General features: G+C 37.3%; 2 protein-coding genes across 6 annotated transcripts; both read right to left on the bottom strand.

Moving 5' to 3' along the window:
- Positions 1 to 6,504: 6,504 nt before the first annotated feature.
- Positions 6,505 to 80,721, bottom strand: LOC149782684 (uncharacterized). 4 transcript variants are annotated; one of them, XM_089934172.1, is made up of 3 exons: positions 80,372 to 80,721; positions 75,883 to 76,548; positions 6,505 to 6,750 (listed from the first exon to the last, which is right to left on the bottom strand). In XM_089934172.1, exons 2-3 carry the CDS (start codon positions 76,429 to 76,431, stop codon positions 6,715 to 6,717), a joined length of 585 nt encoding a protein of 194 aa, XP_089790298.1. In that variant the 5' UTR covers positions 76,432 to 76,548; positions 80,372 to 80,721; the 3' UTR covers positions 6,505 to 6,714. The 4 variants fall into 4 exon arrangements, with proteins under 4 accessions (XP_089790298.1, XP_089790300.1, XP_089790299.1 ...); XM_089934174.1 differs by having other exon boundaries at positions 80,508 to 80,721; XM_089934173.1 differs by lacking the exon at positions 80,372 to 80,721 and adding an exon at positions 79,190 to 79,281.
- Positions 80,722 to 97,791: 17,070 nt separating this feature from the next.
- On the bottom strand, positions 97,792 to 108,815 carry LOC149782683 (uncharacterized). 2 transcript variants are annotated; one of them, XM_089934170.1, is made up of 5 exons: positions 108,696 to 108,815; positions 106,970 to 107,635; positions 105,326 to 105,353; positions 102,200 to 102,313; positions 97,792 to 100,588 (listed from the first exon to the last, which is right to left on the bottom strand). In XM_089934170.1, exons 2-5 carry the CDS (start codon positions 107,603 to 107,605, stop codon positions 100,206 to 100,208), a joined length of 1,161 nt encoding a protein of 386 aa, XP_089790296.1. In that variant the 5' UTR covers positions 107,606 to 107,635; positions 108,696 to 108,815; the 3' UTR covers positions 97,792 to 100,205. The 2 variants fall into 2 exon arrangements, with proteins under 2 accessions (XP_089790296.1, XP_089790297.1); XM_089934171.1 differs by lacking the exon at positions 108,696 to 108,815 and adding an exon at positions 108,190 to 108,364.
- Positions 108,816 to 126,716: the final 17,901 nt, after the last annotated feature.

Raw genomic sequence — 126,716 nt, 5'->3', positions numbered from 1 at the left:
ATTCTGTAACGCGTGTTCGGATTGGTGAATGAACTCAATCCGTTTCAATCCTACCTCTGCCTATAAATAAGCGCAGTTCAGTGCATTGATTCACCTGTTCTCGTCGCTTCAAGATGTGGACCACAGTTGAGTCATCCACCCTTGTGTCTTCCATGATGTTTAGGACAGACATGCTCATGTATGTCCGATCCAAGTGGACCGTTGTCCACAGGACAAACACCAGCCTGTGGATACGTAGGATCTACGTCGAAAGACAAGGATGCCTGAAAAGAGTGCTAATTTACGGGCCAACAGTGAGACGCAGCCTAAGGACAAGAAGAAGACCAATGCGGTGCCCTTTATGTTAATGAATACATTAACATAAACCCAAAGGCCCTTTTCAGGGCCAGCCATATTTCTCGAAAAGAGATAGCCTTTCCATTGCCTACCCCTTTTTTATTTTGTTTTTTATTTTTTTAAAAAATAGAGACCCTCCCTGTTTCAATTTTACATAGACCCTATACAGTCCCAAGGGTTTTTTAGCCATGTTAAATTTACATAGACCCTATACAGTCCCATGGGTTTTTGGCCATGTTAATTCCCATAGACCCTATATTGTCCCACGATTTTTCTCCATGTTAAATTTACATAGACCCTATATTGTCCCAAGGGTATTTTTAATGATAAGTCCCATAGACCCTATAATATCCCCCTTCACTACTAGAGTGCACCAAAGTCATGTGAACTTGATCCAGTTCCAACATCACTGCTGCTTTAGTGCTTAGATCCAGTATTGCCTTCACTAACTGATGTTATTAACACATCTCTCTCATCTGGGAAATTCCCATCATTTTTCAAAACTGCCATTGTAAAGCCTCTGCTGAAGAAACCAACACTAGACCATAGCGATTTAAACAACTACCGACCAGTTTATAATCTCCCATTCATATAAAAAATCTTGGAAAATGTTGTTCTATCCCAGCTTGTATCTCATCTAAATTCAAACAGTCTTTTTAGTAATGTACAATCTGCATATCGCCCTTGCCACAGTACTGCAACTACTCTTCTAAAAGTAGTTAATGACATTCACTCTGCGTTGGATAGCGGAAAGATTACAGCCCTTAACCTCCTTGATTTGTCTGCAGCATTTGACACAATAGACCATGATATATTACTTCACCTCTCCAGCATGTATTTGGCATTCATGATACAGCCTTACTGCGGTTCAAATCTACTTGATCAACAGGACACAAATTGTATCTGCAAATGGAATACACTCCAGCCCAGTTGATTTATACTGTGGTGTTCCACAGGGGTCTGTTCTTGGACCTGTTCTCTTCATTATGTACACTCAGTCGCTCTCAAGTGTCATAGATCATCATCCAGTGTCTCACCAATTGTACGCTAATGACACCCAAATATACAAATCCCGCCACCCAACTGAAGTTGATGCTACCATCCAAGGTGTAGAGAGGTGCATTTCTGATGTGAAATCATGGATGACATGTTACAAGCTGCAGATGAATGATGATAAAACAAAAGCCATTCTGATCAAACAAAAGCCATTCTGATCACAACACAAAGACTTTCTCACTCATATCCTTAACCTCAAACAATAAATATCAGCAACACCAACATTAAGCTCACACAATCAGTTCGAAACCTAGGTGTTACTCTGGACAGTACTCTCACATTGCACCAACATGTCATGAACATATGCAAGGGTGCATATCTTGAGCTGAGACGTATCAGCTCCATTCGCAAATATCTTTCAGTTGATGCCACTCAAACACTTGTGTGTTCATTAGTGTTTCAAGACTGGACTAGTGTAACTCAGTTCTGTCTGGTTCCTCTCAATATCTGCTCCAGAAACTTCAAAAAGTTCAAAACACATCTGCTCGGATCATACTTAGAGTACCACGATCAGAGCACACCTCCCCGCTGCTCTGTACCTTACACTGGCTATCCATTCGATCCAGAATCAAACACAAAATTTGTTCTCTGTGCTACGTTTCACTGTCAGACTCTAGTCCAACATACCTATCCGACCTCACCCATGTGTACACACCAGCAAGATACTTACGCTCCTCTTCTGACAATCGTATACTCATTATTCCCAATATGAAAACAAAGTCATATGGACAGCGTTCTTTTGCATACCAGGGCCCAGCAACGTGGAATGAATTGTCCACTGAACTTAGACAAAAACACAGTGATCACATTCAAGTGGGCTCTCAAAACTCACTTATTTTGACTGCAAGAACAAACCTAAAGACCTAATAATGTTTCCTACCTTACATATTCTCAGCATGTTATTTTAATGTTTTTTAATTTCATGGTGTTTGTTTTTGTAATCATATCATTATATATTTTGTATCTTATAGGTGTTGTCTAATGTTGTAAAGCGCTTAGAGCTTCTAAAGATTAGGCGCTATACAAAATCCTCATTATTATTATAATTATTATTATTATTATTATTATTATTATATATTGAGGTACATATATTATCATTGCACTGAGATACATGTAGCATCATTACACTGAGGTACCAATATTATCATTGCACTGAGGTATATGTATTATCGTTGTACTGAAGTATATGTATTATCGTTGTACTGAGGTACATGTATTATAATTGCACTGATATATATATATATATATATATATATATATATATATATATATATATATATATATATATATATATATATATATATATGTATATAATCATTGCAATGAGGTATACGTATTACCATTACACTGAGGTACATGTATTATCATTCAGCTGAGGCACATGTATTATTGTTGTACTGAGGTATATGTATTATAATTGCACTGAGGTATAGATATGAGGCACATGTATTATCATTCAACTGAGGTTCATGTATTATAGTTGTAATGAGGTATATGTATTATCATTGCACTGATTTATATGTATTATCGTTGTACAGAGATACATGTATTATCGTTGTACTGAGATATATGTATTATCAATGCACTTAGGTACATGTATTATCGTTGTGCTGAGATATACGTATTATCATTGCACTGGGGTACATGTATTCTCGTTGTACTGAGGTATATGTATTCTCGTTGTACTGAGATATATGTATTATCGTTAAACTGAGATATATGTATTATCAATGCACTTAGGTACATGTATTATCGTTGTGCTGAGATATACGTATTATCATTGCACTGGGGTACATGTATTCTTGTTATACTGAGGTATATGTATTATCGTTGTACTGAGATATATGTACTATCGTTAAACTGAGATATATGTATTATCATTGCATTGGGGTACATGCATTCTCGTTGTACTGAGGTATATGTATGATCGTTGTACTGAGATATATGTACTATCGTTAAACTGAGATATATGTATTGTCATTGCACTGAGGTATATGTATTATCATTGCAGTGAGGTACATGCATTACCATTGCACTGAGACATATGTATTATTATTGTACATATATATGTATTTTCATTGCAGTGAGGTATATGTATAAACATTGTACTGTGGTATATGAAGTATCGTTTAAATGAGATATATGTATTATCACTGTGCTGAGATATATGTATTATCATTACCATTGCACTGAGACATATGTATTATTATTGTACATATATATGTATTTTCATTGCAGTGAGGTATATGTATAAACATTGTACTGTGGTATATGAAGTATCGTTTAAATGAGATATATGTATTATCACTGTGCTGAGATATATGTATTATCATTGTTCTGAGGTACATGTATTATCGTTGTACTGATGTATATCCATTATCATTATACTGAGGTAGATGTATTATTTTTGCACTGAGGTATATGTATTATCATTGCACTGAGGTGTACATATTATCATTGCACTGAGGTACATGTATTATCGTTGCACTGAGGTACATGTATTATCATTGTACTGAGATACATGTATTATCGTTGCACTGAGGTACATGTATTATCATTGTACTGAGGTATATATATATATATATATATATATATATATATATATATATATATATATATATATATATATATATATATATATAATGGTTGTACTGAGGTACATGTATTATCTTTGCACTGAGGTATATGTATTATAATTGTACTGAGGTATATGTATTATCGTTGCAATGAGGTACAAGTAGTATCGTTGTATTGAGGTATATGTATTATCGTTGTATTCGATATATGTAGTATCGTTGTACTAAAGTATATTTATTATCGCGGCACTGAGATATATGCATTATTTGTGCACTGAGGTACATGTATTATCCTTGCAATGAGATACATGTATTAGCATTGTACTGAGGTATATGTATTAGCATTGTACTGACGTATATGTATTAGCATTGTACTGAGGTACATGCATTATCGTTGTAGTGATGTATATGTATTATCGTTGTAGTGATGTATATGTTTTATCTTTGTACTGAGATATATGTATTATCGTTGTTCTGATGTATATGTATTATCGTTGTTCTGATGTATATGTATTATCGTTGTTCTGATGTATATGTATTATCGTTGCGCTGCGATACATGTATTATCTTTGCACTGAGGTATATGTTTATCTTTACAATAAGGTTATGTGCATGTTACTGTTTTTGACCTTTAGGTACTTTATTTCTCTTCCACCTTTTAATAAAACAACCCCAGACACTATCGACACTTTATTTGTTAAAGACACCATATGCAATGAACTCAGTCAAAAGTATGACAGATTCAGACCTGTTTATGCTTTGCCGGAATGACTGTATGTGGCTCTAGCGGACCCTTCACCCAGGTAAAAAGTACATACAAACGTACAGTCAATTGTCACTTGAAGTTTGACCATCGTTTTAGTTTTGCGCACATTATTGGGTCGTTTACACACTTTGAGTGCATATCAATATAGGATTTTACTTTCGTGCCCTGTCGAGGAAAGTCAGTGCCCTTTTTGAAATGTTGTTCCCGCAAACCCCTCTCCCCCCCACCCTTTTTACCTAATCCAACCCTGGTATACACACTGTTTACATTTATTCAAGAAGCAAAATTAAAATATGCAACAATAAATTGAATAATCACCAATCACCTAGATTTACGCAGATACTTCACAGTGATGGAGATGTGAACTTTGACATTTTTGGGGGGAGGGGGCACCAGACAAATCCCCCCCCCCATTTCCCACAAAAAAGTAAAAAGTGTTTTATGTGTGAGAGTGTCCCCCAGGGATGTTGTTTGCTTTATTTTTATAAAAAGAATTTTCAATCAAAAATGTATTTATTATAAATTTTTGATGGGGTATTTATATTTCTTGGTGTTATCTATAGAGGTGTTCATCTGAGCCAAGTTTATATCACCTAGCTCGAATTCGCTCCTCTAGTTCGTGTTTGTGACCTTTGCTACAGGTCTCCTTAGTCTCGTGTTTGCTATATGTGTATTGCTATGTGTGTGAATGCTATATTAGTTTCCGTGTTGAGACAGCATATCAGTGAAATTTCCCCAGTTTGCCTTAGCACTAATTTTTTTAATATAATTTTAATATACTTTATTAATCATTTGTTTTAAAGGGCAACTGAGCGGTGTACTATTTTCAACAGAAAAAAAGAAAGAAAAAAGCCTCGTTTTTAATGTGCGTGCTTATATGTGTCGCTCATCGCATAATTACGTCTTTGAAATGAGGCGAACTGTACTCGAGTGAGGGTCCATACTTTATTTATTTGTTGTATTTCACCCGACTCGAGTTTTGGCCCCCTCTGTTGTTTATTGTGGCCAAAATTCCAATTTATATTAGTCAACTATACAGTACATGAGCTGTATAGTTGAGAGAGAGAGAGAGGTGTTGTGTTTGTTTTTGTTTTGCATGTACTAGTGTTCCATATAGGGTGTTTTTCTTAGGCTCTTTTAAGGGCCTTTCCACTTCGCGTGACGCTTTGTGATATAGCCCTATGACATCATTACCTCTTACTTTCCCCATACAGATACCCTGTCCTTTTGTATATTTAAAGGTAAGGAGAATATTCCCTAAGGATTGTTTGATATTTATATATAAACACACGCAACTTAATAAGTGTTTAACGATATATTATCCACCTCCCAGGAGATCAGGTTTTACACTTTTTCTGACATTTGGATATTTTCTTGTAGGGTCGATTTTGTTATTCTTGCTTACAGTCACTGATATGCAGGAAAAATATTACCAACTTTCTGTGTCTTTGTGTCGTGAGTCCTTCTCAGCTTATCGTTCCTTAATGAATGTGTGGGTGGGGTACAGGCGAGACATCTGAGAGAAGTGGGTGGGGTACGGGCGAGACAACTGAGAGAAGTGGGTTGGGTAGGGGCGAGACAACTGAGAGAAGTGGGTGGGGTACGGGCGAGGCAACTGAGAGAAGTGGGTGGGGTAGGGGCGATACAACTGAGAGAAGTGGGTGGGGTAGGGGCGAGACAACTGAGAGAAGTGGGTGGGGTAGGGGCGAGACAACTGTGAGAATTCTCTTTATCGCATAAATGACAAAAATATTGGGCAATCGTGGGCAGAAACAACTTTATCACTTCACATTCGTGTAGATAATGCTAACTAGAGTTAGTAGGAGTACACTAGATCAGGGGAAATGATTTCTCCTGCTACTGTTTCTAATACAGTAAAGACTTGTGTCCCTTGAACGGTGTCCCAAACGACTGCTACTTCAAGTCTGGTGAGCTGTCTTGAGGAAAAGTATGTTCGCCCGACGAACGCACATAAGTTCATCAGATTGAGAGTCTGAGTGTACGAAAGTGGGATATCTGAAAATAAATATATTCATTCGATGATCACAAATGTACTTATAGAACTGAATAGGTGTGACATGAGTAGATAATTATTTGTATCCAATGATCACACAGTCTTTACTAGCAAAAGCGTGATATGTGAAGAGAAAATGTGTTCATTCAATGACCATACACAATTAATATTAGTAAGAGCACGGCATGTGAAGAGAAGATGGACTCATTCAATGATCACGCACAGATTAATAAGAGGCGATATGTGGTGAGAAAACGTCACCAATAATGACCCAAACGAAGTATAATAACTGCAATATATCGTCAAAGCGAACTCTTGGAGTTGTGAACAAATCTTCTCAGAGAAGGCTAGACGCACTGATGCATCAAAATGAAGACCGACATTTTCTATAATGATTGGTGACATTAAATACCATTTTCGGTAAGTAAATATGATCTCCGCAATCGTTTATATAAAAGTTCTCCTAATTATGTTAAACTTGGAAATCGTCAGTAGGTCACCAGGACCGACAAGAGGAGGAGCAACCAGTTATGTATCCTTGGTACCCGGGCCTGTAAGGGGGCCGGGACCGAACAACACTTTTCAATTTAAAAAATAAAAATGTTTTCTGAACATGAACTGGGAGAGGTCCTGGCGTTTCTTACCCCAGGGCCCGTGATCGCTCTCTGCGGCCCTGTAGGTCACACGTACATGTGTACACACGGTGTGCTGAATGGCAAAGTGGTTTGTATTTGTCTTCCTATCTGAAAATTGTACTTGCTAAAACTAATCTTTTGCGTAATATATGAATTTCGGTGAATTTACACGTTGTTCATTATAGTGTTTAATGAACTTGCATCAATTACCGTAAAGACTAGAACAACTGCTACTGTTACATGCGTTATCAATGTACAGAGGTACATGCATTATCGTTGTAGTGAGGTATATAAATTATCGTTGTACTGAGGTATATGTATTCTCGTTCTACTGAGGCATATGTATTATCCTTATACTGAGGTACATGTATAATCGTTGTACTGAGGCATATGTATTATCATTGTTCTGAGGTACACATATTATCGTTTTACTGAGGTACGTGTATTATTGTTGTACTGAGGTATATGTATTATCGTTGTACTGAGGTACACATATTATCATTGTACTCAGGTACATGTATTATCGTTGTATATTGTAACCCTTTTCCAAGAATATTATATCCTGGAAACTTTTATCTGTAAAAAAAAGTGCTATAATCTGGCATAAGATTTTCTGCTATGGTGGTTCATGAAACAGCTGTAAACAAAAAAGGCTGTTGAAATTTTGACAGTGGCTTCTGATAAAGATAAATCTCTAGAGAAGCCGTAGGGGAATCGTCCATTTTGAAATAAGAAGGTCAAAAGAACAAAATGAGAGGGGGGAGGATAGTAACTTTGTTACAGAATATGAAATGACGTTAAAGAATTACTACTCTGCCTAAAGATTTCTATTATAACTGGTTTCTTTATTCCTGTTAATATTTACGAAGTAGTAGTTTAAGAATGAGGATTTTTAAAAAAGAAGAATTCGTTCTTGGGAGTTAAAGGGGAAAATGTACTGGATTAAAACATGCAAACATCTATTCAAAGACTAGAGGCGTAAACATTGACACAATAAACAGAGCATAACATGCCTATGTACGGTATTCGGTCTCATGGACCCACCATTATTTCCTTCTTTCTAGGAAATCCGCAATTTAAATAGCTTGTAAAGAGAAAAAGAAAACAATACACTAAAATTATCAACATGACGGATGCCATATAAAATTGTTGATAACGTTTTAATTGTTCACTCCGTCAAAGCAAACAATATTATCTTGATTTAGCACAGTTACGAAACAACAAGCACACGAACTGAAAGTAGGGATCAGGGAAAGTCCAAGTTTGATAACAATGCTCCGTGTCGTAAATATTTCAGCGAAATCGCTAAGAACATGACTTCTTTTTTCTCAGCATTAAAGGCTGATTCTTAACGAAAAAAGTGCAGTACTGCCTTGGATTGTGGCGTTGGAAACACGCTTTTTGAATGCTCATAGCTAGTAACAGGACGCAAATTTGTTATAAGGACCTTGAAAAGATCGTTAGCGAAGTTATTGTTTTAACAACGTCATCAGATAAATTCTATGAACGCAATTGGTTTTGATGCTTAGAAAATCAATACATTGTATCTTGATTTGGCATTAAAGTTGTATGATCTTTGTGGTGGACGGAAAATATGCTGTGAATATTAAGAACAGAGGTTAAGTGAATATGTATAAACTGAAAATACGTTTTGCTCCGGGACATTACAATAATGATAAAAATAATGACGTTACTTATCACAGCAAGAGAAAAATATATGACAGCAATACATACAAAACTATATTACAATATTGATATAAATAATAACGTTACTTATCACAGCAAGAGAAAAATATATGACAGCAATACATACAAAACTATATTACAATATTGATACAAATAATGACGTTACTTATCACAGCAAGAGAAAAATATATGACAGCAAGACATACAAAACTATATTACAATAATGATAAAAATAATGACGTTACTTATCACTGCAAGAGAATAATATATGACAGCAAGACATACAAAACTATATTACAATAATGGCTACCAAAACTTCAAAGATTCTGCCTCGTACCTTCAGTCCCTTGTCGAATTGTTTGATTGGACATAAAATGTACCCGCATTATGGTCCTGACATAATTTTTTAATTATTTTATACATTATTATCATCAATTTTCAAGTATTATTATTATTATTATTATTATTTGGCATTATAGGTTAGTTACCACAATATCCACAAACCTGAAAGAATAAAATATGTCATGTAAGTAGTATATCAATAAAATAAAGCATTTTACTTACTGACAAGTTACCTTTCCTTCAAGTAAAAAAATAAATGTTGTTATAATGCATGATCTGCTGGTCCCGTAGAAAGTGATACAAATTATCACTTTTGTTGTGCTTAAAGAAATTTGAAAATATTAAAAAAGCTTAACCAGCTCTCGTCTCCTTTCTGAGTGCATGTACGTAATAAACTTGTTATTTTTCCTAGTCTGCTTGAGGAACGCTTTGTAAACAGCAATGATTCTTCTTTTACCTTGCTCGTCTGACTCTACTGACAAGACAAATCGCTCATCAATTTGGACTTGTTCGACAACTTAATTATAAAATCAATTCCCCAAAATTTCACAAATTTATTACCATCCAGTGATAAATTTTACTTGCGAATGGCTAATGTGTTCTATCTGAGTGGCTCAGCAAAAATTAGCTTATTTCTAGGACAGATAAGACCATAATATATGCCCCCCCCCCCCCCAACACACGGACCGACATACATACATACATACATACATCCACGCTTATATTCAAAATAACTTCTAGTAGACAGGCGCATTGATGTTTATTGCGCGTGTTTTATTTTGTTTCATTTTTACATGTTACATATACAAATATCTAACGTGGACGACATCTCAAACGCTGATAAGATGACGTGTCTCTAACATTTGCTGAAAACATGCCATCAAAGTCACCTGATAAGCCTAAGCAACCGTTTGCACATGTCCTCCGAAATAATATTTTCTTGGAAATTTATCGGGCTTAGATTGTTGGTATCTGCGCTGCATGATGTATAACCCTGAAAGCCTTTATTGCATCAATCGTGTTCAGACATAGGAATCGCACGTGCAGCTCGAGTACATGATTTTGCATATAAAGATACTCTATTTATAGTTCTTAATATAATTTATTGATAAAATAAATGATCGTTTTATAGTAATAATTATTTATTCCGTCACTAAAATAAACATAGAGACATAATGCTTCAACTTCGAAAATTCATTTATTCGTCTTCATTCGAATGAGATCTCCAACATACGTGGGGCCCGACGCACATCGCAGCTCTTATTCCTTCAGAAGGCCACTTTCGACAATAGATAGATTGCATACAATGTAATCTAAATTGAGTGTGACGTAGTTAGCAAATAGTTCGGTTTCCTCCAAGTGGCATCGTACCATCAGATTTCACAAGTTTAGCATTTTTCAATACTAAGTGTGGGTGATGGTTGTTAAATACTTAAAACTAATAAATATGATAGACCCAGATGCTTGCAGTGTGCATGTGTTATTCTAAATACTTATATCAATATTAGTAATACAAAATCCCCACTTAAGATGCGTTCTTCACATATGTTCCACCAACAAGAAGAACTTGTTTCTGCCTACTTTGCTTCCGGATATTGTTTTACTTTAAATATGAATGAAACACTTCAGCTCACTAGATGCAGCGACCTTACTCAGTTTGATAATGACTGAGGCAAATCCACAACTTACTAGGGAATATATTGCAGATATGCCAATAGAACGGAAGATAGGAATGCAAGATTGACTAACACCAACACGAATATATATCTTTCATAAAATCTGCTTTCCATTTCCTCAAAATGGGTTCTCGTTTCTATGAATCTATCCTCCATTATATTTTTTAGGAAGTTGATTTAGTTATTGAGTGATTAAATTAAACATATCGTTCGTTTTACAAAAACTTCCCTGCATCTTTCTCATATCTAGCAGCTATGAAATTTTAATAAAACGAAGTATATATGTCTTTATTATTTGGTATTAGGGGTACATCCTGATCTGGAACGTTGTTTCCAAAGGGCCCATAAGCATATGAGAACGTTGTTTATACAAATAATGAATAAATACTGGAATATAGTTTGGATATTTATAAATTAAATTCCAATTTTAATGTGCAGGTCCTACATATTTTCCAGTTACGTAATCATACTCTTTTACTTTGCAGTTGTAAGGGGCTTTCTCTTCGTTGGCTTCAATGCTGTTGTTTTTTCTTTCGTTTCTTTTTACAGATATGATATATGTTTCTCGAATCATAATGATTTATATCTTTATTACTAAATTTTATTTAGAAGCATTTCTTGGTCTGAATTCTTCATAAAGGTCTTATTTATTGATACAGTTTAATTTTGCTGTCAGTTCCTCTATAAAGTATAGAATCATACTTTTTGCGAATTCATTTACAGCAATAGTAAAATCCCGATGATGTAGGTTTTGCTGTTTTTATTGTGCATGATGTATTTGGGTTCTCATTTATGCTTCTGACTGGCCCAATATTACTTTGCAAATCATTGAACAAAAGAAACATTTATGTTCTTTTAGTCTTTTAATTTAACGACGGAACCATCTTCTGTTATTATGTATATTTTGTTAGCTGTTTATTGAATTAATCTTTTGTGTTCGTCTAAATTGGTTATTCTAGCTGGTTTTTAAAGTTTTTATTCTATCTCATAAACATTAGCAGTACACATAGTAAATTTATATTTATTCTCAAATGTTTTTCTACTTTGAATATTTGTTGTATATTTTATTGAAGTTTATTAAAATAGTGTTAATATTTATCAATGTTATATTTTTGTGATCTATATATGATGAACCATGTGTGTGTGTGTGTGTGTGTGTGTGTGATTTCGATTTTAACGTAGTTTTGACAATTTTTCAGTCATATCGCTACTGTGTCTTCGGTGTGACAGTTTATAGTGATATCCAACACTGGGGCATCATGCCGCAGACATGTAGCATGATGTCCAACCCAGTCACATTATCCTGACACCAGGCCGACCGGTCCTAACACTATCCTCTAAATTCTGAGCGCCTAGCGAAGCAGCGGTAGGTACAATTTATATGTATGGTATGACTGGGCCGGGGTTCTAACCCGCGACCTTCCGTACCCGAGGCGGCTGCTCTTACCACTAGATCACCGGAGTGGTCGGATAATCTGTAGGTGAGTATAATTTATATTACTGCATAAAGAAAACATTAACTTTCTTTGTGACATTAATGATATTCTTTATTGGTCACATTAATGATATTCTTTATTTGTCACATTAATGATATTCTTTATTTGTCACATTAATGATATTCTTTATTTGCCACTTTAATGATATTCTTTATTTGTCACATTAATTTTGTTATCCAATATGTTGCATCGATGTATCAATTTCCTCGTATTGGTCAGAATCTATCAACATTTAAAGTTAACTAACCTATCTTATTAACTTTCTCTCACATTTCTGTTCAATATAGTTTACCTTCTAATTTCTATGATGCCTATCTACATATATATAATAATGTACTCTAGTTGCATCTATTTAGATAGAATCGATAAATCCAGCTGTACTTTTACTGAACCTAAGTCTTTAAGTTTTCAACATATTATTTTTGATAAACATGATTCCACTTCTTAAAAAAGATAAATACAAATAGTGTTAGTTTATTTTCCAGCATGAAATCTAAATTCATTTAATTGTTTAGCATAGGAATCTTTTAGATTAATTAGATAATGTTATCTTTTTATTGACCAGTGACTCGTCTTATTTCTCTTTTCTTAGAAGGCGAGTTTAAGAAGGCTGCACTTTCCGCCAAAACGATTTTAGAATTTTTGTATCAAGCAAGTTCTGTTTCATTTACATAGTAGTGTTTTCTTTCACTCAAATTTTTGGGTGATAATTGTTTCCACTTTTCGAGAGTGATCTACGATTTTCCTTTAATAAAATTAGTTCGTGTATACCTTTCATGATAATACAACAAGCGCTTATATTCCCTTCATGATAATACAACATGCCCTTATATTCCTTTCATGAAAATACAACCAGCCCTTATATTCCTTTCATGATAATACAACCAGCCCTTATATTCCTTTCATGATGATACAATGAGAGTAGTGAAGGGGGACACTTTACGTACAATGGGAATTAGCATTACAGACCCCCTTGGGACACTTTACGTACAATGGAAATTTAACATGGCGAAAAATCGTGGGACACTTTACGTACAAGGGGAATTAACATGGGAATAAATCGTGGGACACTCTACGTACAAGGGGAATTAACATGGGAATAAATCGTGGGACACTCTACGTACAAGGGGAATTTAACATGGGAATAAATCGTGGGTCACTTTACGTACAAGGGAAATTTAACATGGGGAATAGATCGTGGGACTGTCTAGGGACAATGGGAAATTTAACATTACGGAAACCCCTGGGGGATATAGCCTCAAGGGAATTTAACATATGGAAATTGAACATGGTGGATCTGTATAGCGTCAAGGGGAATTGAACATGGTGGGACTATCTAGGGACAATGATGGTAGAGGGTCAAACACAACAGAGACAGAAACATACATACACTAGTACAAGCGTGGGATTTATATATAAAGCATTACCAAGACCTGAAATCTTGCTGGGGTGTTCAAAAATTTGCATAATTGTAATGATGCTATAAATAGCTATAATCAAGGAAATGCTCAACGACAAAATGGATGTGACTAAAAGTAACGTTAAAATGACGAAATTGTCCCAGAATTTAAAGGAAAATAAACATATCCCCGAAAATTAAGTTACAATGGTTTAGACTAAAATGGATAAAATTAGTAACTACTTACAATATCAACTTCTGTGACGATTGTGGATAAATACCTATGTATCTATAATCAGCTGAAATTCCTATGAAATCCCACTATCTATTTATAGCTCCAACTTGTGGGTTTTTCCTTTGGAAAATCCCACTATCTTTTTATAGCCTCAGCTTGAGTGACGTTCCTGTTTATGAATTCTAGTATATATGTATAGCTACAAAATGTGGAAATCCCCAAGTCGATATTTATAGTCTCAAAATTTCCACAAAATGTGGAAATCCCCAAGTCGATATTTATAGTCTCAAAATTTCCAGCGTCAGTGACGTCACTGTACTGAACACTAGGGGATAAATGGCAACAGTGTTGCAAGTGGCTGACCTGAATACGCGCTACTGTAGGTAGGTAGGTAGAGTGTATCTGATAGGGATAAAGTGAGTTTTATAGGGACAAACAGAGACCAATACACACACGCACACACACACACAACATACGCGCAGACACACTCACACACACACACACGCACACACACACACACACACACACACACACACACACACACACACACACACACACACACAGAGGGAAGAGGAAAAAACAAACCCCAAATATACTATCCACACTCGGGAGGAAGAAAAAAAAACAACCAAATATACGATCTACACAACGTACGCGAACACACACACACACTATAAAATGGATAAAATTAGTAACTACTTACAATATCAACTTCTGTGACGATCGTGGATAAATACCTATGTATCTATAATCAGCTGAAATTCCTATGAAATCCCACTATCTATTTATAGCTCCAACTTGTGGGTTTTTCCTTTGGAAAATCCCACTATCTTTTTATAGCCTCAGCTTGAGTGACGTTCCTGTTTATGAATTCTAGTATATATGTATAGCTACAAAATGTGGAAATCCCCAAGTCGATATTTATAGTCTCAAAATTTCCACAAAATGTGGAAATCCCCAAGTCGATATTTATAAGTCTCAAAATTTCCAACGTCAGTGACGTCACTGTACTGAACACTAGGGGATAAATGGCAACAGTGTTGCAAGTGGCTGACCTGAATACGCGCTACTGTAGGTAGGTAGGTAGAGTGTATCTGATAGGGATAAAGTGAGTTTTATAGGGACAAACAGAGACCAATACACACACGCACACACACACACAACATACGCGCAGACACACTCACACACACACACACGCACACACACACACACACACACACACACACACACACACACACACAACATACGCGCAGACACACTCACACACACACACACACAGAGGGAAGAGGAAAAAACAAACCCCAAATATACTATCCACACTCGGGAGGAAGAAAAAAAAACAACCAAATATACGATCTACACAACGTACGCTAACACACTCACACACACACACACACACACACGCACACACACACACACACACACACACACACAGAGGGAAGAGGAAAAAACAAACCCCAAATATACTATCCACACTCGGGAGGAAGAAAAAAAACAACCAAATATACGATCTACACAACGTACGCTAACACACACACACACACGCGCGCGCGCGCACACCACAGAGGGAAGAAGAAGAAAACCATTATACACTATCCACACGGAGTGAAGAAATAACCCTTTATATATACTATCAACAGAGAGTGAAGAAAATAACCCATTATATTCCATCAACACAGAGTGAAGAAGAAAAAGTTTTTTGAAAGCACCTAAGCCCTCACCTGCAATGACCAACTCTGCCAAACACCTACACCCCACCCCACCCCCACTCCCAACACTACAAAACCCATTTAACCCGTTATTTTATGGCATCAGTGTGTGCTTTAGGAAACATCAAGACACAAAAATGATGGATGAATAGACTGACTATTGTTTACGGACTTGCATGCCTAAAGAGCGTGCGTGAAGGAAAACATCCTTCCATTTCAATTCTAACTAAAACATGATCCAGACGGATAGAGAGAGGTGAAAGAGCACAATTTCATAAAGTGTGAGTAAAAACAAAACACGCCATCCTTATTATACAATGTCAAGACCAAGAGACACTTACGTTTTCTTTCTAGTCTATTCTCTTTTAGAAGGTAGTATGAAATTTCACATCAGGGCCAACGCATCGGCTCACATTGTCAATTTTTCCATTTCCATGTCTTTACTGGTACAAGTTCTTCATCATCTTCAATTTCTTCTTCTTCTTCTGAATCCCTCTTCTCTGTTTCGTCTTGTTTTTTGTTTATTCTCTTTTCTCGTAGGGCACTCTGAATTCCAGTGTCCTTTCTCCTGACAACGATATTAGGTATCTTGACTTTTGTCTCTCTTTCTTAGACGAAGCAGGTATTTTGGAGACAAATACCCATTTACCTTTGCAGATATAGCAAACTTCATTAGCACTTACACACTTTCGTATGACTCTCATCAAATCAACGACCAAAAGAGTAAGTTTTGTTGCCACTTTCGCATGTGAATTATGCTTTCGTATGACTTTTAGCAAATATTTGACCAGCAGGTCGATCTATGCTGACTCTTCCATCTTTGATCGTTTGAGAGCGGAATGAATACTCTGACGCTAAGACACTCTCCTTATATACAGAGACCTGCTGCGTATGAAACCTAGACAAATGTAATTTTGCAATAAGATGAAACGATTTCATTGAGGAAGTAAAAGGCAATGATGTACCGTATCGCCTCACACAAAACCTGAAGTGTTAGTTCAAATCCGTGTCAGCGATTTCGAAGACGACATAACTGGGCTTTAATCAATGCTCTCCATTTCTGCCACAAAACCACGAGTCCTGATTCATGCCAAAAGAAATTTCGTTCGGTCCATAAAAAATAGTATCACATCTGATAAACGCAAAAACGAACTTCCAGAAAACTGAGAACGACGGCTTACACCTACAACGTAAATGTATGAGTTCAAGTAGTGCGTAAAACTTAGTCAAATTAAATTTTTATAGTCAAGACGAAACGATCTCTTTTCGAAGAAGAAAGCAGACACCAAACGACAATGGCGATCCGTGTCACACAACACTTTTCAAAATGTGTATTATCAGAGGTTTGTTTAGCGATCTGCACGGTTAAATTAAATGTTGATGTATTTTGCAATAAGACGGACACAATTTCCATGGGATCGCCCATGGTACGATTGTCCGTGCATTAGTTTAATTTTTAAAAATATTTTTTTATATAAATCGCCTATAGGATAGACCCAGTAAAGCATGGCCATTCTCGTCACTGTCTGAATAGCTACTCAAGTCAATTCGAAGCGAACGCGGTAAGAAAATAAGTATAGCCAATGAAATGGCTTACAACGGGTGGTGCATTGTTTTGTTCTAGGACTGTGTGGCATAATAATCCCTATGTTCTTGCGTTGTTCCCATTACAGTGCAGACACTGAAATGTGAACTTACAAGCCCTCTTTGTGTGTGTGTGTGTTGTACCATTTCCTCTTACCACATCAAAATACTGAGCGTCACAGTATTGGTTCGCGTTTTCAAGCTGACCATTTTTTTATATCTCACTTAAACATTTCGACATAAACACTCACACTCACATCGGTAGAATCAGAACAAACGTGTTACAGTATTGAGGGGCATGTTATCTTTTTTTTTCAAACTAATAAATTTGGGGTTTGTATGAAGTAAAGAACCGAAAGTGCAGTGAAACTCAAGGATGATGACCCAATCTGTCTGTCTATTGATGCGTGTATTTACTTAAGAAGAAATATGACCTCTAAAACACAAAGAGATACGGCAAGCATGATTAGATTAAACACAACGATGTTTTTCCTTCACGCCTGTGTAATTTAGAGTTTCAATCGTCTTTGAAGACAAACTTGGTCTCCTTTTGTAGGGCTTGAAATAATAAAAAAAGCTGAAAAATCTTAAGCACTTTGCTATAGATAATTTCATCAACAGACTAAACAACATAAATACCGTTACAACAATAGAAAGCCTTAAATCTTCTATCAAAAAGAAATGCATGAAAAAAATTAAAGATTAACGATAACGAACCAATGAAACCGAATTTAACAAAGGCAATGACATGTGAAGAAATGCCTCTCACTTTGGAAAGGTAGGCGAATGTACTCTGTCATGCACCATCAACTTGAAAAAAATTATAAACAGAGAGAAACCTGAATTCAAAATTCAGTTGTTTTTTTTTTTCTTCAAAATTATTTCGTTTCTTTTTTCTTTTTGTTTTGGAACAAATCTAAGCACTAATATAGAGTGGAAAAGGGAAAATGCACATACAAGCTTTGATATTTCTGAAAAAATGAGGGGATATTCCTAACGTTCATAACCACCTATATATGCTTGGACTTGTCTGTGACTTATCCACAAAACAAGATGTACATATTTCTGGTCAAGCTGCAAGTGTGTGCGTGTTTTTGAAAATGGTAAAAACTTGGATATACAATTTTCTCGTGACACTTATAAAGTGAAGAGTCTGTGCAAGTTTCAAAAGCCAAAGTCATATAAGTTTTGTATTTTGTACGGCTTGTAAAGATTTCCACTTTAGGAAATGTGAAGTATCACAAGTTATTATCACAAACAGAAGTGGAACATAGGGGCTTGCAAGAAAGAAAATAACCCAGACAGTTGGTGTCATCAAGAGTGCTAGAGACGGTACCCGAACTTGCTTGCTTGCTTACTTGAATTAAAGTGATTTTCGCTCTAATGGAGCATGTATCACTGGTTTAATAACGCACCGCGTGATTTTTAATTACTCCTGGGGAAGGAAAGAGAGCCTCATCCCCCAGGCTTTTATGTACTCACAGACTATTTTTAAATTTAGCCACTCAGGTGTAGGACTAACTAGTCCTTAACAACCTGACTGAAAGGCTTTACACATGAGTGGGAATTGTCTCACCACACACTCATTTTTCTGTCCGAGCGTGGTAAAGGAGGAAAAAGGTGCTCAGCAAGACAGCCATGGATGTTAAGTACTCACCAAAATGCTAGCCCGTACTTATTTCAAATCAAGTCCCGTTTTTTGCTAATCGACAATAATAAGTACCAATAATGTGTTAACCACCTCTGCAATTAGTTCAAATCTAACGAGTCTGTTAAATTTCCTAACATATCTATCTAATATTAGTACTTAGTGTACATAAAAATAGCCATACTGATCTTATTTAAATTATTATGTCTAAGCGACATATACCAGTTTGGTCACTGTTAGGTTTAAAAAGTTAAGTTTGTTGCAGTGTTCCAATGGGTCAAGTTTGTTTCGAGAATAGTTTAGTCAAGGAGGGATACCAAGCCAAATATGGTTCCCTATTTAATAAAAAGCAATCTTTTGGAGCCCTGAAGAAAGTCTGTTTTTTCTGTTAGAAGGTAACACGTCTCTCTTTTGCTTTCACGTTCTTTCCCGCACTCCTAGGAAATGCGTAGCCATGATGGGCGATAATGTAAGCAGCGGCTTCTACCAGTTGACTGAGGGGGTATCCAGTGTAGGCTTGTCTGTAGAATTGGGGAAGAACTCTGACCCCTAATCCCCACTGAGAAGGTCTTGGTTTAAAGGTGTCTAGAGATCTGTAGGCAACGTATTGTATGGCTCTAATAAACTGCCCTGCTATGTTGACGTCATACAATGCTTGATCTGGCCCAATTTCGGTGTACTTTTCAACGAGGGTCAGCGTCCCCCTCCTCCTCCTCAACCGCCTCAATTTCTTTTTCTGGTTCTGATACTAATTCTTCAGTTGAGGTACATAGTTTCAAATCCGCCGCTATGGTGTCTGTCGCTGTTATTGTTGTTGTGGTTGTTATTTCAGCTGAGATTGCCTGTAGTATCGGAGTGAGAAAAGAACGTAGTGCCACCGATAATTACATCTGAGTTTGCCATACCGTTTGTCTAACATAATTGGACCTTTGTTTTGCCACCACTCTTTCCGGGACGGGTTGTTTGTTAGGTATAGTCGGCTGTTGACTAGATGTTATTTGTGTTCTCGGGGTGGGTGGAGTGCTAACTAGCAGAAACCATACAGTGGGCAAACGACGTCAAAGAAGTTAAAGTACGTTGGAAAGGATATCCGACCAGTTATCATTCTTGGATCGACGCTTTGCACGTCATCGACTATAAAAAGAAGTGACCATCATGCCCTTTCACACAGATTCAGCTACTGCGATCACTCCTTCACCCAATTCTTCTCTGCAAGATTTACAAAAACAACCCTTGTGGGTGAGGTATAGAGAACGTGTGCCTAAAACGCAAATCGTCTTTTTCTGCCAAATCTTCGTGGTGTATTGTGTCATCGGGGCAGCCATCGCAAATTTGAGTTTGCAACAAGGAGACAAACAATTGTGGACCATTGTATTGAGCAGTTACATCGGTTACCTGCTTCCCAATCCCTCCCTGAAATTCTCCTCGAACGGGAACCACGGGAACCTTGTGTCCAGTGTCAGTGCCAGCCACCACTCTAACAACAACTCCATTTTGGGCGGAGACACTCCTCTGACTTCAAGTATCGCCTCGGAGAGCCACAAAACTCTGGAATTATGAGCAATAACAGCCAATTTTACTTAACCTTACCCAGTGACAGTTCCATGGAGGTGTTTCCCAACAACACGTTGTGCTGTTACACGGTCAAATTACCTCAGACCATCCAGTTAGATCACGAAGCCCATTGGGAAGTGGCTTTAGTGGAAATCATTCACCCAACACAAATCAAAAACATCACCGAAAAGCAAAACACTTTCGAGGTGAAAATCCTGAATGCCCAGTTGGAGGAAGAAATCAACAAAATCGGGTTTTTAGGGGACACAAGAGCAGCCAGCAATCCAGCCTTCATTATCTACACCTTGAAAATTCCTTCAGGTTATTATTTTAGTGGTGAACATTTGGTGGACACTATTGCGGACAGGTTCAACTTAGCCTTTGGCAAAGCACTGAACAGAGCCAAAAAAAGTGTGAAGATTGAGTACCATAAAGTGGCTCATCGTCTCGTGATCAAATTTCCAGATACGGACACATTGTCCCTCAGGTTCAATGGTAGTTTGTTTGAAATTTTGGGTGGACATGCAGAAATGGTCGCAAACAATATGAGCCCCAAGATCAAAAGTAATATGGATTTTTACAGAGCTTTTGGAAACCCGGTAGAACTGAACCAAGGACTTAATTTGATCTTTGTGTATTCCGATGTGGTGGAGTACAACGTGGTGGGACACACCTCTGTTCCGTTACTGCGTGTCATTCCTTTCAAAGTGGATAGTACCACAAACAATGACCAGGAAGGTGCAAACACCTATCACGTACACCGTGAATTTGTACATCCTCACTATTTACCCGTCAGTAAGTCGTATTTAGACACTGTCAACATTACTATAAAAGGAGATCTGGGACAAAATATTCCCTTCTCCAAAGGGAAAGTTACAGTGAAACTCCATTTTCGAAAACGGTTCTCTAACGAATTGTAAGTCAAGACAGCGAAGAGGGACATTTTCACCCTATAAAATCCGGCCAGATGCGTGTGGAATTTCAGTTTGCAGAAAATCTACGCGCAGATAATACGGTGAACGTCCTCCTGTATGCTGAATTGGACAATACGATATAAACCAACAGTTTGAGAGAAGTCATTCTACACTATTAGAAGTCATGGAAGACTTTTATCAATGTTTGTATAGTAGGGATTCTTTGGACATGGAATGTGAAGATCCTGAGGAAGGAGAACCCCAAGACAAAGACGAAGAAGTCATCATGATGAAGTCTAGATGGCCAGAACAAGAATCACATATAGTTTCCTGTTATGCTATAGTCTTGACAGAAAAAAAGTTAAGGAATTGATCAAGAAAGATTGCTATGGATGTCATAACGATCATCCCAGTCAAATTCAACACGATAAATGCCTAATGCTGAGTCAAGAAGAAAAATTGGACGAATATCTGGACGAAGCTTGGAGTCTCATCTCGGAAGAAGACGTGTTACAACAGTGGTATAAAGGCTTGCGTGAACATTATTGTCCTCCATTAACAACTCAAGAGATCCATCGCATCGAAGCTCTGTTGGATCAGAGTTGGGAGACAAGGCGAAGAAAACGGTTACTTGTCAGACATTTTCAAGCAGAAAGTTAGGATCGAATTGATGACTTAAGAAAAAAAAACAAAAAATGGATACCTGAGAACTTTATTACCTTTTGAACCACAGTTCGTACACTGCTTCTTGGAATCCTGTCGTCTGTGCTAAAGATGAACTCCCTCATCGCAAACCTCAAAACCATCAAGCTTATGTCATTAACACGGACGACAGTCATCTCCCAGGAACCCACTGGGTAGCCGTTTACTTTCCTCAAGAAGGATGTGTGAAATATTTCGATTCGTACGGATTGCCCCTTTTGGAAGACGATATCATCGACTTTATGAGAAGAAATGCTCAGACCACCCGATTCAATAATGTGAAATTGCAAGGCACAGTTTCCTTGGTGTGTGGACAGTACTGTGTGTATTTTCTGCATCATCGCAGCCTGGGCTATTCCTTAGAACATTTAGTGACTCATTTTGATCCTCGTCATTCTTCTAGAAACGATGTGAAAGTAGATCGATGGTTTTGTGACCATTATGCTTATCTTTTGTCTCAAGCTAGGAAACGTAGTGTCCATCAATGGCCTGATGACTTCCAACAGTGGAAATCACAATTTCATTCACAACGTTGTCAGCCCTGTTTAAAGTAGAGTGTGAATTGAAAAAAAATGTTTGGTATTTGAAAAAAATGTTTGATGTTATAGTGTTAGATTATTGTTAAAAAAATGTTAGAGTTGTTTGTTAGTATGAATAAAAAAATGTTGTGTTTTGAAGAAAAAAATGCCTTTGTGGTTTGTTTGGATATAGGAATCTTGATTCATGCTCTTTGACTTCTTTCTATCCCTCCCATAACACTATTTGAACGTTCCGGCTCGAAAACCGTGTAGCAATGTTTTCCTTCACGTCCGCGCTTCGACAATAATAACGGGGAAGTCTCCAGTCTGCCCATCCATTGTTAACTTATCTTCCTACGAAGATGTGCTCAAGATTAGCCAAGTTGAACGAAGCCTATGTGAATTTGCATAGGGTCATGACAAGTCTGATAACGAGACCTGAAGAGATAGACAATATCATAATGTTGAAAGTCACTGAAGACCTGAAAGAAGAGCTCTTCAAGGAGGAATTCAAGAAGGAGAAAGAAGAATGTATGGAGAAGTACAGACTTCATAAACGGCAGAGAGAGCAGCAACAGCAGCAGCATGAACCTGACAGAGGCTTTGTCGATTGTCGTATCGACACCAAAGAGTTCTTCTTCTCTTTTCCGAAGAAGCAGATCTTATCCTGTGAGAAAGCCTGTCGACAGAGGAGGCCGCCATCTTATAACCTAAGCGATCGCCATAGCTTCAAGTTCCCAAAAACATTTCAGGGCTACCCCATACTCTCGAAAAGAAATAACATTGCATTGCCTATGATATGTTAGTCAGTTAGAAGAAAAAATACAGAAGTGAGTCTATCAGCACATGATTTCTTTATCTTGGTTAGAAAGTGTGACTCTAAGTTGTTCGTTTCCGTCGCTTATCAAAATTTTAAAAATAGTAATGTTCTGTAAAAAAGTGAGTGAGTGTTTCTTTTAGGTCTGTGCGTTTTTGTTTTGTAATTTTTTTTTTGTTGGTGATAATATGGATAATGTAAGTTCGGGTACAACGAAATTAAAAGAATTAGGCCCAGAACTCGATGTGGAGGGAAGAAATATACGCAACAGCAGCGGGAGCAAGAAATGCAAACCTAGCCAGTTAGCACTGAGGCATTCTGCGTTTGACAATGCCTTTGATCTCGTACACGTCGTCTTTTTTTGGTGACACGACTTGATTTGAAATAAGTACGGGCTAGCATTTTGGTGAGTACTTAACATCCATGGCTGTCTTGCTGAGCACCTTTTTCCTCCTTTACCACGCTCGGACAGAAAAATGAGTGTGTGGTGAGACAATTCCCACTCATGTGTAAAGCCTTTCAGTCAGGTTGTTAAGGACTAGTTAGTCCTACACCTGAGTGGCTAAATTTAAAAATAGTCTGTGAGTACATAAAAGCCTGGGGGATGAGGCTCTCTTTCCTTCCCCAGGAGTAATTAAAAATCACGCGGTGCGTTATTAAACCAGTGATACATGCTCCATTAGAGCGAAAATCACTTTAATTCAAGTAAGCAAGCAAGCAAGTTCGGGTACCGTCTCTAGCACTCTTGATGACACCAACTGTCTGGGTTATTTTCTTTCTTGCAAGCCCCTATGTTCCACTTCTGTTTGTGATAATAACTTGTGATACTTCACATTTCCTAAAGTGGAAATCTTTACAAGCCGTACAAAATACAAAACTTATATGACTTTGGCTTTTGAAACTTGCACAGACTCTTCACTTTATAAGTGTCACGAGAAAATTGTATATCCAAGTTTTTACCATTTTCAAAAACACGCACACACTTGCAGCTTGACCAGAAATATGTACATCTTGTTTTGTGGATAAGTCACAGACAAGTCCAAGCATATATAGGTGGTTATGAACGTTAGGAATATCCCCTCATTTTTTCAGAAATATCAAAGCTTGTATGTGCATTTTCCCTTTTCCACTCTATATTAGTGCTTAGATTTGTTCCAAAACAAAAAGAAAAAAGAAACGAAATAATTTTGAAGAAAAAAAAAAACAACTGAATTTTGAATTCAGGTTTCTCTCTGTTTATAATTTTTTTCAAGTTGATGGTGCATGACAGAGTACATTCGCCTACCTTTCCAAAGTGAGAGGCATTTCTTCACATGTCATTGCCTTTGTTAAATTCGGTTTCATTGGTTCGTTATCGTTAATCTTTAATTTTTTTCATGCATTTCTTTTTGATAGAAGATTTAAGGCTTTCTATTGTTGTAACGGTATTTATGTTGTTTAGTCTGTTGATGAAATTATCTATAGCAAAGTGCTTAAGATTTTTCAGCTTTTTTTATTATTTCAAGCCCTACAAAAGGAGACCAAGTTTGTCTTCAAAGACGATTGAAACTCTAAATTACACAGGCGTGAAGGAAAAACATCGTTGTGTTTAATCTAATCATGCTTGCCGTATCTCTTTGTGTTTTAGAGGTCATATTTCTTCTTAAGTAAATACACGCATCAATAGACAGACAGATTGGGTCATCATCCTTGAGTTTCACTGTACTTTCGGTTCTTTACTTCATACAAACCCCAAATTTATTAGTTTGAAAAAAAAAGATAACATGCCCCTCAATACTGTAACACGTTTGTTCTGATTCTACCGATGTGAGTGTGAGTGTTTATGTCGAAATGTTTAAGTGAGATATAAAAAAATGGTCAGCTTGAAAACGCGAACCAATACTGTGACGCTCAGTATTTTGATGTGGTAAGAGGAAATGGTACAACACACACACACACAAAGAGGGCTTGTAAGTTCACATTTCAGTGTCTGCACTGTAATGGGAACAACGCAAGAACATAGGGATTATTATGCCACACAGTCCTAGAACAAAACAATGCACCACCCGTTGTAAGCCATTTCATTGGCTATACTTATTTTCTTACCGCGTTCGCTTCGAATTGACTTGAGTAGCTATTCAGACAGTGACGAGAATGGCCATGCTTTACTGGGTCTATCCTATAGGCGATTTATATAAAAAAATATTTTTAAAAATTAAACTAATGCACGGACAATCGTACCATGGGCGATCCCATGGAAATTGTGTCCGTCTTATTGCAAAATACATCAACATTTAATTTAACCGTGCAGATCGCTAAACAAACCTCTGATAATACACATTTTGAAAAGTGTTGTGTGACACGGATCGCCATTGTCGTTTGGTGTCTGCTTTCTTCTTCGAAAAGAGATCGTTTCGTCTTGACTATAAAAATTTAATTTGACTAAGTTTTACGCACTACTTGAACTCATACATTTACGTTGTAGGTGTAAGCCGTCGTTCTCAGTTTTCTGGAAGTTCGTTTTTGCGTTTATCAGATGTGATACTATTTTTTATGGACCGAACGAAATTTCTTTTGGCATGAATCAGGACTCGTGGTTTTGTGGCAGAAATGGAGAGCATTGATTAAAGCCCAGTTATGTCGTCTTCGAAATCGCTGACACGGATTTGAACTAACACTTCAGGTTTTGTGTGAGGCGATACGGTACATCATTGCCTTTTACTTCCTCAATGAAATCGTTTCATCTTATTGCAAAATTACATTTGTCTAGGTTTCATACGCAGCAGGTCTCTGTATATAAGGAGAGTGTCTTAGCGTCAGAGTATTCATTCCGCTCTCAAACGATCAAAGATGGAAGAGTCAGCATAGATCGACCTGCTGGTCAAATATTTGCTAAAAGTCATACGAAAACATAATTCACATGCGAAAGTGGCAACAAAACTTACTCTTTTGGTCGTTGATTTGATGAGAGTCATACGAAAGTGTGTAAGTGCTAATGAAGTTTGCTATATCTGCAAAGGTAAATGGGTATTTGTCTCCAAAATACCTGCTTCGTCTAAGAAAGAGAGACAAAAGTCAAGATACCTAATATCGTTGTCAGGAGAAAGGACACTGGAATTCAGAGTGCCCTACGAGAAAAGAGAATAAACAAAAAACAAGACGAAACAGAGAAGAGGGATTCAGAAGAAGAAGAAGAAATTGAAGATGATGAAGAACTTGTACCAGTAAAGACATGGAAATGGAAAAATTGACAATGTGAGCCGATGCGTTGGCCCTGATGTGAAATTTCATACTACCTTCTAAAAGAGAATAGACTAGAAAGAAAACGTAAGTGTCTCTTGGTCTTGACATTGTATAATAAGGATGGCGTGTTTTGTTTTTACTCACACTTTATGAAATTGTGCTCTTTCACCTCTCTCTATCCGTCTGGATCATGTTTTAGTTAGAATTGAAATGGAAGGATGTTTTCCTTCACGCACGCTCTTTAGGTATGCAAGTCCGTAAACAATAGTCAGTCTATTCATCCATCATTTTTGTGTCTTGATGTTTCCTAAAGCACACACTGATGCCATAAAATAACGGGTTAAATGGGTTTTGTAGTGTTGGGAGTGGGGGTGGGGTGGGGTGTAGGTGTTTGGCAGAGTTGGTCATTGCAGGTGAGGGCTTAGGTGCTTTCAAAAAACTTTTTCTTCTTCACTCTGTGTTGATGGAATATAATGGGTTATTTTCTTCACTCTCTGTTGATAGTATATATAAAGGGTTATTTCTTCACTCCGTGTGGATAGTGTATAATGGTTTTCTTCTTCTTCCCTCTGTGGTGTGCGCGCGCGCGCGTGTGTGTGTGTGTGTTAGCGTACGTTGTGTAGATCGTATATTTGGTTGTTTTTTCTCTTCCTCCCGAGTGTGGATAGTATATTTGGGGTTTGTTTTTTCCTCTTCCCTCTGTGTGTGTGTGTGTGTGTGTGTGTGTGTGTGTGTGTGCGTGTGTGTGTGTGTGTGTGTGTGTGAGTGTGTTAGCGTACGTTGTGTAGATCGTATATTTGGTTGTTTTTTTTTCTTCCTCCCGAGTGTGGATAGTATATTTGGGGTTTGTTTTTTCCTCTTCCCTCTGTGTGTGTGTGTGTGTGTGAGTGTGTCTGCGCGTATGTTGTGTGTGTGTGTGTGTGTGTGTGTGTGTGTGTGCGTGCGTGTGTGTGTGTGTGAGTGTGTCTGCGCGTATGTTGTGTGTGTGTGTGCGTGTGTGTATTGGTCTCTGTTTGTCCCTATAAAACTCACTTTATCCCTATCAGATACACTCTACCTACCTACCTACAGTAGCGCGTATTCAGGTCAGCCACTTGCAACACTGTTGCCATTTATCCCCTAGTGTTCAGTACAGTGACGTCACTGACGCTGGAAATTTTGAGACTATAAATATCGACTTGGGGATTTCCACATTTTGTGGAAATTTTGAGACTATAAATATCGACTTGGGGATTTCCACATTTTGTAGCTATACATATATACTAGAATTCATAAACAGGAACGTCACTCAAGCTGAGGCTATAAAAAGATAGTGGGATTTTCCAAAGGAAAAACCCACAAGTTGGAGCTATAAATAGATAGTGGGATTTCATAGGAATTTCAGCTGATTATAGATACACAGGTATTTATCCACGATCGTCACAGAAGTTGATATTGTAAGTAGTTACTAATTTTATCCATTTTATAGTGTGTGTGTGTGTTCGCGTACGTTGTGTAGATCGTATATTTGGTTGTTTTTTTTTCTTCCTCCCGAGTGTGGATAGTATATTTGGGGTTTGTTTTTTCCTCTTCCCTCTGTGTGTGTGTGTGTGTGTGTGTGTGTGTGTGTGTGTGTGTGTGTGCGTGTGTGTGTGTGTGAGTGTGTCTGCGCGTATGTTGTGTGTGTGTGTGCGTGTGTGTATTGGTCTCTGTTTGTCCCTATAAAACTCACTTTATCCCTATCAGATACACTCTACCTACCTACCTACAGTAGCGCGTATTCAGGTCAGCCACTTGCAACACTGTTGCCATTTATCCCCTAGTGTTCAGTACAGTGACGTCACTGACGCTGGAAATTTTGAGACTATAAATATCGACTTGGGGATTTCCACATTTTGTGGAAATTTTGAGACTATAAATATCGACTTGGGGATTTCCACATTTTGTAGCTATACATATATACTAGAATTCATAAACAGGAACGTCACTCAAGCTGAGGCTATAAAAAGATAGTGGGATTTTCCAAAGGAAAAACCCACAAGTTGGAGCTATAAATAGATAGTGGGATTTCATAGGAATTTCAGCTGATTATAGATACATAGGTATTTATCCACGATCGTCACAGAAGTTGATATTGTAAGTAGTTACTAATTTTATCCATTTTATAGTGTGTGTGTGTGTTCGCGTACGTTGTGTAGATCGTATATTTGGTTGTTTTTTTTTCTTCCTCCCGAGTGTGGATAGTATATTTGGGGTTTGTTTTTTCCTCTTCCCTCTGTGTGTGTGTGTGTGTGTGTGTGTGCGTGTGTGTGTGTGTGAGTGTGTCTGCGCGTATGTTGTGTGTGTGTGTGCGTGTGTGTATTGGTCTCTGTTTGTCCCTATAAAACTCACTTTATCCCTATCAGATACACTCTACCTACCTACCTACAGTAGCGCGTATTCAGGTCAGCCACTTGCAACACTGTTGCCATTTATCCCCTAGTGTTCAGTACAGTGACGTCACTGACGCTGGAAATTTTGAGACTATAAATATCGACTTGGGGATTTCCACATTTTGTGGAAATTTTGAGACTATAAATATCGACTTGGGGATTTCCACATTTTGTAGCTATACATATATACTAGAATTCATAAACAGGAACGTCACTCAAGCTGAGGCTATAAAAAGATAGTGGGATTTTCCAAAGGAAAAACCCACAAGTTGGAGCTATAAATAGATAGTGGGATTTCATAGGAATTTCAGCTGATTATAGATACATAGGTATTTATCCACAATCGTCACAGAAGTTGATATTGTAAGTAGTTACTAATTTTATCCATTTTAGTCTAAACCATTGTAACTTAATTTTCGGGGATATGTTTATTTTCCTTTAAATTCTGGGACAATTTCGTCATTTTAACGTTACTTTTAGTCACATCCATTTTGTCGTTGAGCATTTCCTTGATTATAGCTATTTATAGCATCATTACAATTATGCAAATTTTTGAACACCCCAGCAAGATTTCAGGTCTTGGTAATGCTTTATATATAAATCCCACGCTTGTACTAGTGTATGTATGTTTCTGTCTCTGTTGTGTTTGACCCTCTACCATCATTGTCCCTAGATAGTCCCACCATGTTCAATTCCCCTTGACGCTATACAGATCCACCATGTTCAATTTCCATATGTTAAATTCCCTTGAGGCTATATCCCCCAGGGGTTTCCGTAATGTTAAATTTCCCATTGTCCCTAGACAGTCCCACGATCTATTCCCCATGTTAAATTTCCCTTGTACGTAAAGTGACCCACGATTTATTCCCATGTTAAATTCCCCTTGTACGTAGAGTGTCCCACGATTTATTCCCATGTTAATTCCCCTTGTACGTAGAGTGTCCCACGATTTATTCCCATGTTAATTCCCCTTGTACGTAAAGTGTCCCACGATTTTTCGCCATGTTAAATTTCCATTGTACGTAAAGTGTCCCAAGGGGGTCTGTAATGCCAATTCCCATTGTACGTAAAGTGTCCCCCTTCAGTACTAATGAGGCCTTATATACCTCTCATGATAATAAATGAGGCCTTATATTCCTTTCATGATAATACAACGAACCCTTATATTCCTTTCATGATAATACAATGAGGCCTTATATTCCTTTCATGATGATACAATGAGGCCTTATATACCTCTCATGATAATACAATGAGGCCTTATATTCCTTTCATGATAATACAATGAGGCCTTATATTCCTTTCATGATGATACAATGAGGCCTTATATTCCTTTCATGGTAATACAATGAGGCCTTATATTCCTTTCATGATGATACAATGAGGCCTTATATTCCTTTCATGATAATACAATGAGGCCTTATATACCTCTCATGATAATACAATGAGGCCTTATATTCCTTTCATGATAATAAATGAGACCTTATATTCCTTTCATGATAATACAACGAGCCCTTATATTCCTTTCATGATAATACAATGAGGCCTTATATTCCTTTCATGATGATACAATGAGGCCTTATATACCTCTCATGATAATACAACCAGCCCTTATATTCCTTTCATGATAATACAATGAGGCCTTATATTCCTTTCATGATGTTACAATGAGGCCTTATATACCTCTCATGATAATACAATGAGGCCTTATATTCCTTTCACGATAATACAACGAGCCCTTATACACCTTTCATGATAATACAACGAGCCCTTATATTCCTTTCATGATAATATAACCAGCCCTTATATTCCTTTCATGATAATACAATGAGGCCTTATATTCTTTTCATGATAATACAATGAGGCCTTATATACCTCTCATGATAATACAACGAGCCCTTATATTCCTTTCATGATAATACAATGAGGCCTTATATTCTTTTCATGATAATACAATGAGGCCTTATATTCCTTTCATGATGATACAATGAGGCCTTATATTCCTTTCATGATAATACAATGAGACCTTATATTCTTTTCATGATAATAAAATGAGGCCTTATATTCCTTTCATGATATTACAACCAGCCCTTATATTCTTTTCATGATAATACAATGAGGCCTTATATTCCTTTCATGATGTTACAATGAGGCCTTATATACCTCTCATGATAATACAATGAGGCCTTATATTCCTTTCACGATAATACAACGAGCCCTTATACACCTTTCATGATAATACAACGAGCCCTTATATTCCTTTCATGATAATATAACCAGCCCTTATATTCCTTTCATGATAATACAATGAGGCCTTATATTCTTTTCATGATAATACAATGAGGCCTTATATACCTCTCATGATAATACAACGAGCCCTTATATTCCTTTCATGATAATACAATGAGGCCTTATATTCTTTTCATGATAATACAATGAGGCCTTATATTCCTTTCATGATGATACAATGAGGCCTTATATTCCTTTCATGATAATACAATGAGGCCTTATATTCTTTTCATGATAATAAAATGAGGCCTTATATTCCTTTCATGATAATACAACCAGCCCTTATATTCTTTTCATGATAATACAATGAGCCCTTATGTTCCTTTCATGATAATAGAATGAGGCCTTATATTCCTTTCATGATGATACAATGAGACCTTATATACCTCTCATGATAATACAATGAGGCCTTATATTCCTTTCATGATAATAAATGAGGCCTTATATTCCTTTCATGATAATACAACGAACCCTTATATTCCTTTCATGATAATACAATGAGGCCTTATATTCCTTTCATGATGATACAATGAGGCCTTATATACCTGTCATGATAACACAACCAGCCCTTATATTCCTTTCATGATAATACAATGAGGCCTTATATTCCGTTCATGATAATACAATGAGGCCTTATATTCCTTTCATGATAATACAACGAGCCCTTATATTCCTTTCATGATGATACAATGAGGCCTTATACTCCTTTCATGACAATATAACCAGCCCTTATATTCCTTTCATGATAATACAATGAGGCCTTATATTATTTTCATGATAATACAATGAGGCCTTATATACCTCTCATGATAATACAACGAGCCCTTATACTCCTTTCATGATAATACACCGAGCCCTTATATTCCTTTCATGAAAATACAACGAGCCCTTATACTCCTTTCATGATAATATAACCAGCCCTTATATTCCTTTCATGATAATACAATGAGACCTTATATACCTCTCATGATAATACAACGAGCCCTTATATTCCTTTCATGATAATACGATGAGGCCTTATATTCCTTTCATGATAATATAACCAGCCCTTATATTCCTTTCATGATAATACAATGAGGCCTTATATTCTTTTCATGATAATACAATGAGGCCTTATATTCCTTTCATGATAATACAACGAGCCCTTATATTCCTTTCATGATAATACAACCAGCCCTCATACTCCTTTCATGATAATATAACCAGCCCTTATATTCCTTTCATGATAATACAATGAGGCCTTATTTTCTTTTCATGATAATACAATGAGGCCTTATATACCTCTCATGATAATACAATGAGGCCTTATATTCCTTTCATGATGATACAATGAGGCCTTATATACCTCTCATGATAATACAATGAGGCCTTATATTCCTTTCATGATAATAAATGAGGCCTTATATTCCTTTCATGATAATACAACGAGCCCTTATATTCCTTTCATGATAATACAATGAGGCCTTATATTCCTTTCATGATGATACAATGAGGCCTTATATACCTCTCATGATAACACATCCAGCCCTTATATTCCTTTCATGATAATACAATGAGGCCTTATATTCCTTTCATGATGATACAATGAGGCCTTATATACCTCTCATGATAATACAATGAGGCCTTATATTCCTTTCATGATTATACAACGAGCCCTTATAGACCTTTCATGATAATACAACGAGCCCTTATATTCCTTTCATGATAATACAATGAGGCCTTATATTCTTTTCATGATAATACAATGAGACCTTATATTCTTTTCATGATAATACAATGAGGCCTTATATACCTCTCATGATAATACAACGAGCCCTTATATTCCTTTCATGATAATACAATGAGGCCTTATATTCCTTTCATGATAATACAACGAGCCCTTATATTCCTTTCATGATAATACAATGAGGCCTTATATTCCTTTCATGATAATACAATGAGGCCTTATATTCTTTTCATGATAATACAATGAGCCCTTATACACCTCTCATGATAATACAACGAGCCCTTATATTCCTTTCATGATAATACAATGAGGCCTTATATTCTTTTCATGATAATACAATGAGGCCTTATATTCCTTTCATGATAATACAATGAGGCCTTATATTCTTTTCATGATAATACAATGAGGCCTTATATTCCTTTCATGATAATACAATGAGGCCTTATATTCTTTTCATGATAATACAATGAGCCCTTATACACCTTTCATGATAATACAACGAGCACTTATGTACATATCATGATAATACAACGAAGCTTTATATACCTTTCATGATAATACGAGTCCTTATATATCTTTCATGATAATACAACAAGCCCTTGTATTCCTTTCATGATAATACAACCAGCCCTTATATTCCTTTGATGATAATACAACGAACCATTATATACTTTTCATGATAATACAACGAGCCCTTATATACCTTTTTCACATTCATAGGTAATATTGTTTAGTAGTATTCTCTGATTTTATTATCTCCACCACAATTATACCATTGAAATTTCATTACAATTACACAGCCTTTTCATCGCATGTAGTGTGTATTTAAATAGTCCATTTCATCAACAGACTTAATTTTGATAATACATGTAACATAGAAACCTTCATTTACATAATGTATATTTGTTTACATAAGGATACTACAGTGAATTTAAGAACTATTAATTGGAAACTACCTTAAAGACCACATTTTCTTCCGGCTCCCATTTATTAAAATATTCATCACATTCCTTCCATTTTAGCGTGTTATCTTATCTGCCTTTTTTGTTTGTTTAGTTTTTTTAATTATTTCAATGTTAAAGACACCACTCTACTTATAATAAATAGATAACTCTTGAAATATTCTCTCAAGATGCTTTCCCTTTAGGTCTATTCTTTATATACTTAAGGGAATTATAAAATTACTTCTCTGCTTATAAAATTCCCTTCCGTGAAATTAGGATGATAGTCTTTGGCCAAAATAGGCTAATGTGTTGCGATCCTGAGATCCTCACATATTTTTATATTTAGGCGTTCCATAGGAATATGTTGTAAGATAAGATGATTTATGATTTAGAATATTACTGTGCTGAGTGATTTCATTTGGAGACATGCCTATAACTCTGTCGGATGATTTATTGTATCAGTAAATGCGTTTTTGTAATGTATCTACCCAGTTCTGGTTTCAACGTGAGTAAAAATACTTCCACCTTCTAGTTTTAAGAGCCTGCTTAAATATATCCACTAAGTGATTGGAAAAATATATTCGATATTTTCATCTCCAATGATCACTTGACCTTTACGTTGCAAAAGTTCTTTCCATCTTCGAATTTCATTATTCTTGTATTTCTTTCATTTATGTTTACCATGAGGTTGAAATGTAGGACACTGGTTCGGTCGATGGGTCTCTTGTCACCGAAGAGTAAATGACCAGCGATAAAGAACATTCAAACTAAATAAAAGCCAAGTAATTTAAAACAAATGACAGATGAATTTACCACTTCCACAAACTACTGAAGATTCAGCCAATGTGGGCATGTGAGAAAGCTTGCCAGTAGCTTCTCGTGGGTCGGTGGTTCTTTCCGGGGTTTTCCGGGTTCTTCCTCCACCATTAATACTGGCCGCCATGTATAGCCTATCGTGCTGAAAAATGGCGTTAAACCCCACAACAACAACAACAACAAACTACTGTCTGAAAATTCATATTATTTGATAAATTCTGTCAGAATGCTTTAGTTGGCTTTTACACCAGAACATCAGTACGAGTGAGATGGCAATATCGCTGGACGCATCAAGGTTGTGAGGGATTGAACCGATAATTGAGTCCAAAATATTTTGCATATATACTTCAGTACCACCTTACTACCTAAGGCTGGTCACATAATATCAGATAGCAATACTTCTGCAGAAGTAGAAACAACTCCAAATAAAATAAAGTACGTACAGCTGAAGCATTATAAAATAGACACGGAATCTCGTGCATGCTAATTTAAAAACTTACTGCTGTATGATGCATCATACATAATCTGGTGTGTGTAAACAAGGTTCACAAAGTTTCGATAACAGAGAACAAGAATAAAACATCTTCAAAGAAATGCGGCCTCTCCCCTGTGGGTAAGTGATTTCTTTCCTATATCTGACCACAGTGACGGACTTTAGGAAGTAAGTTGAACATTTTGCACAAAAGGTTCCAAAGTTGATTTGATTCACTGCATAGTGAATTTGGAAATCATAAAATTAGTGGATAGACATTGGCATTTTATCCTGAAGGAGTTTGTTTTTGATTGTTTGCTTGTTCTTTTTTTTGGGGGGGGGGTGGTTTTGGGGGGAATTTTTTATATAGTATGTATTGGTGGTCTATTTTTCATAGTGTTGAATGTAAGTTGAGCATTTCATAAAATTTTGAAGACAAGGGTTCCAGGTTTATTTTTCTTCTTATATAAAGGAATTATCGGCCCAGGTTTTTTTTTCTTGTAAAATCTTGAAAAACCACTGGCCCAGGGTGGGGATGATGGGTTCATATAATTTGGGACCAGTTGCCATGGTATTCGTTCATAAATTGTGGAAAAAGTGGTAAAGGCTTTTAACAAAATTTTGTAAGACAAACCGTCCGGTGCTTTTTAGCAAACTTTTGAAGACCAAGGCTGACCAGTGTTTTTTCATTGCAATTGGAAGGGCAGTGACCTATAGGGTTTGTAAACATTCGAAGGGCAGTGGCCTATACGATTTGCATAAATATTTGAAGGACAGTGGCCTATAGGATTTGCATAAACATTTCAAGGGCAGTGGTCTGTGGGGTTTATAAACATTTGAAGGCCAGTGGCCTGTAAGTTTTATAAACTTTTGAAGGGCAGTGGCCTGTATAGTTTATAAACATTTGAAGGGCAGTGGCCTGTAGGGTTTATTCACATTTGAAGGGCAGTGTCCTATCGGATTTTTGATAAACATTTGAGGGCCAGTGGCCTGTAAGGTTTTCATAAACATTTTTAAGGGTAAGAAGGGGGTAGTCCAGGGTTTTTCAAAAGTAACAAAATGGTCACCTGTAAGTTTTAAAACCGGCTTAAAGTGGATGAAAACAGGTTAACCGGTTTAAACAGGATATAGCAGGTTAAGTTTCAGAGAGTCTGGGTCTTTCCTAACTACATCGTTTTCTCTGTACCAACCCCTACATTGCTATTAGTAGTATAGTGGGATAATGTAGCGTCAAGGGGACTTTAATGTTAAACTAGGGGGGTTGTACCCTGGCGTCAAGGGGAATTTAACATGAGGAAATTTAACATGGATGCGACTGTAGAGCGTCAATGGGAATTTAACATGGGAAATGTTAACATGGATGGGACTGTCTAGCGTCAAGGGAAAATTAACATGGGAATATATCGTGGGACTGTCTAGAGTATAGGGAAAATTTACATGAGAATATATCGTGGATTATAAACACTTATGCAATATGAAGAAAAAAAAATTGAGGCATCAGAAAGCAATTTCTTTTCGAGGCCTATGAGGAGCCCTGAAAAGGGCCTTTGGGTTCTTCTTCTATTTCCTCCATTTCTTCAGCCATCTCCTGACCTTTCCCACTATTCCTTTCTTCTTCTTTTCCGACTCTGGCATCCAGTCTGGATGGCCCAAAGCTCTAAACTTCTCCTGGACTTCGATCCAGTTATTGTTAAGCCTCTCACAGCCTTCTTATTTCTTTATATTGTCTCTTTCCTTTCTCTCTTTAGTCCAGGTTTCTGTGATCTTCTTGACTTCTTCTGTCAGCACTTTCCTCATCAGTTCTTCTGCTTTCTTGAGCTGACCTACTCCCCACTTTACAAAGGACAACTCACTCCATTCCAAGATATCTTCTAAGAAGCACCTGACTTTCGTGACATGATCAACGGCCTCCTTCAATGTTCCCACTCTCACATAGGGAGGGTGAATAAAGCCTCTTAATCTCTTTACTTCTTCCTCTATTATTCCCTGGAAAAGATCCAGAGCTACCTTGAGGCTGGTTACTTGACTTGTCACAAAGTCTTTGGTAACTGGATGTCTCCATTCATGTTCAAGGCTTTCCATTACACAGGCTCCATCCACTATCTAGTACCAACTGTCTTTTAAGTTGTTAAATAAAGCTGTGACTGCTACCATCTTCTTTGAGCTTATTCCGTAGAATGGTGCAATGACGAACGGTTTGAGTTTTTATATGTAAAGCACGAACGTGAAGGAAAACATCCCCTACTTTTCTCCTCTCATATTATCCACACAAGGTAATGAGACAAAACATTAACCACATTATATACTATCCATACACGCCGAGAAGCAGAAACATAACCAAAATATACTATCCACACACGCGGAGAAGCAGAAACAAACCCAAAAATCTACTATCCACACACACGGAGAAGCAGAAACAAACCCCAATAATCTACTATCCACACACACGGTGAAGCGAAAACAAAACCCAATTATATCCTCCACACCGAAGGAAAGTTAAACAACCACACACTCTATTATCCACACAAACTTACCAAAGCGCTTACAAACCCCAATAATCTACTATCCACATACGCGAAGAAGCCTAATCATAACCACAATCTACTATTCACACACGTGAAGAAGCCAAATTAAACCCAAACTATACTATCCACACACGCCGAGAAGCATAACAAACACAGACTATAATATCCACACATGCGAAGAAGCAAACTCATAACCAAAATCTACTATTCACACACGCGGAGAAGCAAAATCAAACCCAAACTATACTAACCACACACGCGAAGAAGCAAAATCATAACCATAATCTACTATCCACACACGCTGAAAAGCCAAATTAAACCCAAACTATACAATCCACACACGCCGAGAAGCTTAACAAACCCAAACTATACTATCCACACACGCGAAGAATCAAAATCATAACCATAATCTACCGTCCACACACGCGGAGAAGCAAAATCAAACCCAGTCTACTATCCACACACGCCAAGAAGCATAAAAACCCCAATATTCTACTATCCACACAAACGTACGTGAGCGCTTACAAACCCTAATAATCTAGCATCCACACAAACGTACGTGAGCGCTTACAAACAGATAAACACACACACACACAATTACACCATGAAAGGAGTGAGTGTTTATATACACACTACTTCACATTCTCACATTGGCAAATTGAATAGTGTTTCTTTTCTAGAGTTGTGGTTGGCCCTGAAAAAGGCTTTTTTTTTGAGAACTCCACATGCACCTGTTAGTGATGACATCTCCCAGGCCGAGCACCACATACACATCTCCTGCTCCAGTCATTATCCCAGTGGACTGTAGTAGATGGGAGTGCAGAGGCTTGATGATTAGCCTCAGCACCCCAATCTTCTGTCTCTGGGATAGTATAAACTTCCCTCTGTCTTCTTCTATGTCGCAGTCTGGTATGTTGTGGCCTCCATTTTCTTCTTCCCAGTTTTCAGTTGGGCGAACCACAGGTAATTGTACTACTGGTGGAAGAGGCTGTGGCTGTGGTTGACGCTGTGGTACTGTTACTGTTGTTTGTGGAGGTGTCCTCGCCTCAGGTTTCACCTCACACTTAGGTCTCATCATTACGTGAGACCTGATCCCTCTCTTCTTTTCATCCTCTTCTTTCTTTCTTCTCTGCTCCTCTTCCTCTTTCATTCTTCTTTCCATTACAATAGCCTCCACTGCTAGTTCATTCAGGAGGTGCCTGGCGTATTCCAGGTGCATCTGGAGTTCCAACAGTTTTGCGAGTCTACTGCTCATTTTCAATGTTGTCTCGTTGACAGTGGGTAGCCAGACTGACGAGTGTTTCCGTATATATTACCGAATCACGGAAGTGAAGGAAAACATCCCCTGACACACAAATCTTACTTACTTACTTAGTTGGATTAAAGTGATTTTCGCTCCAATGGAGCATGTATCACTGTTTTATGCACGCACAGCGTGCTATTTAATTACTCCTGGGGGAAGGAATGAGAGCCACATCCCCCAGGCTTTTATGTTCCCATGGAACACTTATTAATTAGGCCGTCAGATCGAGGTACTATTTAGTTCCTAGCGATCTGGATGTATGGCCGAGGTCAGTGGGATTGGACCCAGCACGCACTCATTGCTTAGGTTGCATTGCTTTGTTGATTAAGACGAGTGGGATTGGACCCAACGCGCACTCGTGTATATTGCTATGGGGGCGTGCAATGCACGCGTGATGTTTTGATATCCGGTCGTGGTAAAGGAGGAAGAGGCTTATGGATCGGGAGGCGGTTCATGGCACATTTTTGGTGTTTTTGAGGGTACAGTTTCTAAAAGTGTCGTCCTGCATAATTTGGAGGATAACTGTGCTGTTTTTAGAGTAGGTTAAGAATAGATACCCAGGTTGACAGCCATGGGTTTTGATGTTGCCACCTTGTGTAGCGGGCCCTGATGGTCTTGGGTATTTGAGACCACCTTGATTGGTATTGGTTTTTAGGGTCTTAGTATTCAAATTAGTGCTGTTTTTCGTTGCAGCTTTGTGCTGCTGGATCTGATGGTCTTTGGGTTTTAGACCACCTTATAGGTGTTAATTTCGGGTTATACTTCCTTAAGCAGAGAGTTTATTATTTTGCAGCCTTGTGCTGCGGGATCTGATAGTCTTTTGAGTTGAGACCACCTTATATATTGATAATTTGGGGTCCTATTGTTCCTGACCTGTTTTAGTGAGGACGATCCTGATTGTCTGGGTTCAAGACCACCTTATATAATCTGATTTTGGGTCCTGTCGGTAATTCTAGGTATTTGGTGATTGATGGCTGTCACCTGGGTTTGAATTGTGGTCGTAGAGGTGTCAATTTTCATGCCAAGAGACTGTAAGACGGTTAAAGAGTAAGGCAGGAAGGAGGTATAGATAATAAGAAAATGAAATGTTTTTATTTTTTTTTATTTATTTATTTTAAGTTTTTGTTTTTTAATTTTACGCCTTGAATTCCTTATTTATTATGATTCCTCATCTTATTGGTTTGGAGTGAAAACTTGTTTTATGGTTGTTTGTATGTTATTATGTAGTCCTGTTTTAATTAATTCCTATTTTCCTATTTTAATTTTTTGTGGTCTGAATTAGTTTTAATTATTCCGGCTATGAACGGCTGTGTCAGTCTGTGAACTCACAAGACCTAGCCGGGCGTCATAATTCCCAAACAGTGATTTTTGAAGTATTTTTTTACTGGTCTTAATTTACTTGTATTTCTTTTAATTATAATTAGATTAGATTCGTCCTTAGTTGGTTTTTATTATTCGGGGCTATGAACGGCTGTGTCAGTCTGTAAACCCACGAGACCTAGCCGGCCGTCATAATTCCCAAACAGTGATTTTGCAACATTTTTGACTGGTCTTGATTTTATTTTATTTTTTTTTTGAATTTTTTTGAATTGTTTTTTTTTAAAGTTTATGGTTAGTTACCATGGATTTTAACATATGATTTACTACTGCTCTATTTGAGGTTAATTGGTCTGCTTTATTATTGAGTCAGATAATAATCCTTGTCGATTACTCGAACCTTCTAAAAGGATTCAAGGACATCAAATCTGGTTGGTCCCTATTGAGTTTTCCTTATTTTACTATTTGTCCTTCATTGGTTTTTATTATTCGGGCTATGAACGGCTGTATCAGTATGTGAACCTACGAGACCTAGCCGGCCGCCATATTTCCCAAACAGTGATTTTGTAATATTTTGGACTGGTCTTGATATGCTTTTTTTAATATTTTTTTAATTAGATTAGATTCGTGTATAAAACTTATGACGTTTTCGAATATTAGATTGATGTTGGGGTTTGTGTTCATCAAGAATTCTGGGTATGTGACTGGGGATCCAATATTACGTTGTTTAATTTTAAACTTAGTCTTTTCTTTTTCAAGTGTGTGGCAGATGTTAAAAATGTGCTCTAGGTCTTCTGGGACCCTGCAGGGGTAACAGTTAGGGTTATGTGTTTGTGGTCCTATGTACTGTCCGAACCTGTTAGCCAGCTTGGTTTTGCCTGTGAGTATCCTATTTATGAATTTTTGGTCATTGCCTTTTGTTTTGGGTGATTTCTTATTTATGCAGACTTCTTTAATTATGGCTTTTAGCTTCCTGCCTTGGGTGTTTGTGTTCCATAATTCCTGCCATTTATTGTTAATGAGAGTTTTAGATATGCTATAGAGTTCACATATGTTGTAATCTAGGTTGATGTGAGTGGTTTCGTTTAGTTTTTGTTTAGCTGTTATATCTGCCATATCGTTACCTGGTATGTTAATATGGGACGGTATCCACATAAATTCTACTTGCAAGTTATTATTGTTTAGCTTTTTAACAATAGATTGGTTTGTCTAAGATAATTTTCTCTTGATTTGGTGTTGTTATTAAGTATGGAGTTTATGACGCTTAGCGAGTCACTTATTATTACCCAAATCTTACATTACCCATATTGTCACGAAAAACGCGCGGACCTAAAAGAAACACTCGCTCTCGTTTTTTACTGACTATCAATATTTTAAATAATTTTGACAAGTGACGGAAACGAAGGACTTAGAGTCACACTTTCTAACTCAGATAAAGAAATAATGTGCTTATAGACGCACTTCTGTTTTTTCTAACTGACTAACAAGATTATTTCTTTTCTAGAGTATGGGGAAGCCATGAAAAGTGCTGTTGTTTTTTGTGGACGAGGACTGATGGCAATCTTTTATAGTCTAAGATTGTGGCTTCGTCCGGCAGCAGACTTTCTCACAGGATAAGATCTGCTTCTTCGGAAAGAGAAGGAGAAATTTTTGGAGTCGACAGGAACCTCTGTTAGGTTCCTGTTGCTGCTGCTGCTGTTGCTGCCGCTCTCTCTGTTCTCTCTGTTGTTTCTTAAGTCTGTACTTCTCCGTACATTCTTCTTTTTCCCTGTTAATTTCCTCTCTGAAGACCTCTTGTATCAGGTCTTCAGTGACTTTTAACATTCTGACATTCTCTATCTCTTCAGGCTTCGGTATTAGACTTTGTCTGATTCGATGCAAATTCACGTAGGTTTCGGTCAGCTTGGCTAATCTTGAGCACATCTTCGTAGGAGAATGAGTCGACAATGGATGGTCAGACTGGAGACTGCCCCGCTTTTATGGTAAAAGCGCGGACGCGAAGGAAAACATCCCTTCATGGTTTCGAGACGGAACGCTCAAGTTTGATGTGAGGGATAGAGAGAAGTCAAAGAGCGTGGTTCATGATATCCATGGCAAAAAACAAATGACAAACGCATTTTTTCAAAACATTTTTTATTCAAATAACTCAAAACTAACAATTAACAAATTTTTTCAAATTAACAATTCAATTTAACAACATTTTTTCAATAACTATCTATTTTGGACAAGGTTGACAACGTTGTGAATTAAATTGAGATTTCCACTGTTGGAAGTCATTGGGCCATTGATGTACACTACGTTTCCTAGCTAAAGACAAAAGATAACCATAATGGCCTATGTAAAGAGGGATAACAGTCTTCCATGGCTTCTAATAGTCTAGAATGACTTCTCTCAAACTATTGATTTCTATGGTATCATCGAATTCGGCATACAAGAGGACGTTCAGGTAGACGTTTAGCAAAACTGAAGTTCCACTCGAATCTGGCCGGATTTTATAGGGTGGAAATGTCCCTCGTTGCTCTCTTGGTCAGGAGTGAGATCAAAAGCCCACAAAGCGTAGCCTCCTGCATAATCCTCGTACGTAATACCATGACTGCTGTTGCTTCCTAACTGTCCCGTGGCTTCGTACAGGGACAAGTACGACCTCAAGTAATTCATCTTTGCACTAAAGTCGGGTTCGAAAGGTCGGGTACACAAGGTCTTGCCATCTCGACTGACTTCGATCTTGGACACATCGTAGTGCATAAACTGGAAAGGATTTTGATTGTGGACTCCGTTGAAGGCTGCATTGCTCACGATACCAAGGATTAATCGCTTGGGTAACTGTCCTTGGAACAGATGATCTCCCATCTTGGATTGGAGTCCAGTGGCAATGGTGAAAGTTTTCACCTTCACGCGTCGTATCGGATACTTAGCGGTCGTTCTGCTCAAAGTGTGACTGATGTCGTTTCCCACTTTTGGTAACGCTTCCACACGTCGCACGTAGAGTCTGGCTTCCTCGATGTATGTTTTGTAATCGGCTGCACCAGTCATCAAATGGAAAGTGGTACTACTGCGATTCAGTCACAGGCGAATATCTACGCCGTTCAGCAAATACTTTTCTTGTAACCACATGTCCAAATGCAAGCGATCCATCAGTTCTACACTTCGGCTTCCAGCAATTTTCTTTTGACGTGTGTCAAATCCCTTATTGGTACAATCTTTATCTGCCACCTCATCGAACTTGTTCGCTGTGTCAGGTTTCCATACCACGCAAGCATCCAGATGAGTGTTTTTGGCTTCTTTTCCGCTCGACAAGAGATTTTCCTGGTACACTCCATAAGGGTAAGTATCCATGCTGCTGCTGACCAGTTTGTTATTCAAGTACAAGTCCACTTCGCTGAACAAGGAATGCATGAAATTGTTGACAGGAGCTACTAGCTCATCGGCATCTAGATCACTACCATCCGAATCGTTCACTTTGACTTTCAAATACAAGTAACTACTGTTCAGATCGATGTAATCTTCGGGCTGTCCTTTGATTTCAAGCTCGATGGGAGCTGAGTCTGTCAAAGAGGACATGGGATGAAATTCGACCATTGGGATTCTTGCATCGTCATCATGGTAGGCGGCATGGCAAACAGATCCAGTTCTGATTTGGAACAAATGCAAGACTCTCGGTGCATCATTTCTGTCTCTCTATAATTTAATGATCAGAAACGTCTAAGTCTCGAGCAGTTCTTCTTTTCTTTGTCTTTCTAACTTCACAAGTGTGAAGTCTGGTGAAAGGATGTTTTCTTCGTCGTTTCTTTCTGCTTTGTCCTTGCTGATTCGTCAGGGAAGCAGGAATGACTGACTCGGTAGCGTTCAGGGTATTTATAGGAGTTTCTCGTCGACCCAAAATGTCTTTACCCGTTTGCAGCAAGACATCTTTGCCTGCTCTCAAGAATGCTTCTTTTGGGTTTCGTTTGTCAATGATGACATTTTGGAGAAATTCTGTACCGTGTGTCAATGACGTATCTTTCAAGGCGTGCAATCCTTGTGTCACCATTGGTCTCAACACCGGAGCCACCAAACGAAAGGCTGATTTTAACATATCCCTTAACCATATCCTCGCTGTCGAGCAACACTTCGGTACAGTGGATACATGACTTACAATTCGTTAGAGAATCGTTTTCGAAAATGGAGTTTCACCGTGACTTTCCCTTTGGAGAATGGAATATTTTGTCCCAGATCTCCTTTTATAGCAATGTTGACAGTGTCAAAATACGACTTATTGACGGGCAAATAGTGAGGATGTACAAATTCACGGTGTACGTGATAGGTGTTTGCACCTTCCTGGTCATTGACCGTGGTACTATCCACTTTGTAAGGAATGACACACAGTAACGGCACGGAGGTGTGTCTCACCACGTTGTACTCCACCACATCGGAGTACACAAAGATCAAATTCAGTCCTTTGTTCAGTTCTACCGGGTTTCCAAAAGCCCTGTAAAAATCCATATTACTGTTGATCTTGGGGCTCAAATTGTTTGCTACCATCTGTGCATGTCCACCCAAAATTTCAAACAAACTACCATTAAACCTGAGGGACAATGTGTCCGTATCCTGAAATTTAATCATGAGGCGATGAGCCACTTTATGGTACTCAATCTTCCCATTGTTTTGTCTCTGTTCAGGGCTTTGCCAAAAGCTAAGTCGAACTTGTCCGCAATAGTGTCCACTAAATGTTCACCACTAAAATAATAACCTGAAGGAATTTTTAATGTGTCGATACTGAAGGATGGATTGCTTGCTGATCTTGTGTCCCCTAAAAACCCGATTTTATTTATTTCTTTTTGCAATTGGGCATTCAAGATTAACACCTGGAAAGTGATTTGCTTTTCGGTGACGTTTTTGATTTGTGTCGGGTGAATGATTTCCACCAAAGCCACTTCCCAATGGGCTTCGTGATCTAATTGGATGGCCTTCGGTAATTTGGCGGTGTAACAGCACAAAGTGTTGTTGGGAAATACCTCCATGGAACTGTCACTGGGATAGGTTAAGTAAAATTGGTTATGGTGGCTCATAATTCCAGAGTTCTGTGGCTGTCCGAGGGGTTACTGGAAGTCAGAGGAGTGTCTCCGCCCAAAATGGGGTTGTTGTTGATGGAGTGGTGACTGACACTGGACGCAAGATTCCCGTTGTTCCCGTTCGAGGAGAGTTTCAGGGAGGGATTGGGAAGAAGGTAACCGATGCAACTGCTCAATAAAATGGTCCACAATTATTTGTCTCCTTGTTGCAAACTCAAATTAGCAATGGCTGCACCGATGACACAATATACCACAAAGATTTGGCAGAAAAAGACGATTTGTGTTTTAGGCACACGTTCTCCACACCACACCCACAAAGGTTGTTTCTGTAAATCTTGCAGAGAAGAACTGGGTGAAGGAGTGGTCGCTGCAGTGGTAGCGGTAGCTGAAGCTGTGTGGAAGGGCATGATGGTCACTTCTTTTTATAATCGATGACTTGGGAAGCGTCGATCCAAGAATCAAAACTGGGTGGATATCCTTTCCAATGCACTTTGACTTCTTTGACACGTCGTTTTCCTATTGACGGGTTCTGCGTTCGAGAAAGCTTTCGATGTCGTACACGTCGGCTTCTTTTTTGGTGACACGTTGTAACTCAGGCAAGTAAAATGTTCCTTTTAACACTTCTCCGTTCATGTCTTACAATTGATAGACGGTAGGATGACGGCCATGCAATCGTCCAGTGACACGAAACGATTCGGTGGTCCACTGAGGTAAGTAACCTTTGTCAAAAGTGCTTTTGGTTTTGACAATGCGCACCCAATCTCCTACAGCCAAATTTCACCTCTCTTGGGGACAGCCACCGTCGGGGAAGTACCAAACAGACGATCAGAAACCAGCACTTCGTTGTCGGAAGTCAAATCTTGCGGGGCAGGTCCAGTGCTTCGATGGTAAAATTGGTTGTACGCTTGGAACAGGTGCGGTAAGATGTCGATGTACTTGACACTGTGGTAACGCGTAAAATATTTCCACATCCGTTCTTTCAAAGTGCGTTGAAAACGTTCCACGATGCTGGTCTTGATTTCAGGATTCTCGGTGGTAAAAAAATGAATGTCACGTTTCTTTAGTTCTTTTTGGAAAGCTTGGTTCAAAAATTCGGTGCCTTTGTCCGTTTGCCATCGAAAAGGGTGACGACCGCTTTGTTTCAACACCCGTTGTAGGGCTGCTCGATTTGGAAGTCAATGGCACGACTTAGGCAAATTTGGAAAAGACGTCGATGACACAAGACAAATATTTGTAGCCACGATTGTAGGTGGCCAAATGAGAGACATCGGCTAAATCGGCTTGCCATTGATGATCGACACCTTCCACTTAGGTGCGACTTCTGGAAAACGCGCGGCGAATGGGTTTGTGTAAAGTGTAGGTAGCTTGTTCTTGTAACCATCGTTGCACTTAAGGTAAACGGAGACTTTTCAGTCGAGTTTTGGCAGCACGATACAAATTTTGAACTCCTCCGTAACCTGCAGGATGAGATGGATCGTAGTAAATGCTGCCTAACACCTTCTCCATTTTTTGTTGTTAATAAGTTACCCACTCTTCGCTGATGCTACTCTTTTTCTCGTGTGGTATTTTCTTGGTTTGTAATGCTTTGCGTGTCCCGCCAGCGATAGGTGTCGAGGAGGAGGATGTCTGAACAGGGAAAATCGGTTCTTGTTTCACTTCTATCTTCACCTTCTTTTTCTCTTCTGATGAAGAAGGGTGGTCATCATCTTTTTAATCCATCCAATTCTAAATTTAGGTGGTGTTGTTAAGTTGCGTACTTTTTCTGGAGGAGTTTGAAACCCTTCTTCTTCTTCTGCTTTTTCTGTCTTGGTCACTGGTAGTAGTAGTGGTGGTGATGGACTTTTCAACAAGGTCTTAAAATCTTTCAGAGTGGGTAGAGTTGTTTCGTCTAAAGCTTTCTGGTGAAAGAGTTGCAGTCATTGCAAGAGATGACCGTACTTTTGTGATTTTACTGTTTCGGACAAATCGTGGCGATCCATCAATGACTGCAGTTCGTGTTGCAACTGGGGCATCTCGCTCAAATTGGGATTGAGAGGCAAATGCGGGGTTCGTTGTTCTTGCCAACGATGGTATTCCATCCATCGTTTGTAAGGCACTAAAGCTAGTTTTCGTCCTTCCATTCGATGTCAAGGCTCACGTCTGAGATCTTGGACTCCAGATGTCCTTTTTATCTTGCTCCCACGAGTCCTCCCAGCATGATTCCCGAGACTCCTTTCAGCAAAGGTCCTAACAATAGTGGCAATATTCCTCCAGGTTGGACCAGCATCTTCTTCTTTTGACGAATGGGAATTTTCTTTTGAACCATTTGGCGAAGAATGTGACGATGTTTGCCTTAGTATTGTTTCTGGTGTTTCGACAAAGGTATTGTGCCTTTCAAGACGTTCAAACAACATTCGCACACGGTATCGATGACATCTTTGGAGGCCGTTTGAATGAGTTTTTTCCGCATGGGTGGAGAAGCTTTGGACAGGACAGACATGTCCCCATGTTTGACTGAACGAGGAGGCAGTCCTTTCCTTTTCTTTCCTTAGGATTTAGAAGAGGGATGTTTTCGGGGTGGGGTGGGGTGATATCTTTGGGTCTTCAGGAGCACAAAAACACTGACACCCATGCTTTGTCTCAGACCTTTTTTATACTGAAACGCGTCGCCACTGATTGTCTTTCCGTCGTATCAACTTGATGACTGGCATCACACGTTGTGAAGGGGTTCGCAACGGACTAAATCGAGCCAGTTCTTGCTGGGACAAATCCAGCAAACTCTGTAAGATGCCCGATCTCTCTAGGACTTTGATTTTGGGAGAAGGTATTTTGTGAGCAGCTGCCACTGCAGCTAAAGAGGGCGAGGGTGTCACCGTTGGAGGAGACGTTCTTGGAGACACGGGTTTCCATGGTGTCATCAACTGTGGACGAACGGGTGTTAAATGGGGTTGGGCAGGCATCGTCAGCAACGGAGAAGTGGATGAACCTGAGGCTACCGGATATGCAGTCAACGTCGTTGCAGGTCGTGGTTTGCGAATGTAAGATTGCGTCCTGGCCGAAGTGCCTCTCTTGCGGGTAGAAACTGTTTTCTGTGGGCTTTTCTTTTTCTGGGTTGTGACCTGGTCTTGACACCAATGCTCTTTTTCTTCTTGGGACTTCGTTTGGCTTTTTTGGTAGTGACTTTTTTCTTGGGGAGAACTTTGGGAGCATTAGGATCCCATCTTAAGAGGGAGCGAATGATGACACCTCCTAGAGTACTGTTCCCTCCAGGTTTCAAAATGATTTGCTTTTTGGTTTGAGTGTCGATGCGGGGATCGGTCAGTTGGGCCAAGGCTACTTTGTTTCTATCAAAAAAGCGTTTGGTTTGATGAGGAATCTGAATGATACCTTGCAGTAATTGGCGTGCTGTCACCGTAAACCACGTAAGACTTCTTTGAGACTGGCTTCTAAGACAAGAGCACGTATTTTTAGATTTTTTTCGCGACTGATGTCACACAAGGCACGAATCAATTTGACGGGAAGATGAGACTGAAGGGACGTCATGTTGACACTGTATGAGAGAGACTAAAAGTGTCTGAGGTTTTAATAGATATTTTTTGTGGTGAAGTCGAGGACGGAGACATGTACAGGACAGGCCCTCCGTCTTGACACAAGTGGTGAAACAAATGGGTACGAAATCGCAAATAATCGGGATAGTGGGTTTCAAATCGACAAGTAAATAGGTGTGTTGAGTTAGAGTGGTATCGTCGTACGCCTGAGTTAGCCAAGGCGTTCCTAACTGTTTGGCTAAGACTTGCGCTTGCGATTTATCTCTATGACTTTTAAAGAAGACAACGTAATGAGCATTGAGACTGATGGTACGATGGGATTTCCTTTGTTGAAACAAATTTTGAGTGATGTAAATGAGACTGGCATTACGATGATGCCATTTGAGCGTAAACCACAGTTTAATTTCTTCTTCGTCTTCTCCTAACATGTCGTCGAAAATGACCAGATGGGTTTGACTGGGGTCAGACACGATTCTGTCGTGTTCGCTAGGAATGCCTTCCACAAACACGATGGAATCGCCTTGACTTTCTCGCAAGAGGCTCTATGCCGATTGCCACTCTTTGTAACGCCACACGATTCATTGAGGTGGACGATCGATCAAATGATGTTTATGTTCGATCAAACGTTTAACAAATTCCGTTTTGCCTGAACCGCTAGGTTTTGCAATGAGCATGTTAAAGGGATGGCGAAGATACAAAGCCTCCCAACTGGCACGATCTAAGTGTTCGTCGATGACTTTGAGAGTGGAGGAAGAAAGAGCAGAGACAGCAGAGGTAGCCGTAGTGCCAGGAATGTCACTTGTGACACGAAAACAGACAAGACAAGAGTTTATATACTTTTTCAGGACACTTTTTGATGTTTCAAAAATAAACCACGAAAGACTAAAATATAGAAAACCCAAAGGCTTAAGTACAACGATAAAATGCACATTAAAACGATCAAAGTGGAATAGAAACAAGTCTCTGTACAACATGTGTTTGGTAACTAAGATGTCCTAGGGACAGGTTGTAATGTTCTGACAGGTTCTACATGGGGTAATGTCACACAAGTATCCTCCCGAACTGGTATTTCAGGAATGTCCATGACAGTCCTCTGAACTTCTTTTGTGCTTCTCTGAAAGAATTCATCTTGTTTGCTTGGTCTTGGTACTCACAATGAACTATTGGTCTTGGATATTGTCCCTTTTTATATGCTGACCAATATCGCTGTGACCGTACGGCAAAGTGAAGTGATTCGAAGGCCTCACTCGCTTCTGGTACACAATTTGATAGACTTTATTCAAGGGTCGACTAACAATTTGGTGAGTGGGTAAACGTACAATCTTGTTCGGTTGGTGAGTGGTCACTTTAAAGTTTCCATTCTCTCCAGATTGCATGGCTTCTTTCAATACCCCAAAGTTCACCACTCGACTGGTACGATAATTTAGAGTCAATCCTTTCACTTTGCACTCGGTGTGCACTTCTCCTTGTGGGTCCCGGTATTCGTAGCCGTAATTTTTAGGACTGCCACTAGCAAAACTTTGAATCTTGTCGTCGGGGTGCTCGTCTGTCCAGGCTCCTATACGGTCTCCTTCGATGTCAGGGTGTTGCTGACCCGGGCGATCGATGTATATGCAACCGTTCGTGTCAAAGTACAGGACGCGATCCCTTAACAGTTATAAAGCTTCGTACAATTTTAAGCGAGCATGGTCTGTCACGTAAGCCGCAATGATGACATTTCCAAATTCGTCGGCTTGTACAAAGTCCAGATCTTCTTCGTAATTGGCTAAGATTAAATCCTTACGAAAGCCGTCCATATGTTTCATGTATTTGGTTTTGTCGTGAATCATCTGGAAGTAACGGGAAGGTTCTGTCAAATACTCTGTCTTGGGTAAACACGGTCGTTGTGCCATTTTGCCCCACAAGCAATTTGGCAAACGAACGATTGCCTTCGTTTTTCTCGATGTGGTCTAAAGTGATGCCTTCTTGTTCCCAGTATTTCTCTTTGAATGTCTTTTCATCTTCGGGAGTGTGACACCAGGAAGTATAGCCACTGGCTTCTTGTGTCAGTTTCAAAAAGGCATCCACGTAGTCTGCGAAAATGCCTTTCTGACTGGGGTCACCCTTGTGGTATTGTTGTGTCTTGGGAAAGTGGTAAATTTCGTACACTTCTAACAGTTTGTATCCTATGTCCAGAGCCTTGAACAATTCCACGCTGACCCACGTTCCCGTCATGGCACGTTGTTCCTGAGTGTGCTGACAAGGCTGATCTTGATTGCACGTTTCGGCACAAGTACGGCACAAGGGAAACATCAGTTTTCCTTGGCAATGGTGAGGTAACACAGATTTTACAAGTCAGTGGGAGGCAAAACTTTGCACTTGATCAAGCCTTCGTATTGTCGAATGTTTTTCAGGTCGATGTGTTCCGTGAACAATTGCGGGTACCCTACAGGAAAGCGACAATATTTGCACACGTAAGGATACAGCGAACACACGTCCAAGTATTTGATTTCTTCTCCTTTCTCTTCGTCGACTTGGTATAGCAAACAGGTGGCATTGGTCCTTCCTCCGTACAAACTATCCCTCGGGTTCAGGGGGTTCATGAACTGGTAAATTTCCACGAGGCGTTTAAATTCGGGATCAGTTTTCAAACGGTGATCGTATTCGTGTTCCCACATTTCCACCACTTGGATTCCTTGCTGTTCTAACTTCAAGCGCCGCTGACAAGTGTCCTGGTACAAGTCTTCCATGGTTCGTTGTAAAAACTTTTTAGTGTCACGTTCAGGGTAACAGACCGGACATCCGTGAAATAAGCAACCGTTAAACTCGTACACGATCTTGGGGTTTTCTATGTCCCAGCCATCTACTGAATACGTTCCGATGGTCTTTTCGCCCCTCCGTTGCGGGCATGCTGAATCCGTTTGTCTTCCTTGTCGCACAAGTAATGTAACCAGCGTAGGGCTTTGACCGAGTATTGACGTTTGACAAAGTTGGTCGTTTGAGGACTGATGACAGCCAGGGTGTTTTCAGGCATGAATCGTTGGCGGTACACTAATGAGCATGCTTTGGCAATGGTGCAAGCTTCTTTCAAAGGATCGACCCCTCCGTGTTCCATGAACAGTTCTCGAAATTTTCCAAAGCAACGCCGAAAGGGTCAGAGGCACGGGCTTGGTACCAAACGTTGAAAGCTTCTCGTTGTTCGCTTCGCATGTTATCGTGGTCGTAGTCTTTAGCCTCAGGCAAATGGGGTAGAACGGAATGTTGATTTGCTTAGGTATTGAAAAAGTGTGAAAAGTAACCTTCAGCCATTTCTGTCATTCCAAACGTTTCAGGCATTCGAATCAAAGGCATCGCCAAATAGCTCATCGAATCTTTAAACAGTACTTGTCCCACTTGCATGGAAATGATTTTGGCTCCGTTCAAAGTGACTTTAGGACGTTCGGTGCCTTGTTCCGTATAGTACCTCAAAAGAAACTGTCCATCGTATCCCGAGAAATTGTGAGCCATCACCGTGGCATGGCGATGACAATCTTCGTAACGTTTGATGTCCTCTTGGCTCCACGTCTCGTCGATGGGGTCTAAGATCCATTGAGCGAATTCGGCTAGAGTGTTTGTTCCCCGAAATATTGTTTCACGTCCTCCAGTAATCTTACTGCAGTGAGGGCAATGATTAAAGATAGGCTCAGTGAGCCACGCAGAAATTAGGAATGTGACTGTCATGCATTCGAAATCGAAAAAGATTAAATTCTCTTTCTTTTGGTGGTCATCTTCTTCCTCTTGTTGGGGTTGGTATTTTTGAATGTAACAGTGGTGTTCCAAGTCCACGATTTGGTGACAAATGTGACATTTTTTCTTTACTGAACATACGTGTGCCTTGGCATTATTGGTACGTATGCCTTGTCCACACGTAGGACACAATATCAGCAGTTGACAAGTACTTTTCTGCTGTGAACCTTGTGTCTTTAGATGTTGTTGGTAACAGGCAGGGCTGTCAAAAGTGCGCTGACAAGCAGGAGAATGCACTCATTCTTGTGCTTCGTCCAGATAAGGTTGAGAGGCCAAACATCCTGAGCATTTCTAACCACAATGTTTGTGTTGCTCTCGATTGTTATAGCCATAGTCACATTTCTCACAGTAATAACCGTATCCGAGGAATGCGGTGATACTGGTAATGACATCGAAATGCTCGTCGTGATAATAGACGTGAATGTATTTTCCATCCTTAAAGTCTTTCCCGCGAAACAACAGAGGCCCGCGCACTTCTTGAGGGAGCACTTTCAAGGTGTAGCGTGGTGCTAGGACATCTTGTTGTTTTTTTTTTTGCATTTCAGGAATGCCACAGGGTGTGTCTTTGGACAGGCCAGCTTTTTGTAGCAGGAGTTCTGCTTCATTTCGTTGTTTGGCTCGGTCCGATTGTTGAATAGTTTTCCAGGCTCTTTTCCATTCCGCCGTGTCGTTCTTGTTGACATAGGTTCGTCCCACCACGATAGCCCTGGCTAAACACATGTGGTCTTGAGGATTGTTAATTCGGACGAGGCTACACTTAATACTACGAAGGTCGTCCACCAATAAAACCTTTTTGCGTCCAGTCCCTTGGGGAAGAGAGACGTGGGTCATGGACAGTGTCGCTTTACCATCGGTGATGTGAAACTGATCGTTGGATTGTTGCACGTGTTGAATCTTGTCGATGACTTTGGAAGGTGTCAGTTCTGCTGGGCTGCTAAACTCGATCCAAACATGGGACTTTAAATTGCCGTGATGTATGGAAAGTCTCAAGCGATCGTCTTCTTTGGCTTGACATTGTCGTTTCAGTGTGGTTAACAAAGAATCCCACACCTCGGTGATGAACCCTTCTGCTTTCTCTAACGGTACGTCGGACATGAAATCTTTAAACTTCACCGTGTAGGTGTAAGCTGTGGTTCTAAATTTTCTAGAGGAGCACTTTTCCGTCTCTCGAATGTGAACTGGTGAACTTTGGTTAGGTGAAGACTCTCTGGGTCTGGATTCTGTTTCACTCATGTCATCTTCAAAATCACTGGCATGAATTTGTGCCAAGACTTCAGCTATTGTACGAGGCGATACATCACGTTTCTGCCTCTTTCTTTCTTCTCCTTTCTTCACGAAATGATGCGATCGTTTCATCTTGACTGCAAAAAGTCAAATGACTACATGTTAAAAACCATGCGGCACTTTATATCCATGACAGACCAGCGTATATAGATAAAGGGTGTGTCTTGCCTTTCACTATTCATTTCACTCTCATTGAATCATAATAGACCTGGCATAAAACGTAAGTGTCTCTTAGTTTTGATTTTTAGAATAAGAACCTACACTCATGCACTCATACACTCACACATACAATAGGGGTAAAAAAGGCTTTTTGAGTTTTAAATGATGTTGGCAATTGAAATACTATCTCTTTTCGAGAGAAGTGGGTAACCCTGTAAAGGGCCTTTGGGTATTTGTTTCTTTAAATCAACTTTAACTGCCTTAAGCCTTTGCCATGGCCAAGGCCTACTTCTGGTTTGCCTCCTGTCGATGATGTTTTGGTAGAAATCACTAAGGGTGGTACGACAGGCGTAGTCACAGGAGTGGGTTGTTTAGCTCGGGAAGGTCTTATTCTCTTCGGTCGTAATAAAGAAGTCTGATACATTTGTTTCAGACTTCTTAACTCTGTTAAAATGTCTAATAGTACCGTGACCGTTTGACTTTCACTACCTTGTTTCTTCGCTGCTTCTTCTTCCTGTCGTTTCCTTCTTGCCTCTTCTTCTTGCTGTTGTTGAAGAGGAAAAGCTTGTTCTGCTTCTTTTGCTGCAGCATAAATTTCTCCAATTCTTCTTTCTGTCTCTGTTTGAAATGATCAGCGAGTGGTAAAGAAGGAGAATGTACTGGCAAAGGTACTGGTACCGGAACAAATTCTTGCGAGGTAAGAAAATCTACAAAATCCCAATTAAAAGTAGCCTCTTCTGGAAGTAGGTCAGTGTTCACTTGGGTAGTCACTGCTATTTTATCGCTTATCGTCTCCACGACCGGTGCACCCCAATTCATTGTCTTCTTAGTTTCCGTCATGATTGAAAACGGTGTTGCGTGAACTGAGTGCGCACAGACGCTAGCGCCTCTATATAGGGGATGTGACGTCACAGACTGCTCTCTTCGGATTGGACGAATGACTCCGTGTGGTGACTGAATTTTGTAACGCGTGTTTGGATTGGTCAACCAACTCAATCCATTTCGATCCTCTCTTCCCCTATAAATAACCGCAGTTCGCTGCATTCGATCACCTGTTCTCGTCACAAACATGTGGACAGACGTAGAAACCTTTATTCTCGTATCGTCAGTGCTGTTCCTAACGGACTTACCCATGTATGTCAGATCATTTTGGACCATTGTCAAGATGACGGATACAAGCGTTTGGAAAAGAAGAATTTATGTGGAGAGACAAGGCTGTTTAAAGAGAGTTATGATCTACGGACCAGAAGTCAGACAAAGTTTGAGGAATAGAAGAAGACCAATGCCATGCCCTCTGTGTTAACGAAATGATGTTAACATAAACCCAAAGGCCCTTTTCAGGGTCCCTCATAGGCCTCGAAAAGAAATTGCTTTCTTGCCTCAAAATGGTTTTCTTCATGTTGTATAAGTGTTTATAATCCACGATATATTCTCATGTTAATTTTCCCTTGACGCTAGACAGTCCCACGATATATTCCCATGTTAATTTTCCCTTGACGCTAGACAGTCCCATCCATGTTAAAATTTCCCATGTTAAATTCCCATTGACGCTCTACAGTCCCATCCATGTTAAATTTCCCCATGTTAAATTCCCCTTGACGCCAGGGTACAACCCCCCTAGTTTAACATTAAAGTCCCCTTGACGCTATAGTACCCCACTATACTACTCGTATTCTTCCCACTCAAATGTGTTGCGTTTAATTTTATGACTCATTGAAATAATACAAATGTATTGTAATTCTAAAATGAGTACTCCTAATATATGACTTCCAATATATATCATTCTTTATGAAGTAATGAATATCATCAAAATCTATCTATCTATCTATCTATCTATCTATCTATCTATCTAAGTTGTTCGCTATCTCACTTACATACATTCATACATACTCGAATTCTTCTGCAACGCTCAAAAACACATACTGTATTCTTTGTGATCTTTGTATCAAGCGCAATTCCACATGTTTAATATGTAAGCCGCTATTTGTGCTGGGACATACGTACCCTGTACTTATGCAAGTAATTAGGAATGACTTATTACCTGAGTCAGTCACACTAGTCATAGTTCCTTAATACATAAATGCGCTCATTCTCTATAAATGACCTCATGCTTTCATTAAAGATTGGAATTCCCCAATGAGTCAATAAATATACATTTCAAGGACAACGTATCAGACGCGACTTACCAGGAAAAAGCCTGGTAACAACGTAAATCGGTCACAAAGTAAAAAAATATATTACACTGCTATTGGTTGCACAGTGAACCAGTCTGATAACATTATTAAGGTTACACACCCACACACGTTTGTGACAGGTTCGCTCTTACATTACGAGTTACCTTCTTTCTCTGTAATGTCAAAGTTCAACGAAACTATGGTAGATTGGGTTACGTAATCTACAGTCTCTGATGAAACATACGTGGTTCCTGAAAAGAAACTTTTAATTCATAGATAGTGTGATAAAACGTATGTTATACCTTCCTACTATGCAACATAATAACCTTTCTTCCAATTATGTACACGTTAAATTGAGGAGACTGATAGTAGAAAGTGCTTCCTTGATGGTACTCTGAAAATAATAAAGACAAGGACACACATTCACCATCTTTGCTTCCCTTTGGTAGAGTCTTATCAGCAGACATTTTCTCGCTTGCAAAGTGTTGCTTTCACATTTTTCTTGTTTAAATCCAATAAATACAGCCTCTCAGACAAGAGAATGGGACTGTCCTCTCTGATTGATATCTTTGCAGACACTAATTGTAAGTACATTTGTAGACCCAACAGAGGAAGAAGTGTAATAACATCATGTACCAAGATAGATGTGAATTATACATCAAAAGGGTGGATTGAATAGTGATTTTGCAGTTAATATCTCCACGCCAAATTCGGTATATTTCACCCATTTACTACAATAATGATTTCTGACAGATCGTTTAATACATCTTTGCCTGGAGAGATTAAAATGCTTCAGTTTCCTAATGCAAAAGAAGCCTTTGAACATAACACACGTATATGCTCACCAATAATATGGGTCCAACTGCAAACAACATAGACCCTGATATGTCGTCGCACAATCGCATAATACGCCTGCAGATCAGGGTAACTTTGGTGTATGTATTAATCGTAATAAAACTGCGTAGATCAAAATTAGTTGTGGCACATGCGACTGCAGATCTAGATCTATGTAGTTCAAATGCCAAAGCATAATACAGTAAAGCCCATCTATTCTTTAACCATCGATAATTCGATTGATTCTTTACTCGTATTACTTTGTCAGTCTAGAATTAAATCACCATTCACCTGTTACTTCTAGAACATGGATCTAAAATTTGGGCTAGCATCACATTAGAAGTCAAGAAGTTTTTCAGCTCGTTGTACCACATATTTATGTACAGCCAATGGTTTTATTGGAAGGACATTTCTCGGATAAGTACGGCATAATAAACAGTGTAATATATTGTTATAATACGTGGAAAACTTAGTTTTGCAACACATTGCGGACCTCGCCTTTCCTGGTATCTGGGGACGTGCCTTCTCATAGGGTGCATTTTTTTTAAATCTATGGGGACATCAGTGGGTATCTTTTCATTAAATTTCAGTACAAGAATGGGTCCTTATATTTTTGCCTCAGTAATGAATAGGTCCGCAATCAAGAGTTTCGGGTTTATTACTTCTAAATTGGTACCTGATTATAATTAGGTCTTGGGGCACATCTGCTATGTCACGGTGATATTAGGTTAGATGTATCGGTGCCTAGTTTACTGATTTGTCCATGTATATGAATTTAAATTGACTATAGTACATAACTGGGTACCATTTGGGGACTTTAGGTTGACTACCCGATCTAAAATACAATGAAACTGCCCTGGAGACGGGAGTGGCGTTGCATAGCTAAAACGTCTATTTCAGTCATCTCACAGTCTTGTAGTCATTACAACGTCCAGCAACAACTCAAAGTTAGTGCAAAACCACACAAATCTAGAAAGTTTCCACTTCGCCAGAAACACTGTTGGAATTTAAAGTCAAGATTTCAGCTGATTACACAAACATTTGGAGTTTGGTAAATATCATCTCCTCTTGATTGTGTTCTTGGAATCCGTATGTGTGCCAAAGTTTATGCCAATAAACCATTCAATGCTGAATACATTGTTGACTGTGTTGGCGTTCTGGAGTCTCGTCGATAAAATGTACCCTCCGTCATAACACTGCACATATTGTCCAGTTAGAATACAAACAAATACATGTAACATATAAAATAGTAGTATATTTTTAGAATGATAAATGCAGCAATTTCGTAGCAGTTGCGTCACCTTTCAAGGTAATTTCTACTGTATCATGAATATTCCTTTTAAGGAATGTATGCAATATCTTTGAAAGGAATAACTTAGTCTGCAGTTATTGTTGAGTTATTATAAGGGATCAGTAAGATATCACAATCTTTTTCCTTTCTAATTATTATTAGGCAGTATAAGCTTGAAAGGTTAAAGTGCTGATGCTACACAAGCTCTTTGGCAAACACATGCATTCGTTCATAATTGCATCGCATGCTACTATACTAGTTTTTGTTCAACCCAACCTTTTATTCACAATCCTCCAGTTCATAAAAATCTTTATTACTACAGCCCAACCTTTCTATCTGTAATCTCCAATTCATATAAGTCTTGATTTCTACAGCCCGACCTTTCTATCTGTAATCTCCAATTCATATAAATCTTGATATCTACAGCCCAACCTTTCTATCTGCAATCTCAAGTCAATATAAATCTTGATTGCTACTGCCACAAAGTCTGTATTCATTTACATTTGTTTTTCAATTAATCTCAAACAAGTTTATATGGGCAAGTGTCTTTAACGTTTAACTTTTGACCATAAACGTCTGCGCTTTTTGGGCTGTCAGTCCCTTGGAACAGCTATCCCTTAGGTTATGGGAGCACCTCTCCACCTTCATGAAGAGGGTTTTCGCCAACGGTTTGTTAAGTCACATCAGAATTACTTCAATCACACCGTTGAAGTTAGGTGGTCCCGTATGGTCGAGTGGTCTAAGGCACTCACCTCTAGAGATCACTGTCAATACATATCTCTCCGCGTGGGGTCGAGTTTATTATCTTGTTTAAACGAAATAATATCGTGTTTGAACAAAATATGAACTATGTTAGGTCATGTTTTAATGACGGCATCGATGGGTTTTACGGAGAGATTATTTGGTTACAAGTCTTTGATACTAGTAGCTGGTCTCAAATTGTTAAACAATTAAATCAAGGCAACTGTTGCCCACTGACGATACGGTGAGACGTATGTAGTTAAAGGCAGGTGGCTGCTATACAAGTGTTTCAAGTTGGAGAGGATAGTTTTATCTCAAGGATAAGTCAATGCAATTAATGAATAGAGTTCTAATGGAAAAAATATAGCTTTCTCATTTCTGGTTTTCATTCTTCTTGAAAATATAAAAGGATGGACGTTTCAGTAGAGATCTTTTGGTCGGAAATTTACCACGATTCTTTTTTATGAAACTTGAAAATGTGTTAAGCAGTTCAAGAATGAGTTCACCTGCTATGGTTCCCTAGATGGCTAGATAGCTATTCAGATATGCTTAGAGTTAAGCAGAAATTTAGACATACATACATACATACATACGTACACTCACCCACGCACGCACGCACGCACGCACACACACAAACACATACATACATACATACACTCACGCACGCACGCACACACACACACAAATACATACATACATACATACATATATCAGGTATACAAAAAAACTGACTAACGTGAACCCATAATTACACAGACACGCACACACATGCATGCATGCATACATACATACATACATACATACATACATACATACATACATACATACCATGAACCTCCGCACAGAGAGACAATGAGGGGGGCATACCCACTACCTCTAAACATTTTTTTGGCCTACATCCATAAAGCCTAATGGTTGATTACTACATGCTTGCACATCCCCATATAAATAATTTTGCGGGAGTCCCTGATATCTACCTACCTACCTAACTACCTACCTACCTACCTCACTACCTACCTACCTACCTACCTACCTACCTACCTACATACATACATACATTCATACCATGGGCCCCCGCACAGAGAGACAACGAGGGGGGCACACCCTCTACCTCTAAACATTTTTTGGCCTACATCCATAAAGCCTAATGGTTGATTACTACATGCTTGCACATCCCCATAGAAATAATTCTGCGGAAGTCCCTGATACCTACCTACCTACTTGCTTTTATCATTAGTGCTCTTTAGATTTTTCCTTGAAAATGAAATATTTTGTAGCATGTAATAAAATAAAATAAATAATTTCTTGTCTAAATAATATTCAGCTAGGTTTTATTTATATCCATATTTCTTTGGTTAGAGTGGAATATCATGATAATGTATACACACATCTATCTGTCACTGTTTTACTTGAAGCTTAAACCCCATCTAAATCAATTGAGTGACAGTGAGCTTATTTGGTACAATGTTGTGTGTACCCATCGTAACTTTTTTGAAGTTAATTGCGTATATAGTAGAAGACTTTTATTCAGAATGCATTCTTTATTCCTCTGATGAGTAACACATTCCTAAAAATGTATTAGATTAACACATTAAACTGTTATCATGGTTTCAGTTCGATTAATTGGGGTTCAGTGGACATATTATTCATTGCTTCCCGTGAGTCACTTTGGAATATTCAGGACAAGTTCAAGGGAAGTTAACTGTAGAGGTGCCTCGGTAATCACTTGGGCTATATCTAAATTTAGATTGACTATATGATTGACAGAATTTTTTTTATTTTATTTTTTTTTTTAATTTTATTTTTTAACAATAAATCAATCATTTGTAACTTCTCAGTCGATCATTGTTTCGTAAACAGCCTGAATATTCCGAATGTCAGCTATCGATATGCGTTCGAGGTATGATCTAAGTTGGAAGTTACGAATGGGACATATTGTTGTAAAATGGTTAGCATGAAACACAATGTTCCAAGCTTGTGGCAAAGTATACTTTATGGGCGTCTGCAGGGGGATTGAGGCAGTTGCCCAAGCCCCCAGCCCCCAACCCTCCACCCCTCGGAGTTTTTAAAATCCATTGTGCAGCTGCAAGCATGCAATAAGGTTTAAACAAAAACCACAAAATATTAAACCACCCAAATCCGACCATAGGAGCTTGCCTCCCCTTTACTCTACTGGAACCACTTTGAAGACTAGTCTCTTTGATTTCGGCTTTACCCCCTCCATCTGGAACAATTCCTGCGGACGCCGATGGGAACGCTATGGCTTTATTATTAGTCGTGTCCATAACATTTTTAGGAGCTGATTTAGGCCTACGCCTGTTTAGTGTTTGATACACCTCTAAATATCAGAAAAATTGACATAAAACAATTTTAATGATGATGTAATCAGTGATTCGATTAAAACACTTTGCGCTTACATAAATCGTTTACATAAATGAACACTGAAAGACATTATCCTTGCCAAGCATGAGCAACTGGAAGATGCCGATGATAATCGAGCCTTTCCCAATAACTATTAAGGTTCATTGGTGTATAACAACCATGTTTGGAAGAGAATTGTTAGTCTTTTAAACTGAACAGGAGTGTATCACTCCGTGATTTAAAATAAACGCAGTGTACATATGACCAGAACCAGTTTCCATTTATTTTCTTATGTTCAAGTTAAGAATTTTATCGGAAGTAACATTTTACCAAAGACGGCATGACATCAGGAAACGGGTAATACTGAATACCCTATCTAAACACAATAATCGTGTCAATTTCCACATAAGATTTCATTTAAAGTCAGATTGTGGTAAAACCAATGACCTCTCTGCCTTTATGTAACAAAAAATAGTAACGTAGATCAAATATCAACAATTTTCTATCCCCACCCCACCCAATCGATTCCGCCACCCCGATCACAACTGCCTCTGCTGAGTTCCGGATCCAAGATATTTTTTTCATCTACTGATCGTCCGAAACATTGTATCAAGTATGATTATCCTCAATCAATAGATGAAGATGGAGTACAGGTTCCTGGGATGAATCCAACCCCCGTCTCCCAGAGAGAGGATATCCAGGATCAAACACCTCCGCCATCATCTACCCATCTTTCACAAACGTCGTATCAAATATAATCACTCTCCCTCATCGATGTAGATGAAAATTTGATTACAAGGAAAACAGTGACGGACGGTCACGACCCGTCACAAAATTTCCACGAAAGTGCGGACAAAAAACAGCTGATAATTTGTAAAACAAATATTTTTTATCCTGCATTTGATATAATTTTAATGCTGCATTACACTTCCTTTTCTAAGAAAAAATCTCAGGCACCAACCCATACGTCTAGCCAAGTATGTATGTATGTATGTGTGTGTGTGTGTGTGTGTGTGTGTGTGTGTGTGTGTGTGTGCGCGCACGTGTGTGTGTGTGTGTGTGTGCTACCTGAGAACGAACGTGTTTATCTATGAATGTATGTATAAGCGCTAATTCGAATGCAAGTATTACGTTTTCAAGCAGTTATGCATTCATGTCCGTCTGTATTTCTGCTTAACTTTAAATATATCATTCTATCTAGCCAGAAATCTATTGAACTATACTAGGTGATTGTATTCTTGAACCAACAAGTCCATTCTCTTGGATTGTTAAAACAAACTAATCCTGAATTAAGAACACTGTCGCCTAAAAATGCTCCATCAAGATTCTATCCTATGACTTGTTCAATAGATAAAACTATCTTCCTCAACTACTGGCATAGAAACCACACGTCCATTTACGTAATCTATGTCTGCTGTTCAATAGGCAGCCTTACATTGACTAAATTGCCTGCAAATAATATCCACCGATAACGCGAGACTAACTATTAGTATCAAAGACTTATGTCCAAACAATTTGTCTCTAAAGCCTGCCGATACATCCATTAATACATAACCTGATAGGTTTAATATCTTGCTTTATAAAAAATATAATCTTGTTTAAATAGATAAAATTCATTTTAAAAAATATATTATTTCGATTAAAGGATATATCTTCTTTAAACGAAATATTATTTTGTTTAAGCAAGATATTGTTTCGATTAAACATTATATCATCTTGTTTATACAAGTTATTGTATTAAACAAAAAATATTTCGTGACACTGTCCAACCACCGTATTAATCTGACTGGTCTAGTGGCATTTTTAATACTTGAAATGATACCCTGAAAAATCTGACTGGTCTAGTGTCATTTTTAATACTTGAAATGATACCTGAAAAGTCTGACTGGTCTAGCAAGTTAAAATTTGTGAAAGAATATATTCAGTCTGACTGGTTAAATAACATTTACACTAGTATTCATCTTGGAGTTAAAAAATTGGAATTTATTGATGTATGTCTTTTACTGCTTCCCTCACGCACACAAAGTTGTGAAGACGTATTAAATTACACTATTAGTAATAACTTCTACTGGCGCATTATAACTTGGACACTGGTATGACGATTTAACTCCTTAAAAACCCATTATTAAGCGCCAAAATGTAATGCCTATTAGCTCTATGATTTTCTATACTCTGTGGCACTTGCTACATGCAAATACCCCAAAAACTTAGTCCATGCGCAAATGGATATGCAGTCGTAACTTATGTACCTATTCTGCATGGATGACAACAAGGTTGCACTGAAAATTAGGATTTCCCATTACGTCAATCGAAATACATTTCGAGGAAACTGAGTATCAACATGATCTTTTAATACGAGTTCGTACCTGCTAACACCGACGCGGTTGGTATGGTGTGTTAATGGGCATCTTCTAAGAAAAAGCCCAATCAATTGTGTATTAAAGGACACCGCTATCAGTACACGTCATGGTATACAGCGGTGAGTCATAGTTGTAAGAGATTACGAGCATGTATGCAAACACTCAGCTTCTTTCTTTCTAAATAAATAAATAAAAATCAGCCTTAAATTAAAATATCTGGTACAAAGAAACGAAATATAATTCAACCTATTCTCGCCATTTTACAAATATCAACTCAGCTGTATTGAATAACGTTGTCCTTGAACGCAACGCATAAAAGGCATGTTTGTCTTGGAAATCATAGGTAAATCGAGCACTCGGTAAAAAAAGGACATTTACTATCAGAAGGCACCTCGTTTCAAACAGTGAATAAAATTCTCTTTTGAAACTGGAAACGCTACTAGTTCACTGGCATATACATACATATACACATCGCCCCACTCCCTAACATAGTTCGTTTGAATCATTTAGTTAATACTAGTATTTAAATCTATCGGACTCTTGTGCATCGTATATAAGACAACAAGGCGGTTTAAACTATTAAATATGTAAAAGTTTACATTCAAATTGTGCAACCAGCATTTTGTCCCATTTTTTATGATTTTACTTACCTTATTTCAAAACATAGAAATAAACCATATTATTTATGCTAAGCAGTGAATTACTTGATTTTCTAATTAAAATAATATCGATATTTCACTGTAGTGAAAAAATAATATTTTTTCACTACAGGAACTACTTTTTGGGTCAGAACATACTTATACATTATACATTATACATTGATGAATTACGTGTGGTCGTTTTCTTATCAATAATCCCTGTCTGTTATCCTTGAAACTTGTAGTTTGTTATTCTGGAAATATTTAATTTGTATCAATGTGATGTGGAACTAATTTTGTGCGCAGGTACACATAGCACAGCAGAACATGTACGTTAAAAAGATGACATTACCGTAAGAAATCTGCTAATTCACTGTGTCACAAACTTTAAGTAGCCAACGTATGTGAGCATAAAATAAAAGGAATATTTGCTTGAAACGAGTGAATAACGGATACATTTCATCTCGTGGGTGAAAAACTGTAGTATTTTCATCCACTCGATTATATATATCCGTTATTCACTCGTTTCAAGCAAATATCCTCTATTTATTTGTAAAATGGAATACCTTTCCATGCAATAGAAGATACTTTGCTAATATAAGGCTCGGATTTTCTTGTTTTTCTTTTTCACAATAGGTCAAAAACGACCTTCACCCAAACAAATAAAATTATTTTATATTACGAACTAAAAGTAGTAGATGAACTGATCTGATTAAATATGCGCTAGTATTTCCAGTTAAATATTGTGATTTGTTGCATGGACTGTCAAATTTATTACCGGATGACGTAGTGTTTTACTGAAAGCTGATAAGTATGGCAACGTCTGACCCATCTAATAACTTAAACTACTATGGTCTTTTTTCAAAGAACACTTGTAATTTGGAAATCAGACCGCTGAGCATTTGTAAAAGATGTTTCTTGAATACTGCAATGTTGAATACGTTGTACACTCTAAGCCACTTCCATTGTGCTATTGAAATCTTGCAAGTACAATACATAAAGATTACAAAATGCTACAATACTGAAGGGATCGTTCTAATAAAGGAAACGACTGAGAAACAATACATAGCAATCAAAGAGCACGTAAATTTCGAGGTTTTAAAACATAATACTTTTATAGAATGTGACAGATGCAACATGAAAGAGTTCAAACGTATGAAACAGAGGGAGGTTGATGAAAGTACGCCAAAAAGCATCCCAGTTAAACTCTTCAGCTTATGGTATATTTAGCAACTTGAACACATTTTGTTCAAGAGCGCTTGGCTAGATTATATTAACGAATAATATCAGAGGAAGCATTAAATATATTATTAAACAACACGGAGATATAGAAGTGCATTTTGAAAGCAGAAAAAATGGAAGAGCTGTAAAAGTAAACGATAATACGGTGAGACACTGTCCATCTCAAGCTTCATATTGCTGATTGGTATTGGCTAGGTCATGTAGAAAGAGACAAATAACGATGTAAATATCGTATACCGCGCATCTTTGGAAACAATTTAAACGGTTTGAATAGATGGCTGACACAAAATATAATCGGTTACTAGATAAGACAACCATCTAATACGTCTATCGAATACATACTACAATTGCCCCGTACCCATCGATATGTCCAACATCAGGGCATACCACTTAATTGTGGACGTATTGTTACCAGACAAAACTGAGCCGTAGGTGTAATACATAGAGACGTTAGAGACTGCTAACCAAAAATCCGATTCGTCGACAGAGTCGAGTATTATTTGTTTTCAGTGAAGTATTAAGGGAAATGGTCCCGGTGCGACGATGATAGCCCAAAGGGGTTTTGGCGCCCCATGACCTCTGGCGTCCACCTTCCCCGTTAGTACGCTACTTTTTATTTTAGTAATTCTTGTGATTGAAGGTTTTTATGGACATATTTAACATTATGTTAGGAAAAATATATTGACGATTGAGCGGTTGTGTGAATAGCTACATTACAAATTTTGAAAGAAATGTGAGAAAGGTCTCAGTGCTGTAAAGACTGCATAAACGTCCATTTGATTCTCATTTCATGTTATGTTCTTCTAGATCTTGTCTTTAATCTTGTAGTTGTTTCTCTACTTAATAAAAGTATAGGGAAAGTCGACCAAATACATTTTACCTTTAAACTTTTCATTTCTTCTACAATGTTTTATTTCACCCAGTTAAGCGTTGCTTGTATATTGTAATCGCCTTATCACGTTGTCATACGTAAAACTGTATTTTATTAACAGTGATGGTTTGAGATATACTTTTTCTCCTGTCACTATCAATAGAAAAATGGCATGACATGTATGATTTTACGCTGCTTTTCCACATTCTATAAACTCGTTTTCTTTTGAAACCACGACGTTTTCATGATACTTGATACAGCTGTCTATCTATTATTCCTTTGTCGCTTACAATAATGACAAATACTGAACGATTTTGTGTTTTAATTTGAGATTCCAAACATATATTTTCGTGCCATTTATTGTAGTATTAGGATTCCAATATCACGAACTTGGCCAATTGATTATTCACTTAAATAAATGGCATAATTTGGGCCTAGTGATCATTCGCTTAAATAAATGGCACTAATTGGGCCTAGTGATCATTCGCTTAAATAAATGGCACTAATTTGGCCTAATGATCATTCGCTTAAATAAATGACACTAATTTATCCTAATGATCATTCGCTTAAATAAATGGTACTAATTTGGCCTGGTGACCATCCGCTGACATCAAAATTACGAACATAGTAATCATCAGCTTAAATCAACAACTCGAATTAAGTCTAGTAATTATTCGCTTCAATCAATAGCTCAAAATTATTCTGGATATCATTAATTTAAATCCACGCGATCGTAGACTATGACACATTTGATATCCATATCTGGCTCCTTTTATATTGACATAGTATTTCTTTCGACGTTCTGCAATTATTATTTCTTTACTTGTCTCCTGCATTTTGATGTTCTTGCTTTTGTGCGTAGTTTTGTTTCAACAAGCTCATGGAAATATATATATGAAATGGTTCCACGTCATAAACACTTCAAAGTGTAATCATCAGATTCTACCATCATGTATATTATGTTATCTTTACCCAATCAAGATGCTTCCGCAAGGATGGGTCTCTAAATCGTCGATATCTGGTATTCATCCTGTCCATTTCGTTTGGCGATTTTTCATTTAATGTAGCAGTAAGATTGTAATGTAGCAGTAAGATTGTAATGTAGCAGCACAATTTCAATAGCTAGGCAGTTGAGGCTTACATTATATATAATAAACATGAACCCCAATGTCTAAACACCCGTTCGACCATAGAATTGATTCCAGGTTAGCAGTTAGATTGAAACTCACCCACCGTAACTTCTAGCGACCAGTAAGGACCATATGTCGGCTCAACTGAATAGGTCTCTCTGCAATTTAATTTGTACAGACTAAAACATATTGCCCGCCTAATGAAGCAGTTAACAAAATCCACGTTAAGATAAATCATAGGTAGTAATACCTCGAATAAATAATGTGTGTATTATTTAGGTTATTAACGTAGCTGTAACACTATTTCAGTCATATCGCTACGATGTCTGCAGTGTGGCAGTTTATAGTGATGTCTAGCACTGAAGCATCATGCCGCAGACATGTAGCATCATGTCCCACCCAGCACATTATCCTGACACCAGGCCGACCAGTCCTAACACTAACCTCTTATTGCTGAGCGCCTAGCGATGCAGCTGTTAGTACCATTTTATAAGTCTTTGGTATGACTCGGCCGGGGTTCGAACCCGCGACCTCCCGCATACGATGCAGACGCGCTAACCAAAAGGCCACCGGAGAGGTCCGAATAAATAATATTTCACGCATCCAGAACAGTCGTGCATTGGAGGGATACTTACGTTAACTTACAAGCCGTGCACATGGTATTATCAGTTTTCATATTAAAAAAATGAGTGTCTGCCGATTGGCGAAAAGGACACAAATGTCTCCTTTCTGCAACAATCAGCACAAAGCACAAACAAATTATTTTAAAGCTGTTCTAATGCCTAGTGATATTTAAGAATATCATATGCAGTAATTTACCGCATGTATTGTAAGACAATTCCAACTGCAAACTACAGAGACCCTTGTCGCATTATTTGCCAGCAGATCAGGGTCTGTGTTGCTTCTATTATTCTCAACAATCTGCACGGATCCACCTCTTCCGGCACATTATGCAACTGCTGAGCTGAGTTTGCAGCTGAACTCAACTTACGTGTTAGTACAACTGTACTTCTTGGGCATATCGATATTCATATATAATTTATGTTTCCAAATCAAGCTTTTAAAAAGATTGTCCGCTGCTTTCTCGTGGAGACATTAAGACCCTTTCATTGCCAAGATGTAGACGTTTGATGTTGAACCAATTGCTACTTTCTGTCTTAACAATCTTTCTTCTAGAAAATATATCAAGTTAACATTAATAAAGGAGAAGGCGATAAAAAAGACAGAAATGTCCATATTTATTCACAATTACGCAATTCTAAATATATAGAAAATTGCTATCTATCCAGTGTCCTACAAAATCAAAACGAAGTCATTTTACACTAATCGAATAGCAACAGTAGCATTAACCATCTGTTCAGTGGATGGTTGTAACATTGCAATTCAGATATTGAAAGCATTACGTTGATTTTTCAACGAATACAATTCGATTTTGTTTGTGAGAACTGGAGACATAATACATCTGTCTGAGTTTGTATGAACATTTTGTTTTAAACAGCGGGTTGTTTGTTGTTGTGGTCATCGCTGTTGTTGTTTAAATATCAGCACGAATATAAACAGCCTTTCAAATTTTCTTCATCCGTGTTCTTGGTGGTAGCCCCTACAGACTTTTGTGATCGGGATTTATCTTACTCAGAATAGGGAAATCATCATTTCTTTGAAGCAGTTTATAGTGATGTCTAGCACTGGGGCATCATGCCGCAAACATGTAGCATGATGTTCCCACCCAGTCACATTATCCTGACACCAGGCCGACCAGTCCTAACACCAACCTCTTAGTACTGAGCGCCAAGCGAGGCAGCTGTTAGTACCATTTTTGTAAGTCTTTGATATGACTCGGCCGGGGATCGAACCCACGACCTCACGCATCCGAGGCAGACGCTCTAACCACTAGGCCACCGGAGCGGTCTCTAAACGCAAATGAATCCTCAAGCATGCATAATTGATACAACTGTAAGATATATGGCATTGGAACATTAAAAAAAAACACAGACAGACAATTAAAGATCTGTCATTCTTCCTTTACATGCACAACCTGCATAATAGCATAGATGTTATATGTGCTTCAAATGCAAAAAAGTATCGTTTCGCACATAGCAAACATTTACTGTACTTTCTAGTGTTAGAAAAGCATATACTTCATGGGTTTTACCTGCGACATATCCGAGGTTTTACTCTGTTTACAAAAATAATATTTTGCAATTGCTGTCGCTTTTACTCGAGTATGTACCAGTTAACCGTTAACATGCGACTTATCAATTCAAAAATCGAAGTAGTTTATCGCAAATTATATTTTCAGTTTTAACAGGCTTCATGATTCAGCAGAAAGCTATTCATAAAAACTATGGAACAGCGGATTAACGATGTTAAGTTGCATGAAAGTTATTTTGACATAAATGGCTTTTCAACAAGGTGAAAAAAGCAATTGATAGTTACCCTGACATGAGAAAAGATCTATTGATTTCGAACAGAAACTAGAACTGTAATTTTCCAACTTCGTTGGAGAAAAGAGAAAAACAAAAAACAAAAACAAGTGAAGATAAAGACCCGATCTTGACACAAGGCGTAAAAGTGTGGCTCAAGCTGATCTGAATGTGGAAGGGACGGAAACATTTTTGATTATCTTGGTTTAAATGTTTAACAGATGAACATGTTGAAATTTTGACGCTTTGTTCGACTGAAAGGGCACCGATTCAGAATATATCACAACACGCCACAATTTCACAGGCCTAGTACTAATGTGGGAAGCCGACGTCTTAAACACAAGGAAATTCGGAATTTCCGAAGCTTATTTCTAAGGATAATTCAGTCTAAAAACAATTAGACCAGACGAAAAAAGTCGACATTATTATATCTTAGTATACGTAAAGTGGCACGTCCTATTACCTCGGCAGACCTTATTACAGTGTAATTTAAACATTTTTTTTTCCAGTGATGTCACCAAATGTAACATCTGAATAAATCTGCATGTAAACATAATGTCAGGAAGTTTATATAGCCATGAATATGGCAAGTTTGAAGAATAACTATACTCAGGGAAAGCAAAACCACACATGTTCAAATTTAAGTAAGTGAAAAAAATTCCAATTCATATAATTTCCAGTTTCAATCCCATTTAAATCGTGCCCAGAACAATATCAAATTGCTTCACAATTAAAAACTATGAGCAGTATTGTTGATATGACTGACGATATTCGATAAAAATTGTTGTCTAACTTGTGGTGGCCCAATGAGGGTGTATTGTCTTGAGTTTTGTTTCAGTGTGGGTTCAAAGATCTGTTGAACAGAGGCAAAAGAAAGGACCACGTCATCCAGGTCATCCCTTCAAATTCATAAAAAGTGTTTTTATACCAGAGGGAATGCAATTAAAGTTGTTGGGGTTGGGGTTCACTATGAGTATGATATGTAATATAAATCAAGAATATCATAAATCATAAAGTAAGCCTTGTTTAGAGGCGGACACAATGTCAATTGCAACACAAGGCAAAAGGAAGTCACCAAAACACCTGATCAAGATACTAGTGTTGCTGTCGATTTATGACCAAACATATGATGTTTTACTATAGATGTGACCGCTTGAAAACATATGTTATTCCAGAGGCAATGCTTGTAGACAAAGTATAGCTATGTTGTCCTTCTTTGTACATTTAGTCAACAATTATCCAACTGGTTAATCCCTATTATTCAAATAAAACTATACACCATTTTCCAAAAATGTTGTTTTGGTAAAACAAATATTAAAGAGAAAGTGTATTGTGTAAAGTTATAGTTTTATCTCATAATATTGCAGCTCAAACCATTTTGATCAATGATTGTGGTAATTAAGCTGATTTTTATGCAATTTCAAGACAGTGGTGCTTCTGTCACGTGCCAGAAACACTGATCAAGACAAGTCGGAACATAACACATTGCTGTTGTTATTTGATGATTGCTTCAAAAGTAATAACTTTAACATTCAGGCAGGCACGTTTCATTGTGTTTATATTAACTCTCGTATGATGATAACTGATACAAAAATAGATGATGTATATCAAATTATTATAAAAACTTTGACTATATTCCAGTACAAGCGCATGCATACTTGTCAAGCCAAGGACATTCATGAAACTAACATGTCAGTACTAAACTAATCTACCTCAGATAACAAAACGTTTCAAAAACCATATGTACACTCTAATAGTTCATGGTTCATTATTTATTGCAATACAATTGAGGAATATATGTTGTCTCTGTCCAGACTTCAACAGCTATGAAGAATATTTAGACGGAAAATGTATGTCATATATAAAAGCATTATTAGTATATTGTCTACAGAGCCTCTCTCCTCTCTAGGGAAAAGTCTTAATCTGGTTCTTAAACTCAATAGCTTAAAAACTAAGAATCAGCATAAAATTCATTCATATGATCAAATTCAATGGATCTACAAGTAAAAAGTAATACACTACTGCCTTAGTAGTAATAAAATCGAACTTCCCAGAGAGCTGGATGTAGTGGGTAGGGTGCGTATATTGGAAAACTGATTGGACTGTTTGTAATCAGGCACATTTACGGTGACAAATTCTAAATTAAAATTTTGCTTTTAATTATGCTTTCTGTGTCGACTTAATTAAATATATGGTTAATATTTCTGCCGTAATGACCCATTTTATCGTTCTTCGTTACGCAAGATTTATATGTAACTAAAAGAAAGCGACAAGACAGGAGAAAATAATGACATTATGATAAAATGCGAAGTGTTGGCACAAATATTTTAAAGCAACTTTTTGTTAAAAACAATCTATAGTATTGGAGTTTGTTAGCTAATAATGCTTCTCCTCGGTTGAACATCGGGAATGTCCGTGTTAGAGTCGCCATTGAAGGATCTACTAAAATGTTGTACTGATCTTTGTTACGGAAAGAAGTGAAACTAAAAAACGTAACTCCCCCTCTCAGATTTTTTCTAGACATATTTTGTGAACTCATTCAAACCAAAGTAATACTGAAACTTTACAAGGATATAATTTAACGCCCATATCAATACTGGAAGATTTATCAATCAGTCACAGAAAACTACCACGTGTAAGGGAAATATGAAGGTCATCATATCATCATTGTGACGTAAGACATAACCTCAGCTCATCAGCTAATGAAATCATTTTAAAAGTTTTAGAAAAGCTTCATTCCATTGTTACTGGTATGGCGAAGAACTGAAGTAGCCACGTCAGAATCTGGTTATAAGAGACTATCTCTCAAGTACCCTTGATAAAAATACTACATTACAAATAAGCCAAAATAGTTGCTAAGTGATGATGTATAAACACTGAAGAGCAAATTGTCTACAAAACTGATGGATATCTCATCATTGCTTGTCAATTTCAACATGCCAGCGAGGAAGCTGGTGTAAAAACCATTAGGTCTGCACTCATTACTCTTTCTTAACAGTAGCTGTTGAACACCTGCATTTGGACGACCTCTGTGTTGTCGGTTTATCATATGGATGATCGGCGTAGATTCAGGTCGGCATGCAAAGGTAACTGCAGAATAAATGTAGTAAAATCCGGCCCGAGGCACCTGTAGTCTGGACTCGGGGGTCATTGTTATTCCATTCATGAAGGCTGAACCAAACCCTACATTGGTCTGCCAGGTAAGATTTTCTTAAATAATAATAATAATAATAATAATAATAATAATCGTCATTATTGTCATCGTAAATTAAGCACTCAATGACGATGAGTTCAGAATTAACGATGAGTTCAGAATTAACGAGGAATATTCAGTGTGCATTGACATTTATATTTGCGTATGCAGTATTTTCCTTTGAGTTGAAGAAAGTACGAGGTAAATTCTTTTTATGTTCCATTGTTTGAGTTTGTCTAGTCCGGCATTATGTACGTCTATTGGTATGTTTGTCCTTCCCGAGAAGCTCTCTGGTAGAATTGCACAAAAAATGATCTAAATAGATCACATATGCGAGGACAAGAGTTAGATGATTCCCAGAGGGTGAGTGACAAGATCAACACATAAATTAAAAGTGTGACGGAAGTACAGTGACATATATTTACCGTGATCAAGCGATATCTGTCATAATCATAAGCTCACGCCAATGGCAGGCTGACTTCTGACATGTATAAAGGACAATTTAAACTTATATTTCTGCAGCTTAGGAGGCGTCTAAATTTTAGCTCTATCTACAAAAGAATCCGATCATGTTCTATTTTTTATCTTTCAACACAAGAAATATGAGTTAAAGCGCGTTCCTGAAAGACAAGTCATCTAATATAGTTATTGTAAACACTGGCTATTTTGGACACTCAGTGACTGAATGAATCTCGGTCAACAGCTTGCGTTTCGATTCTATAATTGAGTCATACATTGCTTGTTCGCAGTATATGACATTCGCTGTATCAGACTCCAGATTGAGAGGGGACATCACAGTCATTGCCATAAACTTGTAGACAGTTTAAATCAACAGATAGATGGTAGAGTCTGAAACGGGACAAACATTAAGAAGAAAATAGGTAAAACAGTAATGTTGGTACATGATTTAATATTCCTTAGAAGTGACGTCGATGAACTATTTGGAATAAGCTGGAACGAAATCAGTACGAAACGCCAAGGAAAATATATATATGCTCTATATATGCTCACAGTACTTATATCAATTAAAAATTTAATTTTTAAAAAATACCATTTGAAATAGTACATTGGCATTAAAGTCATTATGGTACAAAGTATCTAACTTCTGAATCCAATAAGTTTCTTTTTATGAGTCACCATGTCACCATGCACACTATCTATTGACATGAAAGAAAAATCAAGACGAGAGTGATTATTGGTGTTAAAGTGTGTTGAATTATTAGAGGAAAAATGAGGATCTCTATTACCTTTTCTATGAAAGCAATGATCATTCATTCTCTTAGAAACTTGTTGAAGTGTTTGTCCAACATGTTGCATGTTACATTTTTTTTACAGGTAATCAAATAAATCACATCAGTTGATAGGTAGTTAGTGTTATCATGTAGAGAAAATACATCTTTTGTATTAACGCTACTGAAAGAAGTATGTTTGCACATTGAGAGCACCGAATCTTAAACCGGTATTATCAAAAAACTCTTTGGATGAACGAAAATTATTCCCAGGCAGTCAAACCACCGAAAACTGAAAATGACACATTGATAGTTTAACACATTTAATAATCACACACACACACACACACACACACACACCTGGGATATAGTTTTTCTTGTGACTAGAGGTGGGGAATGTGGCATGTCAAAAATAATCTTCCCTTAGAAATATGACTAAGCATGCAATAAAATTTATTTCATTTCTATTGAATTTGGGATTTGAAAAAGAAAGTAAATGATGGGCAGAGTGAACGAAAAACCGAGAGACATATGGATGTCTCACAATATTATTGGCTTTTTGTATATATAAAATACCAACACAGCAACTTATCACTTTCCCAAACCAAAATTTTATCACAATGGCATGTATATTTCACCTCAAAGTATAGGAACTTGTGTATTTTTTACAAAACATATTAGTTACTTCTGGACAGTGTTGATTACTGGATGTACTGGTTTAATTAAATGCAAGAGCTATAGCTAAATATTGTTTGTGCGAGGATGGAAGCAAAGCATAAATATATTCTATAAGCTCGTATTCATTGCATAGCGTGATAGATCTCTTTCTGAAAAGCCTTAATTTGAATCCATAATACGAGAGAGAGAGAGAGAGAGAGAGACAGACAGACAGACAGACAGAGGGAGAGAGAGAGAGAGACTCACGAGCAAAACAAACTTCTGAAGGGCATCATTTTTCACGCAGCAAACTTGATATCCACATGATGAAACAACATCAAACAAGGTTTCTTCCACAGTCACCTTTGACCCTAAATAGTCACAAGGTACGCACACTAAGTTCTCGAAAATCTCTTTTGGTAACTGCTGCAATTCACAATTTTCTCCTTTCTCAGTATTCATTCCAATTTTGGTGGCTAGAAGTACAACGGCTCCTATGAGCACAATGTTTCCCACAAATGAAACTGCCAGGCAGATATGAATGCTATTCTGTCGTACAACCTTTGTAAGAAGTTTGCACCTCTTTCCTGTGATAACGTCTTGAGAACTTGCTTCGGTTTTTACCGAGTTACATTCCCCTGCGAGGCTGTATTTTCCATTCGGCTCTAGACTGGGTTGGCAATAACACTTATCGTTAATACAGATAAAAGAATCCAAAGATTTATCTTCGGAACCACACATTTTGGTTTCGTCTACTTGACAGTGACAACTACAGCCAGGCTGTTGGTCTTCGTGCTCCTTTCTTTGTAGCAGCATAGTACGGTCCTCTTTAAATCGTGGTATGTCCGAATGACTGGTGATGTTCTTACTGCGTGACCTCCCGTTAGTTTTGCTCAGTATATGTATTCATTCAGATTAACTGTAGTCAGCACCCTGTGAGTACATAAATGTTTATTTTCAGTGTGCAACCTAGATTTGGAACGTATGTCCATATTTATATGTGTGCTATAAGAGAAGTAATAAATGGATGCTGTATTGACTCTGTTTTTGTCGTCAAAGGATTGAAGTGCAAATTTGCGGGCATCCGATTATACTTGTCTCCTAATTGAGTTGATTTTCTTTTAATTATCAAGTTTTCCTCTTTGGGTACATCCACGAATGCATTACATTTGTGTTTTATTATTGACTTCATAGTATCTGCAACAGTTCTTGCACTGAACCGTTTCCAACACGATCGTTACTTATTCCAGATGATGCAGAGTATTTTTCATTCCAATTAGTTCATTATTCAATTGCCTACATATCGTTCCTACCTCTTTGTGGTTTTTTTTTGGTGTTATTGTTATGGTTATTTTTAATTAAGAAGACAATCAGTTATCCATGATTTAATCTACGGACACATCACTTTATGTAAGAACGTAATCGCGTTCTTGTCATTTTATTATCAAAGTTCAAAGCAATAAGGCACGATATTTTTAGTTTCAAAATTAATACCTCTGTTAGATCCATAAAGATGTAAAGTTTGGTAAATTGAACGTTTTCTTTTGCATTTGTTGTTTTGTCTTTTTTTTTCTGATTTGTAATATGCCTTGACAAAGATTAAATGAGAATCGAAAGCACTCAGGTTAATATATTCAATAGCATTGACGCACGCATGTGTTTCAGGTTGGATCTTCGTTCACTTGTAATTAATATCCATTGCCCCAGTGAGGTTATGGTTGTTAAATTATAAGTGGGAAACTGTAATTTACGTGAAATTGATGTTCAAATTCTATGATTCAGACAACAGACTTGAGAAAAATTGAACTAAAATAGTTGCCTAAAACTTTTTCGAACGTTTTGATTACACCGAGAGCATTCACATATATAACAAAGAATTTAATATCAATGGATATATCGTCCTCGATAGATTTATCACGCCTGAAGTTTTCGTCAATCTTTTTCTTTTGAGAACGATGACTTTTGCCCCAAATGTTTTGTTCTCCGATTCTTGTGTTCGTCCGTCAAGCTTGTAATTCATTATAAACACGATATCGTACAAAACTCTAGGACAACCAATCTAATTATGTTTTCCTCACTGTGCATTAGCTGAGAAAGCCTCTTTACTGATTCTAGGATGAAAGTGAGTGGAATTAACTTTGAAATGTAAAAAGCACAGGGTATCTATGATATTAAGTTGCAATGGATCACACAGGCGAGTTAGATCCGATCTTCTGTTACATGTGTACATAGTCATATTTCTTTCGAAGTTTCCCGTCAGAAAGTTTTATCCACACTGTGCTACATAAAGGTTTGTTCTAGAGTATCAATAATTATTCAACATACATCAATCTAACTTCTATTGTAAATATAGCAACCGTTACATTTGATTCCTCGCCATTTACTCTAACCTCGGAAAAGTACTCAAGAAATGAATGAACTCCGCTGTATACAAAATCGCATGCAACGACCCATCAGTTATTACAATTCACGCCGATTCGGTACATGCAGTTAAACTTGGTGTGATACGATATTGCATACCAGAAAGATATGAACATGTTTTGAGTAGATATAAGGACATATTTCACGACTGAAATAACACAATAGTATTATCATGAGTACAAGAGTCAGTAGTGACTATGCAACATGCTTCCATTTCACGAGTGATGAAATGTTTTAAATATACCATAACTTGCTTCAAAATCGTGATATTTTTTTCCTTCAGATTAATGGCTCTTGATACGAAAATGAAGAGATTTATAGTCTCCTTAACACGTTTCTTACGCAGATTGATGCCGTTAGCATTGTTGGGGTGGGGTACTGTAGCAACGTCACAGAGAGGTCGTTTCCGATAAATTTCAGAGCGTAACATCTTTAAACGAAATATTTTAATGATCTTGAGTTTACATATAAGAATTTGGGTCCTTTATGTTTTCATTTAAACATGAATTGTGCAGGATTGGCAAGCTTGCAGTCTAGTTCGGTAACAAATGATGACACAAATTTCGGTTGTTTCTTAATTTTGGTATTGAATCAACTCAACTATTCCCGATATTCCTTTGTTTTAACTATTTTTATGTTTGTGATGAAAAATCGCTACTTAAAAGAGTTTTGTTACTAAGTTTTTATAGGCATTATTGTTTGTTCTTCACTCTCAAATCTTGTACCGTTTATCGTAGAGTGTAATAGGAATGCGAGACGTTTATCACAGAGTGTAATAGGAATGCGAGACGTTTATCATAGAGTGTAATAGGAATGCGAGACTGGGTTAGTATCACTAAAAGTAGATTAGAAACAGGTCATGTGACTTTTGTCACCAACAATTGGCATGGTTCATATGGAAAACTAATTTGCTTAAGTTAGTACCTGAAGCCTACTTTTTATGCGGAGTTTCATCTGGAGGGGGGGGGGAGCACATGAAGTAGAAAACTGGAATAAGCCTAATATTTTAAATAAAATTTAAAAAAGATACATAAGAGCAGACAAATTTCCTAAATTGGAAAAGTAAAAAGTCCCCAAAGTGATATCGCCAATGTTTGTGATATCAGTTCTCTCTCGCTGATACATTTCAATGACAAAATGATTTATTACGTACCCATTTAACCTTATAGGCTTGATGTGATGTGATGTCCGTATCGCACACCCAGACTGGAACTACTGTGATTCTTCTTTGACCTCCATGTGTCGATATTTATAGACGTAGTGAACTGAACTTTTCGTTCACACAGAGTTACAGATCGGTGGAAAGCGTAAAACGGGGAGTGGGCGGGGTGTTTGCAATAAGCATAAAACCACGTTCATATTATGCTTCGAATCTAGGGAACAGAAGTCGTTTGATATGACTTATGAATACGTTGGGGCCTGACGACCTCAAATTATCCCTGCTTAATATAAAACTAGTTCATTCCCCTGACACAGAGGCTAAACACGTATATATATATATATATATATATATATATATATATATATATATATATATATATATATATATATATATATATATCGGTCATTGCGATCAAAAGAGCATTGCCCCTCGCAAGTTCATATGTAAAGACACGTCATCTCTTATTGCGATGTTCGGATATTACGATACAAATTTGGATCTCTGTGTATTTGATTTCCTATAAAGCCTCGGTTTCACGACTTGTTCTTAATTTGGTGATCGTCTCTCTCATGCGTACGACTGATTCAGTTAATACAACTCATGGCAAAAAGTCGAAATAACTAATTGTTTACACAGGAGCCACGAAATGCTTGTATAACAGATTAATGATCAAATAAATATGTCGTGTTTGTAGGCTGCATAATTAAAGACACGTCACTCTCTGGCTTTTCTACTTTCTCTTTTTGTCCTGCGGTGTTTCCACTGATTAAAGAATTTTAATATTTTGAAAAGTTAGTTTCAGTTTAATTAGGAATTATCCAATGTTTACAAGGACACTGAAGAAAGTATATCAGGATTTACACTATGGTGCAACCCAAATACGATTTACACATTTTCTCGATTTGTATAAGCATTTATTAAGTTCTTCTTGAAGGATATGAAAACGGGATGTATATGTCTTATCTACTTTTCAATCGCAACGGCTGCAAATGTAAATGAAACTTGGAAACCCGACTAATGTCGTGCACACTGCAGATACATTGTAACGAAGTTAAATAGAGCAGATTATTCCCTGCAAGTAATTTACTTCTCGGAAACTAGACTGACTGCAATATTAAATTGTCATACATTTTCATCCAAGAAAAAAACTAAAAGGAAAGTCGCAATACTTACCTAGGAAAATCATCCGATTACGTACTGTAATGTATCCCAGTGCAATATCGCTAAGATTCCCCCAACTTTTGTCGTGGTTATGCATGATGGTTAATAAAACTAGTGTCCACCGAATACGAGCTAGTTCAAAACCTACCTATTGAAACGAAAGTAGGCGTTCTTGGAGCTAGAGTCAAATTTCGAGGATTCCAAAGATCTTTTGTTTCTAGACTGATTTAGTATCAATAAGAAGCAATCAACGCCACGCTGAACTTCAATGCATCTCCGTCACTAATTCCCGTTCTTTTGTTTAATTTTAAATATTATAAATTTAGAACCGACATCCATTATTTATGATGTCACTCACTTTATACCGTATATAGAGGTCCAGGGGTTGTGATTCAATATGCATTTCATAGACAGTATGTCCTTTAGCTGTGACTAAATGTGTATGATTCACGATGAATCAATTATTCTGTGCAATATGAGTGACATTAGAAAGTTGCAGTTTATCATATTGGCATTTAACAGGGCAAACTTTATCTGACCTTGTTAAATTTGATTGACGCGGTTCCTATTTACTTCCAAAGTCAGAAACCTCTTGCATGGGTGTTAATCAATTACATGGTGAAGATAAAATAAACCCAGCCCATAACAATATTAGCTTCAAACAATTTAACATAGTCTCCAACGGTTTTGAAACTGCTCCTCCTCATGACTTGAAAAATAAGTACAGAAGACTAGTTAGTTTCACAGAACGATCTCTTTTTATTCTAACAAATGGTTCGATTTAACAGACGACGAAAACATAATATATCTGGAGACAATTATGTTGGTGACAAGGTTTTCATTTCTTTAAGGTTAAGATGCCATCAAATGAATAATAGCACAAAAAAAAACATGCACCAACTTGTGTCTATTTTGCAAGGATAAATTAAAATTATAAATGGTTTCGTGTGAATAGCATATTAGATGTACAGCCACAAGAACAAAACAGAACATCTATAGTACAGGATGTTGCAACAGTATCGGACCATATGAGAAAGATAACAGAGTTATTAATTTTAGGACAGCAAGATTACAACCCCGTCGAAAACATTGTGGAATAGTTTTTAAATCTACATAACATATTCGAAAATGAGATTGGACTATGCTGTTCTTGGTGACGATATGGATTTATGTTACCATTGTTATGCAAATGGGTGCTATCGTTGGATAAAATGCAAATTTCAAGGAATTTACTGAATCGTTTAAACTCTGTTCAAATTCGGCTATCGGTAGTCATACATTTATTGTTGTTGGTATACCAAGGTTAATAAGTAGTCTTGGAACGTAACCGGGAACTTGCAAAAGACAGAAAAGAAGGCAGAGCATGTAAATTATGTAGAGACCAGGGATTATGCTGCTGATGTTACTACTTTCAAAATAAGCTTATGCGATTGGCTATATGTATTTTCAAATTACACACGATGATCTAGGACTGACGAAGTAAAAGGGAAAAACTGAGCAATTATTTATAGAGATTTGACTCTTTGGAGGAGATGCTAATTTTATTTCTTAGGAACCGTAAAGGATTAATCAGTTACATGCATATTAATGCTACTTCTTTGAAGAAACGTTCACTCCACTAAGTTGCTTCTCTTTCGGGCAAGCTAGCCAAGCAGATTGGTTCCAACTTCGACAAATACAGTCTTCTTTTCGAAGATCCACCTTTCGGGTATGTTGTTTGTTCAAGGCCTCAAATAAGATTCGTGATTTGCATGTTCAGATAGGCAAGACAATAACATACTACGTTGCTTTCAAAAGCTAGCTTATCACGGTACACGCGATACCCATAATGCGTTAGTCAATTAAAACGGAACTAATTGCTGAGACCAAAATAGACGCAGATAAAGAATGATCACAATTAGAAATTTTGAACAAAAAGATAAATTGCTGCTAATGAAAGAGCAATACAGTCAGCTTGCGGTATATTTATTACAGATTTGAGTGATAAGATATACTAAACCAAATTCGAAATAAGTTGTTGAACGACTTGTTATAATGCTGATACAGGATCGGTTTAATGATGTTTTAATATTATGCAAAAAAGGTGCAAAGGTGATCCAAAAACGTTTTATAATTCAGCGGTTGAAACCATGGTATTGATTATATAATTTCAGATATGGTTTATTACCGTGCGTTTACAATGTTACAATAATGATCACTGCAACTGACTTGATATGAGAATTACACGCGGCAATAGATCGTTTGGAAGTGGTCTTATGTTAGCTGACTTTTAGCAAGGTATTCCATTTTAAATCAAGAGAACAAAAGTTGTAGATGAGCACAAAATGCATTTAAATTTTGTGATTGATATCCACGTACAAATTAAAAACAATCCGACAAAATCACTTCTTTTTTAGGCAACAACGGTTGAAACGTGACAATCTGTGGAGTCACAAATTGTGGAAAGGCCATGTTTGGAATACAGTTGATACAGACTGTATACACAGACTTTTCCTATTACATATTTGTCATCTATCCATCTATTGTGTTCAAGTTAGGAATTGGTTGCTTGGTGATGCGAATATGTTAGTTATATATCAGAAAAATAAATTAGATAAGTGGTTAGGGCTCCTTTTTAATGTCTATAAAGGTACAAATTCTTTGTTTCTGGATGATGACTGTACAATATCGATGATGACCGTGGCAGTCTAGACAATGTAAAAAAAGGGATGATGACTGGCAGTCTAGACAATGTAAAATAGGGATGATGACTGGCAGTCGAGACAATGTAAAATATCGATGATGACCGTGGCAGTCTAGACAATGTAAAATAGGGATGATGACGCAGTCTAGACAATGTAAAATATCGATGATGACTGGCAGTCTAGACAATGTAAAATAGGGATGATGATTGGCAGTCCAGACAGTGTAAAATAGGGATGATGACTGGCAGTCGCGACAATGTAAAATATCGATGATGACCGTGGCAGTCTAGACAATGTAAAATAGGGATGATGACTGGCAGTCTAGACCATGTAAAATAGGGATGTTGACTGGCAGTCTAGACAATGTAACATAGGGATGATGACTGGCAGTCTAGACAATGTAAAATAGGGATGATGACTGGCAGTCTAGACAATGTAAAATAGGGATGATGACTGGTAGTCGCGACAATGTAAAATAGGGATGATGACCGTGGCAGTATAGACAATGTAAAATAGGGATGATGACTGGCAGTCTAGACAATGTAAAATAGGGATGATGACTGGCAGTCTAGACAATGTAAAGTAGGGATGATGACTGGCAGTCTAGACAATGTAAAATATCGATGATGACCGTGGCAGTCTAGACAGTGTAAAATAGGGATGATGACTGGCAGTCGCGACAATGTAAAATAGGGATGATGACTGGCAGTCTAGACAATGTAAAAGAGGGATGATGACTGGCAGTCTAGACAATGTAAAATAGAGATGATGACTGGCAGTCGAGACAATGTAAAATATCGATGATGACCGTGGCAGTCTAGACAATGTAAAATAGGGATGATGACTGGCAGTCAAGACAATGTAACATAGGGATGATGACTGGCAGTCTAGACAATGTGAAATAGGGATGATGACTGGCAGTCTAGACAATGTAAAGTAGGGATGATGACTGGCAGTCTAGACAATGTAAAATATCGATGATGACCGTGGCAGTCTAGACAGTGTAAAATAGGGATGATGACTGGCAGTCGCGACAATGTAAAATAGGGATGATGACTGGCAGTCTAGACAATGTAAAAGAGGGATGATGACTGGCAGTCTAGACAATGTAAAATAGGGATGATGACTGGCAGTCGAGACAATGTAAAATATCGATGATGACCGTGGCAGTCTAGACAATGTGAAATAGGGATGATGACCGTGGCAGTCTAGGCAATGTAAACTAGATATGATGACTGTGGCAGTTTAGACAATGTAAAATAGGGATGATGACCGTGGCAGTCTAGACAATGTAAAATAGGGATGATGTCTGGAATTCTAGACAATGGCAGTCTGGACAATGTAAAATAGAGATGATGACTGGCAGTCTAGACAATATAAAATAGGGATGATGTCTGGAATTCTAGACAATGTAAAATAGGGATGATGACTGGCAGTCTAGACAATGTAAAATATCGATGATGACCGTGGCAGTCTAGACAATGTAAAATAGGGATGATGACTGGCAATGTAAAATAGGGATGATGACCGTGGCAGTCTTGACAATACACACATATGGATGATTCCAGCGTCAATCTTTACAATGTAAAAAAAGAACTATACTAACCTAGTCAAACGAGATGTTTAGTGGCATGCAGTGTAAAATATCAATATGAGAAACTGGAAACTGTGTAATTAAGTATTTTAAAGATACTTTATGCTGTAATAGTAATGTATTGCAAGAAAGGAAAGCTATAGAAACTATTTTCATGGAATTTAATCTCATCACCGACGATGTGCAAAGAGATTGTAGCTAAGCCAAACAAGAAAACAAAATGATCAGAATTTAATTGTATCTATAATTTCTGAGTACAGAGTGGTTAAACGTCGGCAAGGTACGTTGTCTATCATTAACACGTTTTTCTTCATACGTGGACGATGCTACTTGATATCATTTCTATGCTGTACATCGCGTGATTACATCATCTAAGCAGATGTTTTCGTTAATAAGCTTCCTTGTCTTTGTAGTGGTACAATTATAGTGTTAAATTATATATGATTGCACATATTCTTGTTCTTATATAACCTTACTATTTGTCTTTATGAGTCATTAATAAATAAGGTGTCGACTTTAATCCACACATCATTAACTGGAACGCAGCTGAACTCATCAATGAAAGTTTCAGAAACTTTTGTACTAATGTGTGTGATATCCTCTGAATAGTCAGAAGTGTCTTAGAACTTGATGATATTCTTCGTGTTCACTGTAAAGGATTCTGTTTCAACGAGGATACACTATGAATCGGTCTCAGTCACTAATAGTCTCATTTTATCATCATATTTATTTTCCAATTTATTGCCATAAATCAATCAATTGAGAACACTAAACGTTCTAGACCGGCATAAATAGGTTAAGTTAATACGATTATTTTGTTTGTTTTTCAAACAAACCAATACTACGTCATTGTCAATAATAGTTCCGTTGGCAAAGCCTTTCAGACATTTAAAATGTGTTTTGTTATGTGCATATAATTTATTTGTTGCAATTAGTCTCAAGTTAGTATTTGCTCAATATAAGCTATAAACCACGGTTGCTATACCATAATGACATCTGTATGTATTTGTCTCAGTTTTATGCCTAATTGTACATGAAACTTAAAATTCTATGAAGTTACTTACTCTTGTTTGGAAGGTTCGCAATAATGTAATCAATGATCAGTTTTTTCTAGAACTGTAAAATTATTTTCTCTATGACTTCATTTACCTGTAATTAATTGATAGTCATCGAAAGTGTCATATAACTATAATGGAATCTCCAAAGTTGCTTCTAAAATATGACCAGTATAATAGTTGTCAGGTATTTCAAACATACATTATTCTATTCACTTAATTTCTTCCTCAATTGTCCATCTAATTGCTTTTACGGGTGTTAATTGACTTAGGTCCCGCCATAGAGGTTGCTGGGATTAATGTACATAATAAACGACCATGATTTTTTCCGCACCTTATGATATTGACATTTCGTACTCGCGATCGTCGTTACACGTGCACCGGTCACATAGTGTCCGGGATAATAAGACTTTGGATCGCCATCCTTGTATAGTAGGATTATTAGATATCTTCAGCATATAGATAAGGTATTATGCTACTTCCACCGCATTTTCAACGCGCAGTCATCACAACGACAGTATAGTTTGTAAAAACGTAACATGCTACCACATGTATCTCATCCTCGCATCATAAGTTAGTCATAATTCATTATACAAGTGAGCCGGGTATAATATGTAATTTTAACTCAACGATTCCCGGATTTCCCAAAAGTGTGGCACAGCATCCACGTATCATTCGTGGCACAAAAGCTATGAACGTCTCAAGGGTCTGAACGATAAAATATCACGTGACAACATAACCATACTGACAGTCATCATTTAATATGGCGGAATCATTCAGAGACAAGGAAACTTATATATTGCCGGAATAGCTGCGTCAACACACGTTTCAAAGCTATCCATGTATTCATACAGATAAAAGCCTTTTTTGATGTTTTGTCTTTAAGTGTCCCGATTAACAAGGGGCTGTAAATAATGGTATGTATTTTCGAAATTTAAAGTTATCTCTTTTTTCACTTTTAGGTATTTCTTTTTCACACATGTGTCAGATGTTGGCTAACTTAGCTTGTGTTGCGTCTTCTCCGTGTCCACCATAGGGCTTGCATTGTTGTCTCTTACTTCCGCATGATTTTGTCTTGCAATCGTAACCGATTGTTTTTACGCCTTCTCTGGAGAAGTGGTACTGTTCTGAAGGAAGATATTATTGTTAATTTCAAGATTTTGCCGGATAGGAAGGCACAAGTGTGCTATGCACGTCTTTGGAATAAATCTCACCTGCGGAATATCGGTTGTTGATAAATCATATATAACATGAGAGTCTTGCAAATGATGAAATATTTTTGTATTTTTTCCCCTTTTCGAAAAACGCTTACACCCGAACTCATTTCAGATATTAGAATTATCGCGTTATTAAAATCCTAACAGTCCCTTTATGTTTTGAGTGTTGCTGTTGAATAGAAACATTCTTGAAATTTGTAAAGAATGTGTTTCCATCCATGACACCCTTTTATCTATCATTAGATCAATTTCGTCAAACTGTTTATTAAATCATAATATATTCTACCGTTATAGTAATTAGGACCAACAGACTGATATATAATGTATTTGTCAACATGTATTTGCATCTCAATTTCAATTACTCTGTCTGATTGATGTAGCTTGTCTCACAATCACCCCTGATAGATTTCAAACACATTTACTAATAAATGTAATTAATTTCCAAAACGTTTTGATATCTTCTATCTTGACTGTACATTATTTAAACCAAGGACTGATATTATCTGTATATATTTGTACTGTAGTTTGATAATATGTCTTTATGATACCCAGACAGATTCCATGGCATACATTCTTACGATAACACTTGCTTTCTTGCTCATAATCTATTCAGTCAAAGCTATGTACGAATTTCAGGCAGATCTATGTGTTAGTTTCATCTGAAGGATTGATACATATCGATGTGCAATGGAAATATTCAATAAGGCTAAAGAATTCATCCTTTAATTTAGCTAGCTTCACCTGCAAACTCATTACGCAAAATGTCTAATAAACGTTCTATGGCATTATTCATGTATCATCTGTTAAATGTAGTTAGAAAAGTTTTAGTTCTTTGTACACATTTCTATGCTCAACGTGTTCTGCCTGCAATGTAGTCCTCTTTAAAAGAGCAACCAGTAAGTCAACATCGACCTTCACTGAACCAAATTGCCAAAGCTCCTAGGGGTGATATATAAATATGGTTTAATATTATTGAAAAGATCATACTGTAGTAAATTTAGAGTATGTGCACTTGGTTGTAGTGCCCCGTTTTAAGCAATTCTTAGATTTGTGTGATTACTTGTTTGATTATTGGAATTCGGCGCCATGGAAATATTCCTGGCCCGAACTAATGAGCTAATGAATAGGAGCAAACGTCACAGAGTGAAGTGTTAGTGTGTTTCCATGATGTCTCGGTTCACTAGTAGTGAATTCCGACCAAAACCGAATGAATGTCCCTGTCGTAAAATAGTACATATTAAAATCTAGTGGTATACATTGTTAGCGTGACTGCAAGGACAGTACTTACGGTATTAAACCGGTAAATTACACAAGGGCATAAATAAAAAGGGACTTGACAGACACCGTTTATGTCGCCATGTGGGCGAATATGGTGCAGTTATATCGGCGAAATGTGCCTGGAAAGCATCATTGACTGGCCTAAGGTGGCGGAGTTAAAATAGTTCCCATTGTTAGGGAGTACTCATATATGTTCTAAGGCCTGAACGGTTGGTGGTACGGAAACATAATGAAGCCAAAACACGCAGATGTACGGTTGATAGATAGTTGGCAGTTTGGTTTATCTGTCGTCTTGCATTAATTAGAGGAAAATTTAGGTATAGAATGGACACGTCGGGCTTTCTGATTTACAACTGAGGTTGTATGGAAGTCTTTGGAAAGTCGGGGAAACTTATGACTTCTAGCGAGAATCGCGCCAGGGTTTGACAACCGCTCGGTCAAGTAAATACCCGTGTGCATGTAACAATACAAATCTTAACAGTTACCATCGTAAACTCACTGAAATGTTTGTTAAATGATTATTTGATATATTTTCGTTATAATTATGTTCAAATTTTGTATATTGATTCATTTTAATTCATTTTAATGGTAAGTCATTGTTAAGCTATTTATACTTTCGAGTCAGTTATTTTGGTATTTGCGTATCAAGTATTGATGAGTTCATCTTGACATATTTCAACAGAAATAGTTAAAAATATGTTTAATTTTTCTCATTGTGTATAGGTTCCAATATTTTGTGTCCGTGCTAATTGTTTGTTATGTACATATACATCGTTTATTGCGTTCCCTCTCGTTGTTTGTCCATCTATACGTTATGACTTATTGTGCATATATAAACAATAGTTTATTTTGTAAATTAACCAAGTTTGTTCATGTTCTCCGTCAATTTTCTATGCTGAATTATCCAGTATACACTATTAAAATTATTTTATGCAATGTTTTACCGAGCTTCGAACCAGACTACTACCTTCCAGTTTCATATGCTTTACACCTATACATTACTTGGCCCGCATGCACTTTGTACACATTTATTTACATTACATTTTTAGCTGACCACATTTCAAATTGAATCGAATAATTTGACACCACTCAAAAATTTTAATGACATTTTATGCATTTACAGCCAATCAGTTCAAATGTAAAGCACAGTCCCCCACCCCACCCATTCCGACACACACGTAGACACACAGACAAGCATCCATCCACAAATACAATTAAGTGAGAATCATAACATAGGGATTATATATATATATATATATATATATATATATATATATATATATATATATATATATATATATATATATATATATATATATATATATATATATAGATCTGCACGATTTGTCAGCGATATTTGTCAATTAAATGAGATAGTATGTCATTTTATCGAGAAAATGTCGGCTATCAAAGATAATTTCCGTCATCATGATGAAACTTCTTAAATATTCTTAACTTGTTCCCTATCTTCTGGTGTTCTATTCATTGGTGTACGCACGTTCCATGCACCGGTGGTGAATAGGTTCACGTTTGTTTTCTTAGATTTTTACCACTTAGGTTTGCTAACTAAGATAAAGGTGAAGCAGACAATATTTAAGTCTGCATTTTTAAACTCTTTCTCGAGCTACGGATGTTAGCAATGTGATCCTAAAAAGTGCATGGATTATCTAATATGAAAAGCAACCTTATGACCTGAGTCGCCTATGTGCAGGTCTGCAGTAACGGCTACCAGCGCATTCACACCTACAGCTTTGCCGATTGCCCATTGCCTAAGACTTTAAGGTGTCTGGTTGACGGAGCGGAATGATATCATGACTAGCGCATGAGTTGGATTGAAGCGAGGGATAGTTGCGCAAAGTCACCCTCCCTCTCTCCCCCCGACCATTCTGAATCCAGTGGGACGACAATGCCGAGATACTTGGAGACTAGTTCGGATGCAGTGGAGTGCAATCAGTTTTTACTGCACCTGAGCCGATGCTCTGCGCTGTCCACATAGTTCTTATCATATGCTTTCACAGCCGGGAATGAGCATATCTGCTCAGCGTAGCCTGACCTGACTGTACATACATACATACATCCGGGAATCTGTTTTGCGTTGTAGTTAGTTTTATAGCTGATGTTATGATAAGAATTGTAGCAGTTGTGCCTTAACACTTGAGACGTCAAGTTGTTTTATGTTGTGTCCAGATTGAGCTGAGTTTTTTAAAAAATATTTTCTTTAAATTACTGAAATTCAAATGATTCTTTTCCCTGGAAATACAAAAGTGCTCTAATAATTCTTGGACAAACACATTCCTTGGAAATTATACAGAATTAAAAAAACCTGGAATAATATTTTCTGTGATTCAACAAGAGACTGTTGACACATCAGTACAACGCTGACAATTACATACGTCATCGCCTTCCATCTTGATTCCATCGGGATTTGAACACTGATAAATTTAGAATTTTTCATTGATAGGACTTGTGTTTTTTAATTCTTGGATTATTTTTGGACTTATTCACAATACCGAAAGTTTCTTTTCTTTTTTCACTTAGTATTTTAGGGAAATAAATTATTTGTATAATTTTCCAAAGCTTGTTGTCTTCGCCCTTCTCTGTTACTTATTTCAAAAGCATAGACTCGTAACAATACATACACTTGAGTTGAATTACATTTTAAAACAGATATCGATATTTTCATGGTATTATCAAGCTGTAAAACATGTTGAGGCATATTGAACATCCAAGAGCCAATTTAATCATTAATTTATCTGTATCCACTGGTTTACCACTCCGGTGGCCTTAGTGGTTAGAGAATCCGCCTCTGATCGGGAAGTCGCTGGTTCGAACCTCGACCGAGTCATACCAAAGAATTATAAAAATAGTACTCACAGCTGACTCGCTAGGCAGTCAGCATTAAGAGGATAGTGTTAGGACTGGTCGGCCTGGTGTCAGGATAATGTGACTGGGTGGGATGCTATATGTCTACGGCATGATGCCCAAGTGCTAGACACCACTAAAACTGCCATTCTGCAGACATCGTAGCAATATGTCTGAAATGTTTTAAACCTACGTTAAAAATCCAAATCACACACACACACACACACACACACACACACACACACACACTATCCGCTGGTTTGATAAATCTATTTTTAATGTTCATTAATATGTTTAATATTAAATTGCTGATATATTTTCTTTTGATATAGCCCTTGGTGCGACTTTATGCTATTTTTGCTAGTGAAATATGTTATCTCATAACTTCCGTCTAGAACTCAGCTAGTAAACAGAATTGTCATTAGAGCATATTAACTTACACAACTCAACTAAAAATAGATATGATAAAAATAGACATACAAACAATATGAGGTAAAACTTCTTTCAAACAACCGATTATAAATAAGTCGCTTCCGTATCGAGTACAATATCAGCTGACCAGAGCATACTTTATATGCATCCACCTCATAACGTTTCTGTTATAAACGAAATTTTGTAATTTTGCCAAATGTGGTTATTATTATGAAATGAGCTCATAAGTAGAACTTCCTGGTAGATAAATATATATAATATCGTTAACGTCATATCAGCACAATAGTGGTAATATATTGACAACTAGAAGCCGAATTCGGAAAGTGTAAAATAAAGAATCGTACAAAAAAAATCTTCCCCAAAAAAAACGTAAACACAAAGTACAACAGGATAGAGTGTAATATATAAAGATGCTAAATTCTGTGAAACGTGTATAAAATAAAAGATTATGGTAGCCTATAAAAAAAAACGTATAACAGCTAAACATTTTGGTAGAACATCAGGGGGCAAAAAAGCAATGAATAGCTAAGTTTATCATATTGCTGCTCCATAGTAAAAAGAAAATTGTGTGTGTGTGTGTGTGTGTGATTTGGATTTTTAACGTAGCTTTAACAATTGTTCAGTCATATCGCTACGATGTATGCAGTGCGACAGTATTTAGTGATGTCTATTACTGGGGCTTCATGCCGCAGACATGTAGCATCATGTCCCATCATTATCCTGAGACCAGGTCGACCAGTCCTAGCACAAACCTCTTAAAGCTGAGCGCCAAGCAAGTCAGCTGTAAGCACTATTTTGATAAATGTTTGATATTACTCGGCCAGGGTTCGAATCCGCGACCTCCCGCATCCAAGGCGGACGCTGAAACCACTAAGCCTCTGGAGCTGTCGAAGTAATTATGTAACGAGGTAGAAAAATTAACTTTTGAAAAACAGGAATGAAACAGACACGAGCAAGAATGATTTGGTACCTTGAGAAGGCAACGAGAATGTAATCTTATGAGACGGGTGTGGTGCTTACTCGAAGGATAATTTTCTTTGAATCCCCATTTAGAGCATCTGAACAGCTGATGGCACTAATGCTGTATATTGATTTTAATTCTGCCTGTGGATCCCGCAGCTTCCAGACATTCTTTTCCTTTCAGGTATCACTGAACAGTTTATCGGGTGAATTTTCATCCGACAATGACTTATTGCAGAAAAATTTTAATAATTTTACACTGAAGATACAAAAAAAAAAAAAAAAAAATGATTTTTGTTGAAAGCATGCATGTGAGATTTTGACTGCGGCTGTCAGGTTAATTCCTTATTCAACTGGTGGCTTTTATACTGAACCAACATTGACACCAACCGCTCTTTTTTACATTCATTTTTGACAGCAAAGAGCAATTTTTAATATTTTCCTGTGACTTGGCAGCTAAAAGAATCAGTATATGCCTTATGCATGAATAAAGTTCACTAGTACTATAACAAATCAGCATATTTTTCATCACCCCTCAACCATCTCGATTTTTAGATATTTAACTCTGTAGCAGACATACGTAAATACGCAGGCCAAGTCGGCTGTTCATTTGAAGCCCAAGTTACGCATTTGATCTCCAGTGCTAGTCTAACTGTGACAGGCAGTCACCAAACAACCAACTCATTTTCAAGCCTAACTCAAAGTTAATCTAAAAAACATTACAGATTTAGCTTATGTTTGAATTTGTAAATGCTAGGCTTATGATAATTAGGTTCATGCCTCCTACCTTAAAAATCAGAGAGGAGTCAAAATACGAAACTATCCAGTGAGACCTCAGAGATTGCAACAGCTGTTTGCTAAAAATAAGCTGTGTGATATAGAAAACCAAGATTGTCCATATCTACTATTCCTCATAAGTTAGGTCCTTATGGCATTTTCCATGGTGGAAAAGCAGCCAACGGTACGAGACTTTCTATTAGCACGTTCATGGTAGGTTAGCATCTTGCCAGTTGAAGCTGGCATTCAATCAACCCTGGGTGGACTAAAATAGTTAAAACATGTCCGTCCCTCAAGGGAACGACAGCTGTTCATTAACGATTGCTACCATGTAGCAGCTGGTAACATTGTAACAGTGCTGCCCCACCCCCATGGCGCACCACCCCGGTTAATGTATCATGTTTCAGAAATAATGTATTCTCACGGCAATTGACTGAAAAAGACCTGGACCAATGACCATGATGACACGTTCCCATGTTTACAAATAATTCGAGGATCTTTTTGTATATTTGTTGCTGCTGCTAAACTCCCGTTAAGCGAGGATACGTGTGTGTTATAGTTCAAATTTGACTGAAGTGAAAAACAACAGTTTCGCAAACCGACCATGTCATCAGCTTATTTGCTATAAATTCATGGTAAAAAGAAATATATTTTAGCGCACGAGCGCCTTTTCGAATCCTTAGAAAAGTATTAAAGGTATTGTATTGTTTTTATTCGAATGTCTAAGTTGCTATAGTCAATCCGAAGCCATATTAGTATTACGGTAAAGTGTGTGTGTGTGTGTGTGTGTGTGTGTGTGTGTGTGTGTTTCATTGACTGTAATGTTATACTAAAGGCAGTACTACATTCGCTTTAAATAGCTTGTCATCAAGAAAGGCATAATTGAAAAAAATGCTGTCGGCATATTATGTCACTAATTTAGACGGAAACCTTTGTCTCACTTAGAATCAGATGTTACTGTCTAACACAATTCTAAATGATTTGATCCTGCCTTGATATCCAAACGCTAGTCGAATTTACTGAAGATTAAGAGCATTGTAACATCTCGTTTTATGTCACACAACTTAGTCATCAGCGTTTAGTGAAACTTCCTACAATTATATGTTGTTTACTATACTTATCACCAGGAAGTTTCATAAAACAAGTCACATGCATGTAAAAAAAATGAGCATTTTAGAGTATATATGAAGTTTGTTTCTGAAACAAACGTTGAAACATGATAATATTTTCCCCGATTTTCTGTATTACACATATCATGTGGTTAATAACGTGACTGTAGATAAGGCTATATTTAGACCGTATATTTGAGCTTCTGCAATGAGTCGAATTTAAGTACATGGACAGATTTCACTCGTGAATACTCAGCTGATGTGTGTGCAACAAGATGTTGCATCCTTTAAAGAACAAATTTAATTTGATTCCTACTGTTAGCAATAGAGCAACATATGTTTTTTTCACAAATACTTGACTTTGGCTCGGAATGTAGGTTGACCCAGTTGTTTCTGTTTTTGCTCTAGTAAAATGAAGTAAGCGTTAAACAGTGTTGGATTTGTACGGAAAACTATTTACGTTGTACGAGAGAACAGTCTGAGTGTTTAAAGCCTTACTCATTGCTCCGGCAAACATTTGTACACAGTAAACCATTTCTCATTTTTAGTTCTATATAGTATATTATGTACGACATTCCACGAAAAATAATTCTTTCAAACACAATTTTTTTCAGCATGTGCAATGCTGACGTGATCACTTCGGCCTTAATAAGATGATAAAATTATGCTACACGCTCAGGACCGCATCGAAGCAGAAGACGGGAACCATTAGTTTGGAGGGCAACCGTGTATCCTGCAAATTTCAGAATCAGGGATGGGTCACTCATAAATATGCATTTATAATCACTACAAAGAATAAACGACATACCCCCTCCCAAACCTGATATAAAAACCCCAAAAATAACTTTTGAGTCTGTTCTTTCCTCTTCAATTCTACGTTCGTTTGGTTAAGTCGTAAACAAAATTTGTATGTGTGAAAGTAGATAGACTTACAAGTCGATGACAGCGATAGACTGCGGTAGGCCATGCATCCCCATCGCTAGCATGTAGCAGAGATAAACTACAAATCTTGACAAACATTTTAGAAGGTATAATACGTCGTTCAATTTGTAATATCTTTAGATATTTTGCTTCTAATTTAAAAGTTATAAATTAAATCGTTCTCTTGGAATATCATTTATATTTTGAGCTTCGTAATTGCTCCGTTTCAAGGGTTAGGACTATTGAAGAACATAAACTGGCCTGTCCTAAAACGTAAGTATGTGTATAAATGTGTCTAAATATTGTTTGAAGGCTGTAGTATCGAGTTCATATTTGCCATATGCGACACCTGTACACGTATGTTTCATGACCATACGATGTCCAAACATGTTGGGTTATATAGGTCGAAGAAAATGAACGCTGACGGCTCTGCCCGTGTAAAATTTGACCATGTTGAAAACGTTTTGCAAAATTCTTCATTAAACTATAAGTTTTTCTGGGTTTTCTTTTCTTCACAAAAGGTATTAAACACTGTAAAATCATGTTCTGAAGTGTAGAAAATGTTCCAATTTCAAGATTTAAAAAATTACTGAAATTGGAATACAGATAAAGTCCAAATGAACATTTTAAATTATAATAAAATATTTAACGTCCCACATGAATTTGCCTGTAAACCTGTTCTCTTCTTCTCGAGTTACAAGGAATACACTGAAGAAATCATCACATGGTTATATAATTTGTACAAGTTTGGTAGAAAAAGACCGATTGCTTTATTGTCTTTAGTGTCTGTTTGTGCATTGGTCTCTCTCTCTCTCTCTCTCTCTCAAGTCTGTGTCATTTCTGACAGAGAGAGAGAGAGAGAGAGAGAGAGATGCACTCAAAAAGACATTGGAAATACAAGATAATGAAACACTCCTACAGTGCGGAATTTTCCAATGAGGTATCTACCACCTTCACTGTATACCTTAAATGGTAGCAAGATACTTAAGGGGATTGCTGAAAAAAATGGAACGCCAAATCGTTAAAAATGGGGCAGATGGATTGATTATAAAGTGAATTCGAGTTCTCGTACGGTGTACTGGAGCAGTGGCGTCACTTGGGTTGGTGTCACCCAGTACAGTAACTAATGTTGTCACCCCCATGGATCTCCTTCCTGCACAAAAATTCAAACTTTTATTGACAGTCATTTTGGCATCACCCCATCTGATGGTGTCACCCGGTGTAGTCCGCCCCCTCCCGTCACGCCACTGTACTGGAGCGATCGTAGGGTGATATGGATTATCAATCATAGGGTGAACTCACTGTATAATTTTTTCTTTAAAAGAAAACTCCGCAAGCTTCGTTTCCTTTAAATGAAAAAAAGGTATACATCTCGTGGTATATCAGAGATAAAGTGTACATACTATACATACATTCGAAACAGATCTGACATTTTAAAGTGCAAGCAAACGGTATGTCATGTATCGAATTGTATCTTTTCTAGATCCAAGTTCTATATTGTTAAACAGTGAGTATTCTATTTGCGGATGTATATAAAGCCGGCCATTGCAATATTTATATTAGCTTCATTTGATGCGAAAAACCTGGCCTTATTTCCCCTATGTTTAAACAGATCTGATGTTCACAGATTGCCATTCCCCTGTGATGCAGTATAGTGTCAAAGCTTTGCAGATGTATATAAAGTCGTGTTTGCCTTTAGATATTTATAGTATGACGAGCGTCACCTGACACGAATAATCTGGCCATTCTTTTTCTGTTTCTAATCAGATTAACAGTCACGAATTACTCACCTCCTATGAGTATTGTGTGAAAAACGCAATCGTTTATTGGCTGCCAAATATATTAGAAGTACGGGCAATCCCATTTACGTATTTTTCATGCAGAGGGACCGATTATTAAAATTAAAACTGTTTTATCTTTATTACAAATTTGCTCTCACTTGTTGAACTTCATTTTTGTGTTAACACCAGTTCGCTAAAATCTAACGGATCTTTAGGGTATTATAAAGAAATATACAAAATGTTATCGAATCAGTTCAAGCTAATACCCAAAAGTCGATTACGAGACAGTCACTAGTTCGACAGACAGGGGTAAACCGACAAACCAATACACACTAAACAAAAGAGTTACGAACAGCCTCAGACAGATCAAAATCAAAGTCATGCTCCTCCCCCACGAACAAAAACAGGATCATCTCTTCTGAAAGGAATCAACACCAGTGGACTTTCACGTGATGTACATGTGAAACCATACGCTGGTGCCACCAATGACAGTCTCAAAACATCACTGAAAACTATTTACCTCAATAAATATCATTCAGTTATTGTCCAAGCGGGAGAAAAGGACGTTTATAGAAGCCTGGACCAAAATTAGTTTGAGATCAGATAAAATCCCCATTCTCGATAATGCTAATATGTGTCTACCTTTTGCAAATTTTATTTCATTGGTTTTCTTGTATTTCAGCTTCTACGTAAATCTTCTATTTTATTGATATTGATTACGTTTTCAGTAGTAAGAGAAAAGCAATAAGAATAAAAAAGATATTAAATTTGCAGATTATTCTGCTTTTATTTTTTATTGGTCATTCGAATCTCCCAATTTCGATTGATGCATTAGCTTAATTTACAAGGATCTCAGACCTGAAATTCAATATTAACAAGACAGAAGCAGCCTGGAAAGGAATTAAGAAGTATAGTGCATGTGAGATCATGGGTTAGATCGTTTGATCCTAATACTTCATATAATGTTTCATATGTCCGTCCATTTATCCTTGTAAATATATGAGTAACTAAAACCTCCGTCCCGTTATCCTTGTAAAATATATCAGTATGTAAAACGTCCGTCCCGTTATCATTGTAAATATATCAGTATGTACAACGTCCGTACGTTTATCCTAGTCAATATATGTGTATCTAAAACTTCCGTCATGCATCAGTAAAATCAGAATAAAACATCAAATAATTTTAATGACAGACGTATGAAAGATTTAATGGCAATCGAAATGCATGCAAAACAAAAGCTCAATAAACATGTGACATCAAACAAACTATAAAACCGTTACTCAGTACAATAAATAAATGAGATTGAAAGAATTTCCATTCTTGGAAAATAATTTTTTGAAATGTATCAAAACGGAGGCATAAGAAGCGATATTCCTATTAGCTGCCAAATTTATTTTGCAGATTATCAAATTGTTTCATCACAATACAAACAATATTATATACATGTATACTTAACAATTTTAGAATCTGAAACGTAGATACTTTATTCCTAACGAGCTTGAGTTAAAGTGACTGGCGTTGATCAAGTTAAGTTTAAAGAGGTATTAACAACATTTTACAATTTTACGCACACAGACATAGACAAAAACAGGCTCATGGGCGTTACGTTTGCATAATATATATGAGGGTAAGTTCCAGTGTAATCATCTAGTCTACAGAAATTCCAGGAAGTAAATTATATATTGCTTTATCTAAGACTGGTATAACGTCTTTTCATGCAGACTCACCCCCTATCTCCCGCCCTAATCAATAAAATAAATGTAAGTCTCGTCATACGATTGGGATTCCCGTGTCTTAGCGTTACTGATAAAATATGCCAAGTGTACTGCATTTGCAGACTTTAATATCGCGTTACAAAAAACTCCAACCCCAACCCCCAGAAACCAAAAAGCAAAACAAAATTAAACAAACAAACAAACAAACAAATTACTTCAAAAGATAGACCACAAATTTGTATCTATAACCACGAGTAGTGTCCAAGAAAACAAATCCAATCAATTTCAAAGTTTTAAAGTACTGTTGTATTTAAACAACTTAATCCACTGAGTAGCAAGCTTTATGGATGGCAACAAAATAATACTGTTTAGAAATAAATCAAACTGTTTCTTCATGGTCTGATTGCTTCTTTGTTTACGATGTGACCATTTGATTATATTATTTCTAAATGATCTTGGCATGTAAAACACACAAGCATACACACTAAGACCGTCGAATACATTATAACGTCATCAATAAAAAATAATGAATCACCTATCCGCAAAGGAAAATAATAGACAATTTTGAAAACATAATGACCATGTTAAGACATTTTCTGAAAGTTGACTTTGACTTCCAATACAAACGCATGGTTTATTTATTTAAGATTTAACGATCTTTTGTTTGTATGAAGACCATTGTTCATAACAATGTATGAAACGTATGTATAAAAACGGTTTTGGCGTTTTGCAAGAGTTATCCATTTCTATTTTCACGAACAATTTTCTCGGTTCATTTTTATCTTTAATCATAAGTTCTGAAATCTATTCTGTACCTGTGTGACATTAAAAGTATGGCTACACCATCAAACTGTTCTTTCCTGTGGAAGATCCAAGCGAAACGAGAGTTAGCCCAGGGAGACTATAAAAATGGAATATGTGTATGACATGTCCAAATTAAATCTCTCATAGATAATAATCAGTTATCTTAACATTCTCATTATCCTGATTGTTATTGCCCTGAATATCTTACGGGAACTATATACAGAAATGAATGTTTCAACATACATACATACATACATACACACATACATACATACATACATGCATGCATACACACATACATACATTTATTAAAAAATACATAGTAATGGTGACGCATATACTTAATTTCATCAATAGCCCCATGGTTAATTATAAAAATCCGACACTAAAAATACACAAACATTTCTTGGAAACTGTATATGCGTGCCCGAACAAAGCAACGCTTGAACTCCATGCATTAATGTATGGTTCGCGAACATGAAACGACTCTATAACGAAGAATCAATGTGCTGGAATACCTGCCAGCCCCCTACCCATTTGTATTATTAAATGAACATGATGAATGAATTTAAACTCATAATTCCCTCACTAATTATTTAAATAAGTATGACTGTGTTAAGTCCGTTCAGCTTTAAAGAAGAAATATGCCAGCGTAAGTTATATTAAATAAACTCCAAAATAATTTGAGAGTGTTGCCTTGTACACACTAGTCAATGAAACATCTGTCAGGTTCACGGACAATTCATCGTTGCTTTTCAAGCTCTGCACGCCTGCTAGGAAGCTGGTATAGATTCCGCCAGGTCTGCACTCACTTGTCTTACTCAACAAGAGCGGCTGAACACCCGCATTCGGACGACCTCTGTGTTGCCGGGTAATCATATGGACACGCGACGCCGATCCCAACTGGCATTTAAACGTCACTACAGAATAGACAAAATAAAATCCGGCGTGTGGCACCTGTAATCTGGACTCTGGTGTCAAGGTTATACCTTGCGTGAAGGCCGAGCCATATCCAGCATCAGTCTGCCAGGTCAGCTTCTCTGGAATAATAATAATAATAATAATAATAATAATAATGAGAAAAAAGAAGAAGAAGAAAAAAAAGAAGATGGCATGAAAAGAGATAAAGACAAAAGGAGGAGGAAGGGTTATAAACAATAGAAAAGTACACACAACTGAAAAAAATCACGGAAGAAACGAAACATTTTGACTATTACTTCTTCAGGAATCCCGTCATAACATTGTAGTTATAGGTTACTGCATTTGTATGGGAAAATATGAACGAGTTTTGGGATGGAATACTGCACGACCTTGGGAGTGCAGTATATCCTTCCGACAAAACGAGTTCATATTTTCCCATACAAATGCAGTAACCTTTTTTTTATATGCTCATTTTTTTAATTCTACCTAAGGTTTAATTATATAAACTAAATACACTACAAGAAACAACGTAAATGAATGAATGCCGTATTCCAAACTAAATACACAAGCGCAGATTTGTCATTACACAATGACATCATTATTAATGCGCACATAACTCCGCCCAGATAAATTTGAACTTAGTCGCGCGCTCGACATAACTTTCGAAAGAAAATGGCGTGTCTACTTAAAATTGAAATTTGCAGTCATATTGTGAATGAATGCGCATTGCAACAACTTTTCCATTTGATCTGGAATGAATATATTTTGGTATTTTGTTTCGATTTGACGAAAGTTTGTGATTTTGGACTGGATTCATCTGTGCAAATTATACATGAAATACATCGGATTGAAGTGGCGCGGGAGAAGCGTGTTTACGTCTGCAAATGTGTTTCTGTTTCTGTCATTGAATGTTTGAAATCATAATGTGGGAAAAATATGAAGTCTTTCAATTGCAATTATCAAAAAGACGCTATGGAATTTAATGCTTATTTCATTTTGAGTGCAGTGAGGAGGATGAGAAATTACAGCACAATTTCGAAATGTGTAATCCAGATTGAAAACCTCTGATACGGCTCATGTAATTCGGATTTACAGAATTAAGAAAATACATTTTGAGGAAATTCAGGATGTAAAACTGTAAGTATATTTTATTTTGCCATTCTTATCACCAGCTAAAGAAGACAGTATATGCCTTGTCACTTGTATGTTATTTGTAAGGACCTTATCTTCAGTCTTTTATATAATGTAGCTAGCCTAAATCCGTAACATTGTATGAATGCGGAATGTGCCAAAACAGCTGGGTTTTTTTGCAGTCCACGAAACATGTTTTAGTTCATTCAGAAACAAATTTAAACAACCACAACATAAAGAGCCTCTGACGCGAGTGTACATGATTTGTTTACAAATCAAAAGTTCTGGCGTCTGCGTCCATTGTTTGTTTACAATAGAAAGTAGTTCCTTTATTCACGTGAATGCTATATGTGTATTGTCTCGCGCGTTCAGTATCGGGGAATATTGAACGATTCTGACAATGTAAAGTTAACGGGGCAAAAATGAGCATATAATAATAACAGATGAGACAGCATTACACTGTTAAACAGTATTATTTGTAGCTAGTATTACTGATACTTTTTATATATTGCACTATATCAACGATATTGGGATATTGAACATCAAACAGTACCAAATCTACCTTCTCTGTTGTTAAAAAGGTATACCGCCCTTCTTACCTGGCAATGACGTCACATCTGCATATAGGTGAGCTGCAGTGTTCCTGGAACGCCAGGTGCTTAGTGTCATATTGACACCACCGTAGTTTTCTGAAGCTAGACTCTCTGTTGTACCTGAAAAAATACTACAATTACTACTACTACTACTACTACTAAATAATAATAATAATAACAACATTGACGACACTAATAATTACAATGAAGAAAGCCTTCAACTTGATACAGTTTTGCTTGTTAAGATATTTGTATTCGAACCTTCTTTCTGTCTTCAATCAAGTAACATTAAAATCAGTGAGAGGATAGATGAGCATTTGCAGTATATATGCAGGGGCGTATTAACCATTAAGCAGACTAAGCACGTGCTTAGGGCACCAGGGCCAAAGGGAGCACCACAAAGTTGAGAAAAGGGTGAAAAGAAAAAAAAGAATGAAGATTTGTAAAAAAAAATTGATAAAACTAGTGCAAATTGATCATAATGTTCTGTTTCTTGATCATGGTGCACCCTAGGGTTATCTTCCCAGGTGTACCACAAGGAGCACTGCTGGCGCAGTGCACTCTGACCTCTGTCGGTCAGCGTGGAAAGGAGAGGGGCACCAAGATTTGTCAGTGCTCAGGGCACCAGTGAGCCTTAATCCGCCCCTGTATACATGTATACATATTACATATGTTTAATATACATAGTTTAGTACAATAATAAAAAATAGAGAAAAACAGTCAGACATACAATTATAGTTTTATAAAGGATATGCAGCATATCAATTTTTAATTAACATTTTATACAGTTGTATAATAGTGAATTGCTATTAAGGCCACTAGGATACAAAGTATCTAACTTATGAATCCAATAATTTTCTTTTATGAGTCGATTCATGTCTCCACGCACAATATCTATTGGGATGAAATCAAAATCTAGTAGAGAGTGAATATTAGTATTAAAATATGCTGAAATATTAAAGAAGAACTGAGGATCTCTCTAATTTTTTATATGAAAGCGATGATTATTTATTATCTTGCAAAACTTGTTGAAGTGTTGAAGTTTTGTAAGAGAATGAACAATCATCGCTTTCAAATAAAAGTTATAGAGATGATCAGTTCTCCTCTAATATTTCAATACATTTTGATACAAAAAATGTATGAACGTTTGTCTATTTTTTATTTTACGTATTCAGGTTTCATTAAAGACTCATGTATCTTTTCGATTCTGTCATATATATACAATTGTTATGATGATACATATCACTTATGACGTTACGTAAATGACGTGATTGTTATTTTAAAATATAAAGATGTCATCCGTTTCTTTCAAAACATGTTTTGCCTGAAGAAGCATACAGTAAATACGAAACTAGTTGCACAGAATTATTGGCGTTTGTGTTGATTTTTTTAATATCCCAATATACATAGTTTGTAATTCCTATTGTTGTTCAATTTTGTCACAATGTGTTTTCAAACGTTAAAAGAAGAACATATCACTACTCTCACTATTGTTTATTATGCACACTATCTTGAGTTCTTGCACAAATTATTGTTGTTGTTGTTGTTGTAGGGTTTAACACCATTTTTCAGCACAAGATAGGCTATACATGGCGGCCAGTATAACTGGTGGAGGAAGAACCCTGGAAAGCCCAGGGAAGAACCACCTACCCACGAGAAGCTACTGGCAGGCTTTCCCACTTACCCACGCTAGCCGTGCACAAATTGTAAGAACTGTCAATGACTCTGCAATAATACCATAATATTAATGTGATGACCATCAATTATTCTACAACAATACCATAATATCTACTGTAATGACCATCAATTGACCGCTCCGGTGGCCTTAAGGTTAAAGCGTCCGCCCCGGTGAGGGAGGTTGTGGGTTCGAACCCTAGCTGAGTCATACCAAAGACTTCTAAAAATGGTTTTAACAGCTACCTCGCTAGGCGCTCAGCATTAAGAGGTTAGAGTTAGGACTGGTCGGACTAGTGTCAGGATAATGTGACTGGGTGAGACATCATGCAACATGTCTGCGGCATGATGTCCCAGTGCTAGACATCACTTTAAACTGCCACACTGCAGACATCGTAGCGATATGACTGGAAATTTTTTAAAGCTACGTTAAAAATCTAAATCACACACACACACATGACCATCAATTACTCAACAGTAATACCATAATATCTACTGTAATGGCCATCAGTTACTGCAATAGTACCGTACAGTCTGTTATCTTTACTCTTTAGACACTTTTCTGCATAGTATACATTACAAATAAATTAATATCACTCTAGACATTACAGCCTTTACAACTACCTGTCTTGCGACATTACCAATGCTGCCTGGCGTATTAAATACTACATATAAAAAATTATTGCAGAAAGAGTAACTCAGCTTTCATTAAAATGTCTTGAAAATTTTTTTTATCATCGTATGTGTTTAACAGATCTCACTGGTTGTTCAAAATTCTCGTGCAAAATGTTCCTCTACTTACTAGCCACCAGTATTTCTACCACCACGCTATTTTGCATCTGTGCTGACATTTTAAATTCATTTCAAACTGAGTTCATACTGTTAACAGAATGTTGTTACTTAATCATTCTACACGCTAATTAGTGCAACACAACGGTAGCATAACATCTCAAGACTGGAACTGAACTTGAATATGGCACCAATGGCCATTAGCCTCCAATCGACAATAGATTAATCCATTTATAATATCAACGATTAGTTGATTACCCCAGTGTAACTCTACCTACTAAAATCAAAGTCAGCCATTGCACTAGGACAGGGGTGCACAACCTTTTTCGGCCAAGGGCCAAATTGCATTTTCTAAGACCACTCGAGGGCCGCAAACACTACTTTCTTTAATATAATTACTGTCCTCGGGCCAGATCTCTGTCTTGTTTTAATTTGCCCTGTGGGCTGGACAAAACACGTTCGCGGGCCAGACCCGGCCCGCGGGTCTGGGGTTGTGCACCCCTGCACTAGGATATGCAGAGTAAACAAATGCCACTAAGAATGTAGAATGAGGAAATCCTTTTAAAGTACATAACTTGTAAAAGTATCTCTTCTTTGATTTTCGAGTCTTGAGAGAGTAAAGCTTAGACGTGAAATATTTAGGCAGGTATTACTGAGATTGAAAATTACCTTTGCTTCCATGTTCCTCTTGTAACATCTGTAAAAAGAAACAAAGTATTCGTGTAACTACAGATATTTACTACGCCTTTGTAACAAGCATCTGGATTGGTTAAATCGCATCATGTGATGCAGATAACTAGAAATTATTTGTTTATAGCGCCACACAGGGGCTACGTATATACTGATGCGACTTCTTCTGTGATTTGTAAATATGTTTTAAAATATAGTTCTGTTATGTATTTCTTACGTTTCTCTTTTATGTAACTGTTTGTGATTATCAGCATTGAGCTTCATGCATTGTGTTTTCAATTTTCAACCTTCACTACATGAATCATGTGACCGCTCCGGTGGCCTAGTGGTTAGAGCGTCCGTCTTGGATGCGGGAGATCGTGGGTTCGATCCCCGGCCGAGTCATACCAAAGACTTTCAAATATGGTACTTACAGCTACTTCGCTTGGCGATCAGCATTAAGAGGTTAGTGTTAGGACTGGTCTGTCTGGTGTCAGGATAATGTGACTGGGAGGGACATCATGCTACATGTCTGCGGCATGATGCCCCAGTTTTAGACATCACTATAACCTGCCACACTGCAGACATCGTAGCGATATGACTGAAAAAGTGTTAAAGCTACGTTAAAAATCCAAATCGCACATACACACACACACACACACATGAATCCTGTAAACTATGGTGCTCAGTTCTTAGCTACACACCATATCGCATCAAAACTATAAGGGGAATTTGAAGAATTGATGAATAATTAGACACAAAGATATATCTATCTATCAAAACTGATTAAATTAACCCATTGTGCATTTGATAGAGTCTTAAATTACTGACATAGTGTACCGTTGATAGAGTCTTAAATTACTGGCATAGTGTAACGTTGATAGAGTCCTAAATTACTGGCATAGTGTGACATTCTTACCTTATAACTTATTTGAACGACTCTATCAGCTTACGCTGTTATGACATGAATGTACAAAATTATAAAAACAGACAAAAGACAGAGGCATCTTCAAATTATAATACGATGAAAATACAGCTCTGAGGGACTTTCATGTTCGGGCAATTTATGGTAAATCCCCGCATAAAGCGAACTTACACTGAACAATGTACATATGTTTTCTGTTTTTATCTCACAGGACTTTGCTTAACGAATTAAATGTTGGCGTAATAAATATGATAGTGAACTTTTTATTGTTATTATGTGGCATAATCTTATGATTTTGTCTTCCTAGAAGAAGACTCTAACGTATATCTGAAAACAATGTAATTTTATTTTTTCTGTAACTCGATGATAAACGAAAAAAGAGTATTTAGACAACAATATCATCCTGTGCGACACATCTGTTCACGCCAAGAGTCCTCAGTGTTTGTGCTATGTAAAAAGTAAGTGTCTGCAGTTGGGAGGTTAGATGAGAGTATCTCTTTAACCAGTCGTATGGACCCATTAATAATGTTCAAATTTGCCAGACTTTTGAGGGTCATGAATAAAGAATGCTTTAAAATTAAAGGTCTAAATTAGAAGGCAGCAAAACATTATAAACGTGTAATATTTGTAATATATGAATTTGTATTCGGAAAAGGATTTCATTTATGCGCGCGCGGAAGAGACAGAGACATGCAGTCAAATAGACCACGGAAACTTACAAGAAGGATAAATTTCTGGAGAGCACCGTTTTTAACACAGCAAAACGTATAACCACAAGACGAGATAACGTCAAACAACGTGTCTTCGACCTTCACATTAAACCCTAAATAGTTGCAGGGTAAGCAAATTGAGTCTTTTATAAAATCTTTCGGTAACTGTAGTAAGGGACACATTTTTGTGTCGATCACTCCTGTCTTTCCAATTTTTGTGGCCAGAAGAGCTACCGCTACCATAAGCCCAATGTTCACCACAATTGAGATTGAAATGGAGATATTAATGCACTTCGATTTTCCAGCACAATCATGGCGTCCATACGTCTGTACTGATTCAAAACCACTTGAAGATAGTTTGTTTTTTCCTGCGATGCTTCCTCCAGCGATTATTGCCTGGGCCATAATCCCACAGCTCGTTGAGTGGCAACAGTACCATTTGTTTGCAATACTAGAGTCCGAAAAAGCATTTCTTGATCGTGATCCTTTTGTCTCATCCACAAAACGGTAACATGTGTGTGCTGCTCCATTATGCTGTTTTATTTTATTTTCAGTCATCAAGGCACTTCCCTCTTGTTGTGTTGGTTCATAATTATGATTGGGGATAACATCACCTTTTCCCGAGTCTTCAAGTGTTCGAGTCATCTTTTCTCTTCAGGTTTTAATGCTCGCTTACTGTAATTACGAAAGCAGAATTTTAGTGGGAAATTTCATGCAAGTTATAAACGTGCATTTAATGACTCGATTAAAGATTCTATAATGAATCGAATCTCTCTTTTGTTTTTCACATGCAATAAATATATGAAAACAAAATTGAACTGTTTGGTCATTGATACTGATGAGTTCCTCTTCTTCGAAATATATCTGCTCAATATTTTACTTTCGTTCGATTGAATGATCCCATTTTCAGTAAACATTGTGCATTTAAAAAAAAAATCATTAAACATTTCTCTAAGACGATAACATGTTCTCATAAAGGAAAGTAAACTTTTAGTGTGGAATGAAAATATTCACTTTATTTATACCAATTCAAACTTAACTTAGAAGTGATCGCATGTTCTTCATTTTAGCACCAGTATTACATCAATAATTTTTAACTAACTTGATGGTAGCAGAACTATACTGTCATATAATCACAGAACAACGAGTTAATTAGAAACATCATGTCTCTTCTCAGAGCTCGTACGAAAAATAAAAGCGATAAGTTTCAAAACCAAGAATTTAAGAACCTTTCCAACGTATTTTCCAAACAATTCTCGAGCGCCAATGGATTATTAGCCTTTGTCCCTCGTATAACACATTATGTTATTTCCTTCTTCCGTTATTTATCAAGGCAATCTGAAGAGAGATTTCCTTATTCTGTTGCATCACCATTCAACTTGCAGAAAATAAGATCAAAACAGAGTGGATATATCAATATGAATCGTAGAGAACGGAATGTACAAATTAAATTACCCGTGTATCGAAATGAAATTTGAACACGTTCAGTAAGTACTAGCAGATAGAAGAGATATAACTGGAAAATATTCAAAATCATGCAAAACTGTTTAATCTCACACACGCAGGCGGCCAGACCAATCAGAAACTGCTTTTCACCGACAGCTGTTAGACCAACAATACAGGGCTGTTTAAATCTATCGCCAGTGCATCGATATCATAAATAACAAAAGGTCCGAATAGTATGATCTACTTTTCGTACGTTTACAATCATATGTAACTTTTAGAGTATACTCACCTCGTTATGTTACAATGAGTAGTGGAAACCAGCAACGTTTGCTCAACACAGTCTCACTTCGTCAATAAATCTCAATTCATTTGTATAGTTGGACTTCACCAGAAATAGTTTATTTTAAGTAAGGAAAGTAGAGTTGGGGAAATTCCTAGTAATTTACTTCTCTATTTATTATTAGGAACGGAATGGATATAGGATCTATTCACGAAAGGTTTGTTCCTATTATATATATATATATATATATATATATATATATATATATATATATATATATATATATATATATATATATATATATATATATATATATATATATATATATATATATAACGAGTTGTATATCATTAAGACAGCGTACATACTATAAATGTATCTTATTTTAGGTATCACGGTACCAATTGTTTTTCCATATACCTCAATGCTAATGTTCTGTGAAATAGATATACTTTCTGTCCTACTTGGGCATGCATGTCACACACCGCCATATAGAACAATGCTAGATTGTCAATTTGACAATGACATAACCAGGTACTCCATTGCATTTAAGAGAGATAACTCTACTGGAACTAGACAGGGGTAAGAGTTATCTAGTCACAACAAGCACATTTTCAGCCATGTGTACCATATTTTAAAAAAATCATAAAAAATACAAAATATGATCTAGATAGAAATTAACACAAACTCACATGTTGCCAAGAGGCTCAACATTTTTTTTAAGCCAAACAGAAAGTACCACTCTTACATAATGCACCAATCACAGCTAGTGTTGTTCTTTAATTCTGAATACAATGTTCCAAACACCTTAAGCTCCGTCCACCTGAGCAGCAGAGAGGGTGAACAGACCATAGAATTCCGACAAAACAAATAAAACAAACAAATAAATCATCTCGTAGAAAGGTCCAGATTTTACAAATGAACTTTTCCTTGAGATGTTTATTTTTGCAATGACCGATTGTGCTAATAAAACCTCAGTTCGAAATAGTATCTGAAAAAATAAAGTACTCTACGTGTTTATTTATTTCTTGTTTATTTGTTTGACGACCAACGTTGGTAGGTACCCTCTCTGCTGCTCCCCCTGTTACCCAAATATTTTATCAATACCCACACGATATCTTGTTCTTGGATCATGTAAATTTATTGTTATAAATCCATGCGGGGTAGCTTGCGCTCGTGAGAAGAAAGTTTTGAATTTAATTATATCCATGTCACCACCACACCAAGTTTGATGAATATTTCGCAACGTGTGTGTGTCTACGCCATTAAACACAACTAAAATGTTGCAGTTGTCTCTGATCACCTTCGGAATTTGTGTATATCGTTGAGTAACATAGATCACGTCTGTATTTTTGTGTCTCCCTCGGGAAAATATTCTGGCTGGATTTGATTGTTTATCTAGCATCACATCGTCGTATACAACTAAATTATTAATAAATCCATCTATGGAATCTACGGATGGTGCTTCATCAATATCGGTTATAAACTCTATAACATCATTATCCTCATCCAGTAATCGCGCGTTTTCATTGAAATCTTTAAGTACATCATAACATCGTTGATCATCAACGGATGGTGCTACTAAATACAACTTATCCCATTTCAACCATCTCATTATCAGATTAAGTAATAATTGCGTCTTACCCGATCCAGATGGTCCTATGATAATCATTCTGATGGAGTTCGGTAGCGCAGGATGATGCTTAACTGGCTCTCGTTGCCGAGTTGCTGAGAAATCAATTATATCCATATATATTATAACATGAATTTATATTGTTTACGCTGTAGAGTTAAAACTCCAACTACTGATTTAGCCACGGTTACAACAAAAAATAAAAAAATAGCATACGGTGGAAAATGTTCTATATGCGGTAGAAAGAAATTTTCGTTTTTACCTAATAAGCGCGGTGGTGATATTGCTAATTTGATGTCAAAGTTTCCAGGTGCTCCATGGGCTAAATACAGCGGAGAAAAACATCTACCAGGATATAATTATTGCGGTCCTGGTACCAGACTTGATATCAGGCTCGATGATCAAGATCAACCAAAACCAGGCGAGGAACCAATAAACGCTATTGATCGAGCTTGTCATGCTCATGATGTAGCTTATAAAAGTAAAAATCTACAAGATAGGCATATTGCAGATGTAAAATTAATTCATTCATTAAATTCTATAAAAAATAAAAATATTAGAGAATCATTAGCTAATTGGTTAGTAAGATCCTCGATGAAAGGTAAATTAGCGATTGGGGCTGGTAATTAATAATGGAATCAATTTATTATTCGCCGAGAGGATACTGGAGAGGCAAAGCAGCAATTGGTAAACTCGCTGATGCAGCGGCGGTTAAACATTCTACTGCTAAAACGTGGTTATCTAAACAAGCAATATGGCAAATTTATCTACCACGTCCTAAACAAATTCAGTACGCGTATTTCGATGTCAGTGTTCCTAATGAAGTTCATCAAGCTGATATTCTGTTTTTACCGCATGATACTGTGCGTGGAAAAACGTACAAATACGCGCTAACCGTAGTTGATGTTGCAAGTAGATATAAAGAAGCAGAGCCGCTATCGGCGAAAACATCATCTGAAGTAGCCGATGCGTTTGAACGAATTTATCAACGAGGACTCGGACCACAAGGTGGTCTACGATGGCCGCAGCTACTACAGGTTGATCCTGGTAAGGAATTTCTTGGTCCAGTATCATCGTTGATGAAACAACATAATACCAAAATACGACGAGGTCATACTGCAATTCACCGTGATCAAGCAATTGTTGAGCGATTTAATCGAACACTTGCTGAGCGGTTATTTGGATATCAATACGCGAGGGAATTTATTCAGGATAAAAGATCTCGCGAATGGGTTGCAAGATTACCAGGCGTGATAGCTGCATTAAATAATGAAATCACACGAACAACCAACATGAAACCCATTAGCGCGGTCACAAAAAAAAATATACCAACACAACGGAAAGATACTGGAAAACAAAAAATATTAGGTGATGTCACAGTCAGATATTTATATGAGCCTGGTGAACTTGAAGGTGGTAAAGCGAGAGCAACTGATCCTATTTGGAGTGTTACCACACACAAAATATCTACCGTGACAAGATCCACTGGAAGAAATGTAGGCGTTTCCAGACCTGCAATCTACAGATTAGATTCGGCCGCTCCTCAACGTGGATTTACACGTGAACAACTACAAATAATTCCCGCGGATACACAACTACCGCCGCGATCACTTCGGTGATTTCGATCACTTAACTAGCACCCAAGGTGCCAGCACCCCGACGTCGATTACACTCAAGACAGGTTAACATGGTATTTTCTGGTGTGTGACCGCGACTATTATCTTTTCTATCTACGGTAAATTGTCTTGAATCATTACTCGAATACCGCCATAACATTATACAATTACAACATGCGCAATGATTGTTCTGCTGCTGTTTTAACTTAATAATAAATTCAACATCAAGATCAAAGTCACGTTTATTTTTTTTGTCAGATTGTTTGTATCCGATTAATTTTTTTCTTATTATAGCATCATCGATGATGTTAAATTTATCAACGATTTCAGGAATTATAATTCTACGTAATTGAGATATATTTCTGACCCTCGATACCGCCAAATAAACTAAATTTGACCACTCGATGCGATCGTCTACAATCCAGACTCGTGTGTCAGAAATAGTTAATCCCTGAGACGAGTGGATCGTCATAGCGTATCCCAACACCCATGGAGATTTGTCAGCGTGTATTGCATCTTCGACCACACTGATATCAACGGCGACAATATCATTTAATACGAGAATCTGTTTCCTTGACTCTGTCAAGGGTCCTGGAATATCAACATTAATATTCTGTTTTCGTGTATCTGATGGTCTATAACATAACGGAACGGGTAGTTCTGAATATTGTTCTTTATGTAGTTGAAATAACTGTTGTTGTAAAGCGTCTCTGATTATTTTTCTACTTGCTACGATCAAATCGGTGGGTCTCCATGAGTTCAAAAAATCACTCATTGATGTCTCTGAGATCACTCCACGTATTATTTCACACTGAATTTTGTTTGATTGTAATCTGATTAATTTTTTAAACTCCTTCAAATTTGCATCAAGAGCTCTATGATCATCATCTATTTCTTCGTAATAATCAACGAAATTTTTTAACCAATCATGTGGAGATGGTCCAACAAAGGGCGGAGGTTGACCATGATCGCCACACATTATTATGGCGGTATTTTTCGTCAACAACCAATCAAGAAACATTTTTAATGTATCCAATGACACCGTGCATATCTCATCCCAAATAATTATTTTAGGTATATATTTTTCTCCCATCCGTTCAGGAGTCCATGTATCCCCGCGCCACCGAAAGAAACTATGATACGTACACGATTGTACTTGCCGCTGTTTCATCTCACGTGCAAGTCTATGTGTGGGTGTCAGCACGATTATATCTGAATTTCTAAAAACATTAATCGTTCGAGTTGTTTTGCCGCATCCACCAGGTCCATTGAGATATACTGTCTTATATCTCGTTATTGGATCACTCAACGATGGTGCCTTCGACATTTCTGATATTTTATTACCCTCACGATAAAAATCTCTCACTGGAACATCTGCTGATTCTACATAATTGTGTAATAGTTCCTTTTTTATTCTCCACGAACCCCATCGTTCATCATTACTTGTAAATTTCATAACAGGTTCTAAATATTTACTTGAAATATAAAACGAGTCCGTTGCGACTCTGACTGCGGTCTCAGGAAATCTATTAATCATCGATAATAAATTTATAGAAACATAAGCCAACATGGAAGATCTTAGATGAGTATATTGCGGGGATACGTCATTTATGTAACTAACGATCGTACCTAATTTTGTTCCGTCGGATAAATAAACACTCTCTCGATTTACAAATGTATTTTTCGCCGTTGTATCAGCGATTATAAAATCGTACTCGGCATCATCTAAAATTAATCGTGCGTGATGTCTTTTATAATCATATGCACCACCTTGAGTAAATTTACCTATAATTTTTCTACCGAGATCTTTTGCGGTTTTGAGTTTATTAGGAATATCATCTTCGGAAATATCCTTAAACTCGCTAATAACTTCAGAATCTGACATGGGCAACCAAACTTTGGTCTGTGCATGATATGATATAATTGCCTCACTGACCACCAACGATGTCAGTATCATACAATCTAGCATATATCGCAACAAAACTATAGGTGCCCAACGTTTTTCACAAAAATGTCTACCAAACCAAACATAACAAATCTTGTGAAGATTTTCGTTAAACTCGAACGACTCAATACAGGCGAATCCAGTCAGATCAAAATCAGGTAATGGTCCATTAATTGCCACTCGCGTCATCTCGTTTGTAGGGTGACCAAATCTTTCAAAGTACACAGAACAATCTCCGTATCCCAGAAAACTTCCTGGATAACATGCAACCATATCAACCGAAATAACATCATTGTAATTGTATTTGGTATTCCATAATCCGCCATGTCCATATTCGACGCAACTTGCGCGTACGTCCTCGAGTAAATCAAATCGTGTTGGTTTCCATGAATTTCGTTCTCTGGCGAAATGAGCCGCAACAGATGGAACGGTAAAACAATTAGTTAGTAATTTGTCAGTATTTTCCGCGTGCTTGCACTGTAAAAACGTCGCAAGATTTTTCATCTCGTCATGGAGGGATTCTGTGCGATATATTTCACCGTTCGGTTTGACAAACTGATCAAATTCACCCTCCTCATTACTTTTAAATAACCATACCGATACAGGATCGGTTTTACTTATTTCGTTGATAAAATCAAACATACTATCTGCCACAGAATTATCTGCCACAGAATTATCTGTGGGGTAAAATCTAACAGTTCGATCACGTGGAAATATTGTTACCGCGTTAGTCCATGCGTGCGCGTTATGATCGATAATATTTATTGGAGCTCCTTTCGATTTATATTTCGACTGGTACAGTACTTCTCCCGTTATTGTCGCTACGGCTATTGGAAATTTTAATATTTTTCCTAACTCAGCAACATCTTTTATTGTAGCACCGGTATCCTTAACTGAATCAGCCCACGAGTTTATTTTTTTACGTCTTAAATCAGTTAATCCATTTCCACGCATCGCGTTTGTAAAGTGTTCTATTACTTGTTCAGCCACACAATTTAACCTTGAAAATTTCATCGGCGCTAGTTTATCAACGTTGGGTTTTTTATTTATCTCATAAATTCCATAAATAACTGCTGTTACAGGATATGCTCGTTCATAATACGGTTTATCAATACCTGTCAGTAGACCCGGTCTGGAATTTTTACTTAATATGATAGTTTTATTATTATCAAGGACAGGATCATATTTGTCACGGATAATCCAACTATCTGTTTCTGTTAATACAATAAATTTTACTCTGAAGAAATATTTTTGATTGCCCTCGTATTCAGCGATGTAGTTAATGATAGTTGCCGCTCGTTTGTCATTCATTGTAGCGTCCTTGACAGCTTCCGTGACAAAGTCAGTGTTGCGTATAATCTTGAACGTTGACCATGTATGAGATGCACCATCCGTGTAAAATTCTTTCTTGGCGTCGTGAATTTTCGAGATCAAACGTTTATTTTTCGGATCAACCAGATCTCGTACTGGCAAGTCAGAAGATAATCTGTCAAGGTTGAATTTATACTTAACAGGCCTAGTTTGGGATAATCTCTCAAACTCGTTCATATAATTAAAACAAATATTTAAATAAAGAAAATTATATATATATATATACAATGTCCCAATGCAGATGGTTGATGATCGGCTCGGTAAATCGATGCAACAAATCCTGTAGAAAGGCATTTTGTTGGATGCACTCACAAAACATACGACGAGGAAGTCTAGGACCAATACCATGTCTACGGTGTGGTATTGGAGTGCGAGGAAAGACAGAATTATGTGGGAAGTGCGGCGGGAAACGGTTCAGAGAGCTTAAAAGATATTATGACAAAAAAAATAATAGCGGTGAAAACGCTATAAAATCCGTGAGGGATTATATATCAAGATTTCAGACAAACAATGATTTAAACATATAATATTATTATAATGGAGCAAAATATATTTGTCCCACATCCTGTCATAACAAACTATGAATCAAATATTAATGGTATCATCAGACACTGCAAGTTGAAGAGACCAGTTGGCGTTGTTTCTAATACTGGCTATCTAAGGTTCACATGCGAGGGGGGGGGGGAAGAAACATTATTTGTGTCATAGATTTACATACGAGTGTCACAAGGGTTTGATCAATGACGGTCTTGTTATTGATCATATTGACGGGGATACTCAAAACAATAATTTATCCAACCTTCGTGTTGTCACATACAGCGAGAATAATACACGTGGAAATACAGGAAGATATAAGACAATCGGAAAGAGGGCGGTAATTTCCACAAACATAGAAACCGGCAAAGAAATTATGTTTCAGTCTATGAACGCGGCTGCGACATATTTTGATATTAACTCGCGTGTGGTAAAATACGTCGCAGATAATATAACCAGATCTACTTTCTCGAAAAAATATAAACAGAAAATTATCTTTAAGTATCAATAACTATCATCACCACATTATTAACTATCATCACCACATTATTAACTATCATCACCACATTGAATTAATTTTTTTAATTTATGTCATAGTAGGTCCTCCATACACTACTGAATTTTTGATTACATAAGGGGAGATTACTTTGCAATATATAGTTTTCTTCGTAGATGGTTGGTTTTTTATGATCGTAATTAGTCGGTTTAACTAATTACATCGTAACTAATTACATCGTAACTAATTACTCGTAGAAGTATTATTTATGTTTTTTAAATATTTCCCCATCATACAACACATGATAATGTTATTGATCCGTAGGAAGCTGTGTGTGAAACAGAAACCGTTGCTCATTGTAATCGACCTGCAGTTGTGTGTTCACTGAACTTACATTCTGGAAAGTTCTTTGACTGGTGCATTAATGCCACTGTTATTATTGATTCTCAGTCTACTTAGGAAAACCGCTACAAATACAGAAACTGTTGTTTATTGATTCTCAGTCTACTTAGGAAAACCTACACAAATACAGAAACTATTATTCAGAAACTGTTATAAATACAGAAACTGTTATTATTCAGAAACCGCTACAAATACAGAAACTGTTATTATTCAGAAACTGTTATTATTCAGAAACCTCTGTTTACTGTAAATATTGGTTCCTTAGCTATATATTAACTTCCGAAACATATGTTCGTAACAATGTTTGATAGCTCGATCAGTATGGTATTGGACTGTGACGCTCGCGGTCCAGGATCGAATCCCCATGGCTGACAATTTGTCGGTGGTGCGCATAATTGCGATTTTTATAATAGTGGGGGGAACCGCAAACCCCCCCCCCCCCCGCTCAGCAAAATTCCCAACCACAATATTGACTTGTGGTTGATACATATTTTCGTATCACCCACTGGATTAATTATTGTGGGTGTGATTTTGCTGAGCGTACATGTTTGTACTGTCCTTAGTTAGTGCCGTTTCATTCATAATCTGAGCTCGCTAATACACTCGATAGGGGCTCTTCATTCATTGTATATATCCATTCATTGTATATATGTTATATGTATATCCGATAAACTTGGTAGATTGCGGTGGCAAGCTACGAGTTTAATGAGGACTGTGCTGTCCTTGTGCTGTCCTTAGTTAGTGCCATTTCATTCATAATCTGAGCTCGCTAATACACTCGATAGGGGCTCTTCATTCATTGTATATAACAATTTCATTGTATATATGTTATATGTATATCCTGTAAACTTGGTAGATTGCGGTGGCAAGCTACGAGTTTAACGAGGACTGTGCTGTCCTTGTGCTGTCCTTAGTTAGTTATATGTATATCCTCTAAACTTGGTAGATTGCGGTGGCAAGCTACGAGTTTATGCTGTCCTTAGTTAGTTATATGTTATGTGTATATCCGATAAACTTGATAGATTGCGGTGGCAAGCTACGAGTTTAATGAGGACTGTGCTGTCCTTGTGCTGTCCTTAGTTAGTTATATGTTATATGTATATCCTATAAACTTGGTAGATTGCGGTGGCAAGCTACGAGTTTAATGAGGGTTGTGCTGTCCTCCCTCTTGGGTCTCTAGACCGTTGTTTGGCGGGTTAGGGGCTCTCGTAGAGGGAATATTTGCCTAATGAACTTGGTAGATTGCGGCGGCAAGCTACGAGTTCTTGGTTGTGCTGTCCCTGAAACATCCCGACGAACTCGCTAATACACTCGATAGGTGTTCTAGGGATATTTTTTTTTATTTTAAAGATTTATATATTATATAATGAACCATGAAAATATCAATGATGTAATTGTCGCTATTAAAAAATTAAAAAAAGATGGAATTAATATATCTGATGAACTTAATCCTGAAAAAAGAGTTTCTGATTTTGAGATTTTACAAGAACGTAAAACCATGGGGACACACACACTATCATCTGAATACAGGCTCATGAAACGGATTCAATCGGCAATGTTTCAGTCGCTAGCTACCGTAGAAGATGATCATGTGAAGGAGTTCGTTCCTCTTTCTACCGCCGTAGAAAGAATTAAGTCGTTATTATCCCACGAGTATGAGGCAAAGAAAACGATTAGTACCCGTATAAGACTATTAAGAAAAATAATGTCAGAGAGTAACTTCGTTACTGGTGAAACGATCCAGAGTAACCTCGTTACTGGTGAAACGATCCAGAGTAACCTCGTTACTGGTGAAACGATCCAGAGTAACCTCATTACTGGTGATAATGAAAATGAAAGTTTTGGTAACTGGGGTCCATGTCAACGCTGACCACGTGTATTGGTAGTCAAAATCAAGAAAGTTCTAACCTTGTCAAATTTGTTCCTAATAAATTTTATTTATTATAAATTTTATTTATTATAAATTTTATTTATTATAAATTTTATTTATTAATAATATTATTTTTACTGAGGATTTATTTTTTTTTACTAAAATCAAGAAAAATGCACAAATTACTTGATTCTGACGGGGTAGTTGGTAGTCAAAATCAAAGAAAAATGCACGAATTACTTGATTTCTGACGGGGTAGTTGGTAGTCAAAATCAGGAAAATTGAGCAATTTCGTTGTATTTTAGTAAAAAAAAAATAAAAATCTCAGTAAAAATAATATTATTAATAAATAAAATTAATTTATAATAAATAAAATTTATTAGGAACAATTTGACAAGGTTAGAATTTCTTATTTCTGACGGGGTAGTTGGTAGTCAAAATCAAGTAGTTCGTGCATTTTTATGTTTCTGAGGGGGTAGTTGGTAGTCAAAATCAAGTAATTTGTACAATTTCAGTAAAAATCAGGAAAATTAATAAATATTATTTTTTTTATTTTTTTAAGTTGATCGAATTTGATTCTGATCTCTGTTACAAATGTTCTTCTAACTGTTAAGAAATCCTCGCGTGTAAAAACCCTCCATTACATGAAGATCTACGACAGAAGTCCTTAGACAGAAATCCTTACGACGGAAGTCTTACGACTTTACATACAGATTTATTACAAGCTCTTCTTCACGTATGTCAATCAAGCGATTAAGGTGGTCTGTGAGCTTAAAATTGATTCGCGTTAACATATTATTGTGACACCGCAAATACACGGGATTAGTTGGTTCTTGCACGATTAAACTTCCAGGGGGAACTTGTGGTGTGAACGTGTACAGGATGTATCCTTGTTGAGCTTGATTTGATCTTCCGAGATCTATTTGATAGCTGCCATCGATTACGTCACAAACCAGATTGACCGCGACCGTCGGTGTTATATTAACGATCCGCGGAGATACGTGTCTTCCGCCGCCGTGTGGATCATTATCATGTCTAAGAACAGTTGGAGGTGGAATTAATTTTCTCCATGCATCGAGTAGTTTAGGAAAAAACTCATCAATGACATCATTGATAGATTTTCTTAACTCGGTTACACTATACCCGGGAAATTTATAATTCGGTACATCGGCTTCTGTTAATTTATATTTTTCTAACCATATTTTTGCATAAGTTCCTTCAGAAAATTCTAAACTAAGCATCGCTTGAACTATTCGGTTATTAATATATTCCATATCTGATATAAGCTGATTTAATATTTCCACACGCGTGATGATTTTTTCACGCGATGATGCTGATATGTCAAAAATATGTTCGTTAAAATATTGATTTAGTTGATCTAGTTGTTTTTTACACTCTTGATTGATTTCCTGAAAATATTTAATAATATCTTCTCGATAAAAACCCTTAAAATGTCCTGTTTCCCCCGGATTTTTAAAAAACCATGCCTCAATTCCACCGAAGACGGAAAAACTGTGAAGCATTGATTTATTTTTTATAATACGTAGTCTTTCCCCGTATGATGGATTAATTTCATGATATGATTGTCTATCCGTGACATAATCAGACTTTTTCGGTTCTGGTGGTATCGGTGTTATCGGTGGTGATATTTCAGGCCAACCTAGTACGGATCTTATCGTGGACTGATAAATATCAACGGCATAATCAGGCGAGTTTATTTCAACCGTCGAGGACAGGGTGGGTTCATGAACATTAATTGATATTTTTGATTCTTTTCCCGTTATTGATTTTATTCTACGCGCAAATTCCTCACTGATCTCTTCAATCTCGTAACTGCCGGTTGGTATTCCAACAACAACCCAGTCAGGTGTTCCATCGGGTTTGTTGTTGTTAGTAAATACGAGCGAATTATTTGCTGGTGTACCATTAAATGATTTTGATCTGATATTTGGCCAGCTGTAATATACTCGTAATTGCGCTAGTGCTATTTCTTTTACTGGAATTGCAATAGGAAAATTAACACTAAATTCAGGATTAATTGAACTTACCGAGATCATCGTTATCTTTGGCGGAGTTGTGTTGGTCACGATCTGCTGGAGTAATTCTGTCATTATTGATACTTGTATCTTTAATACCTTCGTCGTATATTTTGGTTATCATTGAAAATTCGAAATCAGATATAATTCCATCACTGAGACTCGCTGATAACAACGAGGATAATTTCGAGTATGCTACCGTCGCTGTATGTAATTTTATTTTGTAATCGGATAACTTTTCGTTCGTACAAGTACATATTTTTTTTGTGATGATACCAAGCACACCTGCAATAGTTGTTGCTGCTGAAATACAGATAGTTACAGCTACTGGTGCCATCGTTGTCAACGCTGATAATATTACACCGGTTCCAGCAACAACAGCGGATACTGAATAAACAATCACATCAACGATAACCAATCGTCGTCGATATTTTTTTACTTTTACTGTATATTGATCGACTTGATCTTTTAGCGCCGCCTGCCATTCACGCGCTTGATTGTATCTGTATTGTGCACCGTCCATATATATTTTTATACAGTAACCAATTGAGGTGTTTCAGCTACAAATTCCAAACACCACCAGAAGGATGTTGCGGTTAATTTCTTATCATCTGCTTCCAGAATAAATATTTCTTCGGTTCCGCTATTTAATACAACAGATACAACCCCGGAAAACCTGTCTGTGGAATGACGCCATGGAAACGTTGTAAATATTTCAAATTTTGCAGCACTGAACACAGATAGCCTGTACACGCCAGTGACTGTTGCGGTATATTTGATAGTATTATTTTGCTGCGACCATGTTGCAAATCCCGATGATACCGTGCATACGATGTTTGTGATATGCCCGGGAGTTATTGCAGCTGAAATTTTAATCAAATTGGTTTTGCTGACAATCTCAGGAATTCCCGCTACGATGTTTTGCTGTCTTTGTTTGATCGTGTCTAGGTCAGTTTTGATATCAACGAGTTTCATGTCAATGGCGCGTGGAGTACCGAAGAATTTATCTATGGTATCATCGATTTTTTGAAAATTTCTTCGAAATCTTCCAAAAGCTCCTGCGTGAACGTCATACTCAGCCCGTAACGTGGATAATTTACCGTCTACGGTGCCATAGTTGACATCGACGTATTTTTTTGTTGCTGCGTCTTCGTCAGATGTTGGATCTTTTAAAACTACTATTTTGTTCCCGTTCATGCTAAGTTCACCCATCATTGTGTCACCGGTGTTTCTCACGCGATTAGCAACACTTTTTGCAATTTCATCTCTAATGGTTTTAAGTGACATACTTGAATCTCTGATTTTGCCGCTATCAGTAAACACGGGAATATTATCCGTAACTGCACCAAGTACTCGCCGGACTATATCATTCCATTTGATATTGCTGGTTTTTAGTTTACCATATCGATCCTGAAAAATAACAACTTCATCTGGGTCAACTCCAGCCAGGTTCATAATATCAGCGAGGTCATCTTTAGTCGCATACTTTGACAGATCAACGTCGGATTTTATTTTCTTACTAGTAGAAGATCTTCCGTAAATATCAACCATTATAATAAGATCCGTTGTTTAAAATGCTTTACGCGCAACATATCGGTTGCTTGTATAATCGTGCACGACTTTATGTGGCGGCCTGGATGATTTTGATATTGCGTCGAGTACATTAATTACTTCACGGCCGCATATTGGCGGATCTGTCATTGTTTGTGTGGGTAGCGTTGAATACCAAACTTTGGAACCTCTAGTTGTTGCGTGTAGTGGTGCGACATACTTGATAAATTCAACAGGTGGAGCTAACCCGTACGAATCAAAATAAACAATTCCACGCGGATCAATCGCGTATGATACCCAATGAGTACCAGGTCCAGAACGTTTGTCAAGATTAATAATACCTGTTTCTAGTTTGTTTGGTTGTTTCGGTAATTGATCTCGCATAAAAACACCTCTAAAGGCAGATATTTTTAATTTTTTATCAGCATCAAGTAAATCAAAATTTGATGCTGGAACGTCTAACGAAATGATCCTGGAAGCCTTAGGCCTCTCCCCCAACGAGATCCCGGTAATCTTAGACCGCGTCCCTTTTTTTTGTATCCTCGCCCTGTTGCCTTCTTTAGTGCCATTCCAGCGGCTGTTCCAACAGCACCTAACGCGGCCGCTTTTGCTACGGCTGGAGCAGCCGCAGCTATTAATGCCGGAATGGCCGCAAGAAGTGGAAATATACCACCCGTTTTAACCATGTCTTTGATGGCGCTCGGGGAGAGATGGAATTGAACTCCAGTTTTTGATTCTAGGGCTTTATTGAAATGTTTAATCTGATTATTTGTCAACGATAATTTGTTTGGACCACCACTAATATGATCTCGTTTTAGTGATATTTTAGTTCCGCATTTGTTGGCGGTTTTTGATTGAAGCTTTTTTACCTGACCAGGAGTCAGAGTAACATTAACATGACTATACGACATTTTTATATAAAATATATTTTTCTAAATAACACGATTAAAGATTTTCCACCGGTGCATCAACAACTCTCATTCGACCACTGCCACCTTCAAGTAACATGGCCTTGTCGCTAAGTATGACCGCGATCGCTCTGTAGAAGCCGGGAACAATTGGTGGACCGGGTATATCAGGAGGAGGGTTAGTAACATGAGCTCGAAAGTGTATATCAACAACAGATTGTTTGGATAAATCAAGATGTTCTAGTGAAAAATAATAAATCGGATATAGACCTGTAAAATCTAGTTGTGATATTTGCAAGCCGGTATCTATATTTTGATCACGTCCCATGAATGACATTAAACGATGATATGCGCGCGCTACATGATTTTGATCAAAATTTAGTTGTATATCCTCGGCTGGTTCTTGATGTCCATTTATCCGTAAGGAAACTTCATTAACTCCAAGGTTGTCAAATATCATATGTGAACGTTCTTGATTATTCGTCCGAGCATTATCTTGTAGTGCAATAAAAATATGTCGTGGTGCAGAAACACCCTGTTGTGATGCTATATGCCATGTAAATAAACCATTAATATTGCTTTGAGCAGCATCTGTGGTTACTGTTAACCATGATAGCAATGATTTGCCGCCTTGATCCATAAAAGATAGTAATTTTTGTTCCTCAGTAATAGATGGAGTCATTACTGGCATCCATAGTGAAAGTTTTGATATATTTACTTTACCCTCGGCAACACCAGCACCTCGCCAGATTGCATCATTATCATTACCTTTTCTTACGAGCACAATTGTGTGTTTAGCTCCAAAGATGACTTTTCTAACATTTCTGCAAAATCCAAAGATGTGTGATAATGGAATTGCACACGAAAAATTTCTATTATATCCCGACAGCGCCGCCCGGCGTGTTGCAAATCCCAGGTTGTAAGTCGCATTAACGGTTCCTATAATATCAAAATCAGCACCTGGTCTGTCTGCGTGCTCAAAATCAACTGGTTGTGGATTAACTGCAGTATTTTGTGGTGTTCGTATTTTAGTATACTGAACATGATCAGCATTGTTGGTAATATCCTTAGCAAACATCATTGTTGGACCAGCTGATCTTGTAAAGTCGTCAGAATATCTCGCTAGACCAATTATTGTTGTAGCAACGTCGACATCATTCTGAACTGATTCAATATTTTTTCCATCAGTCATGTATGTGGCGCCACTAAATAATGCCATGATCCCGTTGTTGACAAAACCAACACGCAAATTAGCAGCATATGGCGTATTAGCTACAACATTCGTTACAAGTCTACCTTCTACTTCAATAAACGCTTCAGCGGGCAAGAAATATCTACTTGTATCATGAACCTGTAATTCGATTCTCCCCGGATGATTTGGTATTCTTGCGTCATAAGAATAAAATTGATAATCACGTACTGACTCGTACTTAAGGACAGGTGCCTCCATATCAAATGCTGGGTCTGATTCGCGCCTGAACATTTTTATTATAGTTACCATTTTTCCAAATGATGATCATCGTCGACGAAGACCGCTCACTGCTATTAAATCTGCTGTTATATTTTTTTCTGCTTCTTCAGATATCGCCGCTAGTTTTTGATTTGCAGCCTGATTTATTATTTTACTTACGTCTGAGGGCATCACCTCAGTACTTGCCAGTTTCACCGGTGGTTGTTGTTTTCGTCGCAATAATCGTGCTAGTCTTTCCTTGATCGCCGAGAACGCCTTACCAGCAACATTGACAATTGCACCAGGAGCTTTATCACGAACAATATCAATAGCCTTCATCGATAATTGTTTTGCAACAGGTGCTACTTTTGGAGCTATCCTCGTGAATAATCCTCGAATGACATCACCAAGTCCATTTCCGTAAATAACACTATAGATTGGTAATCGTGAGTTTACCGCTCTAACCTGTGTGGGTTTACGATGATTATCATGCACAATCATCTTATTTTATTTACCATTTATCTAACAACTAGTCATCAACGAGCTCATCAATAAGTTCTCGGTAAACGCCAATATCCATGATACCACCTTGAAATAGTCGCCGACAAATAGCTGCTTCATTGGTTATTTCTGGTGAATTATTTCCAGCACGTTTTCGTCCTATGAGAACTTCTAACCGTGACACGTCATTGATGATATTATCAGGACATAAACCACGTCCTGTTTTAGGTTCATCTTGAGGTGTTTTAAATACTGGTGGTTGCATTACCGGAGCAAGTACTTCAGTGGTGGCCGGGGGTGAGTCACCTTCTCGAAATCCATGTGGTGAACCTGTCGGTGTAAATGTTACAACCGGTGCAGAAATTTTCTTCGAGGGGAGTAATTTAATTAGCTCTTTAGTCCTTTTAATTTCCGACTTCAACCTTTGCTGCGGCGAAGAAGATTGTTGTTGTTCTATTTGTTGCAGAGGTGGAGGAAGCTGATACTGGTAGGACTCTCCTTGTTCTAGTTGTTCCCGTCTCTCTCTATAAAGTCTTTTTACTTCTTCATTAAGTCTTTCGTATTCTAGACCTCTAGCTTGTTTTTTGTTGTAATATACGCGATATATCCATTTAATGAAATTATCATCATTTGTTTTTTCATGACGGGGTTTTAAAATACTAGATTTATTAGATATATTATCTAATATCATCTCAGGTAATCTCTCTCTTTCAGTTTTTCTAATTTCCTCAACAACTCCTTCGTTAAATTTTGCAATTAATTCTACGTTTTCTCCTGCTGGTTTGGATTTAGATGCAAGTTTTTTTCTCACATCGGCGACATCAGTACGAAGTTCTCCAATACCTTCAAGTATTTCCTCACCAACAGGTTGATTTTGAGCTGCGGCTATGCCAGTTGGAAGGTCTCGTAAAATCTCCCTTGCCTGTTTAGTTCTTCTTGCTATTTTTTTTGATACCGGAAGAAGATCTTCTTTGATGACAGTTGTAACTTGTTCAGTAGCCGCAGTGACGGGCTTAAACAGTTTTTTAGTGTCTTCTTCAAACTCAACTTTTGCTTCTTGCTGCGCTTGCAGATTTTTTCTAAATGAGTCTCTGACAGGAAGAAATTTTTTAATTGTTTCTAATCGTTCTCGTGCTGTTCTTGCAGTATGAGATTCTGGATGTACCATTTTTATTATAACATAATAATTTAATTAATATCAGCATAAGAGGAGCAGCAGAGAGGGTACCTACCAACGTTGGTCGTCAAACAAATAAACAAGAAATAAATAAACACGTAGAGTACTTTATTTTTTCAGATACTATTTCGAACTGAGGTTTTATTAGCACAATCGGTCATTGCAAAAATAAACATCTCAAGGAAAAGTTCATTTGTAAAATCTGGACCTTTCTACGAGATGATTTATTTGTTTGTTTTATTTGTTTTGTCGGAATTCTATGGTCTGTTCACCCTCTCTGCTGCTACCTGGACTTGCGCAGTTGGTACCGTTATACCTTATACGACATACAAATACACATATTTGCACTTTGAATGGAGTTATGATATGCTGAGTTATACTAGTTCAGTCTTGAAAGTACTAATGAACACACAAGTGTTTTAGTGGCATCAAAGGGGCCCCGAGTGGCCGAGTGGTCTAAAATGCTCTCCGTCACGGATCACTGCCATCTCACCTCTGTTTGCGTGGGTTCGAGTCTCGGGCTTGACCAATGTGGATGTA

The sequence above is a fragment of the Sinohyriopsis cumingii genome, chromosome 15 (assembly GCF_028554795.1).
Source record: "Sinohyriopsis cumingii isolate HCF-2022 chromosome 15, ASM2855479v2, whole genome shotgun sequence".
Classification (NCBI taxonomy): domain Eukaryota; kingdom Metazoa; phylum Mollusca; class Bivalvia; order Unionida; family Unionidae; genus Sinohyriopsis; species Sinohyriopsis cumingii.
Note: the sequence above shows the minus strand (reverse complement) of the source record. Positions and strands in the feature narration are given on the sequence as shown.

What these genes read in the sequence shown, in the direction of transcription:
- LOC149782684 (XM_089934172.1), bottom strand. Translation starts at nt 76,431, where the DNA reads ATGCTGCTACAAAGAAAGGAGCACGAAGACCAACAGCCTGGCTGTAGT. An exon ending in TTCAGAAGTTTGTTTTGCTC is followed by an intron (nt 6,751 to 75,882) that starts GTGAGTCTCTCT and finishes ATTTATTTTCAG; the next exon opens with ATATCCCACTTTCGTACACT.
- LOC149782683 (XM_089934170.1), bottom strand. Translation starts at nt 107,605, where the DNA reads ATGACTCGAACACTTGAAGACTCGGGAAAAGGTGATGTTATCCCCAAT. An exon ending in AGAGGAACATGGAAGCAAAG is followed by an intron (nt 102,314 to 105,325) that starts GTAATTTTCAAT and finishes GTATTTTTTCAG; the next exon opens with GTACAACAGAGAGTCTAGCT. An exon ending in AGATGTGACGTCATTGCCAG is followed by an intron (nt 100,589 to 102,199) that starts GTAAGAAGGGCG and finishes TTATTATTCCAG; the next exon opens with AGAAGCTGACCTGGCAGACT.